The sequence below is a fragment of the Acipenser ruthenus genome, chromosome 28, assembly GCF_902713425.1.
Source record: "Acipenser ruthenus chromosome 28, fAciRut3.2 maternal haplotype, whole genome shotgun sequence".
NCBI lineage: Eukaryota > Metazoa > Chordata > Actinopteri > Acipenseriformes > Acipenseridae > Acipenser > Acipenser ruthenus.
The window spans coordinates 1,866,488-2,010,666 of NC_081216.1; the positions used below are offsets into that span (position 1 = coordinate 1,866,488).

Below are 144,179 nucleotides of genomic sequence, written 5' to 3' on the forward strand. Positions count from 1 at the left end.
ACCTTGTTTAACCAAAGTATACTTACAGTATAACAGTTAGAAAATAGGTTGCACTGAGTTACACTGATTTCAAAACTTTACTGTAATTGACACTGAACTGAATTGTTTATTTTTGGAACACTCAATAACAAACTTAACACTTTTCCGAACTATCTCCACCTGTTTAAGAGCTTAAAATAATTGAAAAGGTCTTTAAAAAAGCGAATTATTAGTTTAATTAAGGGTTTTAATTGAAATTGAGAGCACAGCTAGAACAAAAGTAGCGGTGTGGAGTAGTGGTTAGGGCTCTGGACTCTTGACCGGAGGGTCGTGGGTTCAATCCCAGGTGGGGGACACTGCTGCTGTACCCTTGAGCAAGGTACTTTACCTAGATTGCTCCAGTAAAAACCCAACTGTATAAATGGGTAATTGTATGTAAAAATAATGTGATATCTTGTAACTATTGTAAGTCTCCCTGGATAAGTAATAATAAAAAAACAGCAGACACAGGGCACCTCCAGCATCACTGAAGCATGAAGTTCGTGAAGCTTGCCATCCAAAATGGGCGACCACACATTGGGTCACGTGATTTGGTGACGTGTTTGTAAAAGGTCAATAGGGTATTGGGGTGGTACTATGCTATTTTTGTTTTTGTATAGTTGAGGTGGATACATGTCCGTTAAACTAATTTCTCTTGCGGTACGAGCAAGGCCGGAAATGCATATGCAACGGCAGACATTGCATTTTCACAGCCTTGGTACCCTAGATTAGAATTAAGAAAAACAGTGGTGGTGTTTAGGTCCCCTGCTGCTTAGCCCAATTTGTAACGAATCTCCTCCTCACGGCTAATGAGTTAATAATGCTGACGCTCTTCAGTTGAACAGTTTGAACCAACTGTCGCCTTTCAAGGTGAGATGCCAATTCATTACAAATTCAATAGACTCTGGTAACTGCAGTGCTTTTTCATTCAGGTATGCTTGACATGTGTGACTGATTTTGACCGGTCCCAAGTAGGAACAATTGGAAACACAAAATCCTATGAAGCAGTACCCAGCCTCATTCATCACTTGGCCTTGGGAAGTCGGTCTAAAATGAGTATACTGAGGTTTGTCTGTCTGCCTGCCCGGGAGGGAGAGAATCAGTTAGAAACGGAACATGTATAGGTGCATTGCAATATTATTATCATTATTATTATTATTATGAATACAACTTTTGCAGACTGGTTAAAAAAAAATCTTTCTGTTATCGTGTAAAATATGCAGAAAACTGGGCCAAGTTTTGCATTGGCAGGTTTTAGTGTACGCTTTGCCAAACTGTAAGGAGTTAATCGAGAAATGCTAACCGCTTTTCCCTGCCTCTGCCACCTTCGCTGTGTGAAACTCGGCGCTATCACTTGCTCGCACAGTTTGCTCCACGCCCCCGCGACAGCCAACCCCAGCAAGCACTGCCTAAATGAGCTGGAATGCCAGAGGCGACCAGCTGGGGCTGTCTGTCAATGGGCACGGCGGCCCCTCCTGCTGGAGCCAAATAATTGCTCGATGTTTTGTTCGAAGTGTCTGTCGCCCTCGGGGGCTGTTCCTTTGTGGGAACGGATTGAATGATGATGGGAGCGTGCACTGACCGGCGCGGAGGTGAGGCTGAGACAACAGTAGGATTAAAATGTTCTGCAACACCACATTGATTCTGTTGTTTTAATTGGTTGTGCATATGAAATCAAAACACTAACTGAAAATCTTGGAAAATTGTCAAAACAGGCAAATGAGTGGTTTTCTAATGTAATTGATGACTTTAATAAGCTACACATGCAATTAATTTAAAATAGAGCCGGGCTGGCCAACCTTGGTCCTGGATAGCCACAATCCACCAGATTTTAACAGTGGTTTATAGTGGCACAGTGGTTTATAGTGTTCAGGTGTAGAGGTGATGCAGTGCTCAGAAACAACAGTCCAACAACAGTTCAATGGTTAATAAGAAAGCTTTATTAGGGCTTTTGTATTGATGGCTTTCTGCATGAGGTATTAATTATGTTATTAATTATAAGTTTTACTAATTCAGTTGCTTTAATATGCTTTTATATTAAGTTTCTATACAGTATTGTGTAAGTTTCGAGTTCTTTCATTTCCCATCGGCAAAACCAGCTGTGTGCAGTTTTGCATAGCCTAACACGACTCAAAGTCACAGATAGGTGTCTGAGCTAAATGCCAAAAGGCAGATTAGCAGAGATAGTGTGAGATGATGGGAGGGGAACTGAAAAACAAGAGGGATGCACCCTGCTAGGTACAACGTGGTTTTTAAACCCCCCACCCCTTTCCCCGCGCAGCGGGAATGTGCAATGATAGAGTGGAAACCCCTATCATTGGACAGAAGTTAGACAAATTGCTTACAAAGGTATAAATGCTAAACATTGTAAAGTTTTGTCAGTCTTTTCATCTCTTTCGATTTGACTCCATGGAAATCCGTGCTTTCTAATACAAACATATGCACTGAGCTGTACTGAGGCCTTGTCCAAAGTCAGCTTAAACCTTGTGCTTATATGATTGTATTGGAGGCATACCTTTCTTGTACATAAAATGTTTTTGAACCAAAAACCATTTGTCAGCTTAATTTTTTCACTACACTTTTAAATAATAACACTGACTATACACAACGATGTGTATAGTCAGCAAAACCGCACACTTTTTTGTGAACACAAAAAAAGTTTTTAGACAATTCAATACAATACTATTCAATATAATAATAGTAATAGCAAACTATTTACAATGCTGGCTGGGACACAAAACAAACAAAAAAAAAACAAAAAAAAAACAAAACCACACACTTTAAAACACACACGATCACCAGTCCAACAGTGAGTGCTCCGGGTGCAAGTGGTGCTGTGAATACGTGAAATTAGTGCTAACAGTGGTGCAGTGCATTCCGATTTTGATGCTGGCTGAATAGCGACAGCTCCCGGATATTTAGCCGTCTACAATGACAAATAACAGTTAATGAGACAGACAATACAACACATCATGGTCATTCCGTAACCATAACAGAGGAACAGATCGCTCGGCCACACACCTCGATATACCTTCAGTCACAATTATTTTTTGCATCTGAACTGTAATCTACATGGGATGATACCTGCCAAGTTTCATCTTTACAATAACAATAGGCTTCCCAAGTCAGCTTGGAAGCCTAATAATAATGGCTAACATTACTTTAAGCATTTTCAGCAGTATGTAACACGTGCTAGATTATTATTAATTTATTAGCAGATGCCCTTCTCCACGGTGACTTCCAATTGTTACAATATATCACAGTATTTTGTTATGTTTATGGCAAGATACACTCTGACTTTAAGACCTGTCAAGAGAACTGCTACTGAATTCAGCTACTTTAACACAGACTACCTAAAAACCCAACAACTACGCCAGACAGAGCGGCATTCAAAACAAAACTAAAACTAAAAAAAGATATACATATATAATAAACTAAAATAGAAAAACCCTAACCCCAGCATAGCAAGCATGTAAAACTGGGAGGGTTAGCATCGGCTTCACAGACTATAATAACGGTGCGAAGCAAGAGTGCCATTTGGCTATTAACAATCAAAGCCCTGCACACAGGAACCGGCTGTGTTTTGAATTTTCAAAGAAGGGTGCGGGTGTGTGTGTGTGCGTGCGTGTGCGTGTGCGTGCGTGTGCGTGTGCGTGAGCGAGTGTATGGGGGCTATGGTGAAGCAGAGTTTAAAATAGTAGTAACATTTAAAAAAAAAAAAAAAAAGACTAGATTCTGTGCTTTTAAAACTAACAAGGGACAAGACAACTTTCTACACCCCAGTCTCAACCACAGAATTGATTTTGGCGACGGCTGGTTACAGTATATTACAAGAACTGCCAAATGAGACATCTTGCGGAAAAAAGCGACCAATACATATCTATTCAAGAGCCGTTTTAGGAGGCATTCTTTTTTGAACTCATAAAAACTGTGCTACAGTTGCAAGCGGTTTAACACGTCTGAAAAATTTTCAATTAGTTTCTCATTCGCTAATGCTATGCTGTTGAAGCTGTTACAATGAGTTATTTGACATCCTGCCCACACCTGGGGCAGGTCATGTGACTGGCTGCTGGTGTCCCTTGAGCGATTTATGTTCTCCAGCATCGTAGGCGTTGACTTCTACAAGATTCTCATGAATCCATTAACCTTTTACTGCATGGAGTACTAAAAAAAGTACGTTTTATTTTAGTCAACTGCTGTCAAGGTTCTGCCTATAGAAAAAAGTACCGGAAAGGCATTCTTCCTCGACTAGATCACTGGTTACCAGTCCCCACATGTTGCTACAACTGTTTAAATAACGTACCTGTTATTCATTGTCAACAGCCTGACAACCTTCTACACTTATAAAACTTTAAAGTCTGTTTCAAAGCTCTTTTCAAAATGTCCTCTCTAGTGCACCGATAGTGTCAGGATTATTGTCCACATGGTCAAGCAGGTAACACAGCGAGAACGATCCACGATGTGATACAGAACAGAAAAGCCAGAGCACTTGTTGTTCTTGTCACTCTTCCTACAGTGATTCAGAGGACAGATCTCAAACCCTAGTGCACCACAGCAGACATTTTTAAAAGAGCTTTGAAACAGATTTTAAAGTTGCAAGTGTAAAAAATTGTCAGGATGGTAACAATGAAAAGAAAAATTACAGGTACGTTATTTAAACAGTTTGTAGCAACACGTGGGGACGGGGAACGCTAGATTTTTCGGGAACCCCGCTACTTAATCTTTAACACTTTAATTGTGCTGATCTCATATTTGAAGTTTCATCTTCTTCAGTGTAATACAGTGACACAGTGGCTAGTGTAGTTTTGGGTAAAAGTAAAGACTTTAGTCTTCAAATAATCTAAACACATTCAATGTGGCACACGTATTTTGAGTTAAAAATTATGAATATTATTACCCTATTTGGTTTTAAATGTAAAAAATGACAGCCAAATGAATGTTTTTTTTTTTATGTATGTATTTATTTATTTACTTGCAATTGCATTCATGCATTGTTTGGTATTTGCATTTAATGTTTTTTTTTTCCCCCTGTTTTTTATATTAAGTTCAGTTCAAATCGATCAATTGTCTCAACATTTTTAAACATATTCTTGCTAATGTACTTCTAAGTGAACGATTTATATTAATATATATATATATATATATATATATATATATATATATATATATATATATATATATATATTACACATTTAAAGACACTGTTTCTTGTGTGAATAATTATATTTAGATCTCTTCAGGACGCATGCATTCCGCACATTGCATTTTATAGAGGTAGCACACATATACTACTGCCATAAAGACATATAATATTATATTATAGTTTGTGTATATATATGTATGTAACCTATATTATATTATTTTTTATTATTTTTATCTTTATTATATTATATTTAACAGATTTGATTAAAAAGATGGACAAAACTTTTGATAAATTGAAACTAACTATTTTTAAAATAAATCTTGTAATAAAAACACACAAATAAATATCAATCTTAAACAAGGGTCTCAGACTCAGCCTGTGATGCCCGGTATATTATGGCACACAGCTACAGTAGTCAGTTGAACTGATCCATTGTACTGTAGAATAAATCATTCTCAGAAGGGAATCTGTGAAAAACAACATCTTTAACAGTGTGTTAGAGTTTTTGGAGAGTAAGTAACATGACAGGTTTCAATATTTTAAGAGTAACGGTGTGGGGTTATTTTGTCTTGCACGTTAAAAAGTGGTACTGCACTTGCCCGGGCAAATGATTTTAGCTCAGAAAACAAGGAAACGCCCGTCTGAAAGGGGTACGATGTGCCGAGTTTGGCCCTTAAAAGTTATTTTTAATATCAATGTTTAATTCAGCAAATTCATGTGACTAACTGATGAGCAACAAAGTGGGTTATCTAAAATTGTAAACATAAAGGATGAACTACAGTTGGTCTTGTTGGTAATGATTTGTGCAGTAGACACAGCATTTACCAGTGTACCATTTTCTGACATTACATGGGTCAAGGTTTGGTACGGGTACCACATTCTTGGGGGAATAGATAGAGCTATATACATATTTTAATCTATACAAGGTATATAAATAGGTTGTGTCTTTTTTTTTGATGTACACAAAAGGTTTAAATGATTAAGAAACATTTATTTCAGGACGTTTCGGACAAGAGCCAGTCTTCAGCTGTGTAGAAATAAAAGTCTATAAAAGCCGCTCTGACCTCGCGTGGAGAGGATATACACTGTAAAAAAAATAAAAAAATATATATATACAGTATTTTTTTTTTTTTAAGTAAATTTTACGGTCTTTTTACCATAAAATAACAGTTTGACAGTATATGAGATTATGGTAAATCAGTTTATAAAAACTGTAAATTTTACCATAATTGTCAATGACAGTTAAAACAAGTGTTCCACGATTATAAGATTAATGTTAAAATATGTATTTAATTTGTCGAATAGGAATTTACACCCCTGGAAAGAAAAGACAACCATAAGCAGGTTCTTTTGATCTGTGAGGCCAGGTCAGTCACCTTGTATATTTCACCCTCCCAGTGAATGCAACACACATTGCAACACATGCAACACACAATGCAACACATGCAATACATGCAACACACATGGGGCAGCAATGTGGAGTAGTGGTTAGGGCTCTGGGCTCTGGACTCTTGACCAGAGGGTTGTGGGTTCAATCCCAGGTAGGGGACACTGCTGCTGTACCCTTGAGCATGGTACTTTATCTAGATTGCTCCAGTAAAAACCCAACTGTATAAAGAATGAATGAATAAAAAGGTACAAAGTAAATCGTGTAATCAAACAAATCAATACTTTAAAACACAAAGGAACTCAAAAACAATGGAGGTGGCTGTCACAGACTGGGCGCCAGACTGAACCTGCAGGGAGAAAAGGAAAAACGGAGTTACAAAATATACAATACAATCATTTTAATAATTATAAAAAACAATTAAGAGATGGAGGCACCGAGCAAACTGACTCACAGCCAATGGATATGGCCAGAATCCAAATAGCTACCACAAACAATAAAGCCTGTCAAATTTATGTACGTTACTTAATTAATAGAATACTATACACTAGTCCTGTGGTTCTGAACCTGTTTACCATTGTGGGCCACATATGCAACTCTCATGTGTTATGTGGGCCGCACCCACACAATATACTTACTACCTGTATGTCTATAAAACATATGTTTTGTATCTTATCTGACAGCAATGCCATACAAATCAATATAATACCTTTCATTTCTACACTGGCAAATGTCTACCAAGGGCATTTTAAAATGAGCAAAATAAATAAAAATATGTTAAAATTAAAATTTGGTTTTACACTTACATTAGCATGAGATCTGGCAACTTCCTTTGTTTGAAGCAGTAATTGCTTCACAGTATGGCCAAACATAGACTGTATTTTGGCACTCAAAAGACGCACATTTTGTCCAGCAACACATTTCCATAATTCCTGAACAGAACTTGCATGCTGTGCTGCATAAGTTGCTCCCTGTCCCTGCAAATCTGATAGCTCCTCCTCCAGTTCATGCTTGGGAACCTTTTGGTAAGGTCGTGAAGTTTTAAAATGGGAAAAGTGTAAGGATCCCGTAGAAAAGCACCAGCTCCCACATCCTCGCCACGAGTGCGATCGTGCCATGACTGCAGCAAAAGTCAGTCTTTTAGTTTCAAAGTTGACTATCAATGCATCGAATCCAAATGCAAAGCTGGGCCACGTCTCCTATATCTGTTGATTCATCAACTGCTGATCTTAAAGCTGCAGTAGAGGCGATCTTTGCTTTAAGTTGGGTAGCCAGGTTTTACTGCGTCGACATACTGTGTCATTGCTTAACTGCAGATGTATGACTTTGTTTTTGTTTCTCAACAAAAGCAAGCAAGCATCCAAGAAATTTTGTACGATGCAAGTGTCACAGTGTCTGCTCCGGTAAATGTGGCATGTAACATTTCTGATCATTGCTTAGCGATTTAACTTTCTGTTTTCAGATTTCTCTGTATATTTAGTTTGAAAGTCCTGATGCTTCATCTCAAAGTGCCTTTTTACACTGTACGTTTTGCACACAGTGAGGACCGTATGACATAATAAACAAAACGGCTTCCTGCCTCTTTCTCTTAACTGCAAACATTTCTTTCCAGTCATCTTGTATCTTTCTGCCTTCTACTGACAAACTGCGATGCTTCTTTCCTTCATCTGCCTTTTTACTTTCATTGCTTTCTGAAGCCATGCAAGGTCATTTCTCTCCGAAACAACAAACCAAACCGTTTCTCTTGTCTAGACCATTCTGCTGGTTTTCATTCCAACTGAGCTCTCTGTTACTTAACTAGACCCTATATAGATCTGATAATTTGCTTAATTAGATCTTTTTAATTATTTTCAGCTCTTAAACAGTTGCAGATTTCAAGTTAGCTGTAACATTGTATAAGTAACTTGAACTCTGCAACTGTTTAAAAGCTGAAAACAATAAAAAAGGTAAAATTAAGCACATTATCAGTTCAATTAAAGGGTTTAGTTAAGTGATTGAGCGCTCAGTTGGAATGAAAATCAGAAGACACAGGGAGTCCCCAGGACCAGGGTTGGGAACCAACTGCTCCGCTCTAACAAACTGCGGCAATCTTTATTCATTCTTTTTTTTTTTTTTTTTAGCAGGATGTCAATGGGCCGCAGATGTGTGCTGATTGGGCCTAAAGCAGGCCGCGGGCCACAGGTTGAGAACCACTGCACTAGACCAATACCACAACGCACTTTACCAAAACAATATTCCTCGGCAAGAAAATCGCGGATTAATAATTATACTTAGCTGACATGATTGTTTCAACTGCCTACAGCGTCTCCGTGCTGCTTATTCTCCCCCCACCCACGCCCACGCCCACGCCCACGCCCACGCCCACACCCACATCCGTTCCAGTGTCTTCTGCCAGGCTTATATAGGCTGAAACATATGAGCAGTTGATTAGCTAATTAATTGCACATCAGCCTAAACTACAAATTATCCAACCTAGATGGAAAATCTGATACGGAACCAGCAGACTACTTCCACGAAATCGACAAAACGTGACAAACTAATTTTATCACTTTCCAGAGCCCCTTCACATTTTTCCTTTAACATCGGGAAATGCGAGAGGTCTCCTTTAATCTGAGCGTCGTACATTTCAAGATTGAGCTTAAAACTGGCAACAGCGCACATCAACTTGTTAATTACTTTTCCTTCACACTGCAGTTGCAAATTCAGCTTGTTTAGATGTTCAGTGAGGTCGGCAAGAAATGCCACATCTTCCTTCCAGCTGTCATCTTTTAATCCAGGATATTTATCCTCCTCCAATTTCAAGTATAAAGAAACCGCACAATTTCATGAAGTAATGCAACAAATCTTTGAAGAACCTTACCTAGATTTAGCCGTCTTCTGTGTGTAACAGTATTTTGCCATATAATTTCTTGCAGCAAAGAAACAAAACGGCAAGGTAGTACACGAATGAAGTTTATTACTTTCACAACTGAGTCCATTATTCCCTTCATGCGACCGTCCTCTACCTTGCAACAGAGCGCCTATTGATGCACAATACAGTGAGATGACAACAAATTTGGCTGCTCCTTTGTCATTTCAGCAACTAGTCCGCGATGTTTACCAGTCATACACGGACCTCCATCTGTTACAGAAACAACTGAATTGAGCGGAACATTCATTTCACCGCAGGCTTGGTGAACAGCAATGTATACATCCTCCCCAGGAGTGCGATCGTGCAGTGACTGCAGCGAAAGTCAGTCTTTTTGTAATTTCAAAGTTGACTATCAAGGCATCGAATCCAAATGCAAAACTAGACCACGTCAAATTTTGTACGATGCAAGTGTCACAGCGTCTGCTCCGGTAAATGTGGCATGCAACACTTTCTGATAATTGTTTACTGATTTCTCAAGATGACTCATTTTCAACTTTCTATCTTCAGATTTCTCTGTAATTTCTCGGGCCGCAGGTTGAGAACCACTGCACTAGACTAATACCACAACGCACTTTACCAAAACAGTATTCCTTGGCAAGAAAATCGCGGATTAATAATTATACTTAGCAGACAAGATTGTTTCAACTGCCTACAGTGTCTCCGTGCTGCAAAGCGGGAGCCTTTGGACTCCTGCCCTTTGGTTTATTGGAAAAATTGTAAAGATTCATTGCCTTTGTTGGCACAGCTGTCAAAGCAGAGCACCTAATCACGGATCTGAGAACAAGACTTAATTCTACAAATGTTGAAAAAAATCATTCTGATAAACCATAACCTATCCTTGAGTAAGGACTGAGGAAGGGGAAACTGGAAAATGTCACTCAGTGTCAGACAAAGGGAGTAACTGCTAGAAGGCACCATAAGTGTACAAAAATAACAGGTCAAACTAAATGGAAAACATGTTGATGTTTAATATGTAGTGTTAGTATTTCCAATTAATAATCTCATATAAATATGTTCCTTTATCCAGTATTTAATATTTTACATACCCCTAACTTAAAAAAATATTTCATTGATTTCTGATTCTCTATTCATTGTACCATTTTCTACTTTGTTATGTTTGAACGGTTAAAAGAGTTGCACAAGAAAATAAAACACTGAAGCTTTAAAACCAGGATTTCTATATTCTTATCTCTTTTACTCAAAAACACATTTAATCATCTTGGAATATTTATAGCCAAGCAACATCAATTAAAAACTTTATAAATAATGATACCATCCTAGTTTGCACTCTTTTTTGTGCCAGGTATGTTAATTATGTAGTTGTAATGTATTCTAAAATTAGCCAGCCTCCACTTATAAGCCCCAGTTCGAATTTTTGGGACCAGGCACTGTTCTCCACGATAAATGAGTCGTGGCATGAGCCAGGGTGCTTAGCAGCTACATCCGTGAGAATACATTGAGCATCACGGAAAACGTGCACAGTTAAAGAATGATGATGTCTTCATTCCTTGAATCTGGGTCAAGAGGTCAGTCAAGAGTCTGAAAGCTTGTGTTTAACATTCAAAATGACTAAGGGTATTGAGATAACTAATTTAAACTTTTAATTCGAACTGTGGTTTTGTGTTTCTACCCAGCAACATGTCCTGAATGCGGTAGATCCTGATTGACAGTAGTTTAATATTACACACACCGGCGCATACGTCACTCCGGTGTATTAGTCCCTCCCCCCATTTTTAGGGCCCCCAAAACATGCCTAGAAAATTGACTTCTACAACGGTTTTTACGGTACATACATATCCACAAGTGGGAACAGGATCAGCATGAAGTATTTTGCATTGAAAGGATATGGGGGTGTGTGGCAGTCTGGCTCGCAGTGGTGACGTCACGGACCAGGATGTAGAAACCAAAACAATGGATGGGCGGTTGAAGCTGAGTGCAACGGCACTCAGCGTATTTATTAATAAACAAAACAAAAACAAAAGATTTAACAAAATACCAAACAAAAGGGCACGAAGGCCAAACGAATAAACAAACAAACAAGTAAGTGTCGTGCTGGACAATCCAGCACGTTTTAGCAATTGTTTTTAAATGTTGCTCGCTCTCTCCGCTCCCCGTACTCTCCTCTGTACACTCCACCCCGAGTGCAGAGAGCTGCAGGTTTATATACTCTGGCCGAGGGATTAACTAGTTGTTAATTATCTTATTATCCCTCGGCCAGAGTCTGCACGCGTTTGGTAAGGATGCATGACTGTCAGCTAGTTAAATAATCAGTAGCTGATCAGCCATGCATCCTCACGGGGTTTTTTAAATATAATAAAAGACGCTGCGCTTTTATCCGCGCCGCAAACAAAAATACAAATAATAATAAACATAGGGGCGGGACACTCCGCCACAGGGTGTGAAAACTTTTGTCCATGTCCTGCATATTGCTAGTGGAATATGTATCTTGCGGAATTGTGACTTGCTTGCAACCGAGTGTGTTAAATATATTTTTACGGCTGCATCTTCACGATCAATCCTGAAAAGGGAGCAACGTGGCATGGAAACAGGCCAAGAAGCAATACACAGTGAAGCGCAGAGTGTGAGCACTCCTTTCAGAGATGCAGTGCGCAGTGAAGCGCAGAGTGTGAGCACTCATTTCAGAGAAGCAGGGAAGCGCAGTGTGAGCACTCATTTCAGAGATGCAATGCTCAGTGAAGCGCAGAGTATGAGCATTCATTTCAGAGATGCAATGCTCAGTGAAGCGCAGAGTATGAGCATTCATTTCAGAGATGCAATGCTCAGTGAAGCGCAGAGTGTGAGCACTCATTTCAGAGATGCAGTGCGCAGTGAAGCGCAGAGTGTGAGCACTCATTTCAGAGAAGCAGTGCGCAGGGAAGCGCAGTGTGAGCACTCATTTCAGAGATGCAGTGCGCAGTGAAGCGCAGAGTGTGAGCACTCATTTCAGAGATGCAGTGCGCAGTGAAGCGCAGAGTATGAGCACTCATTTCAGAGATGCAATGCTCAGTGAAGCGCAGAGTATGAGCACTCATTTCAGAGATGCAATGCTCAGTGAAGCGCAGAGTATGAGCACTCATTTCAGAGATGCAATGCTCAGTGAAGCGCAGAGTGTGAGCACTCATTTCAGAGATGCAGTGCGCAGTGAAGCGCAGAGTGTGAGCACTCATTTCAGAGAAGCAGTGCGCAGGGAAGCGCAGTGTGAGCACTCATTTCAGAGATGCAGTGCGCAGTGAAGCGCAGAGTGTGAGCACTCATTTCAGAGATGCAGTGCGCAGTGAAGCGCAGAGTATGAGCACTCATTTCAGAGATGCAATGCTCAGTGAAGCGCAGAGTATGAGCACTCATTTCAGAGATGCAATGCTCAGTGAAGCGCAGAGTATGAGCACTCATTTCAGAGATGCAATGCTCAGTGAAGCGCAGAGTGTGAGCACTCATTTCAGAGATGCAGTGCGCAGTGAAGCGCAGAGTGTGAGCACTCATTTCAGAGAAGCAGTGCGCAGGGAAGCGCAGTGTGAGCACTCATTTCAGAGATGCAGTGCGCAGTGAAGCGCAGAGTGTGAGCACTCATTTCAGAGATGCAGTGCGCAGTGAAGCGCAGAGTATGAGCACTCATTTCAGAGATGCAATGCTCAGTGAAGCGCAGAGTATGAGCACTCATTTCAGAGATGCAATGCTCAGTGAAGCGCAGAGTATGAGCACTCATTTCAGAGATGCAATGCTCAGTGAAGCGCAGAGTGTGTCATAAGGGATTTTCATGTCATATTCTTTCACAAATCGACAGCATTGTTTTACCAGTTGGGATTGAGAATATGATGAACCTGCATGTATTTTGTGTTTAAGCAATCACTAATGTAGAGTTTCAATTTAATCACAAGCGAGAAAATGTTATCCTTGTAATATTGATAGCCTGGCATATCACCCTGGTGTGGTAGTTACTTATGGTTGAAATGTTTACCTGTAATGTAGACATTTTGGTAAAGCAATGGTACAGTTGAATAAAAAAAAGTAATCAAAAGTATTTTTTTGGTATTCCTTTCCTTTCATCGAGTTATCTCTTCTTTACTGTACACATCATCATTATCATTTATTTGCAAATGTTAAAAATCTTTTTTTTTTATTTAGTGCATTTCATTTGCAGTGTACATCACCGTTGTATCTATTTAACAATTAATATACAAATGTAGTGCAAAGTTTGATTCTTTTATTTGGTTTTAATTGTTTAATTTACAATCAAAACTATTTTGCAAGGGATAGTAGGATGTTTTTGACAGGTATGTTGGGTGAAAAAGGTTTTTGATCATTGTCTTTTTCTATTGTCACTATCAGCCTTATTTTCAAAAGGGTCAGAGGGAAAATCAGTTTGCAAAACACCTTTGTGATTTCAGATAAGTTGCAAAATGTATTTTCAAAAGTCGTAGAAGTCAGTGGTGCAATGGAGTTTTAGGCCTTGCTCTTTTTTGAAAATACACTCTCATTACAGCATGTTAAGCAATTTAAATTCTTAAGATAATTAGGTGGCAAAAAAGGTCTGAGGGTTTGAATTTTAGAAGAGAAAAAAAGACAGGTAAAGGTAAACATGTATAAGGGTTTAAATCCATAAAATTGAAATCTAAAAAATGTGTCTGCAGCAGGTCGCGTAAAGCAGTATCCAGCAGGAGTTTTACACAGCGATGGAGGTAAGCTCTTCTGTATGTCCTGCAGCGTTACTGTAGATCGCTACTGAAACTCGTCTGTTGACAAGCATTTAGATTCAAGTATTCACCGAAAATTCACTGCTTTACTTGCAAAGAAACAAAAAAAACAGTGACTTCCATGTTCCAAAAGTCCACTGAAAACCGTGAAGCCCAGCTGAGACGCGAATACTTACCTAAAGTTACAGAGTATCACAAGCAGAAGATTATGGAATTAATAAAACAGTCTGGTTGCTTGTCAGTGGTGGGGGTGTGTGGGTGTGTAGGAGAATAAGAAGCACAGAGATACTGTAGCCAGTTGAAACAATCTTATTGACTAAGTATAATTATTAAACCGCCAAATTTTCTTGCCAAGGAATATTGTTTTGGTAAAGTGTGTTGTTGCATTGGGCTAGTGTGTAGTGTTCTATTGGTGCTTAAATAACATACATAAATCTGTTTATTTATCCTGGCCATATCCACATATCCATTGGCTGCGAGTCAGTGTGCTCCGTGCCTTATCATCTGGTTGTGGTAATTTTTTTAATTTGTTTTTTATGATTGTTATTTTTTACTATTTCTTTGTTTTTTTATAATTATTAAAATGATTGTATTGTATATTTTGTAATACCGTTTTTCCTTTTCTCCCTGCAGTTTCAGTCTGGTGCCAAGTCTGTGACAGCCACTTCCATTGTTTGAGGGGGGGTGAAATATACAAGGTGACTGACCTGGCCTCACAGATCAAAAGAACCTGTTTATGGTTGTCTGCTCTTTCCAGGGGTGTAAATTCCTATTCAACAAATTACCAGGTATTACAGTATAATACTGTATTTTTTTTGTTTTTTTTTAATTAGGTAAAACTATTTAAATACATATTTTAACATTAATCTTTATAGTGGAACACATGTTTGAATTTTCTTTGACCACACAATGTACACATTTTAACATTTAAATGTATGGTTTTTAATTTGATAGAAGCTGTTATTTTTACTGTAACATTTACAGTTTTAATAAACTGATTACCTACCCTCATATACGTTACGGTACAAAGACTGGGTTGCCAGTCTTTTTACTGTAAAATTTACTTTTTTTAAATGTATTTACTTTTTTTACAGTGTATCTCCTCTCCATGCGAGATCTGGGCAGCTATATATTTATAGTCTTATTTCTACACAGCTGAAGACTGGCACTTCTCCAAAGCGTCCTGAAATAAACGTTTCTTAATCATTTAAACCTTGTGTATATCAAAAAAAAAATATATATATATATATATATAATGATACAACCTATTTATATACCTTATACAGATTAAAATATGTATATAGCGCTATCGATGTATCTACTCCTTGGGGGAACTTGACCTGCCCCCTGAGCTCCCACAGAGACGTCACTTTGCACTGCAGGTCTGAATTGCTCCGCATCAGCATATTAAAAACCTCATCTTATGCAAACACGTCTCCATTGAATTAAGCAGAAACACACAGCGACATGCACATTCTGCATCAGTTCCTTCCACCCCAGCCACTGACTGCTTGGTGTCGCAGTCGAGGCTTGGCAGAAACAGCCCAATTATACCCCGGATGCCAGTGTTCCCCAACAGGAGGCCACACACACCCCTCATTTAAAAGCATTTAACTTTCGGGTCTGATTTTTTTGGAACATAACACAACCTGCCAGGTGGCACTGGGCTCGTCTCTGTGGTTCAGACGCTCAGACCAGCCGTCTCTGCAACAACCCTTTGAACTGCTTGCTAATTTTGGTTTGAATCCACCTCGTGTGCAAAATGGTTTTCTATAGAACGTTTTGGTGTTCCAAATATGAAGCTCTCCAAAGAAGCTCAAAGGGTTCTTATAGTGCAGGTTTCACAGCTACACTTTAAAACGCTTCTTTCAGTGACGACACGCTGCACAACACCAAATACACACAGACTGGGTTCAATTCTCTACTCAAACTTGTCATTAGCATGTTTTCTTTTTGTTTGTTTGTTTTTCAGAAAGGAAAAACATCCCCAATAAAAGTTACCAAACCACATAAAATACTTTTAATTTAGGAACTTGCAAGTACTCTTTTAGTTGTTTTTCTTATTAGAATTGTAATGGTGTGGGTTTTTTTTTCAGATATAATTGCACTAATGACGATTTGGAGTAAATATAACTTTGAGAATCTAGCCCAGTTGGCTCTATCCAGTCATCTAGACTGAAATACCATTGTAGAGCCGGAAAGTGGTAGTCAGAATGTGGTAGCCGTACCAAATCTTGACCCGTGTAACGTCAGAAAATGGTACACTGTCAATGCTGTGACTACTGCACAAATCATTACCAACAAGACAAACTGTAGTTCATCCATAAAATCCTTTATGTTTACAAATTTTGTATAACCCAGTTTGTTGCTCATCAGTTAAAGTCACATGAATTTGCTAAATTATGAAAACATCGATATTAAAAATAACTTTTCAGGGCCAAACTCAGTACATCGTACCCATTTCAGATGGGCGTTTCCTTGTTTTCTGAGCTAAAATAATTTGCGCAGCCCAGGCAAGCGCAGTACACCATGTTGCCTACCACTTAATGCGTACCACAAAATAACACCGCACCATTACTTTTTAAATATTAAAATAGGACTAAACCAGTCATGTTACTTACTCTCCAAAGACTCCAAAACGCTGTTAACGATGTTGGTTTTCACAGATTTCCTTCTGTGATTTATACTACAGTACAATGGCACACAGACTAGTGTAGCTGTGTACCATACCAGGCATCACAGGCAATATCATATATAATTGGGCTGAATAGGATTTTCTCTGTAAAGTCGGACAGCCATGCATTCAGGTAACGGTTTTAAAAAAAAATGCCTCTTGCTTACAATTCTTCGATCGATTGATGTTGAGGTTTAAACATTTTAAATTGAGATGAGGCAAAACCTACATGATGATAATTGGCCACTTAAAAGCCGACAATTCCCTTTGAATCGAAATCACTCTGCAGAACCTAATGACGTCATTTAAGAGCGCCACCATGTTCAAATTAAATGTATATACATGAAGACGTAACACACTATTGTTATGCTTATGTGTTTAGAATGTGCACACAGCACAACCTAATTGTGCGATTTAAAAGTTTAACCAGCTTTAAACTGAAATGTGTCGGTTCAGTGAGACAAAGGAAAACTATTCAGAACAGCTGTATTCATTCTGTCCTTGAAATCCAAACAAAAAGTTCAAAACGCTATGCTAATCAACACATCCCCTGGCATGGAAAAAAATCAACACGTGGCAGACCATACGCTCATGTTAAAACATGCAGAACAAAAATAAACTACAAACATTTAAAAGCACACACCTACTCGAAAAAAACACCACTGCTTCCATACAGTAAAGACAATCCAAACGAAAAATGTGACTCTTGCTATGCTGTTAACATAGCCCTCAGGCACATGGCGCAAAATCAACAAACACATAATTAAAACATATGTTTAAAACAACAAAAAACACGGCATTAAAAAAACAAATTTCACCGCACACACATGTACTCGAAAAATCGCAAAAGGTATTTCCTCATTTTATTTCCTCATTTTATTTCGGTTTCTTCATAAAAAATCATGTTTTCTGGGGAGAGTAAAAAAAAAATGCATTAACTTTGACTTATGTACCTTATAAGGGTTACTCTCATATGAATTCACGATCCAGTTTATGGTAAACTGCATGCATGGCTTAGAAACTCGGCTGTCAGCTGAGCAGAATATCCCCAAAACTGGGCTGAATTCAGAAAAGCAAAGCGGCCGAGAATTTGGGACTATCTAAACACCAAATCGGCAAAGAATTTGGGAGGTTATTTGAAAACCTGAGCGGCCCAGGATTTGGGGCATCTGAAAATCAAATTAGCAGAGAATATGGTATGCTGGGGTCTTTTCTGTTTAGAAATTAATCTTTTCTGAACATTCCGTGTTAACACCTTTTCCTTGAGCTATACATGAAAGTTTCATTTCGAAAACCTGAGAGTCGGAACGCGCTTTTCGGTCGGATTGCCATGAATAAATTTAAATAGACGCTACCCACTGACCGCCCATGAGACAGAACAATCGAAAGAGAAACGGAGCCGAGTCGATCCACGAATTGTGGATGGAACGCAAGGGACATCGACACATTAAAGTCAAGGTTAAATATATTATAATGGTAATGTCCACCGAATTGTAAATATTAAGGATTCGTTGTTTGACTGTAACCTCAGCATCGTTGTTTGTATAAACGTGATCCTGAATCGAGTCGCGGTAGATGTTATTACTGCTTCTATTGTATGTGTAAATAGTTGCCATTTCTAAATAACTAGCATTTACTCATATGAAACTCATGTGTTTATAACTACGGTATGCATACTACGTAAAGTATTTTGCTTGTGAAATACAAACATGTCTTAATTACATATTTGTTCATGTAGTTCATGACTACTGTCACAGACACCCATAGTTATGTATTTATTAAATTTTTTAATGCTACAAAATTAGTGCAATTATCATGAACCATGTAATAAGTATCCATACAAGTATGGCAAGTTTTGTGAGAATATTTGATCTTTATTTTGATTTATTGTCAAAGTTAGGAAACCTAAGGAAATAATTGTAACTAGGTGGCATACATTGTATGTATTATCTATGTTTTTAACATGGGCGTTTTGCCCCATCCAACTTGTAAGGTTTGAATAGTTGACAAATAGTGTTTTCAATTCTAAGCATTCTTCAACATTGCCACGCTATAATAAATAAAACTGCTAAGCTTTATTTAAACCATTATTTCTAACATGAAATACTGTACTATTATGGCTTGCGGTAGACTTTTGCGATATCATTTTGTAGTTTATTTGATTACATCCATCCATCACCTGTAACCACTTAATCCTATAGAGGGTCGCCGTGAGCCGGAGCCTTTCATTCAGATAAAACCTAATTAAACACAGATTGATGTCGAGCTTCTGCATGTTGTAATTTGTAGGGACGTGTGATGTAGTGCTCACTGCATAAAAACTGGTTTGATTTCTACAATAATGAGCTAACACGCCTGCAACTTATACTGGGATAGCTCTAGTTAATTAAAAGATTGTAAAATAGTTTGTAAAAAACTGATTACACCTGACGCGTCTTTGTTTGACGTCCCTTGGAGCTCCAATGACAGAAGTGAATGCGCGAGAAAGATTGGAATATTGACCTAATGCAAGGTAACGCGTTTGTCTATGCAGCGGGGGCGCCGAATGCACGTTCGCGTCAAACTTTATTTCAAAGCGATTATTATTGTGTTTAGCTTTTTTTTAATTATTATTAATTGCTAGGTTGTGCATTATGTGTTGATAGTTCATTTTGTTTAAATGATTTGGAAAACTACTATATCATACAAATTTCTTTTAAAAGGGCATTAAATACATGCAATCTCATTTCAATAACGTCATAGATAATCACAATGTAGAGATCTGATTGCACAGATTTAGTCGGCCTTTTGTTTATAAACGTTTGAATTGTATGTGGTGGTTAGGGTGGGAGCACCATTATAAATTTTCACCCTAGTATTTGTGTAGTTTTATCATGCTTCCCCTATGGTTTACTATGCATTGACCATAATGTACCCTGGTTTGCCATGTTTATTAATATGCTTTACCATACCTCGCTATTCTTTACAATGCTTCCCTATGCTTTGCCATGCTTTCATTATGCCTTATTATAGTTTGCTGTGTTTTTACTATGGGGAAATGGCCCAAAAAGCACAACATTTGGTAATATGTTAGTAAGCTAATTATTGCCATTAAATTGTAACATAATTCCATGATTTATTCAGATTATCACTGAGATTAATAATGCACATCCATTTTATATATTTATTTATTGTATTTAAACATTTGTATTATTATTTTAGGCAACTTAAAATCTCTTGTTGAGAAAATAACCCTCTATCTATCCCCTCTCTCTCCTTCATATTATCATTTATTTCTTAGCAGACACCCTTATCCAGAGCGACTTACAATTGTTACAAGATATCACATTATTTTTACATACAATTACCCTTTTATACAGTTGGGTTTTTACTGGAGCAATCTAGGTAAAGTACCTTGCTCAAGGGTACAGCAGCAGTGTCCCCCACCTGGGGTTGAACCCACGACCCTCTGGTCAAGAGTCCAGAGTCCAGAGCCCTAACCACTACTCCACACTGCTGCACTCATGCACCAGCATCGCATTGACACAACAAGCACAGCACTATGTAACACATTTTTTGTTCCTGGGTAGTAAGTGTTATTTCCTAATTGCTTATGCCTCAAAAGTATAGAAAATGGCTATTATTCCCCACAAACTTTGCTTTTGTGACCAGGACAGTGATATTTTGAAATTTACCTGTTTCCAATGAGAAAACAGGTGAATTTGTGTCTCTTCGTTCACATAAAGTCAGAAAAAAACAAAATATGAATCCAAATTAACATGTATTTCTACTAAAGTAATACAAAAATGACTACAAAAGATTTAGAAGTGAGTAGTTTTTCGAGATTTACGATTATACTGTAAATCACTTTCACGAATCAGCCCCCAAATGTAGTCTACCATCATGTTCTCGTTATACTGTCCTTGGTAGAGGCGTTCAAAGTCCAGTATATCCTGGTGGAAGCGCTCGCCTTGCTCCTCCGAGTACGCGCCCATGTTCTCCTTGAATTTATCAAGATGAGCATCAAGGATATGGACTTTGAGGGACATCCTACAGCCCATTGTGTCGTAGTTCTTCACCAGAGTCTCAACCAGCTCCACATAGTTTTCGGCCTTGTGATTGCCCAGGAAGCCCAGAACCACTCCGACAAAGCTGTTCCAAGCTGCTTTCTCCTTACTAGTGAGCTTCTTGGGGAATTCATTGCACTCCAGGATCTGTGGTCCGACGAAGACACCGGCTTTGATCTTTGCCTCAGACAGCTTAGGGAAGAAGTCTTGAAGGTACTTGAAGGCTGCCGACTCTTTATCTAGAGCTCTGACAAATTGTTTCATAAGGCCCAATTTGATGTGCAGTGGTGGCATCAGCACCTTCCGGGGGTCCACCAGTGGCTCCCACTTGACGTTGTTCCTCCCCACAGAGAACTCGGTCAGCTGTGGCCAGTCCTGCCTGTGGTAGTGCGCCTTGGTGTCCCTGCTGTCCCAAAGGCAAAGATAGCAGGGAAACTTGGTAAAACCGCCTTGGAGACCCTTTAGGAAGTCGTTGAGGTCTTTTTGGTTGGGGTAGTATGGGTTTCTCTCCTCAGCTCCACCTCTGAAATTGTCATCTGGATCTACAACGTCTTCCTCGCTCTCTGACTTGCTGCTCTCTTCTAAAGACGGCTGCTCTCTCTCCGGAGGAGTGGGTACGGTGAGCTCATGGCAGTGTGGCACAGGGGCGATGGATGAAGGAAGGTCCGGATACGTGATAGCAGGTGCATTCTTGCCAGTCCGACGTTTGGAAGGGTCCACCATGCAGAAGTAGCAGTTGCTTGAGTGGTCAGTGGGTTCCCGCCAAATTCTTGGGATAGCGAACTTCATGGCTCTCTTTTCCCCTCTGTACCATCCTACAAAAATACATTTATTTCACCCATGACTAATGTGTAAGAGATTCTCGCAACATTTTTCATATATGATATATTTTTTCAATAACATTGAAAATTGTAAAACATTTTAAAATTAAAAACTTACAATTTAAAAAATTGTAACAAATTTTATAACATAAAATTCCGAGCAACAATTGTCCATCTTACCTTCCAGAGTTTTTTTGCAGTGCTCGCAGGTGAAATGAGGTGCCCAGGGTTTGTCTTGATCCCCGACAGTCATGCCGAAATATGCCTTGTAGGCCTCACACATCTTAGCAGATGCTTCCACGGAGTACTTTTTCGCTCTTGTCTTGATAAATTGGCCGCAGACATAGCAAAATGCATCTGCCGGATGCTTGCAGCCTCTTGATGCCATCTCAGAAAAATGCAGATATGTATCCACTTAGGCAGCTGGAACTAAACTGAACTGGTGGGCTTAAGGCCCCTGTATTTATACTACTATTTATATTACTGGAAAGTTCTAGAAGTTACTCCAAGTTTACTCAGCACTGAATCTATCTGGAATGTTCTGGAAAATAGGTAAATTTCTAAATATCACTGTCCTGGTCACAAAAGCAAAGTTTGTGGGGAAAATTAGCCATTTTCTATACTTTTGAGGTATAAGCAATTAGGAAATAACACTTACTACCCAGGAACAAAAAAAAAAAATTGTTACACAGCGTTACCAAGGCTTTAACTATATGAGGACACCAAGGTCGTGTCCTCGGTTGTTTTTATGCATCATCAATGCTGATGCTCATTTAAAAATTCTGGCAAACTACAAAAGACTCCTTCATTTTCTCTGTTGGTTTGCCATGTATCATAGATTTGGAGGTTGACTAGTACATACCAAGCATACCTATATATACTGCCAGCTATAGCTTGAAACCTAAGTTTGACCTTGGAAGAATGTCACCTCTGGTTCTGACGCTGACTGTTACTATGAATGTTTTCACTGAAGCGGTTCAGTGGCAGTTATAATGCTGTATGCTTGTTCAGACTTGATAGAGTGCACTGGCTTTTTGCACCCAAGGCTACTTGGAGCTGAAAATACACATATGAATTACAGTATGCTGGAAGGCTGCTGCTACATTATTATTATTATTATTATTTATTTCTTAGCAGACGCCTAAGAAATAAATAATAAAAATAATAATGACATTGGTGGTTAGGGTGAGAGCACCCTTATAAAAGTTTACCACGTTATTTTCGGTGTGGTATTTTTGTACTTTCACATGCTTTTACTGTAATTTACCCTGGTTTGCCTTGCTTATTAATATGCTTTACCATACCTCTTTACAATACTTACCTATGCTTTAGAATGCTTTCATTATGCCCTATACGCTTTGCTGTGCTTTTGGAGAACTTTTATAAGGACAGCGATGGAGAGTGATTGCAGGGGTGTCCAATCACGGTCCTGGAGGGCTATTCCACTCCAGGTTTAACGGGTAACATGATGAACTACTTTAGGGTCCTTTTGGTTCAGTTAAGCAATGTGAACAGGGTTGGAACAAAGACCAACTATGGAGCTTTGGTCGCTCCTGTGTTATTTGCCGCAAAAACACAGTTTATGATGTAACAAAAAATAGCATTTGTGACATTAAAATTAACATTCTTTGTCATATAAAGTTAGCTTTTTTTGGGGTTAACTTTTACTGTATCCTTCACAGAAAAAGAACCCTCTGATCAAAACGCTCTGCTTCAATCAAAATATTTTATTTAATAATTGATAATAGGAAGAGCAGCTTCAATAATAAATAGCAGAATAGCAACGCAACTAATAACGCTGCTTGGGGTCTCAATTAAATCATAAGTAAGGCGCCGCCATACCCATTATAAAAGTTTAGCTATGACGGTGCCATAAACTTTGATTTAATTCAGCTATGGGTATTTTAATCTGAATGAGCCATGCGGGCCAACTCTTTCAGTAAGCAAACTAGCCAGAAAAAGTCAGGTTTAGCTTGTAAATTGTCAATCTAGGGGCATGTTCTGTGGTTCCAACTCAGAGCCCGCTGTGTTAAGAATCCTCTAATTACATCAGCCACCATATAAATCTGTTTCAATTACATAACCCAGATCTCACACGGAAAAAAAAAAAAAAGTTTGTCGTGCTTTCAAACAATCTGCTTCTAATATACACCTTTAATGGCTTGGCGGGAGGGGGAAATCAGAAACTCGCAGCCTCTTGTTTTATAATTTATTGTGCAATTTGTAACCAGATAGGACAGATGTCAGTCGTGCGTCTGTCGTAAGTGCGGTGACCGTCCTCGCGTGTTGATTTTAAAATTGATAATTAATCTACAATAATAATAATAATAATCTACAATTTAGGAGACATGTCATCTTTACTGCTCCAAACATTTTTCAATTCCCTGCAAGGAAAACAAACAAAACCTGAATAGCATGATTGTCTTTATCATTTTGAATCAAGTAAATTTAGACTTGGATTAAATATGGGTGTGCTGTAGCTATCAGTCATAATAACAATCACAGCAGAACTGTTTGCTGAAATTGCAATAATAGTTAATTGCAGCGATTACAATTATACTAAAAAGTAAGATTACAAGAGCTTGTTTTTTTCTTATTTATAAAACACTGCACCCTGCATTTCTCACGGTTTAAGACAGTTTTGTTGCTAATGTAGGTAGACACTGAAAAAAAAAAAAAAAACACGTTCTTTCAATTTAGACCACACAAGTCGGCTAAATAATGTTTATCCTCCTTCAGTGATATTTCCTTGTGGATAAATATTCAAAATACCAAAACATTACCTTGAAATCATATTTAAATTACAGTTATATTTGCATAAATTACAAGGAGAGCATGTTACTAATTCTTAAAATGTATTTTATCTGCTTAGACCATCAAGTTAGACTTTTAAATAGTCCGTTTTTTTTCTTTATAAAAAAAAAACAAAAAAACACACAAACACATAGAATCTCCAGACAAAGACAGACCAACTCAGGCTTAAAACCCTGTCTTTTCTGAAAGGAGAGAAACAATTAATACTGGATCAATTGGCACTGCACCCCGCACCCTACCCTATGTACACAGGCAACAACATGCCTTTGATTCTGTGAAACACCGATAGCTTTTTTTCAGGGAAACCGTTCCAAGATATAAGCCTACAGTATAAATCTCTTTGTTTATTGAACAGCCGGCACATAATGTTAAATCACTTTTTTTTTTTTTTTTAAAGGGATTTTTAATAAATGAAGCTACTTACACCACAGACAGTGTACCGCCGATAGAGAAACTATAACTGTATTGCGCTTACTGTATACTGTCTAGATCAGCAACTCAGTGGAAAGGAGTTCAAATTACTTGCGCAAAAATAAGTTTTACAATCATGCTTGTCGGAGAGCTAATCTTTCTCATCATTGGATTCCTGTCATACACACACACTACATATATATGATTATATATATGTATGTATGTATACACACACACACATATATATATATATATATATATATATATATATATATATATATATATATATATATATATATATATATATAAAGCTGTAAATTCTACAGACAAAAGTACTATAAATAGTTAAATTAAAACACATTATTTTATAAATTACATTAGTGCTAAAGACAAATAAATACCTCTATTTTAACTGACTAAATCCCTCAAAATATATAGGTCTATATATACATTAAAATAAGTGTAAAATACATTATATAGAGTTTAGGGTTAAATACCATAGATATGACATCTAATCAGATTAAAACTGGAAATGGAGAAAGTTGTCATATATTCACCGAAAATAATATTTTAATATGCTTTTAAAAGCTATTGGTTGTGTAAAAAAATGACTTTTGAGTTTTGGCTGTTACTGGAGATTTAACTTTTATTTATTTACTTGCTTTTTGCTTATTTTACATGTTAAATCACTTAATTATACAAATATAAAATGATCGGCTTAATTTAACATATTTTAATAATGACGTTTTCATTTTTTTTTTTTTTTAGGGTGAAGACCTATTTGCAGTATATTAACAAGTGCACAAACTTTCGGACTCTTACAGGCCTTGCGGTTTCTTTTTAACGAGACTAACATGGCAGTACACTTCAAACAACTCACAGGCTTTGCTTTAAGAGACCTTGCTTATCAGTATGGACAGACAAGGAAAGCAAATTCTTTTGAGTTGCTGCAGAAAAGAACAAACAAGTTCTGCGGACTTTGACAAAGTTGGAAGCAGCCAAAAATGAACTACAACCTTGTTCTTCAGAAATGAAGGGCTTGGTACTGCTGCTTCTAGCTTAATGAAAAAGAAAGCGTGATTTATTGTTTCAATGACACGTGCTTAGCCCCAGAGGAGACAGAAGAGCTGCCTCAAACACCTTGCACTGTTTGTGCTAAGTTATGAAACGTCAGTTAAGGGATTATAAAGCTTTTGAGTAATTAATTATAAAATTTGACAAATGCTATCAAAAAATAAAGTGTGAGAGGGACTTGTACATTTTTTTAAATGTAATATTTTAAAATAGGACTCCAAAAAAAGCTAGGCTGAGGTGCAAATTTAGCTCCTGCATCCTAACTGAAGGCAACATTGAGTGAAAGTGACTATTTGTTTTGGTGTTTTTTCTGTGTAAAAGAAAAAGGTTCCAGATACTGTGGCCAGCCAGAGTCTTGGTGTAGCATACAGTCAAATCTCATTAATATTCATTTTAAGCGTCCAGCAAAAGACAGTTATGGCCAAAGATTTACATATCCTATGCAAATTATGGGCTGGGCAAACTTTTATTCCTGCAAAACTAACATATTGTGCTATGAGTTTGTTACATTAATATGCCTGAACTGTGTTGATTTTTTTTTTTTTGTTTGTTTGGTGTCTGATATTTTGTGTTGTCGGAGGATTACAGTTGTGGACCAAAATGGCTGCACTCAACTATTGCAAAGGGGGTACAATTCTACAAAGAAGAACTTGATGTCAAATGAATTCATATTGGATGAAGTAATTGTTTACAATTTGCAACTGGTAAGTTCAGCTGGGACGCTGTAGAAGATACAGAAGATTCATAGTATCAGGAAATTTGTTTAATTTGAGATCATATTAATGAGAATTGACTGTGTGTGTAATTATATATATATATATATATATATATATATATATATATATATATATATATATATATATATTGTTTTCTATTAGGATCTAAGTAATAACAACACCACAAATCCCTCTTTTTAATGCATTTAGCAGGCATTCTTTTTTTAACTCAAAAACTGCAACAGTTGTAAGCGGTTTTAACACATCTGATGACATTTTCAATTAGTTTCTCCTTCACTAATGCTATGCTGTCGAAGGTGTTAGTGAGTTATTTCACATCCTGCCCATACCTGGGGCAGGTCATGTGACTGGCTGCTGGTCTGCCCTTGAGTGATTTATGTTCTCCAACATCACAGGCGTTGACATCTATAAACATCTCATGAATCCATTAATGAAACACGAAGGGCTCTATTTAGCAATATTCGCAAACCGCCCAAGGCAGTCGCAAAGCACTTTTGCTAACTGTTAGCGCACCAGAATCAGGCGCACGCGTGGGCAAACAGACTTTGCCTAACTATGATTTAGCACCCGTGTTTTAGTGCCCACTCGGCGTTAGCGCTCGACATGGGCTGAACTTTAGGGGAGTGTCCTCATTTATATACAGCGTTTCCTTTTCAGTTGACATGTGAAAGCCAGGTCTAAACTGTATTATTGAATTGTGGTTTTGTCACACTTGAGAATTATTGTATTTCTTGTTCTTATTGTATGACTTATATTGTAACACTTGAATGTATTTGTATTTGCTTGCGATTGTAAGTCGCCCTGGATAAGGGCGTCTGCTAAGAAATAAATAATAATAATAATAATAATAATAATAATAAACTATGCGCAAATTACATGGTCCACTATAAATGAAAATACCAGGGAAGCAGGCAAAGAAGAGAGAGAGAGAGAGGGAAAGAAAAATAAGGAGTGCGCACTTGATTGATGGGATACTTTGTACTGTGATTTTGTAATAATTTGAAGTCGTCCTGGCAAAGGGCGTCTGCTAATAAATAAAAATAATGAAGTTAACCTTTTTGTTCACGGCATGGATTACAGGATAGCGTGCTGCCGACACCACCTTTGTTTAACCGGGGGGTCTGGTAGTTAGTGATTCATTTTTAGTATAAAGGAGGAGAGTGTGTGAAATCACGTCACAAAGACACCAGGAACAGCAACTCGGGGCAAACGGTTTATTGACACAGAATTAATTAAAACAGGGCAATTAGCGATCTTAGAACCATACCAATAGAATAGACTAAGTTAAGTTAATTATCTGTGCAATGGGTAAGAGAATGGGCAGACACCCACTATACAGACCTTTGCAGGGTAAGAAAATAACTCAAAACAATAAATCATTAGGGAATTTAAACCTCAATACAATCATAAATCACAGTAAGTAACAATACACAAACCACAGCAGTGACTCAATGAACCACAAGTAGTCAAATCAGTTAACTTGTAATAACAAACAAGATAAACAATATCTATACATCACAGCAAACTCAAACACAAAGAAATACCCGCCCCCCGAGGTTAGTGTGAGTGCGTTTGTCTCTTACAGATCCACACACGATTTAAATAGTGTATCAATTTAGAATTTAGTGTGGTTAACACCGTTAAAACACCCACATTACAAGGTAGAAAATAACACTTCCCTGATTTCTGAGTCAAAGTCAGGCCCCCTTATAGACTCATAGCATCCCGGTGTTCCCTCAGAGCAGTCTATCCCCGGTCCAGGCGCGCCGTGTTAATTAAACAGGTGTGTCTATTCCCAGTTTTAATGGAGCGATCAACGAGGTCCATTGTAATAATAATAATTTATACGTGGCCAAATAAAGAGTGGAAGAGGAGACGTCCCCAAATATTTAGAAGTCATCTGTCTTTTCTGAGCCTGTCTGACACACAATGGATGCAGCAATTTCGCCTCAACAGACAAACAACACTATGTAACACAAGTTTTGTTCCTGGGTAGTAAGTGTTATTTCCTAATTGCTTATGCCTCAAAAGTATAGAAAATGGCTATTATTCCCCACAAACTTTGCTTTTGTGACCAGGACAGTGATATTTTGAAATTTACCTATTTCCAATGAGAAAACGGGTGAATTTGTGTATTTTCGTTCACATAAAGTCAGAAAAAACAACATATGAATCCAAATTAACATGTATTTATACTAAAGTAATACAAAAATGACTACAAAAGATTTAGAAGTGAGTAGTCTTTTTGGTTGGGGTAGTATGGGTTTCTCTCCTCAGCTCCACCTCTGAAATTGTCATCTGGTTCTACAACGTCTTCCTCGCTCTCTGACTTGCTGCTCTCTTCTAAAGACGGCTGCTCTCTCTCCGGAGGAGTGGGTACGGGGAGCTCATGGCAGTGTGGCACCGGGGCGATGGATGAAGGAAAGTCCGGATACGTGATAGCAGGTGCATTCTTGCCAGTTCGACGTTTGGAAGGCTCCACCATGCAGAAATAGCAGTTGTTTGAGTGGTCAGTGGGTTCCTGCCAAATTCTTGGGATAGCGAACTTCATGGCTCTCTTTTCCCCTCTGTACCATCCTACAAAAATACATTTATTTCACCCATGACTAATGTGTAAGAGATTCTCGCAACATTTTTCATATATGATATATTTTATCAATAACATTGAAAACTGTAAAACATTTTAAAATTACAAACTTTTACAATTTTAACAAATTTTATAACATAAAATTCCTAGCAACAATTGTCCATCTTACTTTCCAGAGTTTTTTTGCAGTGCTCGCAGGTGAAATGAGGTGCCCAGGGTTTGTCTTGATCCCCGACAGGCATGCCGAAATATGCCTTGTAGGCCTCACACATCTTAGCAGATGCTTCCACGGAGTACGTTTTCACTCTTGTCTTGATAAATTGGCCGCAGACAGCAAAATGCGTCTGCCGGATGCTTGCAGTCTCTTGATGCCATCTCAGAAAAATGCAGATATGTATCCACTTAGGCAGCTGGAACTAAACTGAACTGGTGGGCTTAAGGCCCCTGTATTTATACTACTATTTATATTACTGGAAAGTTCTAGAAGTTACTCCAAGTTTACTCAGCACTGAATCTATCTGGAATGTTCTGGAAAATAGGTAAATTTCAAAATATCACTGTCCTGGTCACAAAAGCAAAGTTTGTGGGGAATAATAGCCATTTTCTATACTTTTGAGGCATACGCAATTAGGAAATAACACTTACTACCCAGGAACAAAAAAAAAAATGTTACACGGTGCAATCACTGACACCTGCCAACTGCTTCAGACTGACCTGGAAGGAGACATGCAGAGGCACACTGTTTGGCTGTAGGCAGTAAGGTACGCGCACCAACACAGAATAGGCACCTCTTAAATCGTAAGGGAACCTATTCTGTCAACGTGCACGTAATGTGTGATCTGTGACGCCAACAATCACATCACAAATGTGTATGCAAACTATCGTTGCTCCGCTCATGACTTGTTTATCCTCACTAATTCGCAGCTGGCAGATGCGTTTCAGCGGGACGACAATCTGAGAGGTTGGTTGATAGCGGACAACGGGTATCCACTGAAGCGGTGGCTGCTAAATAAGGAGGCTGTGTGGTGCAGTGGTTAAAGAAAAGGGCTTGTAACTAGGAGGTCACCGGTTTAAATCCCACCTCAGTCACTGACTCATTGTGTGACCCTGAGCAAGTCACTTGTACTCCGTCTTTCAACTTTCATTTCGAAAACGCCACAGTCGGGACGCGCTTTTCGGTCAGATTTCCATGAATAAATTTAAATAGACGCTACCCACTGACCGCCCACGAGACAGAACAATCGAAAGAGAAACGGAGCCGAGTCGATCCACGAATTGTGGATGGAACGCAAGGGACATCGACACATTAAAGTCAAGGTTAAATATATTATAATGGTAATGGCCACCGAATTGTAAATATTAAGGATTCGCTGTTTGACTGTAACCTCAGCATCGTTGTTTGTAAAAACGTTTCCCTGAATCGAGTCGCGGTAGATGTTATTACTGCTTCTATTGTATCTGTAAATAGTTGCCATTTCTAAATAACTAGCATTTACTCGTATGAAACTCATGTGTTTATAACTACACTCTTGAAACTAATGTGTTGAAATTCTACACAAATGATGTGTTAATAATACTGACACATTTTGTGAAGCTTTTTGCACAGTGGTTTGTGTAGGATATTGTGGCTCCGAATGTTCCAACACAGTGCCTGTTAAAATGAACATCGCACTCAGTACACATTAGGAGTTGTTTTTAGCACATTTGTTCTAGTGTAAGGTATGCATGCTACGTAAGGTATTTACCTGTGAAACGTGCATGGCATAATTACATATTTGTTTATATAGGTCATGACTAATGCCAACTGGGCTAGATTCTCAAAGCTATATTTACTCCAAATCGTCACTAGCGCAATTTTTTATTTATCTGAAAAAAAAGTAATAAAAAATACCATTACAATTCTAATACAAATACGAAACAATTTAAGAGAACTTGCAAGTTCCTAAATTAAAAGTATTTTATGTGGTTTGGTAACTTTTATTGGGGGTGTTTCTCCTTTCTGAAAAACAGGGGTGTTTCTCCTTTTTGAAAAACAAACAAACAAAAAAGAAAACATGCTAATGACAAGTTTGAGTAGAGAATTGAACCCAGTCTGTGTGTATTTGGTATTGTGCAGCGTGTCGTCACTGAAAGAAGCGTTTTAAAGTGTAGCTGTGAAACCTGCACTCTAAGAACCCTTTGAGCTTCTTTGGAGCGCTTCATATTTGGAACACCAAAACGTTCTATAGAAAACCATTTTGCACACGAGGTGGATTCAAACCAAAATTAGCAAGCAGTTCAAAGGGTTGTTGCAGAGACGGCTGGTCTGAGCGTCTGAACCACAGAGACGAGCCCAGTGCCACCTGGCAGGTTGTGTTTTATGTTCCAAAAAAATCAGACCCGAAAGTTAAATGCTTTTAAATGAGGTGTGTGTGTGGTCTCCTGTCGGGGAACACTGGCATCCGGGGTATAATTGGGCTGTTTCTGCCAAGCCTCGACTGCGACACCAAGCAGTCAGTGGCTAGGGTGGAAGGAACTGATGCAGAATGTGCATGTCGCTGTGTGTTTCTGCTTAATTCAATGGAGGCGTGTTTGCATAAGATGAGGTTTTTAATATGCTGATGCGGAGTAATTCAGACCTGCAGTGCAAAGTGACGTCTCTGTGGGAGCTCAGGGGGCAGGTCAAGTTCCCCCAAGGAGTAGATACACAGATAGTGCTATATACATATTTTAATTTGTATAAGGTATATAAATAGGTTGTATCATTATATATATATATATATATATATTTATATACACCAGGATGATTAAGAAATGGTTATTTCAGGACGCTTCGGAGAAATGCCAGTCTTCAGCTGTGTAGAAATAAGACTATAAATATATAGCCGCCCCGATCTCGCATGGAGAGCATATACACTGTAAAAAAAGTAAATTTTAACAGTTTAACAGTATATGAGGGTAGGTAATTAGTTTATAAAAACTGTACATTTTACCGTAGAATTCAGTAAAAAATAACAGCTAATATTAAATTAAAAACCATACATTTAAATGTTAAAATGTGTACATTGTGTGGTCAAAGAAAATTTAAACATGTGTTCCACTATAAAGATTAATGTTGAAATACGTATTTAAATAGTTTTACCAAATTAAAAGTAAGAAATGTACCATTAAAACAAACAAACAAACAAACAAAAAAACCCACAGTATTATACTGTAATACCTGGTAATTTGTCGAATAGGAATTATGCAATCCTGGAATTTACATCCAGGGAAAGAACAGACAACCATAAAATTCCCCCCCAATAAATGCAACACAGTAATGCAGTACAGTCTGGCTTTATTAACGCATCACTAAGTCACCACAGTTTCCTGTAGACTTTTGCGATATCATTTTGTTGTTTCTTTGATTGCATGATGTTAAATATAATATCGAAATTATGTTCCTATAAAATATATATATGAAGATAATTTCAATATTATGTTTTAGCATTTAGGGTATGCAGCTTGGGTGTTTGCTTATGCCTGGAGCGGACTTGCGCGCGTGCACGCACACACACACACACACACACACACACACACACACACACACACACACACACACACACACACACACACACACACACACACACACACACACACACACACACACACACTCTCTGTATATATCACTTTTTTAAATGTTAAAAGCTGAACTGTTCTAACCTGTTTTTCTGTGTTTTGGTCAGATGACAATGACAATAACCAAAAATAAATAAATATATAATAATAATAATAATAATAATAATAATAATAATAATAATAATAATATGACCCTGTTTTTTTACTCTGGATGCGGCATTCTTGCTTTATTTTAATAAATAAAGTACAAGTCCAGTTGTTTCTAAATAAAGTTTCCATAGTTTTTATATTATACACGATATTAACATCGGCATGCAAAGCTAGTTCCGCCCCTGGTTTGAAAGATCCACATTATAACGTATTTTACATTAAAAATCATGGCCAATACTTTAAGAAATATATAGAACATAAAGCACTAAAGCTACGATCATATTACTAATTTGAATACAAATGCATGCATGCAATGTATTAGAACACCTCATTGCATCTGCACAGTTTTGATTTGTTTTGCATATGAAATCAAAACCACTGGAACTGAAAATCTTGGAACATTGTCAAAATAGGCAAATTAGTGATTGTCTAATTTAATTAATGACTTTTTTTTGCCGTCGCAGAGTAGAAATGGTTTAGTCTAATTACCCAGGTATACTACTGCACCTGGAAGAGTTCAGTGGGAGGAGCCACTCTGGAGGAAAACGTTAAGGAGAGCAGGTGGTGAAGGCAGTATGACGCGAAGGAGCCACAAGCAGGACTTTCAAGCACACAGACTGGGAGGAAACAGCACTTCACCTGCCGTTCTCTACTGGACTGTATGAGGGACTGTGGAGAAGGATCACAGTCTGACCCCAGAGGATATGCCAGGAGTCTTCACCTGTTCTTTTGCATCACTCCACTGTGTCACTGCATGAGTTCCTCGTTAGTCTAAACCTTAAGAAAACTTCACTGGACAAGTTAGGAGCCGCAGCTAGCAGGTAAGATAAAGCTTTATTTTAGGATCTGTGTATTTTCCCGTTGTGTCAATGGATTTTTTAAAAATCTTTTTTAATTCGTTAAACTTGGCTTTTCCTTTTTGATTTTGTATGAACATGCTCTGTAGTATTATTTTTATTTATTTATTTGTTTTTTAAAAAAAAAACATTAAAAAGCTACCAGGGTATTCTCATAGAGCTATACAATATAGACATAGAACTTTTTTTATTTATTTATTTTTGGGTGTACACAAAAGGTTTAAATAATTTAAAAAAATATATATTTCAGGACATTTTGTGACAAAAGCCCTTCTTCAGCTGTGTAGAAACAAGTTTCATTTTTGTTACACTGCAGTTATACCTTCTTTAAAACCTGTATCCTGTGTGTGTGTGTGTGTGTGTGTGTGTGTGTGTGTGTGTGTATATATATATATATATATATATATATATATATAACTAATGGACAAGGAACACGGTTTAATTTAATACATAGTAGCACATACACTCAGACACCACTTCCAGCTCTGCAGGTTTGAAACACATCAGTTGACTGTACTTCCTCCTATCAGAGATTAGTTTGTAGTAGTATAGTATAGCATAGCAGATGAAAAGCATATATATATATAATCTTAACTCACGCCCCACCAATTTGCAAAATGTATCATTTTCGTTTTTAAGTTATTTCATACATGATTTTAATCAGAAACGGTAAATTATGCCAAATTCTAGTTATTCATTATATGACGAAAGTTTCACCCACTGCTCTGAACTGAACGACCGACCGAATCTGCCAGAAACAGTTTAATTGAAGCTGGTGTGCTAAAAACCCAAACCCTACGTCAAACCCCAAAGCGCAGCTTGATCATCACCTTGCCAGATTTACTGAATACAAATACAACAGTTCAGATATGGACAAGAGTACCATGTTGCTTGTTATCCAATTTAATAAAATCTGATACTTCTATATATTATTTATTTTTATTATTATTGATTTCTTAGCAGACACCTTTATCCAGGGCAACTTACAATTGTTACAAGATATCACATTATTTTTTACATACAATTACATTATTTTTTACATACAATTACCCATTTATACAGTTGGGTTTTTACTGGAGCAATCTAGGTAAAGTACCTTGCTCAAGGGTACAGCAGCAGTGTCCCCCACTGGGGATTGAACCCACAACCCTCCGGTCAAGTCCAGAGCCCTAACCACTACTCCACACTGCTTCCCAGACTTTTGTCCACTAACTGTATGTCCACTGTAGTCCAGAAAAATATATATTTAAAAAACAAAAAAAGAAACCTGCACATCGTGGTGTAGTCACATCAGGGTTGACAGCTTTTTTTTGTTTTTTTTACTGACATCTTAAAAAAAAATAGAAACAATAAATAAAATACATTAAAAAATAGGCTAGTTTTGTGTAGTTACTTTTCTTTAGGTCTTATTTACTTCTTATGGTCATACATTTGCAGACTAGATCGTTTGCTTCGTTGGTCTGAAGCTCGTGCTGTTTTTGATAGTCAGAATTCCATTCAGAATGTCTGGAGACAATTGATTTCTGACGTCTGTTTTTACAAGGTTCATCTGAGAAAAAATCTTGTTCTAATTCTGCAGTGCTGCATGGCAAAGCCAACATATTAATGGCAACCTTGGCAAGTATAGGAAAACAGCGCAGCAGTGTGGAGTAGTGGTTAGGGCTCTGGACTCTTGACCAGAGGGTCATGGGTTCAATCCCAGGTGGGGAACACTGCTGCATTACCCTTGAGCAAGGTACTTTACCTAGATTGCTCCAGTAAAAAACCCAACTGTATAAATGGGTAATTATATGTAAAAATAATGTAATTGTATTGTAAAATAATGTGATATCTTGTACCAATTGTAAGTCACCCTGGATAAGGGCATCTGCTAAGAAATAAATAAAACATGGCTCTCTGCTAGGTGTAGACAAGAGTGCAATTTTGTGCCAGTTTGCATCAGCTGCCAGACCCCGTCTAAGATCCTTCAAGTCAGTCACTTTTTACTGCATAAATTCCATCGAGACTATCCAGTATATTTCCAATAACAAAAAAGCATTGCAAGCTGGACGATGTCTCCTGAGCTCGCTGTGCTTTGGTTACCTGGTTTAAGAACACGTACACTAATTTCAGCACAGTATTGTTAATTGGTATTCTTCTCTTGATGCTTTTCATTGCCAGCGCGAAAGTGAGCGAGACAGTACGTTCCGGGTCAGACACTTTGATTTTGTGTGAACGCAAGTGACATACACTGCCTCGGCTGAAATGTCAGCGAGTGAAGTTCTTCCAGTTTGCTTGCAATTCCGTATCTGTTTATATATATATATATATTTAAAAAAAAATGTTCCTTTTGGGCCCCCCATGACTTTGGGTCCTAGGCAGGTGCCTAGTTTGCCTATGTGTTAATCCAGCCCTGACTGTGTGAATATAACGCAAGCTGGAAACGACTTGGCTGTATACATGACTGTTCTGAATAGTTGCTTGCTAGTTTTACTGCGAAAGATTTGATTTCTCCTAGAGAATGTTATTTTTTTGGGGGAACCCCCAGTAGTTTTTCTTTAAATCTATTACTGTTGCTAAGAAGTAAAACCACAGCTGCATTGTGTGCTGACGAGTCCCTTTTGTTAATGATGCATGGCTGAGATTTGGGAAGTCCCTGTTTATGAGACATGGTATGAGATAGCTTGAAGATCTGCTGGATAAAACTGATCAGATGTTGTTTAAATCAATGCTGCAGTTTGAGAAGTAAGCGCTTGCAATTTTTCCGAATGATAATACAGTTTAATTTCAAGTTACCGAATGTGTGGGGAATAAATATATCAGATATAAACTGCAAATACATTTTTTTCCATATAGAATGTGATATATGTATTGTAAAATATATTCTGTTTAATAAATATAATGTTTACATTATACGCCACCCACTCGATAAATCCTCTACGCAACCTGCTTTTTCTCATTTTTCGTATAAAAAGCAGCACATCGTTTTAATTCATACAGTGGAGGGTAATTGCTTCTCATCAACTTCAGTATCCAATTAATTTCATGAGTCTTCCTCTCCTTTCTCAAACGCACAAACCCACTGCATTGAAAGAATCCATTCCCTACACAGGAGGCTTGTTGCTAGAGAGCTGACGTCACTGCCTTGTGACTTTTGCTAGTGCATTGCTGCCACACGTGAACACCTTGTTGGCTAAAATAAAAACCGCTTCAGCAAGTAAATATTTAATTTGCTTTGTGTTATTGTGCAATACGTGCGTATATGATAACAGTACGATATTAATGTTTTTAATTGTTTTGTATATTGTTGTTTGTGATGTGCAGTAAGAAATAAAACGAACAGTAATTCTAAGTGCCTATGTATATTGCAGCTAAGGCATACACAGTTAGACAGTAAAAATGGGGAGCCAACTCCAGGACCGCGATATATCCGAGTCTGCAGTATAGCGAGGGGTGATATAACCAACATATCTAACAGTGTGTATTTGTGGTTTTAAAAGTCAGTCAAATTAAGAAATTTAGGAAAATACTAAATCATGCAAGAAACAAAAGACCACGTTGATCCATTTGTATTGTGGTCGATGCTTTAAGACAGTGCTAATTTACAATGCAAAGTTCTGCACATATTTTCTACTCATTTTAAACATACACTTCATATGCAATTCCAATTTTAATTTGTACTTTAACAATGAACGCACTTACAGAACGGCTTATATAAAACGTTTAACATTTTAAATACATAGCTTTTTAATTCCTGCTGACAAAAATATAAACGAGGGCGGAAATTCGCAAACACAGTGTGTATGTGCTGTCGGTGCGTCTCCACAGGTCTCATCTTTTCAAACTGTTAATTACGAAGAACAAAATTTGCTTCAGGCTTGAAAAACTTATAGCAGGTTGACCTCCAACGAACGTCACTTAATAAAAGCTTTTGAACTAATTTCCTGACACTTTCTTACAACAGGCTCTTGCGTTGAACACCCATACTGGAGGCATTTGTTGAAAACCAGAGTTAATGAAAAAAATTCAGAGAACCGGTTTGACATGAACACAAAAGAACCCTCTTTGGAATCAAAGCCGGGTTTAATGAGAGGAACAAAACATTAAAAACGCAGGGATTGAAATAAGACTCCTGTTGCATAGCAGTTTCACCCATTCCAGGTTTACTATGAGCTTGATTAGCCCCAGTGTATAGAGAACAGGCTCAGGTGTGTCTGAGTAAATTCATAGTAAAAACCAGGAATGGATCAAACTACTCTGCAATGGAGTCTTATAAATGATGTTGACACTTGATGTTTGAAATTATTTTATAAGCGTGGATGATTTTTTTTTTTCATAAAGGCTGTCTGTCTGTTCAGAGTTATATTACAGCTTTCTAAATACAATCTACGCAGAAAACACGCTTTTCAACTGTACCAGTGCATTTGCCACAGACTTGCCTTTTCACAACAGGAGCAGACATATGTGTAATTGAGGTTGTATCTTTGTAAATGCATATTTATTTGATGTTTTATTTTTATTGAGGACGGTAAATTTGGGTTGCGTCTTAGTTTCGCGGTCGTCTTAAATTCGAAGGAATACGGTGTGTTTCTTTTAATTATTTTATTTTTTTTGCATTGGTGGCGCTGCTGCGGGGAGCCGGGGGTCCTCTTTTGGGGGCAAGCGACGTCACTTCCCAAACTTAGGCCCAGCCGAGCTGGCCTCACCCTCTGAGATGAAGGTTCTCCAAGAGCCAGAGGGGACCCCCAGCCAAATCTTAACAATCTCTCTATCATTCCAGGTTAGCGTAGGCTCTATCCTTCTCTTCTCCCAGCCAGTGTCGTTGTCCATTTTTTAACAGTCCAAAGAAGCTTTGACCATTGTTCCATAGTCCAATTTCTGTGTTCTTGTGCATATTCTAGCCTTTTAGTCTTGTTCCCCTTTCTTAACAGAGGTATTCTTACTGCAACACATCCTTTAAGTCCTGATTTCAAGAGTGATCTTCGTGATTTGATGGACAGCGACACCTGTGCCTTCTGCCAGTTCTGTTGTCAATTCAGCGTTTGTCTTCTTTCTATTCCTTAAGGATATTATCTTCAAGTATTGCTCATCCTTGTTAGACAGCATTTTGGGTCTTCCAGTCCTGGGTTTGTCAATTACAGGTGATGTTTCTCCGTACTTGTTGATTATGCTTCGGATACCACACCTTAAAAATTGAGTGATGCAAGCTATTTCACTCAATGTTTTTCCTTCTTCATGCAAGTCAAGGCTGTTATAATAGTAGAAAACACTAGTGGAGGCTTTGAGTAAATTGTTGATGCTCATAATGCATCAGAGTAGGAAAATGCAACATGTCTAAGACTTTTGCACAGCAGTGTATAAATGAATATACTTCTTGTGTCAGAGGATGTGTGTGCAAACAGCCTATTTTGTAATTAGTTTTGTAATTTTAATTTTGGTTCGTTGTCATGAAAAGGCATGTTATACCCTGCATCATTAACAATACAATAAAAATACAAAGGCACCATATTCCGTCTTCTTGTCCAAAATACTACTGTTAACCTGTTTTTGTGTTTTTTTTTTAACCATGCTTTTACAGACTTTTTGTACCCTACTCCTAACTCTAAACCTAACCCTAGAAATGGATCTGCAGTCTAATTAACACTTTCCCTTTTTTCGTAACTTAATTCCTTCAAATCCCCAAATCCCAGTGCTGCACAGAGAACGAACTGTTTGGATCACTTTAGCAGTCTTTCTAAACACAGACACACACACACACACACTGACACACACACACACTGACACACACACTGACGCATGCATGCACTCGCACACACACGCAGAAACACACACACTGACGCACGCACACACAATACACTTTTACTCCCAGATTTGCTCAATTGTTCTCAACTCTTAAAAGGTATACAGTATTGCATAAAAAAATTTAATGGAGTTCTCTCCAATAACATTTTGAAATCTTCTAAGTGGCTGTGCAGTCTGAGTTCTCAATATCAAGATTTCATAGTTATTTTTCCTCACTGGGTTTCAGGTTGCTAGGACGATACTACAGAACCACCATGTGTGACTACCATTCAATCTCTGTAATATTATTAGCATTGGTAACACTTTCCATTAATTGTATTTACATAGTAGTTACTTAGTAAATGCATGTGTACTTACACATAACTTAAAAATTAATTTGTACTTACACATAACTAAAATGGATTACGTAAGAGAGATTCTGTCACCATATAAACTTCAAGGTCAGCTAATGCCTCCCGAAGGTAAAATGGAAAAAAGAGAGGAGAAAGAGTATGGAAGTCATTACCCTTCTCTATTAGGGATGCTGCTTCGGTCAAGATATTTTAAAATCAAGATTAAAGACTTATTTTTATAGTTTAGCCTTTTTGACATGACTTGCAAATATTCATTGTTTTTATTTTGGTTTTTGTATTATTATTATTATTATTATTATTATTATTATTATTGTTACTTTGTAATTTATAATTATGATATTTCATACGTCGTAAACGACATGTAAAGCACTTTGTGATACTGTGGTATGAATTTAAATGAACACTAGTTTGCACAACAGAAATATGTAAATATGTAATTATACACATTTTCTGTAGGATATAGCTATTGTTTTCCACTATATGTTGAGGCTTGTTTAAGTTCTGGTTGCTGATGTCAGAATATAATTTGTCCTAATTCTGTAGCCTGTTCGATTGGGAGCAATGGGTCACACAGTGATGTCAGCTTGGCTTGGTATTTTATAAATACAAATAGACTATCCAGGCATGACTCCCAGAGTGTACCTCGTCCGACAGAGCCAAACCTCCAACTCTTAGCACAAACCCTCTGGCTATTATTGATGTTGAGAATGTGGAAAACTACTGCTCAGGAAAAAATATGGTACATCCCCAGGTACAGTACAGCTCTGGGTGGCACTAACGCTCACACAGTAACCTGGCATGCTTCAGTGTAATTCAATACGCCAAACAGTGTTTCAGAAACAGGTTCTCCTGTCAGCAAGCACTCACCTCCAACCACAAAGAAACACTAATGCTGTGTGAGTTGGCCAGCAGCCATACCACCAAGGACTGTGATCTCATCAGATCGCAGGAGCTAAAGCAGGGCTGAGTCTTCTCCCTTCTTGTTAGGCAGTGCTGTTGGTAGCTCGGATAGGAACAGACCATGGAAAGAAATCCCGGACCCTAATCTTGTTGTTTGTTTTTGTTCTGTCTTCAACAGGAAAGATCTTTTCGTGTGAAGACTGCTTTGTGTATCACTTGAAGGAGTCCTCCGTGAGCTAGTCTTCTGTCTCCTTCTTCCTGACCTGATCTCTTCCTCTCCCAGTGGAGATACAATGTTATGATCGACGCCCGGTGGAGAATTTAAGCGTGTCACAACAGCAGACTTCCCAAAACTCCAACATTCAGCAACCGAAAGTCTTTAGTGAGCTCGTGTCCATGGCCCACCCCTATGAGGCTTGGTTTAGACCCACCCACTCCAGTGAGAGCAGTGAGGACATGCTGCCCTGGTGGGACCTCCACTTGGGGAACACAAGCTGGATGGACTTCCAGAACGTCCAAAGTGGCCTCCAGACCTCCACCCAGGCTGGGGGGCTGCAGCCCACTATCGACACCTACGATTCGGAGCCCCAGCTCTGCGGACCCCCTTCCCACCTCCCGCCAGCCACCCAGCACCACTACACCCAGGATGGGTTCAAGCAACTAGATGCCACAGAGCAGGAACTCCACCTGCTGGAGAGGCCAGTAGACAGGCCCAAGATCCACCGCCGTTCCGTGCCACGGAGCTCCGGCCAGACAGCCTGCCGTTGCCCGAACTGCATGGAGGCAGAGACGGTGGAGCCCTGCGGCAACGAAGACGGCAAGAGGAAGCATCTCCACAACTGCCACATCCCCGGCTGTGGCAAAGCCTACGCCAAGACCTCGCACTTGAAGGCCCACCTCCGCTGGCACAGCGGCGACCGGCCATTCGTCTGCAACTGGCTCTTCTGCGGCAAGCGCTTCACCCGCTCGGACGAGCTCCAGCACCACCTCCAGACCCACGATGGCGCCAAGAAGTTCACCTGCACCATCTGCAAACGGGTCTTCATGAGGAACAACCACCTCACCAAGCACCTCCGGACCCACGAGGGGGCCAGGGAGGAGGGGGAGGTAGTGGCCAGCACTGGCAGCAAAGGCTTCGAGCCAAACCCTGACGTCCACCTCAAACCCAAACCTGAGCTCAGCGCCATGCCTGGGTGGGGCAGCCATCCCAACTGAACGCACAGCGACAACCAGACAAGCCCGCGAAAGTGATGAAAATGCATCAAAGGGTGCCGCAGGAATCTTTTTTTTAGACTAGCGTTCTAGTCTACAAGGTAAATAAGGCGTGCCTCAATAGCTATGCGCTGTACAAACTTCATTTGAGACTGGCACCGACTAGAGTTTGAGACTTTTTTACATTGCTTTTTTTATTGCTTTTCTTTTTTTAATGAAGCACTTAAAGGATTGTTTTTATTTTCCCTCCAAGATGATTAAAGTCCCACTGCCAGTCAGGATTCTACATGTCCTTTTTTTCTTATTTTTAATAAATCCTACAACAGTAGATGGCACTGTGGCTACAGCTGATCCAGTCTGGTTTACTTTCAAATCACATGTAATAAATTGTGCACTGACTGTGGCTCACAAACTGAAATAATTAGTGAAAAAATAAAAACAAATTACTGAAACTGTTGAATTACTGTTTGACCTGTACTGTACAAACAGTTTTTTTTTTTTTTTTTAACCTTGAAATATTTAATTTTTTTAAATTAAGGGCTTTTACAGGAAATCAATGTTATTATTGATGATTGTTATTGTTTTTACTTTTTTTTATATTCATAATTCAGAAATATTTGCATAACACATGATTCCACACAGGGTCAATTCCTGTTTTTCCATTCCAATGCCAGTTCCAATTTGGAATTGGAATTGGAACTGGAATTGGAATTGGAACTGGAATTGGAAAACAGGAATTGATCCCAACTTTTATTCTATAGACTAAACAAGACAATAATATATATCTAACCTGCTGATGACTTTTGAATTCAGGTTGAAAATGAAGTAAAAACTTTTTCCATTTTTTTCTTTAAATCTCATAATTTTCTGAGCTCATGAATCAAATGAAAACACCTCACTGTTCAAAGAACCAAAACGACATGGAGAGTTAAAGCACTCTGCTAGTTCATCTCAGGGCACATAATGACATATAATACATATTTAATTAAATAATGGAAATTAAATTCACCAGTATCCGCAATGTGTTAAGTGGTGTATGTCATATTTAAACTTGATATTGTGTTTGTTGGGACTGCTCTAAATTTCAAAACATGTAAATATTAGTGGAAATAGCGGTTTAACTTGTAGTATAGGGTTAGTTTCTTTTGTCTGTGATTATGTTTTTAGTCTGAATTTCAGCGGGTTGATGATGTACCATGATTTCTTTCCTGAAGTGTTCAATTCAAGAGGGAAATTTGCACAATTGCGCAGTTTTCCATGCTTCATCCGTTACAATAAACTCAATGGTGCTATGTAATAACAGTAAAAAAGAAAATGTTCCAGTGGTTAAAGAAATGGGCTTGTAACCAAGAGATCCCCGGTTGAAATCCCACGTCAGCCATTGACTCATTGTGTGACCCTGAGCAAGTCACTGAACCTCCTTGTGCTCCGTATTTCGGGTAAGACGTAGTTGTAAGTGACTCTGCAGCTGATGCATAGTTCACACACCCTAGTCTCTGTAAGTCGCCTTGGATAAAGGCGTCTGCTAAATAAACAAATAATAATAATAATAATTTTGAAAACCAATTTGAAGTGAAGCGCTTTTGAGAATATATTCCCAGTATAATAATAATTTTTATATAGTGCCTTTCATAGTGGAGCACCATCACAAAGCATTTTACAAGATACAAGACGAGGGTGTGTAAACTATGCATCAGCTGCAGAGTCACTTACAATTACGTCTCACCTGAAAGACGGAGCACAAGGAGGTTAAGTGACTTGCTCAGGGTCACACAGTGAGTGAGCCGGGATTTGAACTGGGGACCTTGTGGTTACAAGCCCATTTCTTTAACCACTGGACCACAACAGCCTCCTAATATATACCCCATTTAGTTGAGATTTATTTTATTTTATTTTTTAGGAATTTGAAATTGTGTGTGGAGAAGTTGCCCTGCTGTAATTTTGAAAAAAATCAAAAAAATATCTATGCATTATAAAATAGATACATAGATAGGAAACTTAACATGGTGCAATTGTGACTTAGGGGGATATATTGTCTTTAAAATATACGAATGGTGACATTGAGAAAGTCTTCTAGTGGAAATGAATTGTATACGTTTCTTTTACTACATAAGCGTTCATCACAATTGATATATTTTAGAAGGGATGGTTCGTCGGGTTTTTCTTCACACACACTGTAACACTTTTGCAGTGAATCCAGTAAGGCTGAACAAAGTACCGGGGTTCAGACACCAGCTCTGGTAAAACGCATAGCTTTTCCAGTCCAGTATTGTGATTAAGCAGTAGCAGAAGTGTTGTGTGGGCATGTAAAGCAGCACCTCACATATGAAGAAGGGTTTTTGTTATAATGTGAAATGCATAGAAAAAGTTTGGACTGTCTGAAATAAACATGTTTTGCAGCCACAGTTTTTCATGTATTGTGTTATTCTTTTTCTATAGTACATTTGTCCCTTATAATATAACACAGTATTTGGCACCGCATTTTTGTCATGCTTTTTTATTATTATTATTATTATTATTTATTTCTTAGCAGACGCCCTTATCCAGGGCGACTTACAATCGTAAGCAAATACATTTCAAGTGTTACAATACAAGTAATACAATAAGAGCAAGAAATACAATAACTTTTGTTCAAGCAAAGTACAAGTGTGACAAACCACAATTCAATAATACAGCAGATAATAGTGATAGTTACATCAGGATATGATTAAATAGTGATAGTTACATCAGGATATGATTAAATACAAAGTACTACAGGTTAAACACTTGGCAGATTACAGTATTCTGAAGTACAGGATTAAATGCAGTAAAATAGGGGGCAGATAAGAGCAAAATAAAGCACATTTACATGAAGGGTGATAGTGTCCCAGGATACAAACAGAGGAGTTCTACAGGTGCTCTTTGAAGAGGTGAGTCTTAAGGAGGCGCCGGAATGTGGTCAGGGACTGGACAGTCCTGACATCTGTAGGAAGGTCATTCCACCACTGCGGAGCAAGGGTGGAGAAGGAGCGGGCTCTGGAGGCAGGGGAGCATAGCGGAGGTAGAGCTAGTCTTCTAGTGCAGGCGGAGCGGAGAGGTCGAGTGGGGGTGTAGGGAGAGATGAGGGTCTGGAGGTAGCTGGGTGCAGTCTGGTCAAGGCATCTGTAGGCTAGTACAAGAGTCTTGAACTGGATGCGAGCGGTGATCGGGAGCCAGTGGAGTAGTGGAGTAGCATGGGTGAAGCGAGGCAGAGAGAACACCAGGCGGGCAGCAGAGTTCTGGATGAGCTGGAGTGGACGGGTGGCGGACGCAGGGAGGCCAGCCAGGAGGGAATTGCAGTAGTCTAGGCGGGAGAGTACCAGGGCCTGGACCAGGAGCTGGGTAGCATAGTTGGTGAGGAAGGGTCGGATTCTTCGGATGTTGCTCAGGAAGAATCGGCAAGTGCGTGCCAGAGTGGAGATGTGCTGGGAATAAGAGAGGCAGGGGTCCAGGGTGACTCCAAGGTTCTTAGCTGAGGAAGAGGGAGAGAGTGTGGTAGATTCCAGAGGAACAGAGATAGAGAGATCAGAGGAGGGGAAGGAGGAGGGAATGAAAAGGAGGTCAGATTTAGAGAGGTTGAGTTTGAGGTGATGCGAGTGCATCCAGGAGGAAATAGCAGACAGACAGGTAGAGATACGGGAGGAGATGGTGGAGTCAGAGGTGGGGAAGGAGAGGAAAATCTGAGCATCATCAGCATAGAAATGGTATGAGAAACCATAGGATGCGATGAGGGGGCCCAGGGAGCGGGTGTAGAGAGAGAACAGGAGAGGACCCAAGACTGACCCTTGGGGGACTCCAGTTAAGAGAGGGTGAGGTGTGGAGGTTGCTCCACGCCAGGTTACCTGGTAAGTGCGGTTGGAGAGGTAGGAGGAGAACCAGGCCAGAGCAGTGCCAGAGATCCCCAGGTCAGCAAGAGATGATAGTAGAATAGAGTGATCAACAGTGTCAAAGGCAGCAGAGAGGTTGAGGAGAATTAGGACAGAGGAGAGAGGCAGCTCGGGCACACTTAAGTGAGTTGGTGACAGACAGGAGGGTGGTTTCAGTGGAGTGGGCAGAGCGGAAGCCAGATTGGAGAGGGTCAAGCAGAGAGCTGGCGGTGTACAGTCCGCTCGAGGGTTTTGGAGAGGAAGGGTAGGAGGGAGACAGGACGGTAGCTCTGGAGGGAGGTGGGGTCGAGGGTAGGTTTTTTGAGGAGGGGAGTGATCGAGGCTTTTTTGAAGGCAGAGGGGAAGATACCAGAAAGTAGAGAGGTGTTGAGGAGGGAGGAGATGAAGGGGAGTAGAGCAGGAGCAGCAGCTTGAAAGAGGTGAGTGGGGAGGGGGTCCAAAGCACACGTGGTGGGTTTGTGACCCTGGAGCAGGGAGGAGAGGTCAGAGTCTGAGAGGGGCAAGAAGGTGGAGAAGGAGGGCGAGTTAGTAGGGGATGTAGTGGGTGTAGGGGTTGGAGCAGGAGGGGGTTCGGGGGAGGGAGAGGTGTTAAAGAGTTTGCAGATATCTGAGATTTTAGAAGAGAAGAAGGAGGCAAAGTCATCAGGGGAGATAGAGGAGGGAGGAGGAGGGGGGGAGGGTTTAGGAGGGAGGAGAAGGTAGAGAATAGTTTACGTGGGTTGTTAGTGGAGGCTTGGATTACAGATTGGAAATAAGCACATTTAGCAGAGGAGAGAGTAGAGGAGAAGGAGGAGAGGAGAGTGCGGTAAAGGTCTAGGGCAGCAGGGAGTTTGGTTCTCTTCCATTTCTTTTCAGCAGATCGCAGTGTGATTCTTGCCGAGCGGAGAGCAGAGGAGAGCCAGGGATGGGGAGGGGAGGGGACAGAGGGAGTCAAGGGAGGAGGTGAGTGAGGAGAAGAGGGTGGAGGTAGCAGAGTCTACGGAGAGTTGTGAAAAGGAGTCGATAGGAGGGAGGTGAGAGATAGCAGTGGAGGCAAGGACAGAGGGGGAGAGAGAGCGGAGGTTATGGCGAGAGGTGATAGTGGGGGTAGGAGGAGCAGGGAGAGGGGGGAGAGACAGAGAAAAAGAGATGAAATAGTGATCAGAGAGGTCCAGGGGGGTGACAGAGAGGGTGGAGGGGCAGCAGGCCCTGGAGAAGGTGAGGTCCAGTTGACGGCCAGCTTTGTGGGTAGGAGGGGACGGAGAGAGACAGAAGTCGAAGGAGTGAAGGAGAGGGAGGAATCCAGCAGAGTGGCTGGGGTTGGAGAGATGGATGTTGAAGTCACCCAACAGGACAGTCGGGGTAGACAGAGAGGGGAGGGAGGAGAGTAGATAGTCGAGTTCATCCAGAAAGTGAGTGAGAGGCCCAGGGGGGCGGTACAGAACAATGAGCAGGAGTTGACAGGGAGAGGTTAGTTGGACTGCATGAAATTCAAAGGTATTGACAGAGAGTGAGGTGAGATCGGAGGGGACAGAAAAGAGTAAGGAGGGAGAGTTGAGAAGACCCGTCCCACCTCCCCGGCCAGTGAGACGCGGGGTATGGGACAGGACGTAGAGAGAGGACAGGGCAGCAGGAGTAACAGTGTTATCAGGGGACAGCCAGGTTTCAGTGAGAGCAAGGAAATCGAGCGAGAGGTGGGAGGCAAAGGCAAAGGCTTTTCCCATGGTTATACTTTGTATTTACCATTGACCCTGGTTTGCCATGTTTATTAATATGCTTTACCATATTTTCTTTATAATGCTTACCTGTGCTTTGCCATGCTCGCACTGGGCTCTGTACTCAAAATCTTCGGTATTTCAATGTGTTTTACCGAATTTTACCAAAGCGAATTTTTTCAGAAAGTGCTACACAGTTATAATCTCCTAAAATAATGAAATTCGGTGAGCACACATCCGCCTTAAATCCGTCGGTGCAATCAATCAATTAAGGATTTAATCAGTCAAAAGGAACTGTATTAAAGACAGGGAGTAACAGGCAGAGGATGTCCATCCCAGGGAAAAGCAGATGAAAACCGATCGAATATCATCATGAGGTAACAAACGGGTTAAAAAAATAACTTATGTCAGGTTTTATTAATGACAGGAACCTGCTGAAAAGCAGCTGTTTTTTTTTGTGCATGCGTCAGGGTCTGGGGAAACCATTTATTTAAAAAGCGAAGTTGTATATTTGTCTCCTAACCATTAATTCTGTATAAGTACGTTTCTTAAAATATGAAGAGTTGTTATTTCATTTGTTTATTGATGGAGGTCAGGGCTCTCTCATCCTGGTCCTTGAGAGACCCTGTCAGGCAGGTTTTACAGCTGTCTTTACATCATCAGTGGCTAAAGATCTGGAGCACCTGTTAATCTTGACTAATTAAGCCAATGATTGGTTCAATCAAGTAACTGAGAGGTTGGTTGAAACGGAAAACCAGCAGCCACAGCAGCTCTCCAGGACCAGGTTTGAAGACCCCGATGTAGGGTATTGTGAATTACATTGTCAGTTTGACGGCAATAAAAAAAGCTGATGTGCTAGGGAGGCAATAAGTAGATCCCTGGAACCAGCATTACACTTCTGCCATTAACACCAGACAGAAGGATATCTACATCATCATATGGAAGGATATGGGTGTCAAATGCCATTTGAGTTCGTTCCAGTTTAGCGGCCTCTGTTGAGATTGCAGTTTGGTTGCTATTGTCTGTAGACAGCACTTACTACCCAAAGCACACTCTCTGGAGGTCAGACTTAGGGAAACTGTGTGTCAGCACAGTTTGTCAGCTTGTTAACATAAGAAAGTTTACAAACGAGAGGAGGCCATTCGGCCCATCTTGCTCGTTTGGTTGTTAGTAGCTTATTGATCCCAGAATCTCATCAAGCAGCTTCTTGAAGGATCCCAGGGTGTCAGCTTCAACAACATTACTAGGGAGTTGGTTCCAGACCCTCACAATTCTCTGTGTAAAAAGGTGCCTCCTATTTTCTGTTCTGAATGCCCCTTTATCTAATCTCCATTTGTGACCCCTGGTCCTTGTTTCTTTTTTCAGGTCAAAAAAGTCTCCTGGGTCAACATTGTCTGTACCTTTTAGGATTTGGAATGTTTGAATCATGGGCAAGTGGTATAAAACTCTAGCAGTGGCATTGGAAATTGATTTTAAAAAGCAATTGGAAATAGAATTGCATTTGAAAAACAAGCGTGGATTATATGGAAACTGGCTGGCTGTACAATGCTCAATGCAAAACAACGCAAGGCATGTCAGACCGATAAAAGCCTTAAAGCAATCATTCTATTGAAGTACAGGTTTAGCCATTGGGCACAGGTGTACTGAAAAGATATGAGAGAGGCTCAGTTAAGCAAGGTAAACAAGCAGAAAGTAAGACACACACAGCGCTTTGTTCAAAACAAAAGCCCTTTCTTCTTTGTGCTCTTCAATTTGCTGTATTCACAGAGTTTAACCTGGGGCATCAGAAATAACCCAGAAGCAGAGAACAGGCTAATGCATAAGGGCTGTGTTTCACACACTGTGTGTTACCCCTGCTTTACCACAGCACGCAGAAGTAGCATGGGCAGCAGTGTGGAGTAGTGGTTAGGGCTCTGGACTCTTGACCGGAGGGTCATGGGTTCAATCCCCGGTGGGGACACTGCTGCTGTACCCTTGGGCAAGGTACTTTACCTAGATTGCTCCAGTAAAAAACCCAACTGTATAAATGGGTAATTGTATGTAAAAATAATGTGATATCTTGTAAGTCGCCCTGGATAAGGGCGTCTGCTAAGAAATAAATTATTAAATTAATACATCTTACAAGTCGTTTCAGGCAAACAGGCTACTCATAAACAATTCTTGTCCTCCACAGCCTGTGATAAGCCTCACGATATAGCTTCAATTTGTTCACAACCTAGAGTAGTGCTTTTCAACCTGTGGAACGTGTACCAGTACTCACAGAGACATTATTATGATGAGCGGTATTTGTTGTGAACTTTCAAAGTTACTGAGGGGGAACCAAAGCAGTCACTCGCTGTTGTTGATTTGCGGCGAACTCTTGTCAAATAATTAGATGATGCCGTCACATTTTCTATTAGAAGCAACAGTTGTAATGGCGTAGGTCTGTGTTTTACAGCAGGTTGCACAGAGTTACTGGTACACCTGGTGGTCCCTGCTGGAAACACTGGTACTTGAGGTGAAAAGGTTGAAAACCACTTGACCGAGAGGATTAAATGTGTCGAAACTTGGTACGGACATTCTTTAGCACACGATACTGAGAATCTGGGGTTGTCTGGAGGCATCTTGTTGATGCGCTGGTGGTTTTGCAGGCTGGTTCTGGAGAGCGTGGCTGATAGGTTATAGATTTAAAAAATGCTCCCAAAAATTAGAACATATAGCCTCCTCAAATGAGGACAATGCCAATGGGTTAAAATGCAAAAATGAAATGTTATGGAATTTGATCAACTTTATATTTGCATTTGCTGTAGATTTAAAACAATTCTTCAAAATCAATTTAGATGCCCATAGACTTGATACAGTCCAGTGTTTGTGTCTTGGAGCTTGGTTTCAGGAGATAGGTTTCAGGTCACTGCAGGGCACACCAGGGGAGACTTGGGGGTTTGATACAGCCACCTCAAACTAGATCTCCCGTAACCAGTTTTCAAAGCACTGTTACCGAAAAAGCGGCTTCGTGGACCTGTCGCTTACCTGGCCAGACGACAGTATGAATTATTCACACAAATGAATATTTTGCACCTCCGATGCACTATGTGGCGCTGTTTAGCGTTAGCGTCATGGATTTTTTTTTCGGTGCTCTGTTACTGAAAGCTTTGTATCCTAGCAACCACATTGACTACTGTTGCACGCTATCGATGTGAAGAAACTTATATTTATTTGTTTATTTACATTTGCAAATATGGGGGAAGGTAACTATACGTTACTTGTTACGCAATATACATATTACAATGCATTATATATATATATATATATATATATATATATATATATATATATATATATATATATATATATATATATATATATATACATATATATTAATTAAGCTAAAACGGCTTCTGTCAACGTCTGTGAAAAACGACTGTATCTTTTTCTCGATCTTACCGTACCTCTAATTTAGATTTAATTCATTTTAAATGTCTTAAATTTTTTTTTTTTTTTTTTTTTTAGCATCGCCCACAAAACTGGCTGATATTAATGTACTATCATGTTGTACTTTACGTCTCTCGTATTCCTGTTAGTTAACTTTGTTTGTTTGTTTGTTTCAGATCAGACTCGCCGGGAGAGCCCTGTGTATATATCCGTGTCACTCATTGTCAAACGCAACCTGGCGACCTCTACAGAAAAACAGAAAGCTGAAGAAATGTAAGCGCAATAGTAGTTTAGCAAGCTAGAAAAGTTTTGCAACTCTATTGCCTCTATTAACGTAACTACCATTTGGACCGATTTACTTTGATAACGGACTTGGGAATACACTCAAGTCCTGATGAGGCTGACAGTGACTGTGCTGTGTTGTGGTATTTATGTGGTACAAAAAAAAAAAAAAATACTAAAATCACAATCAGTACAGCTATCGATAAACTGAACCCCCTCCGTAAAATAAACACTGTTCAATTCTGAAAAATATAATATTGTATTGAGGCCTGTAGCTCTATTTTTGAATGTGTTATTTTTTTATAGTTTAAAAAACAATACAATTACCTTAAATTTGCACTAACATTATTATTATTATTATTATTATTATTATTATTATTATTATTATTATTATTATTGAGTTGAGTGGGGGACGGAGGGGGGTGATGCTGGGACGCCAGAATCACCCTCGAGCCCTCATGAGGTGTCATGGGCTAGTCGACAAAACACTGAGGATGGAAGGTGCCCACTTGAAAACCCCAGAGATGTACCCCACTTAGCTCAATCCAGACGGTTGTCATGCTTATGCGCTGGGGAGGCCGCACTTTGGTTGATCCCCGGAGCCAGCATCGCAGCCGTTGTGTGTGCTGATGCGCCAGGGAGGCAAAATATGCTGATCCCTGGAGCCAGCATTACACTTCAGCCATTAACACCAGACAGAAGGATATCTACATCATCATATGGAAGGAAACGTAAATGGATGGAGACACATATGGATCACATTAGTTTACTGTAAAGCTACGTCTTAGTTGGTGCTTATCTTGGCGAGAGCCGAGTTCAAATCAGCATGAAGTTTTAACATCTACTCTTGTGTAATGGAAATCATTATTATTATTATTATTATTATTATTATTATTATTATTATTATTATTATTATTATTATTATTATTACCTATTTTCATCTGTTAAATGTTGGAGGGTATGTATTAGCCCATTTCCTATTTTAAGCATGTATTGCCTGTAATTTAGTTTACCATGCTTCCTCTATGCTTTGGTACTTGCCATTCTTTTACCTGGTTTACCGCAAGGTGTAGCACACATATCCCTTCATAGCTGTATAATATGTTTTCGTGCAGGAATGGCAATAAGACTCCCAATTGCGTAGCAGTTTGATCCATTCCTGGTTTTACTGTGAGTTTAATAAGACACACCTGAGCTTGTTACCTACGCACTGTGGCTAATCAAGCTCGTAGTAAAACCTGGAATGGGTTGCCGTAGGAGTCTTATTTCCATTCCTGTCTTGTCATTAAAAAAATATATATTATTGCACCCTTTCAAAATGGTTTGTTTTTGCAGAATTGAGTCTCTGATGGGACTGGAGACAGTAAGGCTGGACAGGGAGAGACTCAGTGCCATTGGAAACCTGGAGTGTCTGGGGCCAGTCCACAGTCTATACCTGCAGCACGTCAGTATGCTTTACATCACCAGAAACGCAAGGATCGTGCTCAGATCAAGCAAGACACGCAAGACCAGAGATTAAAGTTTAAGACGAGAACTGTGCCACAGTGATGCCTTGCACAAAAAGAAAATGCAAGAAGGGATATGCTTGGATGATGCAGGTCTGGAAATAAGACTCCTATTGCATAACAGTTTCACCCACTCCAGGCTTTACTACAAGCTTGATTAACCCCGGTGTCTAGGCAACAAGCTCGGGCGTGTCTTATTAAACTCTTAGTAAAACCAGGAATGGATCACACTGCTAAGCAATGGGAGTCTTATTGCCATCCCTGTGATGAAAGGGATTCGCAAGATTTTTTTTAATGACTGCAAGGATATGCAAGTTTTGTGCAACGTACTGCATGCATGAAACCCTTCCTTATCCATGTATCATCCTTGCATAGTTGCTTTAAGTTAGTTATATATTAAAAGAATCCATGACGACTTTCTTAAGAACCTTAGATGTAGATGATTTCTTTGTTTCCCACTCACTTATCCTAGCCCTACTCTGTAATTGAATATCCTGTGCAGGAGGTATTAGGACCCCTACCTGCCCATCTATAGAGTCTGCTAGGGTAAGGTTGCGTTCTAATACGTACCTACTGCTAAGAAAGTCAGTTAATTTTGTGGTGGGGGTGGGTTACAATCTAGAATACTTTAGTAAAAGATTCTGGGGGTTCAATTCTCTATTGCAGAACACACTTGGCAAATGACCACTGATTTTATAGATCTGTATTTATTTACAGAACAACATTAAGAAGATCGAGAACTTGGAATTCCTATCTAATTTAAGGTAAGAGAGTTAATAAATAAATAAATAAATAAAAATTAAGGACTGTAACTGTGGTGCAGTTGTTGGATTTGCACAAGATTGTGTCGATACTTCTATTAATAACACACAGAGTCATATCCTGCTTAAATACAGTAAAGCTGAAATATGAAAGACGCACGTTGTGTTTTTCGTCAGGTTCCTGACACTTGCGGGGAACAAAATCTGTAAAACAGAAAACCTCAAATCGCTGGAGAAGCTGGGATTTCTTGACCTCTCTGACAATCTCATCGATCATCTTGATTTGGGTAAGAGAATCACATCCATTGCTTTTCTAAAGCGTGCTTTGCATATGAAGTAATCTGGTTTGCAGTGTATTTCAGGGATGGAAATAAGACTCCCATTTCATAGGAGTTTGACCCATTCCTGGTTTTACTATGAGTTTAATAAAAACACACCTGAGCTTGTTACCTACACACTGGGGCTAATCAGGCTTGTAGTAAAACCTGGAATTTGGTGAAACTGCTGTGCAACAGGAGTCTTATTTCTGACCCTGAAATGGATGAAACCTCTATGCAATAGGAGTCTTATTTCCATCCCTGCATATGAAACAATAGTGAGTTTGTGATGTTAAATTCTTATTTGCAATTGACAGTATTTTAATACTCCTGTATAATCCGGTAATTTGCCTTCTAGGTGAGATGCCCAAGAGCCTGTTCATTTTGAACCTCAAAGGGAACCCGTGTGTGAAAGAGAAAGGATACAGGTACGCCAGGGATTATTCTGTGTGCAGAATGGAAAGATCTTTATGATAACCAAATTCCTTAAACCTTGATTTGATTTGAAAGATGTACCTTTTTTAATATTTCAAAAGGTTCTTCCGTCATAAGCCTGCGTTTTGAAAAAAAAGATCAGATTTGTATGTGTTTGATGTCAATTTCCATCAGTAAACAAAGCGGTCCATTTTGAGGGGGAAAAATATAACCTATTTTTAAAATGTTTTTTCATGTTAGTTTAGCTTCTCTGAGCTAATTCAGAGCATGTAGATGATATTAATAACCCCTTGATGCTCCGGGTGGTAGTCATGTTAACATTGGAGGCTGTGTGGTCCAGTGGTTAAAGAAAAGGGCTTGTAACCAGGAGGTCCCTGGTTCAAATCCCACCTCAGCCACTGACTCATTGTGTGACCCTGAGCAAGTCACTACAGAATGACAAGAGAGTTTACCATGAGAATCTAAACAAGCTGGACAGCCAACCAGAGTGTAGCGGTCTCTCTGAAGTCATATTTGAGTGTACAGTTTAACATGGCTGTGGTGCTTCTGTCCAATCGTCCATAACAACCATAAAATCTGAATTGCAACGTAATAAACAAAGTCAAGTAGACAGACGTTTCGGCTGGCGCTTTGTACAGTGTGCTAAGCATTGCTTTGGTGTGGTGTGTGTAGGGACAGAGTGGCTGCAGCCCTGCCCTGTTTGAAGGAGCTGGATGGGCAGTCTGTCGCCAGGAGGGTGGACTATGAAGAAGAAAGGGCGGAGAGCTCGGAAGACGAGGAGGAATATGCCACTCACACACCCTGGTCACTGGAAAAAATACACGGTAATGTTATGTTAGAGAGGTTAGGTGGCCTTAAAGCTGAGGGAAGACTAAGCCACTTTTTTAGGAACAGCGGCTTGAAACCTGTTTCCAGGAGACCTAGTTTGAGGTAGCTTTGTGTATGAAACCCAAAGTCTCCCCTGGTTCCAAAGTTCCCTCAGCTTTAATCTCGTTTAGTGGAAGTAAAAAAAAAAAAAAATGAAAAGGTGTGTACCACATACTTTTTCTTTTAATAGTTTTAAAGATTACTGCCTAACTTAGTTACAATTTTAGATCTGGAGGTGTTTCCAGTAAAATGTTCTTAGTCATAGCAACAAAAAAAGAGATACCTCGCCCCACCTTTTTATTTTTTGCTTCATGCTTGTTTTATACTATGTAAGAATGCAGACGGCACACAGGGAAGAATGTAAACGCCAAATAATCTGTCTGCAGTTTTTCATTCCGATGCTGTTTGGGAGACACAAATGTAAAATAAGGCGCTTGTAAGCATTTTATTTATTTATTATTTATTATTTTTTGGTTTTGTTTTTATGTAATTAACTTGCAGATTTCTTCAATGAACTCAGTGAAGAAATGTCCAGCCGATGCACGCTGCGCAAGAACAATGCCAAAAAGGAGCACGAGTGCAGAATGGATGAGATACAGGACCTGAAGAACTCTGTAACAGGACTCACAGCTCCTGGCAAGCAAGCTGGCCAAGGAACACCAGCTAGCAGGGACTGCTCACTGCAAACCACTTTGAAGTCCAGCAGAGAAGCAAGCCAAGGGGGAGCGGGCAAGAAACCAGAGTCTTCTGGTCAAAAGCAAGCCGCTGCTACCGGTGTAGAAGGAGCCGCTGAACTGGCTACCAAAAGGACAGGTTCAAAAGTCAATAGAAAGACAATGGATACCCCTGTGCAAAAAAGGACTGCGAACTCTGCTGCCAGTTCTGTCAAAAGGACATCGGTTAGTGCCGGGGATGCTAAAAGGATCTCTCTAAGTAATGGCGTGAAAAGAACAGCGGTTTGTAAAAATAACGATTCTGCAAAACCAATTCCACTCCATAGTGTGAGCAAAAGGACGTCACTGAGCGCTAATGCAGCAGCACCGAGGATCAAGAGTTCAGGGCTGAGTCCTAAGAAGGACAGCCCGAAAAAAGATGCAGAGGCCGGCGTGTCTCAGACTGCAAATGGGAAAGCGGCTCTCCCTGGGAAAACGACCAGCCTGTCTAAAGCTCAGAGGAACTGAAATGTTTTGGGAGAGGGTTTAGATTATAAAACTATAATAACGGCGCGTCACAATAAATGTGATTTTATGAAATATTATAAAGTACAGTATGTATTTAGGAGCTTGTGAGATTGCATTTTGTAATGAGGCTGATTGATGGCTTTTTTGAGTCTGTAGTATGTAGGTAATTATTTGAACGGATATTTTGGATTTTCAATAATAATAACACAAAAATAAAAGATTCCCACGTTGTGCTTTTTAATCGTATGTATCTTATGTACCCAACAGTCCTGTCAGTCACCTATATATATATATATATATATATATATATATATATTTTTTCTCGTTTAAAGTAATATGTTTGAATGACGTTTCAATCAAAATAAAAAATATATGTCATTCGACTCATTTTTTAAAATCATAAATACCAACTTATTATAATCACAAGCCACCTGACCAGTTGAGAAATGCAGCGATATTTACCTGTTATACATTGAGCCCTCGCCGGAGCTGAGCTAAAGACAGAGTCTAATCTCTAGCACTAATGCTAGTGACAAATGGCAGTCAACAGAGGAGTATAATTTAGGAACACTTATGGTTAGTGTTTCTGGCTGCGACCTTGTGCAGATATTGGGTACGTATAAACGTACGATCCGGCGTTTTATCTGCTTACAGTTACTTGCGGTTAACTTAAGTTAATATCTCAGAATCTGGATCTAGAGCCACTCATTCTTTGAAAACATTATTCATGGATAAATAATAGGTCTACGGTATGACAGCTACAGAAACTTCAGACATTAATAAACTGATATTTTGCAATCCATAACAACCATATCTGATTGAAACAAATGAGGTATTGTAGACATTGTTATTATATTGAGTGTGTGTGGTGTGGTGGGGGAGTGTACTGTCTGTACCTGTTTGTATAAGAGTTTTTAAACAGTAAAAAAAAAAAAAACTGCAGAGGTTTACTGCAATGTCTTTGCCTGTGTCAAACTTTCTGCACTGCTTTCCCCTTTCATTTTTCAATACAGCAAAACACAGATTATTTTACCCTCTCCCGTTATGTAGCACTTTTGATCCGTTCCTGATTTTACTGTGAGTTTAATAAGACGCACCTGACTTGCCTATACGCTGTGGTTAACCAAGCTCCTAGTAAAACCTGGAAAAGGTTAAACCGGATCGATCTGTCTGGATATCAAAGCGTGCATTCGCGTATTACTGAAATGTATTTTAATGCTGTTGACGAGATTGGCATCACTGCTGACTCAATCACTCTACACGGCAAATAGATTGGCAAGGGTCTTTTATACTATGAAACAATAATGTAAATAAAAAAACAGGGTTAAGATAAGTTTGTCACTGTTGGTCCGACCTTGTGAAATGAGTCAACTGCAATATCGGTTTTGCTGTTTACCCAACACCACGTCAGCCGTTACTTATCGCAAAATGTTGCTGTGATGACACAACACGCCTGTGATGTTGCAAAAACAAGTAACAACTTGCGCAGATGGGGTAAACAAATTAACTGCGTGAGTAGTTTTCTATTAGTTTTGTAATCTTGAACAGGGGACAATGCCCACAGAAATTCATTAGAAAGATTCCCACTTGCATTACCAGTAGATGTGCCATTGCAGTGTGGATTGGAGTGTTCCATTATTTGCATTACCAGTAGATGTGCCATTGCAGTGTGGATTGGAGTGTTCCATTATTTGCATTACCAGTAGATGTGCCATTGCAGTGTGGATTGGAGTGTTCCATTATTTGTACCCTCTATTTATTAGATCGATCGATAGAGATACTGGTATTTAAGTTAAATTAAATACAGAGAGACGAGCTTAATGAACCACGTGCTTTAATACTTAAATCATTAAATGTAACACAGTAAAATCAAATAATGCACGATGGTTAGATGCATAATTAAATGGAATTATTAAAGGCGGTCAGCTCCCCGTAGAGTTCTGATATAGTCTGATCTCTGAAATAAATAGCAGTAGGGTATTCTCACAATGATAAACCATAGCAGGATGTACAACACCATGGGGATTCTAGGTTAGTGTAAAACTGCGAAGGGTGATGAACTGTGAGCCACAGCCTACACAGCGAGTAAACAGATAACTGTACAGCTTGGATTGGGCAGGGTAGCTCCTCCATGCTCTAGGTGTCAGTAGTACACGACAGCAATGGCTCAGTTTAGGGGCCGGCGGTGTCTGCGTGCGAATGTCCGTAGCTGGGGATGACAGTGACGTCATCACCACTGCCAGCTGGAGCTTTCTTCAGGAAACGCCAGCAAGAACCGCAAAGGTCGGACAACCAGCCCAGGTAAGGCATTGAGAACAATATTCCAAACGAAATGCTGTATTATTATTTGTAGTGTGTTTGTAGATTGCACTTGCTCCACTTTTTACAAATATGTGTGAAGTGGATTTGGGGTACTGGTTTGCTAGTAGTGCTTAGAATATACTTTTATACTATAGTTATCAGAATATACTACTATACTATCTACAGTACAGCACTTGAATACATAACTAGTGCATAGTACGCTTGCTCGCTACCTGTCAAACGACCATCGTTTTACGTCCATTGCAAACACCGCATTGAGTTTCCTGAATTTGTTTCGGATTTAGAAGGGATTTTATGATGTGGGGCTGGTCGTGTGTTTTAAAGGTTGAAATGTGATATTCTGTGTAAATAAATAACCAGTACAATAACACGACAAAGTACTTGAGTTTCCACTTCGACTCCTGTGCTGTTTTGTCTTTTTACTTTGTTCAGGATTTTTCAGGAACAGGTACATAAGTTCTCAATAGCAACGTGTCCCGTTCAGTGTTTTATATATATATATATATATATATATATATATATATATATATATATATATATATATATATATATATATATATATAAAGGTTGGTGTTTTATGGGAGACGTTCTTAAACGTTCTAAATCTGCTTAACAAAAAGTCAAAATATAATACAATTAACATTTCTAGAGCGCCGTTCATCACAAGGAACACAAAGCGCATCTCACACATAAACCAGTACATTCAAAACAGTCTAATACAAAATTTAATAAAATAGAAATTATAAAAAAAGACCCAAAAAAGTTTTTACTTGTAAAATTAAAGATTAAAAGAAAAAAAAAAAGCTAATCTAAAACCAAACAAAAAAAAAAAATTGGAATAAAAGATGAAGAAAAATAAAAGTCATTTAATTAAATCCAGTCCACAAAACCGTCCGGACTGGATCTGTGCTTTTTCGAACTAATTGTTAACCCTTTAACCCAGTCATCTGCGTTTAATCTACACTGAAAGACAATAAGTAACTGCTCGGCTATGACTGAATGTTTCATAACAGTGACTGGATCGAGAGGATGTGCCTGAATCCCTTATAAGTAACATTTTACATTTTTTAATTTAGTATTTTAGTATTTAGTTTAATTTGGATAAAAGCATCTCCTAAAAAAAAAAAAAAATAATAATAATAATAATAATAATAATAATAATAATAATAATAATAATAATAATAATAATAATAATAGACACTAGGGCAGCAGTGTGGAGTAGTGGTTAGGGCTCTGGACTCTTGACCGGAGGGTCGTGGGTTCAATCCCAGGTGGGGGACACTGCTGCTGTACCCTTGAGCAAGGTACTTTACCTAGATTGCTCCAGTAAAGACCCAGCTGTTTAAATGGGTAATTGTATGTCAAAATAATGTGGTATCTTGTAACAATTGTAAGTCGCCCTGGATAAGGGCGTCTGCTAAGAAATAAATAATAATAATAACATACCAGATAGTTACAGTTAGAAGTACATCAGCCACTCTCACTGTGTGTGACCCTGAGCAAGTCACTTAACCTCCTTGTGCTCCGTCCTTCGGATGAGACGTAACCCAAACAATGTCCTATTGGAAGTGACATTTGGGGTTGTTGCTCCTCAATATTGATTTGCAAGCGGATAAGCCTTATTGTTGCATGCACCATATATAGCCTAGATTGGGCTCCAGAACTTTGCTGTGCATATAAACAGATTTGTTTGTGGTGGGGTTAAAAAATCGGAACAACTTCTTTATTTTCTAACTTTGGCTATGGAACGAGACTCAAACAGAAGCAACACCCAACGCTGTGCAGAATCAATGCCTGGTGTAGACTATGCATAGAAATGCAGGGATGGAATTAAGACTCCTATTGCATAGCAATGTCACCCATTCCAGGTTTTACTGCCAGCTTGATTAGCCCCAGTGTGTCTAGGTAACAAGCTCAGGTGTGTCTGATTAAAAACTCATTGTAAAACCAGGAATGGATTAAACACATAACAAGCTCCGTGCTTGTGTAACAGGACGGAGGCTGGGCTCGAATTGGTGACGAGCGTCTCAACCACAATGCAAAAGAGCCGGGCTCATTTCACCGACAGGGGACAGGGCAGACTCTGTAGCGGCAGTGTTTCATGCAACACTGTTCGCTTGTATCTCTGTCTGGACTCTCTTCTGCCTTCTAGTCTGCGTAAACATCAAACCAGCCAGCCTGCTTCCCACCTTGTCCTAAATCTACACTCCCACAACGTACTGGAGTTTGAGCAGCAAGCTGGCAAGCTTCATCCACACCTGCTAGTCTCTGTAATTCTACACTCCACAAACATTTACAATCCTGACCCTACTGCAACTACAAGCTGTTATGTGTAAGGTCAGGTTATGGTAAAAAAAAAAAAAGAAACAACCAGGCATTGCATTTTGCACACAACTTTTTGATGGCTGAGCATACAAGACTCCCATTGAGTAGTAGTTTGATCCACTCCTGGTTTTACGGTGAACTTAATAAGACACACCTGAGCTTGTCACCTGTACTCTGCGGCTAATCAAGCTTGGATTAAAACCTGGAATGGGTGAAACTGATGTGCAATAGAAGTCTTATTTCCATCCCTGTAAATGGTGATATCTCCAGCTACAGTACAGTACAGCGTAGCACAAATTTAAAAATGCCTGCAAAGTAGTCAAAATGAGAAGGCCTGTTCTGAAATGATGAAATCCCACACTTCTAGCTGTACCAGCCTTGAACCTTAAACTTGTGAACTCTTGCATGCAAAGCATCAGCAAAAGGGTGTGTATTTAATAGCGTGCAAGCCTTTCGCAGTGCGACCGGTGCACTGCGTTGAAGGAAAATTTAGTTCTGCTGATTCAACACACATTTGCATTTTAATGGCAGTGCCAGATTTGACCTACTTCTTAAGTCCTACTGTAAATCTGTTAAATTCACCTCCTCTTTTGAGTCGGATCATTAAATGAGTGCTATTTTCAAACCCATCCCTGCCTTCCCCTATTTCCCTGTGCCCAAGACTTTTTCATTCTTGGATTGGGTTCCAAATACACACCTGCAGGTGAATTCTTAAATACAAAGATCTATAGGTTATAGGATTAGTAAAATGCATCTTCCTGGTACCTACCCACTTCCTGTACTCCAGTCCATTCTCCAATGGTCCAGCTGCAATCAAATCATGTGACCAGCCTGGGGCACAGGAAGTGATTACATTTGGTATCCGAAAAACAAAATGAAAAAAAGTCATCCCACATCCCCATTTAAAGTTAAAGTAATATAATGCAATGATAATGATGATAAGTGGTTCGCTTTCACAGTGGGGTCCCCCCCGGCACCTCTGAATATATAAACTACACTGGCGTGATTCAGGGTCAGTGTGATCAGGCCGATCGCTAGATATTTTACAGTTGTTGATAGTGTTTTTTTTTAAATTTATTATTATTATTATTATTATTATTATTATTATTATTATTATTATTATTATTATTATTATTTTTTTTTTTTTTTTTTATCAAGATCAGTAAAATAAGACAGGGTTGCAGAGTCTAGACAGATCCGAGTAAAAGTGTTCTCAGATTCGGCGATTGTGTTTTTCTTGTTTGTTTGTGCTGTCCTTTGTGTTTTAGTGACCTGCTTGATTGTGCTGGTAGTTATTCATAAGCTAAACGTTTTTAAGTCCAGGTGTTTTTTTTGGTTATATTTTAACAGCACATCAATATCGTGTGAGACAGTGTCTCGTTAGAAAATTTTAAAAAATGTCGCGGCTGAAGGAAATAACAACGTTAATGTGTTTATTTATTTATTTTTAAATGTTAACTTGTGTGACAAATTTATCAACGTTTTCACACCAAAAGACATCATCTGTTGCCGCACAGGGATGGAAATAAGACTCCTATTATATAGCAGTTTCACCCATTCCAGGTTTTTTATACGAGCTTGATTAGCCCCAGTGTTGAGGTTACAAGCTCAGGTGAGTCTTCTTAAACTCATAATGAAACCAGGAATGGATCAAACTGCTATGCAATTGGAGTCTTATTTCCATCCCTGACATACTTAAGGCAGTCTTAAGATTAGTACTAACAGAAGTCTATTAAACCATCTTTATCTGTTTAGAAAATAAATGACAAGGCATACTTTTGGGCCTCTTGTTTTGCAGCATCTACAATTTTGCTTGACAGAACAAAATGGTGCAAATTGCATTTTATTGTGAAGTCTGAATTAATACGGCCCTCTCAAGTGCTTTATAAACAGGTAATCTCAGGGGAGAAAAATAAGGGGGGAAAATATGTGATTTAATTATTATTATTATTATTATTGATTGGATAAAAGTGTCTGCTAAATAACTAAAGCGACTTACAGAGACTAGGGGATGAGCTATGCATCACAACTGCTGCTGCAGAGTCACTTCCAATAGGACCTCGTTTGTTTTACGTCTCATCCGAAGGACGGAGCACAAGGAGGTTAAGTGACTTGCTCAGGGTCACACACAGTGAGAGTGGCTGATGTACTTCTAACTTTAACTATCTGGTATTTATGTATTATTATTATTATTATTATTATTATTTAGCAGACGCTTTTATCCAAAGCGACTTACAGAAATTAAACAAAATATACTAATGTAAAAATGTTAAATTGTTTTAACATTTTAACATTAACTTTATAAGAAGGAAAAAATAAAATAGAGAAGATAAGGGTACCAAATGGTAGATGAAAAGGTAGCAATTCTTGCTCGGAGGCAGCAGGTGTGTGATGAGTGGAGGTGAAAACAACACAGTCCAGTGACGTGCACAGAACACTTGCAATGATGATGCTATTGTATGAAGGAGAATTGAAAAGAAACAAAACAATACAAAAAAACCCCAGCCTTTTTTTGCCACTTGTTGCTACAGCCCCACTGACACGTTTAACTTGATTGGCCCAACACTGCCGTCTAGTAGCTTTAGTACATTAGTTTACAACTGCTGTTTTGTTGCCAGAATGATTTAAAATCAATAATGGCAAAGTTAGGCTCCAGCTCCCCATCTCTTTGTAGTTAAGATCAGTGTAACCAAGTGTTTAAAATACATCTTTGCTGGTTTTATTTTACATGAATTCAATTTGGGTTAATAAATGCGATGCCGTGGTTAAAATGGCTGCATCCTGTGCTGTAGGTCACAGGGTCGGATTGCAACTAGACGTTTCAAATGAGTTTGAAGGGCCACACGTGAAGTGTTAAGGCAGCAGAAAGGAACAGAAAATCCTAAGTCTTTAAACTCGGTACACTCGCCCAATAACTTTTGAAATGGTCTGAATAGTCAATCTGTTGATCTTTTGATGGTCTTAGCTTGACAGAGGTTCGGATCACAAAATGACTACCACAAAACTGATGCATGGAGACTGAACTGCTCTCTCCCTCACCCCCAAAGAGAAAGGGTGCTCCCTCCAGTCCAGGGCAGGCTTGAGGCATGGAGACTGAACTGCTCCCTCCCTCACCCCCCTATCAAGCAGACCCCCTTACCGCCCTGGATAAGGGCGTCTGCTAAGAAATAAATAATATCGATCTTTTGAGATTAAGTATTGAGCCAGGATATCGGCTTTCCTATGTTAAAAACAGGAACGCCCGTCGCTCCATAATGCTATAGAGGCAGTTCAGGAGAACAGCAAACAGAGCCAAAGCCTGAATACATAAGCTAGTGTATTGGTATCTATTGTGGTAAAGCAATAGTGTGAGCCAGAGTTCAAACAAATATGAGAAACCAACATTACTGGAAGTGCGTGTGTTTGCCAGGAGTATTAAGTCATTTCCATGCAGTACAAAAAAGATGTCACATACTGTTATGTACAGCATATGCTTTGAAATACATATGCTTTTGTACCTATATTGGTTGCCTTGCAGCTTCTCTGGAACATCATTATACAGGTGAGTGGATTCTACTGTACACAAAGAAGAGGTGAAATGTTTTGCTAACTAGTTCTGTGGCTCCACCTGAGACATTGACAAGGTGATGATCAAAGTGCAAGAACACTGCCTTTCTCTTAGAGGATGAGGGAGGGAGCAGTTCAGTCTCCATGCCTCAAGCCTGCCCTGGACTGGAGGGAGCACCCTTTCTCTTAGGGGGTGAGGGAGGGAGCAGTTCAGTCTCCATGCCTCAAGCCTGCCCTGGACTGGAGGGAGCACCCTTTCTCTTAGAGGGTGAGGGAGAGAGCAGTTCAGTCTCCATGCCTCAGTTGCGTGGTAGTCATTTTGTGATCCGAACCTCTTTCAAGCTAACACTATCAAATCAGATTCTGACCAGGCCTCCAGAAGTAAAAGGTTAGTGCATTCAACACTGGCTGCTGACCTTTAGGTTCCAGAGAACTCAAACTGCTGTAGTATCCGTGAGCAGATCATCAACTTTGATGTCGCCGGCAGTGCTCTGGAGGGGAGCTGAGTCACATTCCATTGAGCAGGTCTGGGAGGGTCCTTAGCGTCGTAGGGCATGCCCCTGCATGCAAACGCTTCCTGCTGCAGTTGCTTTGTGAGTTTCATTACACTGTACTCTGGTTAAGCACAATGCAGGAGGGTGGGGAGCAGGGCGCCAGTCATTCTGCTTTTGTGCCGAGATTTGGACTTTTTTTTTTTAACACAAAGTGGTTGGTATAAATAAGTATTCTGAGTGGGTCTGCGTTCTGGTGCTGCGATGTGGAGTCATCATTTTTCTCTAAATCTGCCCTAACTGGCTTTTGGGCCTATCTGGAGAATCTTAAGCCTCAGGCCTTCGTCATTCCATTGCAATCACGTGACAAGGTGACTTTTGAACTCTGCTAGCCCCGCCTACTTACAACAGATATGCGTTGTCGCATGATTTGAATGGAATGAGGACGTTTAAAGCCGGGTAAAAGCAGATTTAACCCACTAAGAGCCTTTTGCCCTCATTTGAGGACAAGCTGCTTTGTAATTCTTTTGGAGCGTTTTTAACAGGCATTTTACTTTTCTCTTTAAATTGTTTTGATAACTTACTCTAATTTTTATTAACCGCAAAAGTGAAGTCTAAATGTAACTGTTAATTCTGTAAATACAGCCCTTCAGATGCTTTTATAACACCTCAATATAAAATAAGAGACTGAAGTATAAAAACGATTCTTGGTGTTTTCCTCCCCACAGTGATGATAAAGCTCAATTTTCTATGTGTTGAGCTTCATAGCCGGGTGTGAAATTTCACCGGTCTGATTACAGGCACATCTAACGTGACTGTCCTCCAAATAGGACGCAGCCGTTTGTAGCCAAAACAAAGGGTTACAATTTTTAGTACCTAAGGGGTTAAGAGAAAATACAACAGAACACAGAACATGAGAATTCTGTAGCTCGGAGACCCACCTTATAAAAAGGCTTTAACCCAGACAACTGGATGAGCGTCTTATTATCATAAGGACTCCTGACCTCAGCATCCATCCATCCATCCATTATCTGTAACCTCTTAATTCTATAGAGGGTCGTGGTGAGCCAGAGCCTAACCCGGCAGACGCAGGGCGCAAGGCAGGACTACACCCTGGACGGGACGCCAGTCCATCGCAGGGCAACTAAGGGGCAATTTAGAGAGCTGACCTCAGCAGTCCTGTATTAATTTCCTCAGAATGTTTGTCTGCCCTTATCCTGTGCTGAGAGAGACTGTCTGCTGTAAATTTCCAGTCCCTGAGCCCCGAACCATCGATCCCCCTGCCCCGTCACCCAGCGTGTCATCGCTGGAGTCACGATACCCCCCCACGCCTGGGTAAGGTGTCTAGTGAGCCTGTCATCTCCGGTGTCCCCCAGCAAGGGACAGTTTGCCAGGGAAAGGGAATTGTGTTTCACTCATGGAGACTTTCCTGTATCACGTATCCTGGTCAAAATCACTGAGTCATTTCCGTGCAATAATACAGCTCAAGCCTTTCGCCTCCAGAGGCACGGGTTCGAATCTCAGGTGTGTTTTCAAGCCCCCAGTGGATATTGGTGGCCTATAATGAGAGAGGCCCGGGTTGTTCTGTACAGGGATGGAAATAGGACTCCTGTTGCAGAGCAGTTTGATCCATTCCTAGTTTAATAAGACACCTGAGCTTGTTAGCTATACCAGTACGCTGTGGCTAATCAAGCTCATAGTAAAGCCTGGAATGGGTGATGCAACAGGAGTCTTATTTCCATCCCTGGATTTACAACAACATTTCTATTTTTTTTTATTTTTTTTTTAAGGGTGGCCTTGATAAAGGAGATCAAAATTCTGAAATTTAAAAATAAAAATACCACTTTAATTAGTGCAGTGTACTAACCCTAATTTACAGCATGTAATAATAATAATACAAAAAAATAATGATATAAGAACACATACTGTACTTTCTAAACACTCCATAATGTGACTTAGTTTATTTAATACAGTACAAGTAGCTTTTGAGTTAAGGTGAGAGAAAGCGGTAACAGTATATTATTATTATTATTTGTTTATTTAGCAGACGACTTATAGAGACTAGGGTGTGTGAATTATGCATCAGCTGCAGAGTCACTTACAATTACGTCTCACCCGAAAGACGGAGCACAAGGAGGTTAAGTGACTTGCTCAGGGTCACACAATGAGTCAGTGGCTGAGGTGGGATTTGAACCGGGGACCTTCTGGTTACAAGCCCTTTTCTTTAACCACTGGACCACACAGCCTCCTACAAGTACAATGAAGAAAAGTGATTGATAAACTATAAACTCGCTATTTGAATAAGCTACAATGTTTCTGCTTCCACTTTCAGATAGCGCAGGAGAAGCAGCTAGATCGACTGAAGTTACTTTTTAAGTTTGAAAGTGTGTATATATATGTGTGTGTATATATATATATATATATATATATATATATATATATATATATATATATATATATATATACACAGTACTGTGCAAAAGTTTTAGGCAGCTGTGAAAAAATGCTGTAAAGTAAGAATGCTTTCAAAAATAGACATGTTAATAGTTTATATTTATCAATTATCAAAATGCAAAGTGAGTGAACAGAAGAAAAATCTACATCAAATCAATATTTGGTGTGACCACCCTTTGCCTTCAAAACAGCATCAGTTCTTCTAGGTACACTTGCATACAGTTTTTGAAGGAACTCGGCAGGTAGGTTGGCTCAAACATCTTGGAGAACTAACCACAGTTCTTCTGTGGATTTAGGCAGACTCGATGATGTTGAGATCAGGGCTCTGTGGGGGCCATACCATCACTTCCAGGACTCCTTGTTCTTCTTTACGCTGAAGATAGTTCTTAATGACTTTCGCTGTATGTTTGGGTTCGTTGTCATGCTGCAGAATAAATTTGGGGCCAATCAGATGCCTCCCTGATGGTATTGCATGATGGATAAGTATCTGCCTGTACTTCTCAGCATTGAGGAGACCATTAATTCTGACCAAATCCCCAACTCCATTTGCAGAAGTGCAGCCCCAAACTTGCAAGGAACCTCCACCATGCTTCACTGTTGCCTGCAGACACTCATTCGTGTACCGCTCTCCAGCCCTTAGGCGAACAAACTGCCTTCTGCTACAGCCAAATATTTCAAATTTTGACTCATCAGTCCAGAGCACCTGCTGCCATTTTTCTGCACCCCAGTTCCTGTGTTTTCGTGCATAGTTGAGTCGCTTGGCCTTGTTTCCACGTCGGAGGTATGGCTCTTTGGCCACAAGTCTTCCATGAAGGCCACTTCTGACCAGACTTCTCCGGACAGTAGATGGGTGTACCAGGGTCCCACTGTTTTCTGCCAATTCTGAGCTGATGGCACTGCTGGACATCTTCCGATTGCGAAGGGAAGTAAGCATGATGTGTCTTTCATCTGCTGTAGTAAGTTTCCTTGGCCGACCACTGCGTCTACGGTCCTCAACATTGCCCGTTTCTTTGTGCTTCTTCAAAAGAGCTTGGACAGCACATCTGGAAACCCCTGTCTGCCTTGAAATTTCTGCCTGGGAGAGACCTTGCTGATGCAGTATAACTACCTTGTGTCTTGTTGCTGTGCTCAGTCTTGCCATGGTGTATGACTTTTGACAGTAAACTGTCTTCAGCAACCTCACCTTGTTAGCTGAGTTTGGCTGTTCCTCACCCAGTTTTATTCCTCCTACACAGCTGTTTCTGTTTCAGTTCATGATTGTGTTTCAACCTACATATTGAATTGATGATCATTAGCACCTGTTTGGTATAATTGTTTAATCATACACCTGACTATATGCCTACAAAATCCCTGACTTTGTGCAAGTGTACCTAGAAGAATTGATGCTGTTTTGAAGGCAAAGGGTGGTCACACCAAATATGGATTTGATTTAGATTTTTGCATTTAGTTAATTGATAAATATAATCTATTAACATGTCTATTTTTGAAAGCATTCTTACTTTACAGCATTTTTTCACACCTGCCTAAAACTTTTGCACAGTACTGTAGAGATAGATAGATTGATAGATGATAGATTGATTGATAGATAGATAGATGATAGATAGATAGATGATAGATTGATAGATAGATTGATAGATAGATTGATAGATAGATTGATAGATAGATTGATTGATTGATTGATTGATTGTAGCTATAGTGATGCAATATTTGACTTTTCATGGATTCTAGAAGCAAGTGCCAGGAAAGGGCTGCTTCTCATTCCTTGGCAGTGTTTCTGGGCAGCTGGCTTGGGTGTATTCAAATCAAAAGCAAACTGCCAAAGTGTTCAAAGTGCAGGTTTGACTCTGTAAATGGGACCTGTTCGCAGGGCTGGGTTCTATAATAGAAAAATCTATAAATAACTAAACTCTAATTTAAAATTTTAAATACATCTGCTTGGGTTTCCTTGAGGGTTTTTTTTTTTGGGCTTTGTTAAAAAAAAAAAAACTAAAAAAAACTTGATTTTATAAAACCTGGAAGATTAGGGGCAGGTGGAAACTGAGGTCGTGGAGTTTTTAAACAGATCAATATATTTTGCATGGGGTGATTTTCAGGTGTGTGAGTAGCGCTACATGTATGTTCCCTACTCTCTCTCTCTCCTTGTGCCCTGTCTATGTGCTAAACATGTTAATCTGCACGACAGCTACTGTACAGTAAATACCCGACACACACACACACACACACACACACACATACATACATACATACAGCATGTGTTAGCACCTTATACATTATTATACAGTAAACTCCTTCAAATTTGATAGCAATGCCAGAGCTAGTGTTTTCAAGTAAGACTCTTATGTAAGTTAATGATTCAGTGTTTAAGAAGCTTACTGGTATTAATAGACATTAAGTACATGTGCCCACCCCAGCCTTCATTATAACGCACTGCATGAAAACACATGCACTGTGTAGCACACACTTTTGCGTAAAGGGGCTGTTTTTTGGGCCTGTGTATTTTTAGAAACAGTTACAACATTTAGGTGGAATTCGAAAACTTTAACACTCCCTTTTTAGACTAAGGCTTTAAAGTACTGTTTGCTAATCTGTTGTGCATATTTCAGTTCACACCTCAGTGTAAATGAAACTAAAAGTCAACTGCCTTATCTTAAATTCATGAGCCTGCACTTCTCTATGTAGTGTCTCTCTCTCTTTCTCTCTCTCTCTTTCTCTCTATCTCTCCATCGCACAAGCCCTGATCTGCTTTCACAGCTCAGTACTCTCTGACCTGATTTAGCCCCAAGGCTACCCTAGCATGAACACCCATGCATATCCACTGATATCAAAAAAGGATCAAGAGCATATTTCAACTATTTCAGTGTAAGGCTTGTCGCTACTACATTTCTCAATCCGACTCTGTTAATAGCGTCCAGCGCTGCGTGGTGTCATGTTGTGTTTAAGCACAATAAAGAGCTTAGGGATATGTGTGCCAGAGTGTAACTCGGTAAACGCGTCTCACAGTACAGGGCAGGGATGGAAATAAGACTCTTTGCTACCGAGCAGTAAGCGAGTGACCCAGTCAGGGATTAAAGCAGTACTGGCTTAATAGCGAAATTCACAATGTCGCTTGTTACCTGTACACTGTGGTTTAATCAATATATAAATCCTGGAATGGGTGAAACTGCTATGCAATAGGAGTCTTATTTCAATCCCTGTTAAAGTATAAATAACCATACACTGCACACCTCCTGCTGAGTAAACGCTCCAGACGACACCAATACCCTTTGACAGTGATTTAAACATGCGTGGAAAGATTGGAACGTTTGCCATGTCTAGCTGCTGCTGTACTCTAGTGCAGAGTGTGCCAAAGGGCCTGGGTCATGCCACATGGGGTGAAAAGGTAGAAAAACTGGGTCACAGTTTTTGTTTCCGTACGCAGTGAGTAGGAAGTGGAATTGGGTTGATGAAGGTCCCCTGAAGTGTGTGGGTAGAGGACCAGGTGTCAGACCTGGGTTCGAATTACAATTGCAATGACAGCAGAACTGTTTGCTGCAATTACAGTTGCAATGCTATTTTGTTCAAGTACAATTCCAGCTACAATTGCGCTGCAGCAATTAGTTAAAGTACACTGATCCATTCCTGGTTTTACTACAAGTTTAATAAGACACACACCTGAGCTTGTTACCTACACACACTGTGGCTAATCAAGCTGGTAGTAAAACCTGGAATGGATGAAGCGGTTTGCAGTAGGAGTTGAAGTTGTGGTTGGTTCTGAAAGCCAGCTTTTGTCGTTATTGGGTTTCTCTGCAGACTTCACTATGGCGCTCAGAGGGGCCTCCCTCCCTGCTCTCTGACTCCACTCCACCCTGGATTGCCACGGACAGGTGGGGCAGCTGTGAGGACACCAATCGGGCATGAGCTCCACGGAGATGGCCCCGCCCCCTCGCCACAAGCCGCGGCCCCCCTCGCGGAGCAACAGCACCGCCTCCTCCAGACACCTGGGCACCCGGCAGGTAAGTGTCTGAACTTCCCTCACCTTTACAATCGAGTACCCGCTGAGTCCCTAGCTGAGGTGTAATAAACAGGGATCCTAGGAATCCGATTGCTGCGGAATAACGCTGATTTTTTTTTTTTTTTTTTTAATCCGAGAATTTATTTATTTGTTTATTTTTTTTATTGCAAAAAACTAGGATCCCTGGTAATAACCAACCCACATCATTTTAATACAGCCTTCGTGCCTGCTTGTGAATTCAGATTTCTCTGAATGTTTGCTGTTCATTCAGCATGTCTGCTGTAATAATGCAACGGCGGCTACTGCTGCCAGATTTAATTAAGATAGGAGCCCAACACCTCCAGGCAGACAGTCTTAGAAGCTGCCGCCACATCTGGGAAAACTGGGGAGTCTATAAACAAGAGCACAGGGAGATGGCCGTTAAGTCTTGGGGCTTTTAAAATACATTGTATTTCTGACAGCAAATTTATCATTGGAAAGAAAACTAATTGTCGGGTAAATGCCCTAAACCCAACACCTTGATCTGTTAGAAATAACAAAATAAACTTATCCAAGGCACTGAGAAAGACTTCTAGCTGAAATGTCTCTTGTAGAAATGATTATTATTAATTATTATTAATATTATTATTATTTCTTAACAGACGCCCTTATCCAGGGCAGCTTACAGTTGTTACACGTTATTTTTACATACAATTACATTATTTTTTACACATTATTTTTACATACAATTACCCATTTATACAGTTGGGTTTTTACTAGAGCAATCTAGGTAAAGTACCTTGCTCAAGGGTACAGCAGCAGTGTCCCCCACCAGGGATTGAACCCACGACCCTCCGGTCAAGAGTCCAGAGCCCTAACCACTACTCCACACTACTGCCCCAGGTTTCTATTGGTGATTTTAAATTTAGCACTCATTTTTGGTTGTTAATTTGCATGCAAGATTCCTAGCCTTTATTCTAACTTTATGAAACTTACTTGACATGCCATTGCCCTTGCAGCAGCAGGAGGTTATAAACAACGGTTCATGTTTCAAATGTCTGTGATTTTCAGGAAAGGCCTCCTGAAATAATGTTTTATATATAAAATCTTTTTTTTTTTTTTTTAAACCGCACCTTAAGATAAGTTGGTTCTGGATTGCAAAACAAGGAATGTCAGACTGTCCTTCGAATCGAGACGCAGAGAGCATAGGAGTCTCCCTTTCTCTTTCTCTTTCCCTGCTCCACCAGCACAGTGCGCAGAGAGGATAAGAGCCTTCCGGATGGAAAGGGTTAACTGTCTGCTTCCCTCTCCGCAGAGCTCAAGGAACTGGGAGGTGATGGAGGATCCACAGAACGAGATTGGTGGAGGCGAAGGGGGAGGGCGGGACTTGGCACAGCCTGATAAGCAGGAAGGGTACCTGCTGAAAAAGAGGAAATGGCCCCTTAAAGGGTGGCACAAGGTAAAATATATATATATATATATATATATATATATATATATATATATATATATATATATATATATATCTTTATTTAGTTAGAAAAAAAAATCAATTTCAATAGAAAATCGCTAATCTGGTATGAATGGTGTGTGAATTGATTCAGTAAACCTTAACTCTCTGCCCGGTGTCTTTCAGAGGTATTTTGTGTTGGAAAGCGGGATTCTCAAATACGCCAAGACCCAGCAAGATGTAAGTAAGAACCACTAGCTTTGAATCATTTGTTCTGACTAGTGAGTGTGAGCAGGTGCTTCTTCCCTACCCTGAATTGGAAATGTTAGTTTTGTGGAGTTTGTGAACACTGGCGCCTTCTGCTGGTTGTTCAGTGCATTGTTTTAGCTGCCTGGGCTTTGAGCTAGGGATGTGAACATGACTCCAATAGCAGGGATTCTACATAGTATTGACCCCGCTGCCTTCCACACTGCAGCCCAGTGCATTCTTTCTCTAACCAATGAGCTACTCAAACCCGCTGCCTTCCACACTGCAGCCCAGTGCTTTCTTTCTCTAACCACTGAGCTACTCAAACCCACTGCCTTCCACACTGCAGCCCAGTGCTTTCTTTCTCTAACCACTGAGCTACTCAAACCCACTGCGTTCCACACTGCAGCACGTCGCTTTCTTTCACCACTGAGCTCCTCAAACCCGCTGCCTTCCACATTGCAGCCCAGTGCTTTCTTTCTCTAACCACTGAGCTACTCAAACCCACTGCCTTCCACACTGCAGCCCAGCACTTTCTTTCTCTAACCACTGAGCTACTCAAACCCACCGCATTCCACACTACAGCCCAGCGCTTTCTTTCACCACTGAGCTACTCAGTTCCACTGCGTTCCACACTGCAGCCCAGCGCTTTCTCTAACCCACTACCTTCCACACTGCAGCCCTGCACTCAAACCACTGCTGGGACCCACGCCTGCGTTCTTCCCCGTACTTGAGGTTGAGAATGGAAGGCTGTCAGGTCCGGTGTGAGTCTCCTCTTCCTTCTGTTTGCAGATCAGTAAGGGGAAGCTCCGCGGCTCGTTCGACGTCAGTCTGTCTGTCATGTCCATCAACAAGAAATCCAAACGCGTTGATCTGGATGCTGAAGACAACTTGTATCACCTCAAGGTACCCCACAAATTCAGGTCGCTCTGCGTTTCACAAAAAAAAAAAAAAACATCTCAGGGGCTCTCCAATTGATCTAAACGTTGCAGAGTTAAATACTGCCTTTCAGTCACTAGACGGGACCCTCTCTGGCATTGTATGTATATTAATGTACAGCTGTGGCCAAAAGTTTTGCATCACCCTATAGAATTTACAAATGTTGCTTCATTAAGTCGAATGAAACCCGCTGAAATAATGTTACGTTAACATGTTGAATTGCATACCGCTTTGTATATTTCCATGTATTTAACTGACAAAAATGGGAAAAAATCTAACATGAAATACTTTACTACTATTATGGCTTCCGGTAGACGTTTGCAATATCATTTTGTAGTTTCTTTGATTACATGATATTAAGTAAAATACCAAAATTATATTATTATTATTATTATTATTATTATTATTATTTATTATTTTTTTAATTGTCTCAATCCTAAAATTCTAGGTGATGCAAAACTTTTGGCTAAAGCTGTACTAATGAGTGTCCCGTGCACTGTTATGAAGAATGCAGTGCAGGGATGGAAATAAGACTCCTATTGCATAGCAGTCTCTCCCCTTCCAGGTTTTACTATGTGGTTTTAAATGTAGGAAAGTCAAGCAGACAAACTTTGACTGGTGCTTTCATACTGCATTCTTAGCCAGTTGCAGTGTGTTAACTTACTGTAAGTTCTGATTGAGCGTTTTGAAGTTTCGGAGGAGGGGGAATTGAAGTGAGAATGGTGTGTGTGTGTTTCCTGCAGGGGAAGTCTCAGGAAGTGTTCTCTACCTGGGTGTCTAGTCTCCGCGCTCATCGGATCTTTCGCAAGAGCGACTCGACCCGGCTGCAGAACGGGATGTACACAGTACTGTCACCCCTCAAACCCCTGCCCAGCAACGGAACTCTGCTGGGTCTGGTGAGCATTTTACCAACGAGACAGAAATGCTGCAGCACAAAAACACCATCTTTTTAATTTTTTTTTTTTTGTGTGTGTGTGTGTGAATACAACATTTTTATTGTTTTTTGAAAATGCATGTTTATACAGAAAGTAAATTGATTAGTTAATTTATATTATACAACAATCGTTGCCATAATACATTTTTACGAGCGTATTAAGTACATCTCATTGATTTAAAACCTTTGGCCACTCCCTTATTCCTGTTCATATAAGATAAAACAATACGTATCCACCCCTAGCAGTTCAGATTAAATGTTTGTACGGCTAAATCATGAATCTAGTGGGTAATCTTTGGTATTTATATACTCCATTGTTTTTGACCAGCATTTTAATGAACAGTATAAGATTCGTTTTCTTTTCAACATTATCACTCAGTCTTCTTCAGAAAGTCAATCACCAGTGATCTCGCACACGGGCCTCAGTTCTGAGTCAGTGTAGCTTTTTTCTGAGTCTTCTTCAGAAAGTCAATCACCAGTGATCTCGCACACGGGCCTCAGTTCTGAATCAGTGTAGCTTTTTTTGAGCTGAGCAAAGAAATTACTTTGTACAGCACAGATATACAGCTAGCTTACGTAATTTCCTTGACCAAATTTGGTCTTATTTCCCTAGCATGATGCATGGGGTGAGACAAAACACATTAACAGTTAACATCTGCGTTTCTTCTTCACTTCACCATGGTTAGCAGAACCCAGATAACAAGAAGTTCCATTTAAGAACAATGCTATGTGTTTTGCTCAATTCTCGCAGGCAGCAAAGGGCTGTACCCACGCATCACAAGGTCGAACGACAGGGCCGGTGATTGCAAACGGCTGATGTGCACCAGCTATGCACAGCTTAATTGAGTTTATCAACCCTGCGTTGATTTAGAGCTTACATTAAACACAGGACAATCACACAATGTTTACAGACAGTTTCAGTGATTTATTTACCATTTAAAGGGGCAACATAAGCAAATGGGTTGCATATTGGAAAGGAACAAAGGCTGATGAACCAATAAGAACTTGTGCAGATTAACTGGAAAAACCTGGTGTTCCATTTGTATAATGTGTAATTAGGCGTTCCGTGACCCTTTTAAACAAAAGTAGTTTTAGAACCAGTTTTAATTGGTTTGCTTTACCGTTTGTACAGAAGATCAAAGCAGCTTTCCAAGCAGAAACAATTGATGCAAAAACGAAGGTGTTAACTGTCTGTCCCGAAGTCACACCTGCACTCTGAAATATGAAAAGCCAGTCACTCGGACTTGGGTGTATTTCGGGCTATGTGCCAAGCTCCAAAGCTGCCAGATCAAGACAATACATATGCAGGAGTTTCAAAAGATCTAAATTGTGCCGTTTAGCTCTGCATTAACCCTGCTGCTGTTTCTTTCCACTTTGATGAGAGTTACACCCCTCTATTAAAGTAGTTGATTAAATGTGGATATTCTCTCTCGCTCTCTCTCTCTCTCTCGCTCGCTCGCTCTCTCTCTCGCTCGCTCTCTCTCGCTCGCTCTCTCTCTCTCGCTCTCGCTCTCGCTCTCGCTCTCGCTCTCGCTCTCGCTCTCTGTCCCAGATCCAGCCCCCTAGCCCCTCACACCAAAGTCCCAGGTCAGTCCCCCTGCACAGCGTCCCCTCCCTGGCTGTAGAGGTGGACAGCAAGGTGGCTGCCTGGCTGCAGCACACTGATGACATGCAGACCTGCTCCAGAGGTAAGCAGGGCTTGGAAGAAACTCATTAATGCATTCAGAGAAGTACCTTATGTTAGTTAACAAAACCCAGGACTCTATTCGCCAGTGCGGTTACTAATGCTCAGAATAGCCTTTTAAGAGTGTTTATCGGCAAGTATGCAATAAATGTGTTCATTTCAAAACATTTCATCTTATTTCCATCCTTGAAGTGATGTTGTTTCTGATGTGAAGCGCAGTTGTGTGCGCTTGACGGATTGACTCTGAAGCCAGTACTTTTTAAGCTTTCCGCAGGACCGAGACCAGGGGACACAGTTGGGAAAGAAGTGGAGTCAGACTTAAGAACGGGAGGGTAGGAAACAGTTCTTTACACAGAGAGAGAGTGGAGAGGGTATGGGATGGGTCACCCAGGGATAGAGGCACATCTTCACACAGAGAGTGGTGAGGGGATGGAATGGGTTACCTAGCCGTGCTGTTGATGCTGAATCACTGGGATCCTTCACGACTTCACAAAGCTGAGATCGCCAGCTGCGAGGAACTGGACGAGCTCTGCTCTTATGCTCTTCTGCGGTTTTATTCCAGAGCTCTCCGAGTGTCAGACCAGCCTGACAGAGCTGTGGAGGCTGCTGCAGAGTCTGGAGGTGCTCCATCGAGTCGCCTCCGTCCCCCTCATCTGTGACAGCCAGGTAACCAGGGCATGGGGAAGGAGAGAACCACACTCCCATTGCAGAACAGTCTGAGACGGGCCAGGGTTTACTATGAGCTGAACTAGCAGCAGTGTGTATCTTAGCTTAGCATGTCTGGTTAAGCCAGGGAGTGTCCGATCAATCACGGTCCCTGGGGGGCTATTCCATTCCAGGGATGATGGTTAAACAATTTAGAACAGGAACACATAGCTGCTAATATGATTTATAATGACTTCTAATTCATTCCCAGCGAATCATCTAAGAATGAAAGCTTGAAAATGCGGTTTAAGAACTGGAGCGCAGGCCTCCGGTTCGGTTCTGGTTTTTGGAATGTGTCGGGAGCTTCACTTCTTTCATTTCCTCCCAGAATTCGGTGTCGGAGAAACCCAAGAAGGAGAAGCGCTCGTCCAAGATCTGGTGCACCAAAAACTCCACCAAGGAGGAAGCTGCAGGCACGGTGAGCTGCACTTGCACACACCCGCCACCAGGGGGCAGGCTAGGGCAACGTCTGAAGAAACAGTTAGGGCATTTTATAAATGGAGCCTTAGTGGCACAGCCTGTCCCCTGTGTTTTAAACTTCTGATAAATCTTATTAACTGTTTTGTGTTTCCATTTGCTACATACCTCTGAAATGTGCAGTATTGAGAAAAAAAAAATCTTCCAGCAAATGTGTGTTTTCGATTTAAAACATGCTATCTGGTACTACACTTGGGTTAGAAATCTCTGTTTGCAAGCCTTGCTTTCAGTTAGCATTGCACTTCAGGGATAGAAATAAGACTCCCATTGCATAGCAGTGTGATCCATTCCTGGTTTTACTGAATGGTTTAATAAGACGCACCTGAGCTTGTTACCTATTCACTGGGGCTAATCAAGCTCATAGTAAAATCTGGAATGGGTGAAACTGCTATGCAAGAGGAGTCTTATTTGCATCCCTGCACTTGCTTGGTCACCTGGATGGTGAAACTGATCCCACCTCATCAACAGTACCTTTCCTGTCATTAACCAATCAGCTGCTTCCCCTATTGACTGACCTGCTTTCAGCCAGTAACAGCGTTGGAGGACAACGCAGCTCTCGGGCAGCTTACAGGCAAGCCCGCAGGCGCCTGGCCAGACTACAGGGGTCACTGGTGCGCGGTGAGCCGAGGACACCCTGGCCGACCTAACCCTCCCTCCCCCCGGGCGGCGCTCAGCCAATTGAGCATCCCCCTGGGAGCTCCCGTCCTCGGTCGGCAAAGGAATAGTCTGGACTCGAACTTGCGACGTCCAGACTATAGAGCGCATCCTGCACTCTACGCGAGTGCTTTTACTGGATGCGCCACTCGGGAGTCCCTGCTAGTAACAAGCTTTAACCTTTAAGACACTGTTGATGTGAACTGAGCTAGGCAGTGCAAGTGTAACCAATATCGTATCTCTCTTCTCTGTGTATTTAACCCTCTGTCTCCAGGCTGCCTCGTCACGGCTCCACGCTTCGGTCCCCAGCCTGTCTGACTGCCTGGACCCTCCTCCCCTCCCCAGTGCCTTCTCCCTCCAGCCAGAGTCCAGCCAGCTACAGCAGGACTTCTGCAGCCTGGCGCAGAGAGGTGAGCAGCGGAGAGATCCTTGTCTGAACAATACACTACAATCCAGCTCGCTCCTTAAAAAGCCTTGGGCCAACCAATCCAGCTCAAGAATAAAACAGATTTGTTTCTAAAAGGTGCGACTGTACCAGCATTCCTGATATGACTTGGGAAGGAGTTCCCAAAGGCAGGGCGCAGAGCAGCTAAAGGGTCACTCCCCTGTTGATTTTAGACGGCCAAAAAGTTCAGCATTCGCTGATCTCAAATTTTTCAGAGTATTGCGCAATTACCCATAATACCCAGCACACAGCGAGGTTCCTGTGTAAATGTGGTGATCTTGCAGTCCCAATAGGTGGTCGTCATGAATGAATGTTTTAAACTGTAAAATGCCTTCAAATAATAAGTGGTGTGACTTTAGAATGAGAGAACTTCTGCGTAATAATGGTGTTAATAATGGTGTTACTAATGATCCCAAACCTAAACCTTTTTTCTGTGCCTATTTACTGCCTAATTCTGTTCATTTGACGCTTGACAGTTTTAGCAGTGATTCAGCGCCTTCTGTGCAAGCCATCACAGGGCTGGAAATAAGACTCCATTCCATGGGCCGGCTGTATTAAAGTGATGCTTTGTTCGTTTGCTCCTCCCCGACAGTCCACTCCTCCCTGAAAAGTGCCTTCGACTCCCTGTCTCTGGAGAGGGAACGCCTGCAGCAGAGCTGGCTGCAGCCCCAGCAGAGAGAGACCCCCGTCACACAGATAGCAAACCTGCGCAACGCTCTGTCAGAGGTACAGACCCCCCCAGCGATCCCTCCTAACTGCTCCAGAGCACAGCTGTATTGGAATAAGACATTCAGTTTTAATAAACCTCAGCTGATGCACTATTGCACTGCTATATCCCATTGTAGATACAAGTTGTTGTAACCCTAAATTGCGGCATCCTAGTTCATATTGTATTCTAGTAGTATTATTATTTGCACTTGCTGTAAACTGCACTGTCTTTAAATATTAAGCTTGCATTGTAACCCTGTACTGCCCTGTAATTATTATTATTATTATTATTATTATTATTATTATTATTATTTATTTCTTAGCAGATGCCCTTATCCAGGGCGACTTACAAGATATCACATTATTTTTACATACAATTACCCTTTTATACAGTTGGGTTTTTACTGGAGCAATCTAGTACCTTGCTCAAGGGTACAGCAGCAGTGTCCACCCCCTGGGATTGAACCCACGACCCTCCGGTCAAGAGTCCAGAGCCCTAACCACTACCCAACACTGCTGTAACACCTGGAAGTCGCATTGGATAAAGCTGTCTGCCAAATAAATACATGATAATAATAATAATAATAATAATGAACCACCTTTTAACCCAGATATGCCTGAATTGTAATTCCAAGTGATCTATATGTTAATGGGAATAAATGTGTTGATGTAGGCAAAAAAAGGAAATGAAGTTTGGAATTGAAAATTGTAATTGACCTCGACCCTGGTAAAGAGTTAGTGTTTACATTCAGCAACTGTAGACTCATGCCAGGAGAGCTGCGTGACTAACACCTGTGTGAAACCTCTTAAGTAACTCTTTGCTCCTTACTGTGTGTCTCCTGTGCAGGTCTCGGCTCAGAACATGGAGCTCCAGACCCACCTGACCCGAATTCACTCCCTCTCCATCTCATCGGACTCCACCATCGACTCATTCGTGTCTGTCAGCCAAGAGGAGGTACTTTTAAATTCTATCACCACTCCCAAGTTTAAAAGGTGTTAAAACAGGTAAAAGGAAGAACTTAATCACCCATAGCTTCAAAATGTGTGTCTTGTTGAAAACTACAAGAAACAAAATCAAGTAGACGGATGTTTTCGGCAAGTTAGGTGTACTGCTAATCGTGATCCAGGGGATGGAAATCCTGTTGTGTAGCAGTTTTTACCCCTTCCAGATTTTAATGCAAGCTTGATTAGCTACAGTGTGTAGGTACAAGCTCACAGTACTCATAGCAAAACCAGGAATGGACCAAACTGCTATGCAATAGGAGTTTTATTTCCATCCTTGCTTGGGTAATGGATAAGAATGAGAGATCTCGTGAGTATCTGTTCTTGGGATGCCATAGCGAACCCATCTATAACTTCAAAAAGGCCAATTGAAACTTCAGGTAAAATAAATAAATAAATGGATTGATTAAAAGGGAACGGGAATTGATTTTTAAAAAGGAATCGGAAATGGAATCAGAATTGAAAACCCTGCCTGCTAATAAACCAAGCGAGGAGCGTTTGGTCTGACTGGTGTGCCGCCCCTCTCTGTAGCAGGTCTCCCCTGGCGCTGGTGGGCGGTCTCTGAAGCAGCAGGGCTCCAATGACAGCTTGGCATCTCTGTCGGACTCCCACGCCGAGTTCTTCGATGCCTGCGAGGTTATCGTCTGCGGCAGCTCCTCGGAGAACGACGCCTCGGACGCAGAGTCCTGTGTGAGCGACGTGACCTGCAGCAACTCCGAGGAGCATCTGGACTGCGGGGAGGAGGGCGCACCCCCCAGGAAAGGTAACGCAGAGGGGCCGGAATCGGAATGGTCGATATTAGTAGTAGTAGTAGTTTTTAAGGCGCAAACCCAGGGCAGAAAAAATATATTTTTAATATAATTAGTTGTTGGTCTTCTATTCTGTAAGTAATATTTTTCCATCACATATATTCCGTTTACTGGTTCCCTCCGTGTTTGTGTGCTTGGTCTACCGCTGTGGGAAAAGCATCCGTTTCCTTGGAAACGGCTCTATAGGAAAGAATATCAAGCTGCATTTTGACTGCGGTTTGAGATTTCAATTCAACACAGGACAAGCCATTCAAAAAATGGCTGATAGTCCTCTTATTTCCATTTCTCCAGAGCAGTTTCAATACAATGTGTTCCACTATACAAGCCTGCTGGTACAGTTCACCTAACAAAATTCTGCAGCTGCATTACCAGCACCTCTCCTTCTCTCCCCTGCAGTGACTGTTCCCAGTGCTCCCAGTATCCCCAGCAGGGCTGCCCAGTACGCTGGCCGGCGGACCTGCCTCCCAGCCCCCTGCCCCAACACCAGCAACATCAGCCTGTGGAACATCATGCGCAACAACATTGGGAAGGACCTGTCCCGCGTCTCCATGCCGGTGCAGCTGAACGAGCCCCTGGGCACCCTGCAGAGACTGTGTGAGGAGCTGGAGTACTCTGAGCTGCTGGACGCTGCCAACCAGAGACAGGACCCCTTTGAGAGGATGGTACGATCCATCACTCCCCCTACATTCTTACCTCCCCTCGCCCCCCGTGTTCACCTGTTCATACCCTCAACCCCCCCCTGCCCCATATAAACAAAAAACTTCAAATAAATATCTTGGGTTGGTTTAAGAGTTTCTGCCTGGACTGTCTGGCATTTCTTGCTTGTAAAATAAACCGTTTTGCTTTTCGTTTCACAAAAAAGCTGCAGATGGTGAATGCAGCTCCTGCCCTTTGTTCCAGCCCTGTTCTAAATGGTTTGAATGGGCCAATTAGCTATGAGAAACCCGATTCCAGCCTCTTCTTGGATTATTAATTAGTTTGTTGGTTTGTTGGTTTTTTTCTGAAGGTGTACGTCGCTGCATTCGCGATCTCGGCCTACGCCTCTGCATATCACCGGTCTGGCAGTAAGCCCTTCAACCCGGTGCTGGGGGAGACATACGAGTGCGAGCGAGAGGACAAGGGCCTCCGGTTCATCAGTGAGCAGGTAACCACTTCCTGTCTGCCTCCGAGCTGCCAAACTACTTCCTGATGGCCGTAAACATTTCCAGACTTTTTTTAAAATTTATTTTATTATTATTATTATTATTATTATTATTATTATTATTATTATTATTATTATTATTTATTTCTTAGCAGATGCCCTTATCCAGGGCGACTTACAATTGTTACAATATATGACATTATTTTTACATACAATTACATTATTTTTTACACATTATTTTTACATACAATTACCCATTTATACATTTGGGTTTTTACTGGAGTAATCTGGGTAAAGTACCTTGCTCAAGGGCACAGCAGCCGTGTCCCCCACCTGGGATTGAACCAACGACCCTCCAGTCAAGAGTCCAGAACCCTAACCACTACTCCACACTGCTGCCCCTTTTTATAACCAAGACCTACATTTTGTGTTCCGTCCCGTCCTTAATTTTGAGAATTGCCGTTAAAATAAAATTCAGGCCAAGGTTAAGGATTTTTCAGTCAAAAGCCGTGGCCTTTAAAATAGAAGTTTAATGGAAGAAATTTCAGCAAACGTTTCGACTGGCGCACTGCAGCACGTTGTTGAAGCTGACACCCTGGGATCCTTCAAGAAGCTGCTTGATGAGATTCTGGGATCAATAAGCTACTAACAACCAAACGAGCAAGATGGGCTGAATGGCCTCCTCTCGTTTGTAAACTTTCTTATGTTCTTCTTCAAGCTTCAGATGAAGTGCTTTAAAACGTACCAATGATAAAAAGCCACCTCACTCGTGTGTTGTTTGTTGGTTGTTGCAATAGTAATGTTTTGTCCTCTGTCTATAGGTCAGCCATCACCCTCCGATCTCTGTGTGTCAAGCTGAGTCTGACAACTTCATCTTCTGGCAAGGTAAGCAGCAGCATGCTTTTGAATGAGTGTGTGTTCAAATCCCTGCTGGTGCAATACATCGCCGCTGTCTTCGTGATCTCGGCATTTGATTTAGTTTAGTTTCTTTATTCTTTTGCAGATGTCCGGTGGAAAAACAAATTCTGGGGGAAATCACTGGAGATCGTTCCAGTGGGGATGGTTAACGTCATACTTACAAAGTGAGTTCAAACGGCAACACCGCGTTCCTTTTTTAAGCATTTAATAAACTGCAGCGTACAAGGTGTAATTAATTGTAACATGTAATTGATCGATTTTACAATTGATTTATTTGTCATTCGATCATTATTCTTGTATTTTCAACCACTTTTCTGGTGACCCTCCCCCCCCCATTTGTTTAAGGGGGAAAAAAGTTATAGTGTCTGTTTCTGTATTAGTAGCTGTGATTGCTTGTTTAGAATAAACAGAGGAAACATGTTAATATGTGCAGTAATTTGTTACTTTTTAGTATAGTTGTAATTTATAATTGTAATTACCACTGTAATTGAAATTGATAATTGTAATTGCAAGCAATCCTGCTGTAATTGTAACTCGTGTGTTTGCAGGTTCGGAGACCACTACGAGTGGAACAAGGTGACCTCCTGCATTCATAACATCCTGAGCGGCCAGCGCTGGATCGAGCACTACGGGGAGGTGGTGATCCGAAACAACAGCAGCAGCATCTGCCAGTGCAAGATCACCTTCTGCAAGGTGAGAGGGGCTAGAGACAGAGAGAGATCCCAAACTGGGAATAAAGACACCTGTACGCTGTGACTGATCACAGCAATGTTTCTGTGGGATTCTTCTTTCCATCCCTGGAACGAGACAAATGTTTGGGTGAATGCTTTCATCTGTGTTTAAGGAGAGAAATGCTCAAGAGAGGTTCTGTTAATCTAGTTGATTGGGTCTAGTTTTGTAAAATGAGCAGGCGTTTCAACTTCTTTCAAACACTAGGAGTTCATTACGGCCTTAAGATACGGCCCTGCGTTTCTCAAGTCTCAGATAGATAGATCACTAGGGAAGGGATCTGTGTGGATGTATTCCTGCAAGTCCAGAAGAACAAACCTAGTTGACGGTAGTCTTGGTTCATGCATCTCGTCACACCTGAAGAGTTGAGCCAATGAACCGATCGATGAATCTCGCCTCCTCTCCCCCACAGTCAAAGTACTGGAGCTCCGTTATGAATGAGGTGCAGGGGGCCGTGCTGGACGAGGCTGGCACGGTGATCCATCGGCTAGGGGGCCGCTGGCACGAGGGCATCTACTGCGGGACCCCCCCCAAGACACACTGCATCTGGAAACCAAGTAAGGGGCCGATTCACAGGAGGGGCTTCCATTAAGAAATTATAACCGTGACTCAATTAACGCTTTACTTTGAACCTCTGCTGTAAACCCAGGGGCTTCACAAAACTGTTTGGAGATGTGTCCGCGATGGAGTTTATTAAACCACTGAATAATTAATTGGCGGAGATTATTAAAGTAGAATAATGTAATGATTTCCGCTATTTCATCATCCAGCCTGTATCAGAAAGAACTTGTTTCTGGTTCCAAGTTTGTTTCTGTAGGCAGGTGATAATACAGTAACGCTGTTTCCTATCACTTTAGAGAAACTATCAGGCATTCATCAATAACCTGGTGAAACAGCATCAGAATGCTAAAATAGCGTCCGGAAATGTGCCTCTTTTGCAGTGGAGCTTGAAATGTAGTGCTGGCTTCATTACAATAGTGTTCAGTAACTGGCTTTGCTGGTTTGCAGACCCCATGCCTGCGGACTTTGACCGCTATTACGGTTTCACGCGGTACGCCATGGAGCTGAACGAGCTGAGCCCAGAGCTGAAGCTGCTGCTGCCGCCCACAGACACGCGGCTCCGACCCGACCAGAGGTACCGGCACCACACAAGCTATACACACGCAACACACAGACAATACACATGCTATACACATGTAACACACAGACAATACACATGCTATACACACGCAACACACAAACAATACACATGCTATACGCACGCAATGCGATGCACCCCACACACGCAACACACATGCACTGCACACGCAACACAAACCACACACAATACACAAATCAGCTGTGCATTTAATAATCCCACTCCCACTGGGCGTTGTAATACTAACACTGTCAAGGCAGAACAATATTGAATGTATTTTGTTTGGCCATCCTGGTACATCTTTTCAGTGGGTGAAAATTGTATATATATATATATATATATATATATATTTTTTTTTTAAACACATCCTTAGATATAAAACCCCAGTGGATTGCACAGTACATTTTAGTGCATGATGATGAAACTCCAAAGCCTAGCTGTCTTTGATGGCACGGAGTCCTGGTTGGCAGCGCAGGTGAGGGGGTAGTTATAAGGCGCCGCCCTGCTGACAGGTTTGTGTGTGGCAGGTACCTGGAGGAGGGGAATGTCGAGGCTGCGGAGACTCAGAAGCAGCGGGTGGAGCAGCTCCAGAGAGAACGTCGCAAAGTCCTGGAGGAGAACGGACTGCCACACCAGCCACGCTTTTTCACGTGAGTCCCCCCGCCACGCAGACTGACGCTACTGCACACTCCTGCACCGGGGGCTCCCAGACCGAGGGCCGGGGACCCCTGGGGGGCAGGGAGGGTGCTGCACATACAGAATAATTACCCGACAGAGCAGTGATCCCTTATATATAAGTTTGCCAGAGTATTTTTTACACGGTAATGCTGTGCTATGCTTTTCTCATGATTATACTATGCATTTAAAACACCCTGGTTTGCCGCGTATTTTAGTATGCTTTACCTTACCTCTCTGTGCTGTACAATGCTTCCCTATGCTTTACCAGACCTCTCTGTGCTGTACAATGCTTCCCTATGCTTTACCAGACCTCTCTGTGCTGTACAATGCTTCCCTATGCTTTACCAGACCTCTCTGTGCTTTACAATGCTTGCCTATGCTTTACCAGACCACTCTGTGCTTTACAGTGCTTCCCTATGCTTTACCAGACCTCTCTGTGCTTTACAATGCTTGCCTATGCTTTACCAGACCTCTCTGTGCTTTACAATGCTTGCCTATGCTTTACCAGACCACTCTGTGCTTTACAGTGCTTCCCTATGCTTTACCAGACCTCTCTGTGCTTTACAATGCTTCCCTATGCTTTACCAGACCTCTCTGTGCTTTACAATGCTTGCCTATGCTTTACTATACCTCTCTCTGCTTTACAATGCTTCCCTATGCTTTATTACATTTTGCCAGGCTTTTACTATGGGAAACCTTTATAAGGGATCCCCAGGCTTAATTTATATATACATGAATGCTGCTTTTTGGTTCTTTATGCAAATACGTTGACGTTAGCTATATCCTAATATTCATTGCTAGCGACCACATTTGTGGCATGTACAATTATACAGTACAATAAAAATAGGGTTGATTTTATAAGGAGAAGTTTCTCAGGCGTTCTTATTGAGAATATCTTACTCTGTGGCAAAATAATTGACAGCTTTATACTTTAGAGGGTCATTTCTATAGTTAGCTATTAATGCGTCCATCAATAGATAATCATCATTGTTTTAAGCCAAATGCATCACGCTAAAAAAGCTTAACACTTATTTTTTTTATATATTAAAAGGAGAACGGTGGATACCAGTGGTAAGGAGTTTTGGTTAAGCAACGGGACATACTGGAAAGTTAGGAAGGACCCGGGATTTTCAAAAATGGACAACACCGTTCTGTGGTGACAGTGATCCACGCGATCGAACCACAAGCATACAACCCCGGAACCTTTCTACTCCCGAAAGGGGGTGAGGGGGGGGGGTGGACCAGTAGGAGGTACCCACAGAAACCAGTCTGGAACTGGCTCTTAGGAAGAATAACTGTATATTATTAATAATAATGATAATGTTTTAATTTTTTTAAAAACAGAGATATTACTAAAATGAGATTTTTAAAGTTTGAAAAAGTACAGTTGGAAAGAGATTGCTATAAATACGCGATGGAGGAGAGGTGGGGTAGAAGGGGGTCTACCAAAACCACTCGGTATTTTGTTTACTGTAGGGCTAGAACGTTAAATTCACTCCCGGGGGTGATCAGAATTGGTGACCATCCAAAAAAATTATATTATATATAATTAATAAATGAATGTTCGAACCAAACAGATCTCGCACATCTGAATTTGTTTAATTTTTCTGGATTCATTTAGATGTGTGTGTGTGTGTGTGTGTGTGTGTGTGTGTGTGTGTGTGTGTGTGTGTGTGTGTTTTAGGTCTACAGACAATGATAATTAAGCACAAAGTTTTGAAAACAAACCTCCGTGACGTTGCTTGTCTATTTATTACTCTGTACTGTGTTTTTAACTGCACCTTCAATCCTGTTCTCCATACCAGTGAGCCGCACCGTTGTTAAGTTATTCAACTTTTGTGCAGTGTTCTAGAAACCGAAAAACAAATATATTAAGTAGACGAGTATTTTGGCTATCACTAGCCTTGTCTGCTTCCGCTAAGCTTTACCTTATACTTTTTTTGAAGTTTCACAGGCTGCGATTCAATTGAATTTATAGCGCCGCTGTCCGTACGGCGGCATTCAAAAAATACAAAACACAAACCATGAGTAATATAATTCATGTTCAGTTTTCTTGTTGTTAATCTAACATCATTGCAGTTCTCAGTTCGTCGCAGTTTATAGTTTACAATTATAAATGCAATCCCAGACACTGGCTGGAGACAGGCTGCCGTGGTTACAGTGGCATCCATCCCATTTGATTCCACTGTGCAGGTTTAGAGTCTGTTTGGTTTGGGTTCAGGGCTGGTCACCCCTATTGACAGAGCCCGGTGTGCGGGACACAGGGACACTACTTATTAATGTATCCCACCATCTACACTCCCAAGTCAAGTAAAAGCCATACACATAAATACATGCACATGTTACTGGATCCAATTGTTTTAATTAAATAATGTATTTTCATATGCTACTGTCTATGCTGAGCAATGAATATATTATACAATATTTACTACTGTAACATGGATATTTAATAGAAGCCAGGGTCGTGCAAAAAAAAAAAAAAAGGATTTTTGGTTTATTCCTAGCTAGCATGTTACCATGAGTTTAGTATAGCATTTCTACATATGAGTAAGAGACTGTTACAATTTCAGGATGATTTAAAAAACTGAGCAAACTGGTAGTTTTCCTACGTTAATACATAGAACAGATACAATCTTGTGGAAACCATTTCGGATTCCAGTTTTTCAATTCATTGAGTTTCTTATTTCATGGTCACCTCGCAGGACCGGGAGCACGTTGTCGAGGTAAGATATTACGAATGTTAGCTAGGAATAAACAATTTAGGGAATCTTGCAATAAAAACGTCATGATTGTAATTGCAATATGAGGCCGCTAGGTGTCACTGTGTCGCTATATTATAAATGTGAGCAAAAACATTCTGTGGATCTGAATGGATGCGATTTTAGATTTGTTACACAGTTTACCGCTATTGCTGTTGTGTTTATTTTAATTTTTTTTTTGGGCCACATCATTTCAAATCTATAAAACGAATGTGTCTGTTTTTTTTGTTTTTTTGATGTGTATTTGTGCCTTTTTGAAAGACATTTGATTTGGTATATAGAGCGCACCCTTGTGTTTGGACGTTCTGGGTTTCAGGATTTTGTCTGATTTCTAACTATTTTAACTTTGAAATAAACTTTACCCCCCCTCTCCCCTTTTAAAAAAAAATAATAAAAATGTACAAGTTTACAATGCAAAGTGGATTCATAATACAAGCTTACCCATAACTAAAATGGTCCCCTATTGCTTTACCTAATAGTCTGTTTTTTTATTATTATTATATTATAAGTTATTATATTATACAGCATTTATATTGTACCTTTTTTCTTTGTTTTTTTCCCTTTCGGTGCAATAACTGATTATTAATAATACTGTATTTATCTACACATTTCTGTTGCATCTTATATCATACAGCCCAAGCCAGGCTGTTTTGAGTGTATAGATCTGTATGTGAAGCTTGGAGGGGGAGGGGGTGATTGTACATTTTCATCTGTTAATGTGTGTATTGTAATCATCAGTTTTATTTTTGCATTGGCTCACACATTCCCCTATAGAGGTAAATATGAATCTAAAGATGATTTAAAATATACTCTTTAAAACAACAATTCTGCATTCTTTCTTTTGTCCGTGCATTGTACAGAATGCATGAGGTGTGTGTGTACAGAATACACGAGGTGTGTGTGTACAGAATGCATGAGGTGTGTGTGTACAGAATGCATGAGGTGTGTGTGTACAGAATGCATGAGGTGTGTGTGTACAGAATACACGAGGTGTGTGTGTACAGAATGCATGAGTTGTGTGTGTACAGAATGCATGAGGTGTGTGTGTACAGAATACACGAGGTGTGTGTGTACAGAATGAATGAGTTGTGTGTGTACAGAATGCATGAGGTGTGTGTGTACAGAATACACGAGGTGTGTGTGTACAGAATGCATGAGTTGTGTGTGTACAGAATGCATGAGGTGTGTGTGTACAGAATGCGCGAGGTGTGTGTGTACAGAATACACGAGGTGTGTGTGTACAGAATACACGAGGTGTGTGTGTACAGAATGCATGAGTTGTGTGTGTACAGAATGCGCGAGGTGTGTGTGTGTGTACAGAATACACGAGGTGTGTGTGTGTGTGTAATAACACAGTAATAACAAGGAACATTATTTTACTGGGAGTGTAGACAGGACTGGTGAAAAATGTGATTTAACCAAAGTGAATGGAAAATAATAATGATGATAATACTACTAACGGTAATAATTGTAATCCCAAACTTCAGAAATTGAGCTCACAATGGCACAAATCATTTCATAAACTAAGATTAAAATTGAGGGGAAATTGAATAATAGAAACGATAAGCTGAGCCCTAGTTTGAGGTTTCTGTATCAAACCCAAAGTCTCCCCTGATGTGGCCTGAAACCTAGTCTCCTGAAACCAAGTTCCAAGCCACAAAGTGGCTTCATGTTCCCGCGGTTTAAGAGGAAAGGATCTAGAGGAGGCGAGACGAAGGTGTGGTTTCAACTAAGGGACTGCTGTGATTGGATAAAGTTCCTCATATTTTTGAATATATATAATTTTTAATCCTTCTCTTGTTATTTTAAAAGGCCTAGGGGTGGCTCAGAAATAAACTCAAACACACAGAGCTCTGGAGCGACGCTGTTATTTATTAAGTTGTTTATTTCAAAAAAAAAAAAAAAAAGACACTGCACAGTTTCACAATGTAGAGCCAGCTTTAAATAAATAAATCTTTTCCTTGTACCATAAATCATATATTCAAAATAATATTTTTTATAACTTTTTTTTCTCATTTTTTTTTCTCATAATATTTCTGCTTCGATCGGTATCTACCGTGCTTAAGTATTACAGATACAATTGCATCTAAAAAGGTAGACCTTGGGGAAGAATATCAATGGTGCGCAGGCTTCAGTGCAGGTGTTATGGGCGTCGGTGCACTGCGCGTCACTAATGGTCTTCCCCAGCCTTTTTTTAAATACAGTAGCAACTTTTGCTGGGATAATTAAGCCTGGTAAATAATGATATGAGCAGAAACATTAACATATCATACAGAACACACATAATAGGCATTAAATTAAATACCAGAAAAAAATGTATTTGATATACATTTGATATTGGCGCAATGAGGGAACAGAAATATTTACAAAAATGCTATAACCAGCCTAAAAAAACAAAAAAAACAATTCGGTTTACTTGAAAGTGGAATTTAAAACTGAAGAGGCAAAATCATTTCCCCAGCTTTATAAAGGGCCGATATAACCAAAGTTGTAAAATTCTTTTTCTTAGATTTCATTAGCATGTGTGACCGTATCACTTCCTGTGCTGTAGGTCACGTGGTCCGATTGACACTTGTGCAGTTGAAATGTCTGCATTTCCAAAATGTATTAACACAAGAAAAAAAAAAAGCATTTCATTGTCCCTCTTAAAAAATATATATATCACCCACCCTGCAATTGCACTTAAATCTATTATAATTTACTCCATGCCATTATGCATCACGTCACAGCACCAGGAATGATTGGATTGTGCATACTGCAAACTCCCTTTGAAACCCACGCCTTTTATTCTTATGTCTGTTTAATCGGAAAGTTCAAACAGTAATGGTGAAATGAGCTGCAGACTATGCAGTAGAGGTGTACCCACCCCGCCCCACCCCGCTCGATTGTTAGAGGCACAACAATCAAAAACAGTTCCCTGCTCACCCCAGTGCTTCTAAACAGCAAAAGTATAAAACAGCCAGTCGTATTGGTAGACTCGTCGACAAAGGTTTTGAATAATTTTCGTTTGCTGCTTGTGTTTTGGGTCGGTAACCGGTCTATCACATTCAGATTCTGGCTGGTTATAAACCTGAAAGATCTGTTTAAAAAAATAAATATAAATACAATTACAAAAAAATAAAATCACTAATTCACTGGTTCTAACTGTAAAAAAAAAAAAAAAAAAAAAAAAACATATATAAAGTTTAACATTTCATTTGCAGTACCGGTATTTACACAAAACAACATAGATATATATATAGCTTTTTTTTTTTTTCATTGACACAGGTTTAAATGTTAATTTCTGCTTTTTGACTCGACTCCATAGCCAATGCACCTTGGGAACTACAAATTCAAGAATTCTTCAGATTTTGGTGAAATAACTCCCTCCTTGGTAACCATAACAACCTTAGAATGTGTGCTCTAGTTTAGTTTCCACATAGCCCTGCTGAAACAGATGCTGTAGGCACTAGAGTTGGCAAGGTAGTTTGTGAGCACTGAAGGAATAACTGAGTGGATTTTAATGTGTGTGGGAATATATATTCAACCAGCAGGGGTCACTAACATGCAATGGGAAAGCCAGTTCTAGAGGGCGTAGGGGAGCTCCCAATACTTCTCGTTTTTAAGTGTGCTACAACCATGTCGCCTGCAAGACTAACATGGTACCATTTAATTCTGCTTACACTTCCCACAGTGTTTTAGGACCAACTTCCGATGTGTATGATTGACAAGGCCAAAAGGCCTGGCAACAGAAACAGCGTTTGTGAGAGAGAGAGTTCAGGGCACCCATATATAGTCTTTAATTTAAAATTTTTTTTTTTACATAACCCAAAAAGGACCATCCCAATCTACGGGTGTTATTTGAAATTCGGCGTCCTGGCTCGGCACGTTTCGGTATTCATTTCCGCGGCAGGTTTTGCGTTCAGTTCGCGTAAAACCCGTAATAGCCAGCATCGCTGCTGTCCTTCTCACAGGCCTCTCCTGCGCGGGTTGGGGGAGAGCTCTCTGTGCTTGAGGCGTACGGAGACACCCTCCTCTTCTTGCTCTCCGCCCCTTCGTACAGCCCCGAATCGGCTGAGTCTACGGACTTCACCGAGGGGGGCTCCAACCAGGAGGAATCTTCCCCTCCGGCCTCCTTCGCCTTGTCCTGCTGTGGGAGGGCAGCAGGGAGAGAGGGCTGGCCCTGCTGGAGCTCCGGGACCACGGAGGTATGAGGTCGGGGGTCCGCTGGCGCCGGTCTGAACCAACTGAGCCCGGGCCCGGGTTTGTGGTGGTGGTGGTGGTACTGGGAAGTGGCCCGACTGGAACCCCAGGCCCCCGAAGCCGGGGTCGACCCAAAAGGATGCTCCGGGTAGTAACCCAGGGGGTGGTGCGCGGAGGTCTGGATGGGGAAGGGTTTGTAGGAGACGAAGGCGTTAGCGGCATAGTCGGATTCGTAGGAGCTGAAGTCCAGCCGGTTCGCCGTGGTGGGCGTCTGCTGCCCTGGGAGGTACCAGCGGCTGTGTGGACTGCTGCTGCCGACACCAGGCTCCTTGGCTTGCCCGGGGAGACCCGCGGTTGCCCGATCGAGGCTGTAGTATCGGCTCTGTTGGAGGGGGCTCAGGTAGGGTTCGGACAGGTACGGCTGGGGGTAGCGCCCACTGGACAGGAGCTGCTGGCAGCTGGAGGCCTCCTGAGGGGAGGGGGTTAGCCGGTCACTCTCAACGTGTGTGTACATCCTGGGAGACACAAGGAGCATGCAGTTGGAACTGGATTAATACTCTTGGCTAAATCACTCTCTAAAAATACAGCTCTGGTCAAAAGTTTTGCATCACACTATAGAACGAATGAATTTTGTTTCACAAAGTCGAATGAAACCTGCTGAATAATGTTACCTTAACATATTGAATTACATACCACTTTGTAGTTGTAGTTATACTTAACGAAAAAAAAACTGAGAAAAATTGAAATATGTAACATTTGAAAATCTAACATGAAATACTACTGTACTACTATTACGGCTTCTGAGAGACTTTTCCAATCTCATTTTCTCATTTTGCTTATATGATGTTGAATAAAAGATCTAAATTATGTTCCTATGTTTTTTTTTTTAGTTTTTAAATGATGTCTCAATCCTAAAACTGTAGGTGATGCAAAACTTTTGACAATAGTCGTAGATATTTCATGCTATTTCACAACTGTGTTGTGTCCCGTTCCCTAAATAATAATCTTATTCTATTATTTTGGTGTCCTTCAATAGATTACGTTTACTCACGACTCAAAGTTGTCCCGGAATCCTTTAGCAAAGGGGTTGTGGTCGATTTTCAACTGTGTGATCTGTTTAACAAAAACAAGGGGAAACTGAGAATTAATATCGTGTGCTATATTAAAAACAAGTACAAATATAGTATTAACAGAACATAATTATGACTAGTAAAAAAAAAAAAAAAAATCTGGTCTTTTTGTTATATTTTTTCCTTATAAATTTAGTGTCTATTTATCATACTCCCTAATTTGTTCCCCAATTTAGAATGTACAATTTTTTCCCCCTCACCGCAGCAGTTCCCCACACAGCTCAGGGAGAACTGAAGGTTCAGTGGGTGCCCTGCACACCACGCGGCCGTGCCTTTACCAGGGGAGTCACTCCTGGACCCCTGCGCTCCCCTGACTGTGTGACTCCCCCTGCACACCACGCGGCCATGCCTTTACCAGGGGAGTCACTCTGGGACCCCTGCGCTCCCCTGACTGCGCGACTCCCCCTGCACACCACGCGGCCGTGCCTTTACCAGGAGAGTCACTTTTCTAATCAGATCTTTGCATAGCACCCTGCAGTATTCTGCTATCACAGATCCAGAATCCAGAGAGATGCACTCACGTCTGCGTTCTGGTAGGCAGTGACAGCGATGAACTGGGTCTCCGGGAAGCAGAAGGTCTGGGTCTTGCAAGTCATGTGTGGCTCCTCGGTGCCGTCCTCCTTCACTTCCACAATGTGCAGTCGAGGCTGGTACTTGTGTAGAGACTGCAGCACGATCATCTGAGCAGAGAGAGGGAGGGAGGGATAGAGGGAGACAGATAGGGGGCGAGAGAAAGGGAGAGATTGCTGTAACCAGACTCTAACCTAGACAGGGTAAGTTGGAGATTTGTTTTTTGTCTTTAAATCTTTAACAAAAGTGTGCAAGCCGGCAAAGAAAAATCTGCTTGATTTCTTTTTTTTAATTTTTAATTTTTATTTTGGGTCAGGGCATTGTAACCGAAAACAGTCTAAATGGTTGTCATTGAAGTTTCTTTTACTGTGTTTAGCGCTACTGGGCGTGTGTGAGTGCTGAGTGTGTGTTACTGTTTGGGTGTTGATTGTGTGTGTCAGTGTATATCAGTGTGTGTTTGTATGCTGCTTCTCTTACCTGCCCTGTGTTGTTGGAGCCTCCCTTGTTGTTGGTCAGTTTGAGTTTCCCGAAGGAGATCTCCTGCCTCATCCAGTGCGCTCCTGAGTTAGGTGAGTCGGGGTGCATGTAACTCCTGTTACCTGCACAGAGCAAACACAGCGATACACTGTAACACACCATACCAGCATCAAACACAGCGATACACTGTAACACACCATACCAGCATCAAACACAGCGATACACTGTAACACACCATACCAGCATCAAACACAGCGATACACTGTAACACACCATACCAGCATCAAACACAGCGATACACTGTAACACACCATACCAGCATCAAACACAGCGATACACTGTAACACACCATACCAGCATCAAACACAGCGATACACTGTAACACACCATACCAGCATCAAACACAGCGATACACTGTAACACACCATACCAGCATCAAACACAGCGATACACTGTAACACACCATACCAGCATCAAACACAGCGATACACTGTAACACACCATACCAGCATCAAACACAGCGATACACTGTAACACACCATACCAGCATCAAACACAGCGATACACTGTAACACACCATACCAGCATCAAACACAGCGATACACTGTAACACACCATACCAGGAGACACACATAGCAACACAACAATAACACTTATGTGATACATGCAACAGACAATAATATCTCAGCTGAGTTTCAGCGACTGTGGAGAGCAGCCAAATTCTGAATCCATCTCTCTTGAGACAGCGTTTACAAAACAAACTTATGGGCTAAAAACCTTTCTCGTTTCCCCGTCAGAAACCCAATATGGATCAAACACACGCACACACACACGTTTGCATTCCTATATTTGTAGGGACTTCTCATTGACTCTCACTATATTTTTATTTACTATTTCTAACACCAGTCAGACATAAATTTTGTTTTTATTTTTGAAGGCATATTTAGTTCTTAAAAAGGTGTTTTGCAAAGTGTGGAGTTACTGTCTTTGTGGGGACATTTTCTCAAATTTAGTCTGCACATTGATAGTAATACTTGCCCACACACGCATGCACACCCAGATCCAGACACACACACGCACACACACGCACACACACATGCACACCCTTTCCCTGCTGTGTAGTCCCGGTGTGTGCGTCATTTCCACTGAGGGTTCTTGGACTGGATTGGAAGAGGCTAGAACATCAGCCCCCTTTATACCCCCATACTTTGCAGGGCTTGTAACAAGACTCCTATTGCATAGCAATTCACCCATTCCAGGTTTTACTACAAGCTTGGTTAGCCACAGTGTATCGGTAACAAGCTCAGGTGCGTCATATTAAACTCGGTAATGGATCAACCTGCAATGCAATGGAAGTCTTATTTCCATTTTTGTTCTGTACTGCACATTTCCAGTCCCAGACTCCCAAGCAGTGTGTACCCTTACCTGGCATGTTTCCCTCTGCCTTGCCACACTGGACCCACTTCCCTCCCTGGTAGCGCCAGTGGTGCTGATCCGCCAGAACCACGTCCACATATACGTTGTAATGGGACGCAGGGTCCAGAGCAGTGATGTTGAAACTCAGGAAAGGGAACATCCGCCTGGGATTAAACAAAGACAAAGGGGTGACTGCCTGCAGTGCAGTGGGACATTGTGCTGCACAGAACCACTAGCAACGTCTGATACTAACGGCTTACCTGCTTATCCACGGCCAGTTCTGGGGCGAATTATAATTCTAAGTACAATTGCAGCAGCATTGCTAAGCTGAAATTGCAACGGCATTCACAGTGTTATTTTTTGCCATTACAATTAGTTACAATTATGCTGCAGCAATTACAATTATAAATTACACTAAAAAGTAATCTAAACAACTACATTATTATTTGTTTATTTAGCAGACGTCTTTATCCAAGGTGACTTACAGAGACTAGGGTGTGTGAACTATGCATCAGCTGCAGAGTCGCTTACAATTACATCTCACCCGAAAGACGGAGCACAAGGAGGTTAAATGACTTGCTCAGGGTCACACAATGAGTCAGTGTCTGAGGTGGGATTTGAACCGGGGATCTCCTGGTTACAAGCCTGTTTCTTTAACCACTGGACCACACAGCCTCCTCCAAAGCAACCAATTATCACAAGTGCAAATATAGAAACACTGTGCAGCTGTATATATTTTTTTTTCAAACAGTTGGGAGGGTCCCCAAAAGTGTTTGAAAATACAAGAATAATCGCGTGACAAATCAATGTGTAACTGAACTGTAATTGATCAATTATACGGTATAATTACAATTACAATTACAGAAGCAGAAATGAACAACAGTTAGCCTGGTTTGGGGAAACCAGTTTTAATCAGGATACTTTTTCACAATTAAAAACCATCGGCTCAAAGACTGCACTTGATCATTTTGAAATCGAAAAAAAAAAAAATGCAACCAAGGTACCTTGAATACTGCTAGTTGGTACTGACTTGTTTCGATTAGGAAGCGTGAACCCTTCTTTCAAAATGATATTAAACTGTATAATGTTGCTGAAATTGAAATTGCTCCTATCCGGGTAGCATTGAGCACTGAAGCATTAATAACATAATAGAATGTTTAACATTCATTATAACCTCCAATACTATAGTGCTACATTGAGGAACACTGAAACACACTTAATAGGTACTGACAAGCATTCGCTATAGCCACAAGAACGCTGGGATCAGGCTGTTTTTAGCTGAGGGATCTGCGCGCTCTAAAGAGGACAGCGTGAATATTTCATATCGCTATGTTTAATAAAAGACAAGGGAGGGAGAGAGGAGACAGGAGGCAGGGGGACCCTGGGCTGGGGCTACCGTTGAGTTTAGTTATTTGAACATAGCAGTTATCTGAGGCTGAGAGAGGTAACAGGGGGGTCAGAGATTCCCTAGTCAAGGGAGTCGAGAAACAGGCTGAGAAACCTTTTCACATCTGTATTTTCGCCTGTGTGGTGTGTTCGGATCCTCCCCGCGGGCCCGTTCCTGTTTAGGCTCGGGTCTGATAACGGTACTGCTAACTTGGGCTTCTCCAGGTCTCTGTAAAGGCTACGACGTGCATTGCAAGTGACAGGACAGTCACCCGCCCCTAACCCCGTCCCTAACCCCGTCCCAAACTGCCCCCAGCTCATTTTGCATCGTCACCTCTTGACCAGTCCACATACCTTATGAATACAGCACAGCTGGAATCACTGCCAATTCACGCCACATAAAGAAAGAATCTGTTTCTGTTTGGTGTGTTGAGTGCTTTTTCGTACATTAGCGTCGCTGTTATTTACTTCATGCTAATATCTCTGTTTTCGCCAAGATACAAAGAGATAGCAGCGGTGGGGACCAACCAAGATCTGTAAGATATGAGCCTTCAGGTAACATGGATTTCTTATTGACCCGGTGTTGATGGCTGAAGTGTAATGCTGGCTCCAGGGATCAGCTTATTGGAAGCCTCCCTGGTGCACCAGCATCCACAACGCTGGCGATGCTGGCAACGAAATGTGGCAGCCTATAGACCTGGGCACAGTACCATTGCACTGCCCCTGTGGTGCCACTGTGTCGGATTATTTGCAAAGAGATCAGCAGGCTGTGCTTGCATAGGAAGCTGTGTGCTCTGCCTGGCTCTGCTTGTGAGTGAGTTGCGGGGGAGGAACTTGTATCTCCAACCTATAAATCGATAAACCACTGAACTCCCTCCATACAGAAGCCTAGCCTCACAGGTGAATCTGCTACTGATAGAACTCTATCTCTCTCTATCTCTCAATGTCTTTTCCTGTTTGGTTTGGGTGATTGATGTGGTGTTCCCTTTCCGCAGCTAAGTCCGGAGAAGAGCTGTGAGACTGTGAGGCTGTGGCTAAGAGGCTCTGTGTAGTGAACTAAGCAGGTGCAGGACTGTAAGCAGAACAAAAGAATGTAGAAATGCATCTGTTTTATTTCTATTCACGCTACATGCTGTTCACGACGCAATGGACCAATCAGAAGTAAGGTCAAAAGTAATGGCTGTCCGACTCACTGTCTCACTCACACAGAGATTACCACAGAGATAAGAAACATGGACATCAATGACAATTAAAATATTAAAGTCGAAAAATATAATGTTCTTTATAATGCCAGTGTCAGTGGTTATAAAGTCAATAAAAAGAAGGACGCCATATGGCAAGAAATAGAGAAGAATTGGAAATGGATGGTATGTCTATCTCTCTTTATTTTACCTTAATTTTAGTCAGAGTGTGTGTTTAATATTAAGCTTGTTTCAGACAAAGTTTTCATGTTTTGTTTATGTGTTGCAATTCTTAATAAGGAAGTACTTAAATAAAAAATGCATAGATCAACTATGTTTGGGGGGATCGTAAATATATAGATAGATAGATAGATAGATAGATAGATATTGCACAATCACCCACAATAATATAATAGATATATTATGTTAGGGCAGCAGTGTGGAGTAGTGGTTAGGGCTCTGGACTCTTGACCGGCGGGTTGTGGGTTCAATCCCAGGTGGGGGATACTGCTGCTGTACCCTTGAGCAAGGTACTTTACCTAGATTGCTCCAGTAAAAACCCAACTGTATAAATGGGTAATTGTATGTAAAAATAATGTGATATCTTGTAACAATTGTAAGTCGCTCTGGATAAGGGCGTCTGCTAAGAAATAAATAATAATAATATTATTTTCACAATCACCCCCTAAACAAACATCAATCTATAACATATTTTAATTTTTTCAAACCACACATCTTAAACACAATAATTGGAAACTATGAGAGATCGCTACAGTGCAGCTTTTATTTTTTCATGTGAGTCATTTATAAAGCAGCTCAACTTTAGCAGTACTGACTTCATTGATATCCCACTCCTGCCACCAACACAGCTGGGGGAGGTGGAAGCAGAGAGAGAGATGAGCCACAGAGGAAGGAGAGGAGGGAGGCGAGTGATCAGTGGGTGTAAATCAAGATGGATTTCCTTTAAATACACCCAGTTATAATAAACCAGAGAGTGCAATTGAGACCGAGAGCCCTGTGCTCTTCTGTTTCCAGGTTTTCAAGTTTAGATTGACCGGCTCACTCCCGCTCTGTTCTGACACCTCAGCAGTGATGTTACCAAAAGAAATACGTACTCACAGCAGTGTGCACATTTATTAGAACGCTCCATTGCTTCTGTCATTTTTATTTGTTGTGCGTATGAAGTCAAACCACTGGAAACCTTTATAAGCGTTATCTTGCCATGTTTTTTTTTTTTTTTTCTTTTAATATGCTTTACCAGACCTCTCTGGGCTTTGCCATGCTTTCACTGTTTTTATTAACCTTTGCCATGCTTTAACTAGTTTTATAAGGGCAGCAGTGTGGAATAGTGGTTAGGGCTCTGGACTCTTGACCGGAGGGTCGTGGGTTCAATCCCAGGTGGGGGACACCACTGCTGCACCCTTGAGCAAGGTATTTTACCTAGATTGCTCCAGTAAAAATCCAACTGTATAAATAGGTAATTGTATGTAAAAATAATGTGTAAAAAATAATGGAATTGTATGTAAAAATAATGTGATATCTTGTAACAATTGCGAAGAAATAAAATAATAATAAGGGATTTAGTTAGCTGGAACCCATTTAATGAAGCACATAGTTAGGATGGTGCTGTAGAGTTGGGTAACGTCTGGGGGCACGTGGTCTTGACAGACTGCCCCAGGAAGGCATGTGCCACTCATGTTTTTCACTTATGCTTTCTGGTTTTCAATCAGGCACAGTCAGCTTTACCTGCTGGGTTAGTGTCACAAGATCTTGCAAGTCTTTATACAGTAAACACAGCTTATTATAGCCTGGCCAGCTTCTAAAAATGGGGCTCTTTATTTTATTTTTCTCCCTCCTGCTGGTTTAGTCCAGTTAGGATTGCTAAGTGCAGCATGCTGTATTAAGTATTGAGATCCATCATTAAAAAATATATTGCCATATGAAACCTTTAAGTTGTGCATATTTCAAACCTGTTTATTTAAGCACAATGCTGGCGTGATGTTGCCCCCAGTATTAATATATGTTTGTTGTTAGATGAGTGTGGAGTAGTGGTTAGGGCTCTGGACACTTGACTGGAGAGTTGTGGGTTCAATCCCAGGTGGGGGGACACTGCTGCTGTACCCTTGAGCAAGGTACTTTACCTAGATTGCTCCAGTAAAAACCCAACTGTATAAATGGGGAATTGTATGTAAAAATAACGTATAACAAATAATGTGATATCTTGTAACAATTGTAAGTCGCCCTGGATAAGGGCGTCTGCTAAGAAATAAATAATAATAATAAATGTAGAATGACTTGGGGTGGGGTATTTGTAACCCTTCACTAAAAGTATTATGTGTAACAGGACCACAATTATAGCCCAGTTAGGTTTTTCTGATGCAATGGTTAGCTGCCCAGACTGGTACAACATTGTTTTTGTAGAAAACGAGATGTATTAACCCATTAAGTACCAAATACATTTTCCTTTTGAAAAAACGCATTTAGACTTAACAAAATGTGAGTAAGTTATCGTAACAATATAGTTAAAGAGAAAATTAAAATAACAGAGAAATGCAATGAAAAAAAATGCTCCACAAAATTATAAAGTAGCCTGTCCTCAAATGAAATTAATATTCTTTACTGCATGATCACTTTAGTAATGGGGTGAGTTTACCTAAGACTCCTAAAGAAATAAGTCCTGATAGGACTGAAATCAGAAAGCAGTGGTTCACTTTCTTGATATGAAACCTGAACAAACCCACGCAGGCAAGAATGTGTATTTATTTAAAAAAAAAAAAGTTGTGTCACTTTCCTAAAGTGAATTGACACTGGTGATATTTTTAGTGTTATTAAAACAGACCCTTTTATAGGAAATCAGAACTCAAATAAAAAATAAAAAAGTACCAGACGAATTTGCATATCGAGAGCAAGAGTTTCATTGAAAGCATTGGAGACAAACACACAGACACACACACACAGAGACACACACACACACACACAGACACACACAGACACACACAGACACACACAGACACACACACAGAGACAGACAGACACACACACACACACACAGACACAGAAACACACACACACACAGACACGCAAACAGACACACTCACACACATACATACACACACACAGAGACACACACACAAACAGACACACACACAGACACACACATACATACACACACACAGAGAGACACAGAACCACACACACACACACACACACACATACACACACAGACCACACAGACAGTCGGAACTGTCGAGCACAGCAGATGCAGTCAGATGTGGGCGACCCCCAGCCTTTGTCTACATGGATTTTTGCCTACGGTTAGTAAGAAGTGAGTACTTGAAAATCCCCTCTGACCGATATAGTACAGCGCACCCTTTGTGGTTTTGATGTTCCAATATTGAGTTATTATCTATTTTATATCTGTCTTCAACCTGCCTACAGGTGAATTTGTAACCTCTTGCATGTAGGAAACAGGAAACTAATGATTTAAAGGAACGGGAGTCCATTTGACTGCAGTACACTGACGCTACTGGGAAATCAATTCCTTTTAATGATCAGTCGCCAATAAAGGGGCATATTGGACATACAGGATACAGCACATGATCACTACCCTTCTGGGATGGAAATAAGACTCCTATTGCATAGCAGTTTCACCCATTTTATTACAAGCTTGATTAGCCCCAGCATGTATAGGTAACAAGCTCAGGTGTTGCTTATTAAGCTCACAGCAATGGAATGGATCAAACTGCTATGCAACTGGGAGTCTTATTTCCATCTCTACACTTTACTACACTTTGCTGTGCTTTTAACACAGCTGCACTCCAGTGTACACCTGGGATCGGTTACAAGTGCAGTTGTGTAATTTGTAATTCATTGATCAGTTACTCACCAAGGGCGTTATAGCCCCTGGAAGGTCTGGTATTTCCCAATGCCACCCACCCTGGGGGGTCTTACTGTGCTTAGAAAATAGGGCAACTGTTACTGGGGAAAAAAAAAAGACAGAAACGAGTTTTGTGGTTTCAAACTTGAACAGAGAAGTTTTATTTACTTTTAATCTTGATGAGTAGGTAGGCTCAAGGATATCTGTCCAGGTGAAAAGGCACTTATGCCGGTACTTTTTATTTCCTGGTCATCTATTGAAAGGTAATGTACCGCCCCTGCCAAGGGTACCAGTCATTAAGATGCCAGGAAATAAAAAAAAGCCTGTTTTCTGCTGGCAGTCTCTTGCGTAAACATCGCCGGTGAACAGGAAACTCGAATGCAAGTTCAAGGGCGTAAATAAACCAACAAAACAAAAACAGACTTTCCTCTTTCCCGTGGCTTTTAGTAGCTCAGATACAATATGACTTTACACCTGTAGCCACAACCCTAAACTTTGCACAGGGTAGCATGAAGTCAGTAGGCTACTTTGCAATGCTAACTGACTTGAAGAAGCTACTGGTTTTAATTTTGTAAGATGAGCTTTTGCTCGTATGATCAGGCAATGCCATTAAGCTTGTCAGATACATTTCCTGCATCGCTGGTCGTCCAAGTTTTGGTGCCCATCGCCTAGTACCCCCGCTTGGCACGCTGCAACGCTTTGCGGAAGAGGTGGATGTGGTTTTCAGTTCTTTATCTTTACCTTGTACCGTGCTTGGGTGCTTCATATTAAAAAAAAAAAACTTCCCCTATATTTATTGGAATTGTACAATGCGTATTGAGATGTAATCTCAAACATCACATGATCACGGTGCCTGTATAACCATAGAGACAAACACAATAGGCAGGTCAATGGTTTTTTTTGTAACATTTTAAAATAATGGCTGCACATTCATAATGAATTTCTTATGCACTTCCTCTGACTTCTGAAGTAATTCATTTTGAATGCAGCCCTGTTAATTCACATGGATTTAATTATATATATATATATATATATATATATATATATATATATATATATATATATATATATATATATATATATATATATGAACATAATTTAGATATTTTATTTAACATCATGCAATCAAAAGACACTACATAATAATATTGCAAAAGTCTACTGGAAGCCATAATAGTAGCACAGTATTTAATGTTAGAATTCAAAAGTTTTTAAATTGGGTTTCATTCGACTTTATGAAGCAAAATTAGTTAATTCTGTAGGCCACAGCTGTGCATTAAGGCTATGAATTCTAACATTTAACGGTGAATCTCTGTAGTCTATTTCTGTCTCAAACCGTACGCCCGGGAGGTCTATTGATTTGGGGGGGGGGGGGGGTGATGACAGCCTGGGGGGGGGGGGAAGGTCATGGCTAGGTCACACAGTTACGCAATTAGCATTGCTGCAGATACAACGACAGCAGCTGCAACAAAGGAAGGAAACACCATCGCGACTCTACACAGATATTGACCTAAAAGCAACGGCAATGGAACCCTTTGACTGTTTTGTTTTGAGCACATTTTTCAACCCAGTTTAGAGGAAAACTTGAAAGGGGCAGGCAGGTTTCATTGCAACCACAGTGAAATTCAAAGCTCTGCTCAAGATTTCAGAGGCTAGCTTTCCTCTGAATACACAAGAAAAATGAGTCTGCAAAGCAGGTAAGGATTCAGGGCCATGTTTTCAGGCAATAGGGCTTCCTTGAAAACAACAGTGTGTTGCTCTTCACTGACTAAGCTAATTGCTAATTGCATTACTATATCAGCTTGCTTAAAAGCCATCTCGGTACAAAGACTACCCCGAGACTTGGCTGTCCTTTATAGAGCTCTTTTTTCATTAGCTGTGAGTTTCTTACCTTTGAAACTCCTCGACAGCAAAAATGATGAAGACAGACTTATACCTCTGTGTTATTCCTGTTGTCTAGATTTTAAAGTTTTCGTTTAAGCGAGTTTTAAGCAAGAAAACAAAGTTACGAAACTGAGAAACAACCTCTGAGGGTATACCAGACCTTGATTTATATTACTGGGCTGATCTAGTTTTTCTGCTAAATTAACTGGTGCTGGGTTTTTTTTGTTTGTTTTTTTTTTCTTTTCAAAAAGTAGATGTTAATTTAAGAGCCGAGTAAACACGTTCAAAATATAAGTCATTCTTCCAAGTCATATTTTAGCGCGATCCGAATTAGACGTCAAGAATCGACTTCCGTAACACGCCTGATGGTAATGAAGCGTGCATTGTCAGGAGTCTATTGTCAGTGTTGGATCTCAATAACTGCACTGTGAAATGTCATATCCTGCTATATCTCATATCTCGTTCTGTGTGTTTTTATTATAATTTTATTTAACAAAACTGCGACGTCATATTTACGAAAGGAAAAAAACAATAATGAGTTCTTTAATCTCAAACACACAGCGAGTACAAAACCCACGACTTCATCCGAAACTGCTGAGCAACTGGAAAGTAACGACACGTATTCGAATGCAGTAGTAGCGTAAACGAATTGATCAATTCCACACAGAACAAAACAAGCTATTTTTGTCTGTCCGACAGGCAAACTTTTCATGCATTTTTGCCTTCTACGATTTACTGAAATGTTACAACTGAGGATTCAATAAATAAATAAATAAAACTTTACGGAGCCTAAGTGCCATTGTCCTCATTTACTCATGTACTTTGTAGGTCATCTACCTGTTATTAAAATTGTCTCTTTAACTATATTGTTATGATAATTTTGTTAACAGCAATGCATCAAACAGCTTGTGTTCTGATTTTTTTTTCAAAAGAAAAATGTATTTGCTACTTCATTGAAGTGGTAAATGAAAATAGAAATCCATATATTTATAGTATCCTGATGCATTATTGCCCACTGCAATTCAATGATAATGCCAACTATATATGCCAATACATCCTCCATACCTCCAGGAGCCTTGAGTCACAAACCTAATCCTAACCTTTTAAATAATGCTAACCTTAAACTCATGACCAGTTTGCAAAGTGTCTATTCATGACATAGAATGGACTGATATAACCTTACCCAGTAACAGCCCTGCATGACAGTCCTGTTTGTTTCTGTTCCCCAAATCACCCCCCAAATTTGAGCGTGTTAGTAAGCTAACAGTTTAAAGTTTAACTAAAAAAAAGCACCCCTTAAAATAAGCCTAAAATTATAGATATCTAAATTCACATGGGCCAGTTAAAATGGGGAGCCAGGTTTAGCATTCTGAGCAATGCGGTGTACAGTATGCCCGCAGCTTTAAAGTCAAGTCAGAATGCCCAGATGCACTCTCTATTGATGTGTGTGCCACTGCAAACCTCCCTGCAGCTCACTGTGTAAATTCAGCACCTGTGGGTGTCACTTCTGTACCCATAACTCTCCAACCAACTGCGAGTGAAACTTGAAAAACACTGCATGCTGCTCAAGACTGTGTGAGTGCACGCCTGTCTGTGCGACAGGATGTTTGAATGCTGGTATAGCAGAGACATTAAAAGGTGCCCTACATACTGTTCCTCTGTAGTAACTTTTTACTTAAAGTAGTTATTTGTCATCCACTTATGTACTATCTCAAAGCAGTTTATTACAATAACTGTGCTGTATGTTTGAATCTGCACCAATTACAAATGCAAGAATAGACTTTTTGTACTAATACTCACTGATGGGGGAACTGTGGGGGCGGGACGGGGGTTCTAGTCACACCCTCTGGATGTTGTCTGTCCATATAGTCTCCGGTAATGAATGACAAGTTGTAGAAATCAAACAACTGGATGCAGACCGATTACTTTGAATAAACTTTATGAACACACTGTTTTTTCTGAACAAACATCACGATCAACACTAACACATGTAGTCTACTCGATATTATTAATTGCTAAACTTTTTTTTTAACTTTCTCTAATACATTTTATCACCAAATGGTAACTTTCATCATTTACACAAATACACGAACGTGCACTCAACTCAGTGTTACAGGTACTTTTATGCTTTTATGTGTTTTGTTTTTTTCAAAAGAGGTAGATAAAAACAAACCATGTTCGCTTTTTTGTGTAGGAGGAACCTGAAATGAAGATCACTTCTCTGGTAAAGCCTCTTCTTTCGGTTCTATTTATTAAATGAAACATTTCACAGATTCGCTTAAATATAACCAAATACTGGCTACGCCTCTTATTAACTGAAATAAACTCCTTAGCAAAGTTACTTGTGTTCAGCTCATCAAGATGCATAATGAGAAGCTTCTCTCAGTACTGGATAGTGGCAAGGTGTGGAACAATTGCACAACAAAACATCTGATGATGGGACAGCCTTAAGCACATCAGTTAAAGTGGTGACTGTATTGTCACTCAGTGTTGAAACATTCATGTTAACTGCATGGATCAAATCTGCCAGGGTTTCAGCTGGGGCTAAAATCCAAGTACTTTGCATTAGTCACCTTGCTTATTTGTGGAATAATGTTTTCATTCCAACTGAGGTCTCAGTGACTTAACTAAACCTTTCACTGAACTAATCATTTGCTTAATTAGACATTTTTACTTGGTTAAACAGTTGCATATTTCAAGTTAGCTATAACATTTTATTACTTGAAATCTGCAACTTCATAGGAGCTGAGAACAATTAAAACTGTCTAATTACGCACACTATTAGTTAAATTAAGAAAAATAGCACGGAGGAACCTTCACCCCCCCAGTCGTAAAAAGCTCCCCCCACCATTGCTAATACCACTGTATTATGGATGCACTCATTTTGCAGTAGTGGTGTAGTGTGGATACAAATAGTGCATTGTACTGCAATTCAAAAGTTTGTTTTTTTAACTTACTACATTATGCTGCAATGTGCTGCAGTTATATTGCAGTATTTTTGTAGATAGTTTGGTAAGACTTTACATTGTGACTTTAATGACTGCGTAGGTACATATTAGTTACTTAGTAAATACATGTGCACTTATACATAATTACATTGCTATTATGCATGGTTACAATGTACTTAATGGTTAAATCTGTTTGCATGATATAGCCCTAAACCTATCCCTAACCCTCTAAAACCCTAACCTATTTCTGACCATTGTGTACTTACATAAATGGTGCAAAAAAGATGTACTTGTCAAGTACATTGTAACCATGCATAATAACATTGTAACTATGTGTAAGTAAAAATATACTTACTAAGTAACTACTATGTAAATGCACAGTAATCTGAGAACTTCATGCAAAGTGTTAACGTTGGTTTGTGCCTAATATTGCAATGCAATGGTGAAATTTGCAGAATTTGTTTTACATGAGTCTGTATCTAATCTATTTGATCTATTGCAGTCTTGATAAAAAGCCTAAATATATACTAGTGTGGTGTCCAATTTTAACTGCAGAATAAGCACATTTTAAAACCCATTTAAACACCAGTGCAATCCCTTTGAAAACATACTTTAGCACCCAGCCTCTCGAGTTACAATCTGTTACTGAACTGAAGGGCTTACACAACAGCTATAAAAACATATAAAATGTGCAATACAAAATTATACTTCAGCATGACACATTGCCGCACAATGCAGTAATTTGGATGCAGTGATTATTTTAGTATTATAATCATTAAGGGTGTAGTACCACTGCTAAAACGTGAAAATATGTCATGAATATCAAGCCTTTAATGGGTGAATCAAAGCAGAACTTGTAATCAATGCGCAAGCCTGTTTCTTTTTTTTAACACAGTAATACCGTACACTACAACGCAGTGCAGGCTACCGATGGAGATGCATTTCATGCTGTCAAATGGAGAAATGTTAAACTGTAATGACTAAGTGCTGAACTGAGATGGATTATACCATTATGATTTACAAAATTACTAAAAAGAGTTCAATAGAGTACTGCATCTGAGAAATGAATCAGACAGTCCCAATTCTATAGACCCAAATAAGAACGCAAAATGTAAAAATAAATAAATAAAAAAGCTAGGAAAGCAAACGACCCCTTTCGTGCATGATTTTTTTTTTTTCCAATATCTGAACAAAGTAGTTTTGGACACTTTTTTTTTATTGCTTAATATGGGGGTGTGGCAGGAAAGTGGCATCCTCATATGAGGCTATCATGCATTTAGATCTTCCATACAAACAAACTAGAAGAGAGGTTTGTTTGGTCTGGTTTTGATTTTTTTTTTTTTTTATCCGTCCTAATATGAGGTCGTCGTGCATGGAAGGGTTTACCGCTTGTTTACTTATTATTATATATATATATATATATATATATATATATATATATATATATATATATATATATATATATATATATATATATATATAACTTTTTTGTTGTTTTCTTTTAAGAAACAAAGTAGGTGTTAAGTTAGAGATGAAATGCTTTGTATAACCGTACAGCATGTGCGTGTGCTAACAGCAGCTGCTATACAGATGTAACTGCGGTGTCACGTTTATGCTGAAGGTGCTCAAAAGGATCCAAACATCTTCGGTCTGTTTGTTTTTCTTCTTCTTCTTCTTCTTCCTGTGTTTGAATGATTTTTGCATTACTTCTTAAAAATTGTAACAGCGATAGCGGCGCAACAATTCAAATATAACCCGAGGACACAACAGTAAGGAGGGCCATAATAAATAAATAAATACAATAATAATAATAATAATAATAATAATAATAATAATAATAATAATAATAATAATAATAATTTACCATTTGCTTATGTTGTTTAATATGTATTGCAACGCGTTATATAGGCTAGGTCAAATACGACGTTATCTACACCTTGTCCCTCAGCGGGGCTTTCATTAATGTAGTTTTATTCTAGGATGTATAATTACAGTATAATTATTGTGCGTCTGAATTTTGAGAATCAGTGAACGTATATTGACTGGCAACAGTGTTTACAGCAATGTGTGATTTGTTATTTGAATTTTAGTGTCAGCTTTGCATTTTTCTCTCTGAACTGTCTAGCAATGATTTTTATTTTATTATTATTATTGTTGTTGTATTGCATTAAACAACATATAGCATATGTATAGCGTATACAAATATGTACAGTATCTGAATCACATTTATAGTTACATTATTGTAGCTTAATATATATTTTTTATCTGATTTTAAATGTCTTCTTCAAACACAGTAGTAGCTCTTTAGAACAAGATTAGACACGTGCAATGAAAGTGACTCGTCAGATGTGACCCTGTTCTGCAAAGTGCGCCGTGTCTGGCGTTTATTACAATCCTCGCAATGCAGTTTTGGAGAATCGTGGCTTTATCGTCCTGATCCGGGGTGTTCTGAGTAAGACTAGCGCGGCCGCTGTGTTTACAGGCTGTATAGTGAAGATGACGGAAACGGGGCGCACTCGGGAAAGTCTGAAACTAACTTTGAAGTCAGTCAAACTACTTCTTTGCCTGTGCATCTCCGCTGCTTCAAATCGGGTGACATTCTGATTCGTCACTCTTAATAATATTGGGCCGCCACTGGGCCCTGGACATATATCCTTAGTATTTAACACATTACTAATACTGTATGTAAAAGCAAAACTATATAAGACTACAGTGCTGTTGATTTTGGAAATATGGCATTCGTTACAATCCTTATTCACGCTTTAAATGCAAATTGATAAACTGATAAATGCATTTTTTTAATCCAGTATATTGGTTATCGTATATAATGGTGTCGTCTAATTCCAGTGTCTTGAACGAAGTGATTCAATCTCTAAAGCAGCACAGTTTATCCTTCATATTTGGAACCTTAAACAAAACGCATTAGAAATGATGGGAATTCCCTTTGTAATATTAATCCGATTGATTGTTTGTTTCATTTTTTTTATCTGTAAAACCGCTTCTAAGAAAGTTGCAAGAACGCCCATATAGACTTTAACTGCAAATCCGGCATATGAGTTTATATAGGCGCGCGTTAGTCAGGTAAATAAATTTATCACGATGTCAAATACACTTATCGTAATGTTCTCTGACCATAATCGTGCATCTCCTGTCCCAAGCGTCGTCACCCTGGGGGCCTTGTGTGTGTTATTGTTTACCCCCCCCCCCCCCCCCCCTGCCCCCCTTCTAAAACGACTATCGCCCCCCTATTAAATAAATGACACACATTGCTCACAAAGTTGAAATCAAACGTTGCACTGGTACACGTCACTGAAAATGCTAGTTAGCTCTTTTTTTCGCTGTATTACTATAAAGGAATAGAAAGGTAGAATAAAATCGAATTCACGTATGTCTTAGATTCAGAACTGGGGGTGTACATTGTATGGCCTGCGGTGTTAAAATAAATACAGTCGCCCTGGGTAAGGGCGTCTGCTAAGAAATACATATTATTATAATAATAATAATAATAATAATAATAATAATAATAATAATAATAATAATAATAATAATACACGTGGATCCAGCCTTCTATCTACAAAACGAAATGGGCCTAAACAATGTAGGCCTAGCTGCAAATCAAAATATTTAAATAAAATGATAATCCTGACCCCCTTAACCCGTTACAGTTGCACAAATAAATGCTTACTGTATACAATTAAAACGAACTCCTGGTAATGTGCTATGTGATATGGAGGTATTGTTCAGTTATGTGTAACGTAAATGGTCCAGATTTATTTGATTTGTAGCCTGCCATTTTTTCCCTCAGGTAATACATATTACTGACTGAGCATGCTCAAAAGATGGTTTGATGTTTGCCTTTGTGTGTGTCTGTGTGTGTCTTATTATTATTATTATTATTATTATTATTATTATTATTATTATTATTATGTATTTCTTAGCAGACGCCATTATCCAGGGCGACTTACAGTCATAAACAAGAAACACATTTCAAGAATCACAGTACAAGTATTAATACAATTAAGAGCAAGATAAAATACAAACTTTGTGTGTGTGTGTTTGTGTGTTTGTGGTGTGGGGGGCGGGGGGGGGGGGCATACACGTTTACACGTCATACTTTTGTACAGCAAACGAGGTATGCACTGATACAACACAGACAGCTCTTGTTACACAGGGTAAAACACAGCACTACAGAACAGGTATTAGTGACAATTCACTATGCTGCATGCACACATATTGCACACAATACACACCGCACCTCATCATTAGTTCACATGTAAGTGTGCACTGCGGCATTAGACCTGCGTGTGACTTTTTGCATCTGAGCCCTGTTAATAATATCCCGTGCATGTGTGAATGTCAGCCAGCTGCGCTCAAAACAAGTCTAATTGGTGTATGCATTTATACACCAGGAGGTTATATATTGTAAATTCAAATTAGACTTTTAAAAAAAGTGAATAAAATAAACGGCTGCAACAAATGACAAACACAACACTACTACTACTACTACTAATAATAATAATAATAATAATAATAATAATAATGTTGGCAATAAATAGCCTTAATTAATTGACTTCACTTACCGTCCCTGTTTAGTGATGATCATTTCAGTCTGATACTTATGAAACTTCGCCCATAGCGGGTAGTTATTTAAAACCGCCTGCGTTGTCCCACAAACTTGAAGTCCGGGCAAGGGATACAGCGGCGCCCGTGGATACCCGTGGTGAAACGGGCTGGAAGAATACCCTTCCCTGTTGGGGGGGTAAATTTCGCCCCCAGCAGAGGCGAAAACGTCGCTCCCCGGGTTTGTGTACACCTGTCCCCCGCCTCCTCCGCTTGGGGACCGTATGGGGTTGTAGGGACAGTTATTGAGGGCTGCCGAAGTGAAAAACCGACCGCTTTGGCCCCCGACTCCGGTCAAAGTCTGGCTGTAAGGTAGCGAACTGTGCTCCTGTCCAGTCGGGCTAGAGTCCTGATAGAAAAATCTAGCGTCTTGAATTCCCATCTTCAGCTCTGAGAGATCCTTGCTGTGGTGGTGGTGGTGGTGATGGTGGTGACTAGTGGTTTCTGATTCTTTGCCAAAACTTATTGCCTCAGTCCCATTAAACATGCTGAGATAAAATGTTGAACCCAAGTTCGCACCCAGTCCGCCCATTCACAAGTACAGCATCAGTCAGCGTGCGCCACTGTGTGCGATTGCACAGGCTCTCTGTGCTTTAACAGCAAGCGAAATTCAAATGCATACACCAATAAATAAAACAATACGAAAATTAAACAAATTTTTAAAATAAAGTTATCGAGTCCTAATCAGTTGTGGTTCAGATTCCAAAGTTGATGCTACTGACTGCCGAGGGGAAGAAAAAAACTTAGAAAGTGCAAAAACATTCAAATTCTATACTTCAAGTATTTAAATGATCTCTTGTTCTTTCATAGGCGCGTTTCACTGGTTCTCAGCTCAAGTCCTTATCGCTGCGTCTCAGCTCCCTTCCAAGCTAAACACTCACGCTGTCTCGTTTTAAATAATATATAGTTTTTGCAGCTCCGCTTGGTCGAGGGGTTGGGCTTTCTCTTCGAGATTTGCATACTGCTCGTTGATTGGCTGCTGTAATGCAGGACGCGGCTGCGTTCCTAGAAGAATTGTTTCAGTAATTGAACAGTGTGATACTCCAACAGCACAGCATATTACTAAACACAGGATCTGCAAGACACTAGCATTATCCATTTATCATAACATGCTTGTTACTTTATTATTGGCTATAAACCATTAAATTTAAAATAGAAATAGACATTTTAAATTCATGAAAATAAGAACACTTTTTAATAATAATATATACTGCCTTTCTGACCAATACAAACCAGTTAAGCACCTATTTGTTGTGTGTGTTTCTGTATTAACTGTACATTCAACTTGTCTGTGATTATTTTGAATACAGGAGGGTTTTATAAGTTGGGACATTATTATTATTATTATTATTATTATTATTATTATTATTATTAGTAGTAGTAGTAGTAGCAGTAGTAGTAGTAGTAATATTGTAGTAGTAGTAGTAGTAGTCGAGTTATAAGCATTTACATAATGTAATTAAGTGACTCATCTCCTAACACTGTCGTTTTCAAGAAACGGTTGCAATTCACCTAAACGCATCCAACCCATATCTCTCTTTCCACTCTTTCCACTCTTTCCAGTCTTAGAAATGTGTCTGGGTTACAGTTGGTTGGGTAATGACATAATAGGTGTGTATATTCCATTGTGACAGAAATGTATTCACCTTTATATTAATGTATTTAATTGTTCCACATATGTTGATCAGTTTTTGCACCTAAAAACATCAATTACATTTTTTATTGTGTTCTGTGTGGGTGTGGGTGTGGGCATGTTGCTATCAATGTGGGGACAAAATCTGAGAAAATGTCCCCACAAAGATAGTAACTCCTGGAAAAATAACGTTGTGGGGACATCCTCACTTTGTAAAAAAAACTTTTTAAGAACTAAATATGCCTTTAAAAAAAAAAAAAAAAAAAAAAAGTGCCAAAATATTTAGTTTGTTGTCGACTTTCATCTTGTGTGGAGTTTTGTCTGTCTGGATCTGTGTGTGTTTGTGTGTGTGTGCGTGTTTGAGACTGTGTGTGTGTGCGCGTGTGTGTCTGTGCATGTGTGTGTCTGTGCGTGTGTGTATCTGTGTGTGTGTGTGTGCGTGAATTCATTTCCTTGTCTGGTGTTTTCAATAGAAGAATAAAAGAGGAATTGATGATTATAACTATCCATACTCAATAATGTTCTGCTATAAAAAAAAATGACATTACATAATAATAATAATAATAATAATAATAATAACACATGTAAAATATCATAAACTATCACTCCACCCATTTATTTGGAGTTGCATCAATTACCTATTACACTGCAAATATTGTATCTATATAAATAAAATATTAAGAAACATAAACATTTAGCTATATTTGGCATAGGACTTTAATTACAAAACAATACTATTTTAACCTGCAATACCGAATTATTAAAAGGATGTTATGCTAATACATTAAATACATACCGGTAATTGATTACACCGTTTGACTATGAAAGTGGCAACACATTACATAGAATTATATGTTTGTCTACAGACACTGGCATGGTAAAACGAGGAACGTTCGTAGTTACTTCAAATCACTATGGCTTGCAGTTACAGGCCCAAATCAGTGCTGTTTTGTTATAGACTGGGCTATATCTAAGCTCATATGTCAATTCATGACAGGCTGTTGTTCCTAGACATTCGCATGACAGGAGGCTGTGTAGTCCGGTGGCTAAAGAAAAGAGTTTGTAACCAGGAGGTCCCTGGTTCAAATCCCGGCTCACTCACTGACTCACTGTGTGGGACCCCGAGCAAGTCACTTAACCTCCTTGTGTTTCGTCTTTCAGGTGAGACGTAGTTGTAAGTGACTCTGCAGCTGATGCATAGTTCACACACCCTAGTCTCTGTAAGTCGCCTTGGATAAAGGCGTCTGCTAAATAAACAAATAATAATAATAATGACACGTGTCTGTATGTTCTTATGTTCTTCCTGTCACCACCTTTGTAAACGATATATATATATATATATATATATATATATATATATATATATATATATATATATATATAGCGCACCATACATTTGAATATTGCACTCTATGCGGTGTAACTGACAAAACACTTTCCCTAACCTACAATATAGCACGTTTGAATGAATGAATGAATTGGTTAATTCTACACATAAAGACGTGTTAACAGCTCGTTCGTGACCCTGTGTGTCATTGTAATTAAGTCCCGCCGGGGGAAGTTAAGCAGCTCTTTCTAGGGTACTTTATAACTAATTAATTGGTTGTCTGGTGGGTCCACTAAAGCTGCACTGATATTTTGCTTAAAGCGCTTTTGTTTGTTTCATAGAAACCAACACCACAAAGCAATCGCAGTCAAAAGTCGTCAGGAAGGATTTAGGCAGGCTCCCGAAACCGTGAACGCTTTAAATACTGTGATAATGTATGTCTGCCTTCGTAATATACAAATACACGCAGAATAATTTACAAGCCAGTCTGAATAAACATTGCTGAGCAGGTGTGAAAACCGAACTGGGACACTGAAGGCAACCAAACGCCTTTTAAAGGCGCGCGAACGTGATTTCAAGCAAGACTAACTTTTGGGATAATAATGGTGTGATAATAGTGGTTTTGCAGATGTTTTTTTTTTTTTGCACTTCTTTATAATTAAATTTAAGCTAATTTAACATTTATGACGCTCGAACTAAGTTTCCGGATGACTATGACAGTATTCCTAACTGAAGCCATTACAGGCCTTAGTCCTTCGCTAAAACATTTTAAAGGGTGGCGGCTGGTGTTCCAAAAAGCCATTTGAGAAAACAGTCGCTTACCATAGTTTATAAACGTAGCCCTACACACTGCCAGTACACTTAGAATACACTTTATACAACAGGTCTGTAGCATTTGCAAAAAACAAAGTTGTTAAGGCAGGAGAAAGCCAGACAAGAAAATCGAGCACTTCCTTTCCAAATCATTTTAAGGGTTAGTGAGCTTTATAGAATTATTGCACCATTGGCTGCCTATTTACAAACAAATGAAATTCATCTACATTTTGCAGCATTAACAGGTGTACATTTTTCTTTCATAATCCATGTATATAAAATACATATATTTTATTATAAGACATAAGTATAAAGGATTTGTTTATTTTTAGAAACAGAAACCACGTTTTCTTTCCAGCATTTGAAAAACTAAACATCAATTCTGTTCTACTATGAGCAATAAGTTGATATTATATACATTTTCAAATTATTTTTCTAATTTTACAAATAACCTTCATAATTGGCATACCATTTGTGTTTACAGGAATTTAAAGCCATGATGTTAAAGATTATATATATATATATATATATATATATATATATATATATATATATATATATATATATATATATATATAATTATTATTATTATTTATCTATTTATTAGCAGACACCCTTATCCTTATATATTGTTTCTTTTATTTAACATCGCAATCAATCTACTAGAAGCCATAATATCCGTACAGTATTTCATGTTAGATTTTGAAATGTCACATTTCTCAATTTTTGTCAGTTGTTTATTAAGTATATGGAAAACTACAAAGCTGTATATAATTCAATATGTTAACTTAACATTATTCAGCAGGTTTCATTCGACTTTATGAAGCAAAATTAGTTAATCCTATATGGTGATAGAAAACTTTTGGCCATAGCTGTATATTCAATTGGTTACAAATGATGCAGGTCAAATGTACTATGTAAATTGATACAGTTTAATATAAGTCGGGGGTCACAGCACTACACCTTTAAGGAATTTCCCCCATCAGTGCCACCTACTGTTCAAGAACAGAACTGCACTGCAGTTCCTAGTTGCTGTCAAAGCAATAATACTCGAAACAGAGATCGTTGGGGGTCTTTGACATACAGTTGCTTATTATACACACTTCAGTCATGATTTTTTATTTACATTTTTAGGAATGTTAGAAACAGCGTGTGTGAACTCTATATAGTTATAAAACAAATACAAGTACAATCGTGCACAGAGTGACTGAAGGGGGTATACTACAAATTAGATTTGTCTAAGAATATTTACAGTGTGTGGCTATGTATTCCTTTTCTCTTACTGTTTTAAATGAATATCAACATAAATTAGACAATTTTCCAAGATTTTCAGTTCCGGTGGTTTGATTTTATATGCATAACAAATCAAAACTACAGAAGCAATGTGGTGTTCTAATACATGTGCACACAACTTTGTGTCAACTGTGTTTAGCCAAAATATATCAGTGTAGCATTTCAGCTGAAGCCTATAATTCCTGTGATATACCCACTTAATTGAGCCGAAGAAATTTCAAATCATCTGGAGCTATAGAAACGTGCATTTTTAATTTTTCCATGGAAATGCAATTTCTAGTTGAAACGTTTGCTTAAGATTTCGTTTTTTTCTAAGTACTTCTGTATATTGTGAGCGTGGCCTGTATCTAACTCTGGTGCCAGTTTTCGTTTGGCACGTACTGTTATCTAAATAACATTTGCTAAACTGGAAGCTGTCCGTGTTGTAGCTGTAAAAATGATAAGGGAGGTGGGAAGTCTTGGGTTACTGAATTAAATGTTTTTCTGCGTATTTGACCACAGTTGAGGGAAGAGAGGAGAGTGGAGATAGTAACATCACACAGTGTGAAGGACAACCAGTGAGTCCCCACTTCAATTTTTTAATAACATACATACAATCTCATAATGCAAAACACATTCTCAAATATATAACTTTAACATTCATGCATGTATAAATCTAAACCCAGACCCGAACCTTCAGTGATAATTGTTACATCATTGGAATAAGAACATAAGAACATAAGAAAGTTTACAAATGAGAGGAGGCCATTCGGCCCATCTTGCTCATTTGGTTGTTAGTAGCTTATTGATCTCATCAATCAGCTTCTTGAAGGATCCCAGGGTCTCAGCTTCAACAACATTACTGGGGAGTTGGTTCCAGACCCTCACAATTCTCTGTGTAAAAAAGTGCCTTTTTTCAGGTCGAAAAAGTCCCCTGTGTCGACATTGTCAATACCTTTTAGAATTTTGAATGCTTGAATCAGATCACAGCGTAGTCTTCTTTGTTCAAGACTGAATAGATTCAATTCTTTGAGCCTGTCGGCATACGACATGCCTTTTAAACCCGGGATAATTCTGGTTGCTCTTCTTTGCACTCTTTCTAGAGCAGCAATATCCTTTTTGTAACGAGGTGGCCAGAACTGAACACAATATTCTAGGTGAGGTCTTACTAATGCATTGTAAAGTTTTAACATTACTTCCCTTGATTTAAATTCAACACTTTTCACAATATATCCAAGCATTTTGTTGGCCTTTTTTATAGCTTCCCCACATTGTCTAGATGAAGACATTTCTGAGTTAACATAAACTCCTAGGTCTTTTTCATAGATTCCTTCTTCAATTTCAGTATCTCCCATATGATATTTATAATGCACATTTTTATTGCCTGCGTGCAGTACCTTACACTTTTCTCTATTAAATGTCATTTGCCATGTGTCTGCCCAGTTCTGAATGCTGTCTGACCTTTGCTGTTGCAACAGTGTTTGCCACTCCTCCTATTTTTGTGTCGTCTGCAAGTTTAACAAGTTTGCTTACTATACCAGAATCTAAATCATTAATGTAGATTAGGAATAGCAGAGGACCTAATACTGATCCCTGTGGTACTCCACTGGTTACCTCGCTCCATTTTTAGTTTTCTCCTCTAATTAGTACATTCTGTTTTCTACATGTTAACCACTCCCTAATCCATGTGCATGCATTTCCTTGAATCCCTACTGCGTTCAGTTTGAGAATTAATCTTTTATGCAGGACTTTGTCAAAAGCCTTCTGGAAATCTAAATAAATCATGTCGTATGCTTTGCAATTACGCATTGTCGATGTTGCATCCTCAAAAAAACCAAGCAGGTTAGGTAAACACAATCTCCCTTTCCTAAAACCATGCTGACTGTCTCCCAGGATACTGTTACCATATAGGTAATTTTCCGTTTTGGATCTTGTTATAGTTTCCATAAGTTTACATATAATAGAAATCAGGCTTATTGGTCTGTAGTTACCTGGTTTGGTTTTGTCTCGCTTTTTGTGGATCGGTATTACGTTTGCAGTTCTCCAGTCTGTCAGTACAACCCCCGTGTCAAGAGACTGTTGCATGATCTTGGTTAGCATGAACAGTGTTTCATGTTAGAATTTGAAATGTCAAATTTTTGTAATGTGCTCAGTTTTCTGTCAAGTATATGGAAAACTACAAAGCGCTATGCAATTTGATATGTTACTGTAACATTTTTCAGCAGCTTTCATTCAACTTTGTGAAGCAAAATTTAATTAATTCTGTAGGATGATGCAAAACTTTTGGGCAGACCTGTAAATGATCAGGAGCCATGGGAGTGAAATGTTAAGTAAATTCTTCCTTCCTTGTGGTTGCATAAAAAACTCAATTCAAAAACTATTACTAAACTGACAGCCTCAGGTGTGACTTGATTGTATTGTGATGACAGGAGCCGTCACTTTCAGTGCAGGTTTACCAGGAGCCTGGTTGGTCATTTGAGCACTACATTTAAACAAGGGGAAGTTCCCTGGGCTGACTCAAGCCCTGTACATCCTGGTATTCTGTCACTTACTTCCTGTTCTGTAGGTCAGCGTCACTTCCAGTGAATGGTGACAATGGTCAGAAGGTCATACCATTGAAATATAATGAGTTTAAAAAGAAAAAAAAAAAGAAAAAAGGGATTTGGTTATATCACTCTTGCAATTATTTCTACCCCCACCCCCCCCTGGCCCCCTGGCCCCCTGCCCCCCTTCCTTCCCCCACATCACCAAAACAACAGACAAAAAGGGAGCAGCTGGCACTGTGGGGCACACCTGTGCAGCTGTAAAGAAAAAGTCAGTTTTACTAAAGCTCTGTGCATCATTAACACAAGGCTTCGGCAGTGAGATTATGCAAGGAGCAAACCCTCTTCACTCCCCTAATAGCAGGTAACCTCACCCCCACCCCCTGATTATTAGACACAGGCTGCCCAAGCTGAGACTAGTGCCTGGTTTCCTCTGCCTTGCCCTGGGTATAGCTCAGCTGGCCAGTCTGGGCGAGGTGTAGTTAAAAGTGTCATTTTGTCAGGTATAGCTGACCCAGGAAGTAGTAGTGCGACAGTAAAAGGTCACATTGCATTGTGGGATTGATCGAATAAATATAGGCAAACAAGCGAAGATGGTTGAAGTTGAACAAACATTTGCGGCTTTTTTTATTTTCGGTCCTTACACAGCCGTCAGTAGTCTTATTAATCAGGTTGAGACGTAAAACCGAGGTCCTGTTGGAAGTGACTCTGCAACATCAGTTGTGATGCATAGTTCACCCCCTAGTTTCTGTGAGTCGCTTTGGATAAAAGCGTCTGCAGAATGACTCATTAATAATAATAAGAGAAAAACGGTAGTAGACGACACGTCTTTCAATGACATACTTCCGTGTACAGCACAGTTTGGCCCCGCTGGGTATGAGATACGAAACTGAACTGTCTGAGGAGTAGCTGAGCATCAGGTGCTGCTGTACTGTAAAAAAAAAAAAATTTAGGAGAAAATACAGCGCAGCATTGTGTCGTAGGAAGAAAGATCGGTTAGATTGTTATCTCAGTCTTCTTTTGAAGCGGGCTCTGGCTTAGTTGCTTAGTTTTAATTTTGATGACTAACTTGTCATTTCAGTTGAACCACTCACCAGCTGGAAGTGCTGAACTTTTCTAAAAAAACAAATCCTGCATTGCCTTCTAGTGTCTGAGTAATTGCTAAACCCTTATAAAAAAAAAAAAGGTACATTGTAAGTCACCCTGGATAAGGGCGTCTGCTAATAAATAAATAATAATAATAATTCCCAATTGAATTACATCAACCTTCAAGATATGTTGTACAGTAAGTGTGTTATGAAACATTAATGTGCACATTAAACATGCATTTATTTCTATGTTTTTAACATGGAATGCATGTATGTTTTACCATACCTCTCAGGGCTGTACACTTTGCTATGCATTTTACTATTATTATTATTTATTTCTTCGCAGACGCCCTTATCCAGGGCAACTTACAATTGTTACAAGATATCACATTATTTTGACATACAATTACCCATTTAAACAGTTGGGTTTTTACTGGAGCAATCTAGGTAAAGTACCTTGCTCAAGGGTACAGCAGCAGTGTCCCCCCACCTGGGATTGAACACACAACCCTCCGGTTAAGAGTCCAGAGCCCTAACCACTACTCCACACTGCTGCCCCTATGGACAGTGCTTCTACAGGGTACAAACAGACACAAACATATGCCAACACACACACACTGATGTAGCCACAAGGCTGGTGTGCTGTGGCTTGGATATGTATTGCCATTGCTGTGAGGCAACGTCCTGTGTTCTGCTCAGAACCTCCTGCCAATGCTTCTCTTTCTGTCCACATTAACAAATATATACATGACTTGTGTATTCTATTCTTTGATCTCTGTGTGCCGCTGATTCAGTTTGAACCGCACATGTTTTTATTTTGTGGTTCGTACATTGTAATGGTCTTTTTTATGCATTGCAATTGTCTTTTTTTTAATTGTTTTTCAGGACCCCCCCACCCCTGTAAACGAGGCCTGGTTAGATAAAGAAATTAGTAGCTGAAATGGAAGTTTTTAATAGTTGTACTTTTTCAGTTAGGAAAGTCAACTGCTTTCCTGTCAAGGATATAAAAAAAAAGTTGTCAAAACCAGTGAACGCTAAAAGACTTTCACACGTGAGATGGACTTACTTGGCTGAGGATGTGGGGCTTCTTTTAAAAACAAACCCACACCTTCACTGCGTAAAGGGGTGTGAAAATCCCCCCAGTCTGCTACTTTCGAGAAAGCTGCCTCTCCACCTAACACCCGCCTCCCTCCCACACACACACACACACAAACCCACAATACTGACCTTTGCCCTCTACCCATTTTTTAAGAAAATATCAAATTTACACTGTGAACAGAATTCAAACATTATCCTAGTTGCAATTCAGACTTAACTGGTTGAATAACTGCATCCATCCTATTCAAATCATTAATGACGTTAAAATGGTACCTTTTCAGGTCTCCCAAAAACAACCTAACATCATACAAAATAAGTACAGTAATCCATCGCGTACCTGCCCGTCACATATCCGCCCCAACCATTTATCAGCCATGATCAAGCTCTTCAGCAACGTTAGTTTATTATTAAACAGAGAAGATTAGTTTTTCGTAGACTGTGTTGTATGTGCTCCATGCGCTGCCATTGCTGGTAGTGTCACATGAGCTGTTCAGTGTGTTGACTTGATATGTAAATAAATCCTGTTTGCCTGCTGGGGGTGTATCAACTTTAACCTCCGTCTCGATCTCCTGCCTGTCACTCAGCAGCGAATGCACGCACCCACACGGCAGACAGCTACCTCCAACTGGGACCTAGGAGACCCATGAGGTTCCAGCGTGATTTAAATAAATACATAAATGATCTCCAGCAAGAGGAAAACCTCCCCACGTCTTTTTTTTCTCTTATCTTTTTTCATATCGCTAATATCGTACTGTTACTCAAACCACATTGATTTCTGCTGGAAAATAAAGACTAGTTTCAACTCAAACCCACTGCTTTTATATCTGTACACATAAAAAAAACCTAAATGATGCCGGACAATCTACAAACTGCTGATATAACTGTCTCTCGTTGGAGGTATTTCTCTACCTGGTGGCTCTGACTGACCCTGAACAGATTTAATTTAACGAAATGCACCTTGGACAACGCTGCCCGGTCAAAAGCAGGTCTCAGGTTACAAGCGTGCAGCAGTATTCATTCATGCTCTCCCCATCTCAGGCACCGTTTCTCTGGGTTTCAAACAGTGGGGTTGGGTGAGTCTGGCCAAACAGAAACCGCTTTCCTTTTCTTTTAAAAGCTATGCAAGAATGCTACAAAGATGAGGCTTTCATGTATGCCTTGCAGAAAGAAATGCAAGAAAAGTTCTACTGTGATATTAATAGCATTGTTTCCAAAGAGGCTTGGTGGTCCAGTGGTTAAAGAAATGGGCTTGTTACCAGGAGGTTCCCGATTCAATCCCAGCTCAGCCACTGACTCACTGTGTGTGTGACCCTGAGTAAGTCACTCAACCTCCTTGTGCTCCGTCCTTTGGAAGAGACACAAAACAAATGAGGTCCTACTGCATGTGACTCTGTAGGAGTGACACATAGTTCACCCCCTAGTCTCAGATCAAGAATATTTGAATCATGCTGTTGGCCCATTCCATGTTATGTGTGTTCCATAAACATTAAGAACTCTGGAAATCGCTTTTGGTTATATAACTTTAAAAACATGTGTTACACCACATTTTCAGACTACATGACAATACAGGAGGTTGTGCTCCAAACTGGAACACGAGGAATGTGTAATGGGCCGATCCTTTTGTATATGACTGCATGGCTTTATTGGGAAAGGAGAAATTAACAAAGACGGAGAAAATCTAGCCCATTGTTTGTGAACTGAAGGCCAAACGGTTGAACGCACAGTGCATTTAAACATTCATTTGTATTATCAGGTCTCATTTTATTTAAGAAATCTATTTGAGTATTCAGGTCTCAAATAAGAAGAATAACACACCCACACACACACACACACATGCACACACACGCACATGCCGAGGCACATAACAAAATTAACTAAACATATGTTCATTTAAATGATCTCAGGGTGCTAAAACAGCTCCTGTCAGGATAGGCCACCTACTGCGAGAGTGTGAGAGAGAGACAGAGAGGGAGAGAGACAGAGAGGGAGAGAGGCAGCAGTTAGTGCCCTGTGGAATTCGCACCCGATATCTCACGAACCAGCAGAGAAGAAGTGCAAATATATTCCACCTCAACCCTAGAAACAAACAATCTGCCTCTTCCTCGGGTTATATTTAGCCGGTAATCAATGCTGGGGCTGCTTCTTGGAGAAGTCAGCTGGCTCTGTGCAGAACAAGAGGATCAGACTCCAGCAGTTTACAAAACGCTTGACAAGAGTTACAGTACGTGCAATATAGATAGATCTATATATATTGAAAATAGTTGATTGAAAAAGGATTTGTATTGCATTTCTGCATTGTGTCTGAGCGAAGGAGGGGGTGCATTATGAAGATCAGTGTCTGTTGAGTGGAGGGATTAGCTGGCATTTGATTAGTAGGAGCAGGTGGGGTGAGGGGCACATACCAGCCCTCTCTCCCAGGCTGTGAATCAGTGTTCCTGGCTTAAGTCCAGACTGGTGGCTGATTCTGGCTGGCTCCTTCTGCGCACACTTTAACCTCCAGTGCTGTCAGGGAGCCCCTAATACCTCATTTCCATTTGCACCATGAAGCCAGTCCTCATCTCGTTCCAATAGTACCTACAGTAATCCTGCAATCGCACGGCGCATTGTTGAATACAGTTCTTAAATTCCTTCAGGTACGCCAGTCACTGTCCTGGAGGGCCATCCCACTCCAGGTTTAACAGGTAAACTGATATAATTAAGTACTTCAGGGTCTCAATGGAGATTTGATTGGTTCAAGCAAACCGTTTAGAACACTCCTGACCTACATCATTTCCTATCATAGCCTATTTATTTGCCAGCGCACTTACAACCGTACAGAGATACACAGAGCTGGGACTGCGCACTTTAAACAATAGCTAGCTGGGTTTGTTTAGCTCCTGTGATCGCTGCCAGGTATAGCCACTAAACACTGGCACCTCCGCACAGCCACCACTGCCAGCCAGCTATCCAGCTGGCCATCTCAGATCCAAACCTCCCTCTCCCCTCGGACACAGAAGAGGAGCCCCTTCGCAAAGAAAGTGTCTGTTAGCTTGGATAATTTATAAGTATCTGCATGCTTTTTTTTGGACGATCACACTTCCCTATATAAGGACAGCCAATGCCCATACAAGCTGTGCATGTTGTGGAGGACCACAGCTTCTCTCCTCTTTCTGGATCCGGCTCTGTGTTCGCACGCACCCAACTCTCGATGGCTGATAGCGTCACGTTTGCTTCTTCACACCAGCTCGCCACAGACACATTCTTTCTGTTTCTGCACAGAATCTAACACAAAATACCAAGTGCAAAACCACTCATCTGCACAATTCTATTATTTTTTTTTTTATATATTCGGTACTTACAAACTGAGAGATTGCAAGAAAAGACAGTGTTAGGTCTTAGAAATGCTTTTCTGCGAAAAAGTCCTGTTTGTTGTTAAGTTTCCTATCCATTTATCTGTTTTATAATGCATACATGTTTTTTTTTTTTGTTTTGTTTTTTTAAGTTATGGCAGGGCAACTTCTCAAACTCCATAGAGATTTTTTTTTGAAGAATATTTTTTAAATTGCCTAAACATTTTCTGACTAGACCATACAATGTGAGGACTCAAATATGGGGACGAAATATGTATCCCCCCCTGCCTCCCCATTTTAACACACACACACACACACACACACACACACACACACACACACACACACACGTCTGCATCCCCATATTTGTGGGGACTTCTCATTGACTCTCACTATATTTTTATTTACTATTTCTAACTCCAGTCAGACAAAACTCCACACAGGGTGAAAGTCGACAACAAACTAAATATTTTGGCACTATTTATTTTTTTGAAGGCATATTTAGTTCTTAAAAAGGTGTTTTACAAATTGGGGACGTCCCCCCAACGTCGTTTTTTTCAGGAGTTACTATCTTTGTGGGGACCTTTTTCAAATTCTCTCCCCACATTGATAGTAATACCTGCCCCCACACACACACACATTAACCCAAGCACTGGTCAAAGTGGTTGTCATTAAATTGATGTGTAGTGTGTAGTGGGCAGTAGTGTGCACAGGTCAGGTTAGGGTTTTTCTTTTATATTTAACCCCAGGTCTCCTTCACTGTGATTTGGGTTTCAGCTGGTAAATTCTATTATTATTATTATTATTATTATTTATTTCTTAGCAGACGCCCTTATCCAGGGCGACTTACAATTGTTACAAGATATCACATTATTTTTACATACAATTACCCATTTATACAGCTGGGTTTTTACTGAAGCAATCTAGGTAAAGTACCTTGCTCAAGGGTACAACAGCAGTGTCCCCCACTGGGGATTGAACCCACAACCCTCCAGTCAAGAGTCCAGAGCCCTAACCACTACTCCACACTGCTGCCCCAACTATTCCATTCATAACTTCAAACTTGACATAATTTACATAGCACGTCATAATATAATATATATATGTTCCCCATTATCATGTTTCCCCATTACCCTTGTTCTCTATTCATTGCTTTTATTCCCCTTAACTCGAAAGCTACGTGTTTTTATATATACAGGCAGCAGTGTGGAGTAGTGGTTAGGGCTCTGGACTCTTGACCGGAGGGTCGTGGGTGCAATCCCAGGTGGGGGGACACTGCTGCTGTACCCTTGAGCAAGATACTTTACCTAGATTGCTCCAGTAAAAATCCAACTGTATAAATGGGTAATTGTATGTAAAAATAATGTGATATCTTGTAACAATTGTAAGTCGTCCTGGATAAGGGTGTCTGCTAAGAAATGAATAGTAATAATAATAGATAGAGAGAGATAATCCCAGTTTTGCTTCTCACCTAAGAGTGCATGCGTTCAGTTTGAGTCCAGCTTGTGTGCAACATTAACAATCCTTTAAAGGGGACAGTGATGATGTTAATAAAGCTAATAAGAGGTAATGAATTTTACAGCAATGGTTAGCATTCCTTTAACAGTATCCTATAGCATCTATCTGTATGTCACTGTGTTATTGTTCTGTAGCAGTGGGGAGATGAGCGTGGGGAGATGGGCGGGGGGCGGGGGTACTCTGCCCTGCCGCACTCTAACCTGACACCAGAAAGCAGGGCAGGCTCCTCTCCTTTAATTAATTTATCGAGTCTGTCTCTATCTGTGTCAATCACGGCTTTGTATTTTTAGCATTTCCAATAAAAGATACCAAATCAAGGGAAACAGACCCTGAAGAAGGCAGCTTTAGCAGCACCGTTTGTCTGCTTGTTTTGAAAGCAATTTTCTCACTTCCTGCTAAACTTTGGTTTTTGCTTGTTTTTTTTTGTTTTTTTTTTTCTTCAAAATATGCAAAGGCAATACAGAGATGGAAATAAGACTCCCGTTGCATTGCAGTTTGATCCATTCCTGGTTTTACTATGAGTTCAACAAGACACACCTGAGTTTGTTACCTGTACACACTAATCAAGCTCATTGTAAAACCTGGAATGGGTGAAACTGCTATGCAGCAGGAGTTCCCATCCCTTCAATAAGACACGTTGCATTTAAATGCACTTAGCTGTAATGTCACAACAACGCCTGTCTCTTATTGCTGAAGTGACTTGCGTCATGGTTCTATTCGGGGCGGCAGTAACCAGCTACCTCCTCTACTCCCTCTCCCTCTCTCCCTCTCCCTTTCTCTGTCTCTCTGCTGTTTTTAAACGAAAGTGAGAAGTTTGCACCGGAACGCAGAACGGAAGCGCGGAGACGATCTCCTGTTTCACGAAGGCTGATCTCTTTCAGGAGAGGCAGGAAGGGGAGCCCGTGGAAAGAATTTCAGCGTGGTGGCATCAGCTCCTGGGGAGGGGGCTGAGGTATGCCAGGCCGGGGGTGTGGTGGGGGGGGGGGGAGGGGAGGGTGCATTCCCAGGGAAAAACTCGTCAGTGTCCCCTTTCACCCAGCTCCCCCGCGCTCATGTGCTCCAGCAATGACAGGAGGCTGGCATTTGTCAAGATGCAGTTTCTCTGGCTCAGTCGATAGTGACCCCTCCCGTACCGCATCAGCGTGTTGTTCGTGTTTGTAACGACAGGCAGTGTTGTGTGATGCGCTGCAGTTACAGATTCTGTTCCCTGTCGATGAGATGAGATTAAAAGCTCTCTAACCATCCAGACTTTGCATAGTGGTTAAGGTGCTTGATTACTGTGTGTGGGGTCGCCAGTTTGTGCCCAGCCTTTACCATTGTTACATGCTCAATCATGAGATAGTAAAAGCTTTCTAACCAAGCCTTTACTTTAGGTAGTACGAAAAATGTTTTGGCTGTAATTTTATTATTTTATGTTTATTTCGATTTTTTCCAATGTTATATATATATATATATATATATATAAGGATACCAGTATGAATTTGAATAGAGATCGGTTCAGTTTTCTGGGTTTGAGAGAGAGCGAGAGAGAGAGAGACCATTACTGGTCCACCAGCACCACTTCATTCAACCCTGCTTAGCTTCTGTGACTGATCTCACACTACTGACAAGCATCGCTGTAAGCCAACAGGCAGTGTGTGTCTCAGTCTCTGATTTCAAGAAGCCCAGGGCAGACTAGCAGGAGAAGCCAGGATTGAGTCGCAGGGTTTATTTAGGGACATCTCCTACCCCCGCCCCTCCCCCAACCCCCCAAAAAAAGGGTCTTCATTAATTTGCTCTTGTGTCTGCTGTGTCTAAGAACTTCAACTCAGAGAAGCAGGAAGCCCTGAAGAGCCAATGAGAATGCAGTGAGGTAGATGGCTGCCAGAGAGACCCAATCGTATCTAAAGCTTGGATCAGTGTAGGACTTTGATTCAGTGCCTGTAAGCTGGATTCAATATAAAATGACAGTGCGTGCAATATATCCCTGTTCTATGGCGCTATTGGATCAGAGGTGTGCGGTATGTATGTTTTAAAGGGTTAATCGCTTGATAATGTTTTTGTTAAGAAAGTCGCTGTGTGTCTGGGAGTTTGATTTGCATAGAACCCTAGATCATGGAAATAGTGCACATCATAAAGCAGCACTGTATTTGTTTGATTGAATCCAAGGGTATAACAGGCATCAGCAAATCCAGACTGAAGGAAAAAACAAAAATGAAAACAGTGAAAGGTCTCTCTCTCTCTCTCTCTCTCTCTCTCTCTCTCTCTCTCTCTCTCTCTCTCTCTCTCTCCCTCCCTCCACCGCTCCCACTCTCTGCTTCTCTAGCCCTCTTCCCTCTCTCTCCCTCCACCTGTTCCCCTCTCTCCTGTCCCCCTCTCTCCTTCACTAGCCCTCTTCTCCTCTTCCCTCTCTCTTCTCTCTTATGCTGTGACCTCGCTGTGCCCTGCTAAGCTGCGGAAGTCTGGCTTTTAAATCGCTCCCCGGTATTCTGTCTGCTCTGTTTAGCGTGACACTGACTGGCCACATCTTGGGGGCTGGGGCCGGCTCTCATCAGTCAGATTAAAGGCAGCCTGTGTGATGTGTGCTGACCCTCGCCAGAGGCTGCAAACTCAACGTGTGAACCGGCTGCTGTGACACAGGCCTGGGGTCTTGGCACTCCACAACACTCATCAACACGCAGGCAGGCACAGCACGGCCACCTCACGCCCGACCTGGTGTCAGTCACAATTGTAATTGTGCAATTCATAATGCATTGCAATTGTAGTTTAAGCTTGTAGGGGTCGCTGCAGTGAGGAGAAAAAAAATGTTAACTTTAGAATCGTGTAGGATGTTCTATGAGTGCAAGTGTGTGTGTGGTTCCACTGCCTTGCCATAATAAGAAACGTATAATAAGTCCATTGCGCTTCATTCCTTATGTAGTTTTAGAAACCCTGGTGAGGAAGCATTCTTACAAGCTGCTCCTTTAAAAAATTCAAATGAGACGTGCCAAAGGGTGCCCTTTCATGTGGCAATTGATGTGGGCGAACTTGACACCCAGTAGCCTGGAGAGGTAACCTTGGAGTCAGGATGTTAAAGTAGGTCAGGGTGGGGAGCTGCCAGGGCCTGTCGTCATGAACCAGTATACTTCCGAACTGGGAATTAATAATAACTGACTATGGCCAAACCAGTGTTGTGATAATCCTTATAATTACTTCATAACTAGCTTTACAATAGTAATGTGTGATTTAAAATGTTAACATGTAAGCGACTCATGCTAGTTGCATATACAGGCCAGCACTTTGAAAGAAGATTCATTTCATAAAGATGACACTTTGATTGCTGCGAACCGCATCATTCCAGAAATCTTGCCTGTTGTCCCGTTCGCCAAGGTGCAGCTGTGCAGCTTTGAAAGAAAAGCATGTTGAAAAAAACACCTAGAAAACCTATAAATAGAAGTCATTACAAAAACCCCCTTTCATCACACCCTTTCTTTCCTGTATAGCCTCTGTTCTCTTTAAACACAAACGCTATCTTTTTTTTATTTTTTTTGGTAGTGCTCTAGCACCACCTCGTTTAATTCAATTAACCTCGTCCTAGGACAGGCTTGTTTAGTCTTTTCAAATCAGCCTTTCATTAGGAGTCCGCGGGCTAGGAGAGCCTAATTAGAAATTTAAGGGAGGGGGACTGCCAAGAAGAGGCTGGGTCTGCAGTGAGGAGGCCTTGGGGAGGGGTAGGTTGTGTAGATATTTGTGTCTCATCCCTAGGGTCATGCTTTTCAATCCAGAGCAGGTTACTAAAACTCTACACGAAGACCATTGTAGGGTATACTGCATATAATGTATAGCTTATGGTAAATGCAAAAATGAAGCATTAAGTCCTATCTTACGTACAGAATAGAGGCTTATAGAAACATGTTCCTCATACTCGGAATTTCCTTTAAGAAGTATTTATCGTCAATAAATCCATTCGTTTACATGTTCAAATCAAGAAAAGCTGTCCTTCCCTCATGTTTGCAATTATCTTTCACATGTTCCTGCATAAATAGGCCTCTGATTATATTATGGGCAAAGCTCTCAAAAGTGACAAAAGTGTGGGAAAACTGCCAATTGATTTTGTAAATGTGCAACTGACAGTAGGAATGTTTCTAATGAAAACGGTTGTGTGCTTGTTTTACCAGGTTACTGTCATTTTCCTGATGGCAGTACAGTGTTTGATTTGATCAGGATCAGTGGCATGACAGCGCTATTGACATGTGTCAGTGGCGTAGCAAGCAACGCGTGTGGACACTTTGCAAACAGGGAAGCTAAACCTTTGTGAAAGTCACACCGAGACTCAGTCATCTGCCCTGATCCCACAAGACACCCAAAGATTTTTTCCTGCTGGTATCTGATGGCTTGATTCAGACAGGAGGCAGCGATGATAGCAGCAGAGCTATGAACTGCGCTGGAATTAGAAACACGAAGCAGGGGGGGGGGGGGGGTGGGGTGGGGGAGGGGCTCGAGGCAGAGACACAGAGACCGCTGGGGGCCCTGACCTTCCTGGGACCCCGGCTTGCTGTTTTCTTCTTCTTCTTCTTCTTCTTCTTCTTCTTCTTCTTCTTCTTCTTCTTCTTCTTCTTCTTTCAATCTATTTGTTCAAATGCTTATACAACTTTAAAGTGGTCAATTGCATAGTAAAGCACTGAATGATGCATTACCATGTGGGCATTCTCAAGCACAAGGGAGCAGGGTACAGCACAGGGGAGCAGGGTACAGCGCAAGGGAGCAGGGTACAGCACAGGGGAGCAGGGTACAGCACAGGGGAGCAGGGTACAGCGCAAGGGAGCAGGGTATAGCACAAGGGAGGAGGGTACAGCACAGGGGAGCAGGGTACAGCACAGGGGAGCAGGGTATAGCACAAGGGAGGAGGGTACAGCGTGGAAATGCAAAGGCAGGCCTGGAAATAGGGGCTATGGAAAGATTAGTCACAGTTCAGACTGTGGGTGTTTTCAGACCCTTGGAGCCTGGTGAATCACAAGCGTTTTCCACAACCCCCAGTTTTACACAACATAGATCTCCGTTAGAGACAGAAACAACAGCCAGGGAGCAGGCATCAATGGCAAAGGCTGTGTGCATTGCATTGATACATAGCGTTGAACACAGATATATAGCAATTGTGGTGACAAATTATATCCGCACCATAAACATTACATAAGACCAGTTAAAATAGGTAAACTTTCACGCAAGAGGGAATATTATTTGGAATGAAGCTCAAAACGAAGGGACAGCAAGCCTGGCTGGGATCAAAACATCTGCTTGGGTGTCTGTGTCTGTCTCTGTTTGTTTTTTTTTTTTGGTGCTCTGAGGAGTAAGTACAGCACAGAGCTCCCAATCCCCACTCCGCCCGTTTGACAGCAAGACTTCTCAATACAAGCGCTCTAATTGCTTAGAAAATTGCATCTAACGTTGATTGCACTTGACAACAGCTGACATTACAGTGACACCGTGACGCAGCCCCGAGCTCCCCCCACCCTCCCACCCATATCGTAACACACTCGGTGACCCCAGTCACGCCCCCGGTGACCCCCTGATTACTGAAACTGTCTCGCAGCGAGATGTCGAAAAGTTCAAGCTTGTCATCTCCTGGCACCTCCGATCGCCTCTCTCTCTCTGTTTTGTGGATAATGTGTGTGGTTTTTCCTGTGCGCTCTGTGTGTGTGTCTGTGTGTGTGTATATACAGTTTATATATATATATGTGTGTGTGTGTGTGTGTGTGTGTGTGTGTTTGAAACCATGCTGTCCCCTCCAGGTTCAATGTGTCACCCTCCTGCCTCATTACTGCTAATCAGAATGGAAGCAGCCAAGCATGCCGCTGTGATAGACCATCCTGCAGTCCCAGTGCCCCTCATTCCTTATTGTTATTGTCATTATTGTTATTATTATTAGTAGTAGCAGTATTATAATTATGTGTCTTGGGCTAACCTCTGGCACGCTTAGTTTTCAATTAATTTCATTAAAATCACATTTGAGGTCAAAACCTTGCGATCTCGCGGCGTGTGGAAAAGGCCAGCTAGGTTTGCTCTTGGAGGAATTTCTTTCTTTCTTTCTTTCTTTCTTTCTTTCTTTCTTTCTTTCTTTCTTGGAGTCGGTTCCCTTTCCCTGGCCTGGGGTGACCATATTGCTCCATGTTTTTTGGGACAGTTTGGAACAGTTCAGGCTTTTCAACTCACATCGCAATGCATTTTGGTACCTTTCAATTGTCTCAGGTACCTTTTTCGCTTGTCTCTTGTCTTTAAGAGAAGCAGGACTACACTTACCAGAATGCATTGGGAGTGTGAGTTAAAAACCCTGAACTGTCCCGGTGAACAGGGTCATATGGTCACCCAACCGGGTTATTCGATTAAACAATCCTGCAAAAAAACTGCCAGTGCTGGCATCGTTATCAGATCGCTCCTGAGCGTACAGCAGAGGGTGGTTATAAACGGCTGTGACAGATGTCTGAATACATTTTTTATATATTTTTTTTGTATTTCTCTTGTGTTGATCGTATCCTGTCATGAAGGTACTTCACCTGTTTTTGTGGGGGGGCACATTATGGAAAAGGTCACCTAAGTCAAATAATTTGTTCCGCAATATGACTCAGCTTTCGAAATGGGCAGATTAGAAAACATCACAAAAATACAGTAGAACCATGGACATTTTCTAGAAATACAGCATATTTTTGTGGACACAGGTGGACAGACAGAAATGATCATTTTCACTCAATCCTCACCACTTCTGGAAAACATTGTCGAATTAACGGCACTTATTTTTGCAAAGTGTTTCTTTCATTTTGGAGGTCTGGTTGTGGTATGGGTCCAACATAAAACCACTATGCATGAGTACAGTGGGGGTGGACGAGTGAAATATTTAAATTTAGACAGTTTTCTGTAGTTCACTAGGTCACAAGCCTCTGTGGCGTCTAGAAGTATCTCGCTTACAAAACACAGGCCAGCGAGCCCAGGGCAGACAGGAAGTGAGAGAGCAGCGTTCACAGAGACGCCAACTCAGACAGGAAGTGAACGACATGTCAGTGAGCAGGAGGCCAGACGAAAGACAGCACAATAATAAAATAAGTCTCAGAGGTGTTAGTTGAACTATAAGGTTGTTTATTTTAAAATCCGCTTCGCAAGTTCAAGGCAAAATTAAAAAAGTTATTGTCCTGTCCACTGTAACTACAATGAGTAAAAATGCCTTAGAAATATTGGCCAGTACAGCACTCTACAGTATATTATTATTATTATTATTATTATTATTATTATTATTATTATTATTATTATTATTATTATTCAAAGCTATGACTATAAGAAACTAAGTCAAGCAGACGAACGTTTTGGCCCCTTCATTGTACTTTAGTGTCTTTTAGTTTTGTCTTGGACTTCAAATTGAAGTGGTACATGGTTCAAATTGAATGGTACATGGTTCAAATTGTGGTACGAGCCCTCCACTCAATCCCGTTGCAAATACTATGAGTAAAAATGCCTTTTAACTAATTTTGTTGTTGAATTATGTCCCCTAGGATTAATAAGATGCTGGAGACATGCCAGGGTTTCGATACAGCAAAGTCGCCTCAAACTAGGTCTCCTGGAACCATGTTTCAAACCGCTGTTCCTGAAAAAGTGGCTTAGTCTTCCCTCGGCTTTAGACTTCCGACGGTTTTGAAGTTAAGGATGGTGCATACTGTTATTCAGCAGCACAGTACTGTACAGGCTGCAAAAGGCTCAGGTGGAGTCCTGTGTTAAGGGAAGGGGCTTGTCCCTGTGTCTGCTCTCCCTGCCTCGGTGCTTCTCATGGTTGCCGGGAGCTGGGCTGATACATTTTGACAGACGGCTGGCTGCCTCCCAGGATGTTACTGCACACCATATTGCTGCATTCCCCCGGGACACAGACCAATGTGCAATGCTAATAGGCGCAACACGTCTTTCCTTTGCACATTAACACTGCAAAGGATGACAGATCAGAGCTGTGATACCGCAAAGTGTAAAAACAGCTTCACCACCACCAGCCCCCCCCCCCCCCCTTTCCGTTACCTCCACCGGCACCAAAGCAGAGCTTCCAGAAACGAAACTTTGCAAAAGGACATTGCTGTTCCAGTCGCTCTGAAATTGAGTTTCTCTACCGTAGCGCAAAAGCCAAAAGCATTCCCCATTACTTCTGCTGTATTATTTATAGAATGCGTTTATCTGTTTTCACTACCTACCCCACAGCTTTACCGTCTTTCCCATGCAGGTATGGAAATAAGGCTAGCGTTCCACAGCAGTTTGATCCATTCCTGGTTTTGTACTGGGAGTTTAATAAGTCACACCCAAGCTTGTTACCAATACACTGTGGCTAATCAAGCTTGTATTAAAACCTGGCACGGGTGACACTGTTATGCAATAGGATTCATGTTTCCATTTCCAGGTAGATTCTCCCTGACATCATGTAGAGGTACACAGTGAATTCATAGGATAGTGGAAGGATAAATTGGGGTTAAAGTAAAAAAAAAGTCCAGAACACAATACTAACAGGAAAGCAATAAGGAGACGTTGTAATTGCAAGCTTTAGTTACAACCCTTTTAAAAGGATGGTATAAGTAAGCAGGCAGTAAGTCTGGGGAAAACCTATATATATATATATATATATATATATATATATATATATATATATATATATATATATATATATATATATATATATATATATGGTTAAAAAAGGAATAAGGTTAACTGCACTATGTAAATCAAATTAATAAAATTAAAATGTTCCCTTCATATTAAATATATTAAAATTCCCCTCTCCTGCATTTCTTTCCTTCCATCTAGTCTAGAAACCTATTTATTTTCTAAAATGGGACACTGACGAATTCTGCGTTTTTAAGAAAGCGTCTCTGTTCGTTTTGATTCATTTCTTATAAATGTTTGAGGTTGCTGTGCACTGAGGCGGTGGGTGTGTATAGAGAGAGATTCTACTCCTGTGTGGTTAAACCACAGTCAGGGGTCTGAATCATAGAGAACTGTGGCCACACAGCCACCTTCATCTGACACAGAATGGAAAGAAACTTTGAATAATATCAATAAAAGAAACTGCGTGAAAGCAATAAGGTTGAATTTTTTAGACTTTCTCGGTTTCCTATAAAAGGCTGCGTTTAAATGAAATTAGCTGCCTGTTGTTTATGTTATATTTTACATATGAAATGTTACACAAAACTAGCAGAAGTTCCACAGGTAGGCCGCAGCCAGGGGCTAGAGTGGATGGAACACCCTCTGTTGTGGTTTAAGAAAGTGGCTGTGTTGATAAGAGAATATATAGATACACAAGATTAATATTTGAGGTGTATTTCCTGTTCTTACAGTAGTTATTTTTGTCCTTAGCTTCTTGAACGGAATCTCTTTAATAGTGTTACCACCTCTACAGTACAAATAAAAAACGTTTGTTAAAAGTTTAAACTCTCTTCAGAAATCCTCTATTCATCCAATTGGAAACATTTTGATAATATTACTACAATAGTATTGACAACCAATTCAGATTGCTCATCTATTGCAGTAATGATTTATCCTGGTTTATCTAACTTGTGCTCAATTTATGGTGCTGGCATTTAGTGTCCTGGGATGGGATATTGAATTCCCGGTACACCATCCTCAAAACCGGGACGATCCAGGAAAAACAGGGTCAAAGGGCAACCCTACTTCTAAAGACTCCTTAAAGATAAATAGTTTCAAATGGCATTTTAAATGGTTATATTTCCTTTGCAATGTTATGGTGTTTGCTCCCACACTGAGTTATCATCTTTGTTGAAATCCGCCTTATTACCAGGCTTTGTGCTTGCAAATCACGTGAGCGGGGTCTGTAGGTAGGTGAAAGGTCACACACGTGATTTGAATGGAATCAGCTGGCAAGTTCAAAGCCAGGTAACGACAGAGAGAGAAAAAAGGTAACTGCTCAAAATGGAAGCAAGAGAACTCAGAACCACTCAGAATATGTGTAAAAAAAATAACAAAATGTTATGGGACATGTATAGAAATTCTCGTACACACCCCAGGGAATTATGCACATAAAAATGATGCAAAATGATGCGGTATCTCTGTACAAGTATGTGCAAAGTAACAAAAGTATTGTGCAGTTGTATTGGGTGCTTCTCTCATACTGGATATCAAAATACTAGCACAAGATGATACAGCGAGTTGCTGTGCTCAGCATCAGCTGTATTTTGTTACTGCGTTAAATTTATGTATCTGAAAGCTAATGTTTTCAAATTAGGAAGACGGTCAGCTGTCGATGACCAAAACAAGTCAATGTGTTTTTTTTAATTGCGCAATTCCCCAGGGTTGTTAACCTAGTTTTGTTGAATCAGATTAACAATGAAACAGAAGTGATGATAAAAGTTACCACTAACAGATCACACATTGTTTGACTGAAAAAAACTCTTCTGTGCACTTTTCGCGACTTGTCATTTCTGAAAAGCTTTACAATGAAAACAACCGAACAACAAATGACAAATGATGGAGCCATGGACTGGATTTGTTTGTGAAGCAGAGCACAAAATGTCATGCCTGAATGCCAACAGATGGAACTGCCAAAGTAACGGAGAAAAGAAATAATTCCAACAAAAAGTTTTATTTTACTGCAAAAAAAAAATCACAATCCCATTTCTCATAAGCAACCGGACGGAGGCTGGGCACAATGACCCCCGAGCACCGCGAGCGAGCACCTTAACCACAATGTAAAAAGAGCCGTGCTCCTCGGCGTTCATGATTTATGAGCTTTTAACCTCATCTCATCTCGCCGACTGATGACAGCAGGTAGTTGCTGCAGCTGGTTAGCCAAAGAACAGCTGCTGCTTTTCGTGAAAATCCCATTGAATATGCCATTGAGGTGGGCATGTGCTTTTCAGTTATATGCCAGTAAGCACCAATCATCACTTGGCACCCTATTACCAGTTGCCAATAAAAAACAATAGCTTTCTGTCTAATAGGGGACTGCAGTAATCAATGGCAGGCCTGCCTGCCTGCATTCTACCCCCCCCCCTTTAACACTTTCCTGCTGTGTAAGCCCCCTGGCAGCCCGTGCCCATCCATGCGCGATGCACTCTCCGCGCCCCCTAAACGATAGTGGTGTGTTACACGGGTCTGCAGTTCAAACGCAGGTCACTGTGCTGTGCTGCTGAGTGTGCTGAATGCACTGACCCTAACCCTAAATAAAAAGATTTGTACATTAAGTACATTCTAACTCTGCCTACTAACATTGTAATTATGTGTAAGTACACATGTATTAGAACATAAGAATGTTTGCAAACGAGAGGAGGCCATTCGGCCCATCTTGCTCGTTTGGTTGTTAGTAGCTTATAAATCCCAGAATCTCATCAAGCAGCTTCTTGAAGGATCCCAGGGTGTCAGCTTCAACAACATTACTGGGGAGTTGGTTCCAGACCCTCACAATCTGTGTAAAAAAGTGCCTCCTATTTTCTGTTCTGAATGCCCCTTTATCTAATCTCCATTTGTGACGCCTGGTCCTTGTTTCTTTTTTCAGGTCGAAAAAGTCCCCTGGGTCGACATTGTCTATACCTTTTAGGATTTTGAATGCTTGAATCAGATCACCGCATAGTCTTCTTTGTTCAAGACTGAACAGATTCAATTATTTTAGCCTGTCTGCATACAACATGCCTTTTAAACCCAGGATAATTCTGGTTGCTCTTCTTTGCACTCTTTCTAGAGCAGCAATATCCTTTTTGTAACAAGATGACCAGAACTGAACACAATATTCTAGGTGAGGTCTTACTAATGCATTGTAAAGTTTTAACATTACTTCCCTTGATTTAAATTCAACACTTCTCACAATATATCCGAGCATCTTGTTGGCCTTTTTTATAGCTTCCCCACATTGTCTAGATGAAGACATTTCTGAATCAAAATAAACTCCTAGGTCTTTTGCATAGATTCCTTCTTCAATTTCAGTATCTCCCATATGATATTTATAATGCACATTTTTATTGCCTGCGTGCAGTACGTTACACTTTTCTCTATTAAATGTAATTTGCCATGTGTATGCCCAGTTCTGAATGCTGTCTAGATCATTTTGAATGACCTCTGCTACTCCAACAGTGTTTGCCACTCCTCCTATTTTTGTGTCATCTGCAAATTTAACAAGTTTGCTTACTATACCAGGATCTAAATCATTAATGTAGATTAGGAATATCAGAGGACCTAATACTGATCCCTGTGGTACACCACTGGTTACCTCACTCCATTTTTAGTTTTCTCCTCTAATCAGTACTTTCTGTTTTCTACATGTTAACCACTCCCTAATCCATGTGCATGCATTTCCTTGAATCCCTACTGCGTTCAGTTTGAGAATTAATCTTTTATGCAGGACTTTGTCAAAAGCCTTCTGGAAATTTAAATAAACCATGTCGTATGCTTTGCAATTATCCATTGTTGATGTTGCATCCTCGAAAAAATCAAGCAGGTTAGTTAGACATGATCTCCCTTTCCTAAAACCATGCTGACTGTCTCCCAGGATATTGTTACCATACAAGTTTACATATAATAGAAGTCAGGCTTATTGGTATGTAGTTACCTGGTTCGGTTTTGTCTCCATTTTTGTGGATCGGTATTACGTTTGCAATTTTCCAGTCTGTCGGTACAACCCCCGTGTCAAGAGACTGTTGCATGATCTTGGTTAGCAGTTTGTAAATAACTTCTTTTATTTCTTTGAGTACTATTGGGAGGATTTCATCCGGCCCAGGAGATCTGTTTATTTTAAGAGCTCCTAGTCCCTTTAACACTTCTGCCTCTGTTATGCTAAAGTTATTTAAAACCGGATATGAACAGGTCGACATGTGGGGCATGTTGTCCGTGTCCTCCTTTGTAAAAACCTGCGAAAAGTAATAATTTAATATATTTGCTATTTTTTTTTCATCGTCTATGATTTTGCCATTTGTGTCTCTTAGACATTTAACCTCCTCTTTGAATGTTCTCTTGCTGTTATAATATTGGAAAAACATTTTGGAATTGGTTTTAGCCCCCCTTAGCAATACTGATTTCTATCTCTCTCTCTTGGCCTTTCTAACTTCCTTTTTGACTTGTGTTTGCAGTTCCAAGTACCCCTCTGCACTAAGATATAAGATCTACAGTGTATGAGAGTCAGTGCAAAGTCCTCAAAAACACTATAAACTAGCGTGTGTGTGTGTGTGTGTGTGTGTGTGTGTGTGTGTGTGTGTCAGTGTGTCATCAATCCGAGTGCCTGCCCTAGACCTTCCCTCACTGTCTTGAATGCTGTGAATTCACACACCTGCATTTAATAGAAGCGAAGAAGCCCCAAACCACAGTGCAGATTAACTTTGCAGAGAAAAGAAAGTGGGAAATAACAAAAAAAAATAATACAAAAATGTACAGCCTCCAAGAACTAAAGTTCAACTCCAGGTCAGGCATTCTTAACTTCTAAATCCATCATTTTTTTCACTTGAATATTTCAAAAGGGTTTGTAAAGGGTAATTTTTCTTTTTTTTGGGGGGGGGGGGGGGGGGTGGGGGATTATTCACTTCCAAGTAGTAACTTGCATCTGGCATGTGTGTGTGTTTTTATTTATTTATTTATTTATTTTTAATCAGGTGTGGTGTTCTATGCACGGGATGACAGCTCTGTACACAGGATAAGAGGTAATGGAATTTTGACAAATACTTCCCTGTGATTGGTTGATTTCTGACATGTGATTTATCACTTAGATAATGGGGCATGCATAACCATGTGATAACATGGTAATAACCAGGAATGAGTCCTGCAGTAACAAGCTGTAGTTTACACAGCTATTGCATTATTATTATTATTATTTATTTATTTATTTATTTATTTATTTATTTATTTGGCAGACTTACAGGTATTACAAGGTAATGCAAGATCAATATTTAAATACAGTATAATTTACAGTAAGTGCAATAATACTAATATAATACAATATGAAATAGGATGCAACAAATTAGGATCACAACCAGTTATATCTACAATGACATAGTGGCGCAATAATACATTAGCTGAGGATCCAGTAACGTGGTGCTGAGGTCAGGCGAGTCCAGTGCAGAGCAGGAGGGGCGGATCAGGAGATCTACAAGTGCAGTCTAAACAGGGGGGTCTTGAGGAGGTGGTGGAAGGCAGTGAGAGACAGAGCAGTCCTGAATTTCTCTGGTCATTGGTTCCACCACAGGGGGGCTAGAGAAGGAGTGGGCATGGGAGGATGGAGAGTGGAGGAAAGGCATAACACATTCGTTACCATAGAAGAGCCCAGTTATTACAATGCAATAGCATGTTTATTCATGCCCTGCAATCTGCAATGCATTGGGCACTTCCCCTGGTCAACCATCCTTTTTCTTATCACTTTGAGTTCCTCTTGGAAGTACAGGCCATTTGTAGACTCACTGGCCCTCTAGTGGTCAGTCAGAGCAGAGCTTGGTTAGGACCCTTTAAATACCAAACTGTGATTTACAGGTGTTACAGGGCAGTAGAGGGTTACAATACAAGATTAAGAGGCTTGGTGGACCTGTGGTTCAAGAAAGGGGCTTGTTATCAGGAGGTTCTCAGTTCAATCCCAGCCACTGTGTGTGACCCTGAGCAGGTCACTTAACCTCCTTGTGCTCTGTCCTTCAGATGAGACGTAAAACCAACAAGGTCCTATTGGAAGTGACTCTGCAGCAGCAGCAGTTTTGATGCTTAGTCCAAGCCCTAGTCTCTGCTAAATGACTAATTAATAATAATGAATATTTAAATACAGTAATACCACAACTGTTATCAAATATGGCACAGGTAGGGAAGACACTTTTGAGTGGCTGCTTCCATTGGACAGAAGGTCGAAGGATGCCTTACTTAATAACACCACAAGAAACTAAACTTAAACACAGTTTAAAAAAAGAAGTCTGGGACTGGGAGAAATGGTTTTTCGATGCACAACGTGTCAGTTTCACTTAGGAGGCTCAACCCTTTCATGCATGATATATAAAAAACATGGTATCCTCTAATGAGGTCATCATTCATTTGCTTCTTCCATATTAAGACTAGAGTTTTTTCATCTGTCCCCATACGAGGTTGCCAAGCATGAAACGGTTAATTATAAAAAAGAAAGAAGGGGTCCCCGAGTGGCTCATCCAGTTTTTTGCAGGGGACCCCCAAGGGGGGTGTCACATTGGCTCAGACGTTCCCGGGGTGGGGATGGGAAATCGGCAAGGACTTATTCCCCTCATCGCGCAACAGCGAACCCTACTGGCTAGACATTCAGAGTAGCTAAGAAGAAGGTAGCCCGCCCACTTCTGCTCTGGATTGCTTGGGTGAAAAATGAATAAAAAATAATAATTGGTCACCAAAGTTATTTTTCTCAACCTGCAGCATTATGGCCAGCACTCATTTGACCCTTAATTACTGGACTTGTCAGTCCAGTAGCTCAAGAGTTGTCTATTACAGTGCCTAGGTATGGAAAATGCAGACTTCTGATATTTCTATTGCTGTTGCTTGGTTTTGGTCAGATAATGGTGTCTGAAATAGATTTGCAGAGTTAATGACTTTTAGCCGACAGCACTTGGTTATAGCCCCTTCGGTAACGAGTTCTTAATTTGTATACATTTTATAACAGTTGTGTGTGAACTCTATGGAGTTTGAGAAGTTGCCCTGCTGTAACTTTGAAAAAAAAAATACATACGCGCATTATAAAATAGATACATAGATAGGAAGCTTAACATGGTGCAGCTGTACACAGTGACATGAGGGGGTATTGACAAAAGAAATGGACACTCAGTGCATGCAACCACAATCAACAGAAAATAACTCAATAAAAGGTGAATCATATCGAAAGCCACTGTGATTTTTGTTTCTGATTAGGTCTAGCCACAACCATAGTGGTGGTTGACTTCTGTTTTTCTTTCTTTCTTTCTTTCTTTCTTTCTTTCTTTCTTTCTTTCTTTCTTATTTGACACACTTTACATTTCCCTCCCTGGCTGAAGAAAGAAACAGAAGGATGCACAGTGTATTGACCGGAATTTGGAAACATCTGGAAACAAAACTGTTTGTTAACATGGGACTGGACATCAATAAATAGGTAATTACTTCTCATTGAAACACTTGTGTGTAGATTGTGCTGGGTACCAGTAAAAGGCGATATTCCCCTATTACAAAATGTTCCATTGTGTATTATAATAATTTGTAAAAAAACTGAAATAACTTGAGTTATGTAACGTAAGAGTGATTAGATCTTTTGTTTAGAAATGTAAGTGAAACCTCACAATCCCAACCAACATCTCTGCTGCTGAACAACATTATCAGACTCAGATTTACCTTCTTTTATTCTAAAAGCACCCTGCTGTTAGTGTGGTTTATCATGGTGAAAGCATAGTAGAGTGTAGTAAAGCTCTGCCATAAATACCATGGTTGATTAGTATTATTAGTTTATTTAGCAGACGCCTTTATCCAAGGCAAAATAGACTAGGGTTTGTGAACTGTGCATCAGCTGCAGAGTCACTTACAATTACGTCTCACCCGAAAGACGGAGCACAAGGAGGTTAAATGACTTGCTATTGGTCACACAATGAGTCAGTGGCTGAGGTGGGATTTGAACCGGGGACCTCCTGGTTACAAGCCCCTTTTCTTTAACCACTGGACCAGACAGCCTCCTAGCATGCAAAAAGATTTACACATTAAGTACATTGTAACTATGCATAATAACATTGTAATTGTGTGTAAGTACACATGTATTTACTAAGTAACTACTATGTAAAGACACAGTAATTGATTAGATTTTCTTTGACAGCAGTGTGAGTGGTACGCAGAGAGAGGGGCTTTGGTAGCAACCCCCCCCCCCCCCCCCCCCCCCAGTTTATTTAATGGAATAACTATATTTAAGTGAGTAT

General features: G+C 40.3%; 4 protein-coding genes across 7 annotated transcripts; 3 read left to right on the forward strand and 1 right to left on the reverse strand.

Annotated features, from left to right (window-relative positions):
• Positions 1–19,145: 19,145 nt before the first annotated feature.
• LOC117434469 (transcription factor Sp6-like) lies at positions 19,146–44,569 on the forward strand. 3 transcript variants are annotated; one of them, XM_059003162.1, is made up of 3 exons: positions 19,146–19,336; positions 33,526–33,882; positions 41,131–44,569. In XM_059003162.1, exon 3 carries the CDS (start codon positions 41,349–41,351, stop codon positions 42,165–42,167), a length of 819 nt encoding a protein of 272 aa, XP_058859145.1. In that variant the 5' UTR covers positions 19,146–19,336; positions 33,526–33,882; positions 41,131–41,348; the 3' UTR covers positions 42,168–44,569. The 3 variants fall into 3 exon arrangements, with proteins under 3 accessions (XP_058859145.1, XP_058859147.1, XP_058859146.1); XM_059003163.1 differs by lacking the exon at positions 19,146–19,336 and adding an exon at positions 30,563–30,649; XM_059003164.1 differs by lacking the exon at positions 33,526–33,882.
• Positions 44,570–48,011: 3,442 nt separating this feature from the next.
• On the forward strand, positions 48,012–56,763 carry LOC117434425 (leucine-rich repeat-containing protein 46-like). 2 transcript variants are annotated; one of them, XM_059003275.1, is made up of 8 exons: positions 48,012–48,140; positions 51,351–51,447; positions 52,792–52,900; positions 53,679–53,725; positions 53,900–54,009; positions 54,398–54,467; positions 55,147–55,298; positions 55,843–56,763. In XM_059003275.1, the coding sequence occupies exons 3-8, from the start codon at positions 52,805–52,807 to the stop codon at positions 56,520–56,522; spliced, it is 1,155 nt and encodes a 384-aa protein (XP_058859258.1). In that variant the 5' UTR covers positions 48,012–48,140; positions 51,351–51,447; positions 52,792–52,804; the 3' UTR covers positions 56,523–56,763. The 2 variants fall into 2 exon arrangements, with proteins under 2 accessions (XP_058859258.1, XP_033912838.1); XM_034056947.2 differs by lacking the exon at positions 48,012–48,140 and adding an exon at positions 50,822–50,990.
• Positions 56,764–58,672: 1,909 nt separating this feature from the next.
• On the forward strand, positions 58,673–89,871 carry LOC117435157 (oxysterol-binding protein-related protein 7-like). Its single transcript, XM_034058153.3, has 22 exons — positions 58,673–58,823; positions 71,450–71,652; positions 72,946–73,089; positions 73,267–73,320; positions 74,119–74,232; positions 75,009–75,161; positions 76,752–76,887; positions 77,446–77,549; positions 77,917–78,006; positions 78,994–79,129; positions 79,757–79,890; positions 80,720–80,827; positions 81,406–81,637; positions 82,080–82,345; positions 82,690–82,827; positions 83,646–83,709; positions 83,828–83,906; positions 84,291–84,435; positions 84,884–85,028; positions 85,480–85,606; positions 86,137–86,259; positions 87,339–89,871. Exons 2-22 carry the CDS (start codon positions 71,554–71,556, stop codon positions 87,445–87,447), a joined length of 2,700 nt encoding a protein of 899 aa, XP_033914044.3. The 5' UTR covers positions 58,673–58,823; positions 71,450–71,553; the 3' UTR covers positions 87,448–89,871.
• Positions 89,872–90,904: 1,033 nt separating this feature from the next.
• Positions 90,905–113,580, reverse strand: LOC117434601 (eomesodermin-like). Its single transcript, XM_034057186.3, has 6 exons — positions 112,678–113,580; positions 96,831–96,985; positions 95,406–95,527; positions 94,880–95,038; positions 94,280–94,341; positions 90,905–93,743 (listed from the first exon to the last, which is right to left on the reverse strand). The coding sequence occupies exons 1-6, from the start codon at positions 113,247–113,249 to the stop codon at positions 92,948–92,950; spliced, it is 1,866 nt and encodes a 621-aa protein (XP_033913077.3). The 5' UTR covers positions 113,250–113,580; the 3' UTR covers positions 90,905–92,947.
• Positions 113,581–144,179: the final 30,599 nt, after the last annotated feature.

Bases quoted from the DNA above. Each gene is read 5' to 3' on its own strand.
- LOC117434469 (XM_059003162.1), top strand. From the start codon at position 41,349: ATGGCCCACCCCTATGAGGCTTGGTTTAGACCCACCCACTCCAGTGAG.
- LOC117435157 (XM_034058153.3), top strand. From the start codon at position 71,554: ATGAGCTCCACGGAGATGGCCCCGCCCCCTCGCCACAAGCCGCGGCCC. The intron at 80,828-81,405 runs GTACTTTTAAAT...CCCTCTCTGTAG, and splicing joins TGTCTGTCAGCCAAGAGGAG to CAGGTCTCCCCTGGCGCTGG. The intron at 81,638-82,079 runs GTAACGCAGAGG...TCTCCCCTGCAG, and splicing joins GGGCGCACCCCCCAGGAAAG to TGACTGTTCCCAGTGCTCCC.
- LOC117434425 (XM_034056947.2), top strand. The intron at 51,448-52,791 runs GTAAGCGCAATA...TTGTTTTTGCAG, and splicing joins AAACAGAAAGCTGAAGAAAT to AATTGAGTCTCTGATGGGAC. The intron at 54,468-55,146 runs GTACGCCAGGGA...TGGTGTGTGTAG, and splicing joins GTGAAAGAGAAAGGATACAG to GGACAGAGTGGCTGCAGCCC.
- LOC117434601 (XM_034057186.3), bottom strand. From the start codon at position 113,249: ATGGGCGGACTGGGTGCGAACTTGGGTTCAACATTTTATCTCAGCATG. The intron at 96,986-112,677 runs GTAAGTGAAGTC...GTTTAATCCCAG, and splicing joins ATCATCACTAAACAGGGACG to GCGGATGTTCCCTTTCCTGA. The intron at 94,342-94,879 runs GTGAGTGCATCT...TTTGTTAAACAG, and splicing joins CTGCCTACCAGAACGCAGAC to ATCACACAGTTGAAAATCGA.